General features: G+C 42.5%; 12 protein-coding genes and 1 long non-coding RNA gene across 17 annotated transcripts in view; 7 read left to right on the top strand and 6 right to left on the bottom strand.

Annotated features, from left to right (window-relative positions):
- epha2a (eph receptor A2 a) overlaps positions 1 to 12138 on the bottom strand; it is a 12688-nt gene extending 550 nt beyond the window's left edge. Inside the window, exons 1-17 of the mRNA XM_030090920.1 lie at positions 11998 to 12138; positions 11089 to 11156; positions 8936 to 9572; positions 4886 to 5041; positions 4442 to 4774; positions 3953 to 4080; positions 3621 to 3798; positions 3422 to 3524; positions 3097 to 3149; positions 2896 to 3021; positions 2617 to 2802; positions 2445 to 2506; positions 2004 to 2213; positions 1677 to 1826; positions 1215 to 1408; positions 978 to 1133; positions 1 to 266 (exon numbers count right to left, since the gene is read on the bottom strand). The exon at positions 1 to 266 is cut by the window's left edge and continues 550 nt beyond it. Coding sequence (XP_029946780.1) covers positions 158 to 266; positions 978 to 1133; positions 1215 to 1408; positions 1677 to 1826; positions 2004 to 2213; positions 2445 to 2506; positions 2617 to 2802; positions 2896 to 3021; positions 3097 to 3149; positions 3422 to 3524; positions 3621 to 3798; positions 3953 to 4080; positions 4442 to 4774; positions 4886 to 5041; positions 8936 to 9572; positions 11089 to 11156; positions 11998 to 12073 — 2925 coding nt within the window. The 5' untranslated portion in view covers positions 12074 to 12138 and the 3' untranslated portion in view covers positions 1 to 157. The remainder of the gene's footprint in view (positions 267 to 977; positions 1134 to 1214; positions 1409 to 1676; positions 1827 to 2003; positions 2214 to 2444; positions 2507 to 2616; positions 2803 to 2895; positions 3022 to 3096; positions 3150 to 3421; positions 3525 to 3620; positions 3799 to 3952; positions 4081 to 4441; positions 4775 to 4885; positions 5042 to 8935; positions 9573 to 11088; positions 11157 to 11997) is intronic.
- Positions 12139 to 21168: 9030 nt separating this feature from the next.
- Positions 21169 to 29923, top strand: h6pd (hexose-6-phosphate dehydrogenase (glucose 1-dehydrogenase)). Of its 3 annotated transcripts, XM_030090927.1 has the most exons (6): positions 21179 to 21214; positions 23688 to 23742; positions 25821 to 26486; positions 26571 to 26688; positions 26771 to 27040; positions 28065 to 29923. In XM_030090927.1, exons 3-6 carry the CDS (start codon positions 25845 to 25847, stop codon positions 29408 to 29410), a joined length of 2376 nt encoding a protein of 791 aa, XP_029946787.1. In that variant the 5' UTR covers positions 21179 to 21214; positions 23688 to 23742; positions 25821 to 25844; the 3' UTR covers positions 29411 to 29923. The 3 variants fall into 3 exon arrangements, with proteins under 3 accessions (XP_029946788.1, XP_029946787.1, XP_029946789.1); XM_030090928.1 differs by lacking the exon at positions 23688 to 23742 and having other exon boundaries at positions 21169 to 21214; XM_030090929.1 differs by lacking the exons at positions 21179 to 21214; positions 23688 to 23742 and adding an exon at positions 24726 to 25115.
- Positions 29924 to 32812: 2889 nt separating this feature from the next.
- On the top strand, positions 32813 to 34749 carry rbp7b (retinol binding protein 7b, cellular). The gene is made up of 4 exons (XM_030090990.1): positions 32813 to 32969; positions 33364 to 33542; positions 33712 to 33813; positions 33945 to 34749. Exons 1-4 carry the CDS (start codon positions 32897 to 32899, stop codon positions 33996 to 33998), a joined length of 408 nt encoding a protein of 135 aa, XP_029946850.1. The 5' UTR covers positions 32813 to 32896; the 3' UTR covers positions 33999 to 34749.
- Positions 34750 to 35387: 638 nt separating this feature from the next.
- On the top strand, positions 35388 to 49225 carry LOC115388073 (uncharacterized). The gene is made up of 3 exons (XR_003931449.1): positions 35388 to 35401; positions 41164 to 41168; positions 49145 to 49225. It is a non-coding gene; the product is annotated as an uncharacterized LOC115388073 (long non-coding RNA).
- On the top strand, positions 35620 to 37473 carry cenps (centromere protein S). Its single transcript, XM_030091002.1, has 5 exons — positions 35620 to 35757; positions 35865 to 35988; positions 36842 to 36875; positions 36956 to 37022; positions 37177 to 37473. The coding sequence occupies exons 1-5, from the start codon at positions 35728 to 35730 to the stop codon at positions 37285 to 37287; spliced, it is 366 nt and encodes a 121-aa protein (XP_029946862.1). The 5' UTR covers positions 35620 to 35727; the 3' UTR covers positions 37288 to 37473.
- On the bottom strand, positions 37147 to 42384 carry tardbpb (TAR DNA binding protein b). Its single transcript, XM_030090950.1, has 6 exons — positions 41668 to 42384; positions 40182 to 40372; positions 39948 to 40088; positions 39682 to 39852; positions 38528 to 39599; positions 37147 to 37857 (listed from the first exon to the last, which is right to left on the bottom strand). Exons 1-5 carry the CDS (start codon positions 41906 to 41908, stop codon positions 39108 to 39110), a joined length of 1236 nt encoding a protein of 411 aa, XP_029946810.1. The 5' UTR covers positions 41909 to 42384; the 3' UTR covers positions 37147 to 37857; positions 38528 to 39107.
- Positions 43767 to 54000, bottom strand: LOC115388032 (guanine nucleotide-binding protein G(I)/G(S)/G(T) subunit beta-1-like). The gene is made up of 11 exons (XM_030090962.1): positions 53549 to 54000; positions 48967 to 49075; positions 48800 to 48838; positions 48615 to 48721; positions 48385 to 48448; positions 46927 to 47089; positions 46516 to 46582; positions 46204 to 46405; positions 45882 to 46098; positions 45601 to 45716; positions 43767 to 45471 (listed from the first exon to the last, which is right to left on the bottom strand). The coding sequence occupies exons 2-10, from the start codon at positions 49021 to 49023 to the stop codon at positions 45610 to 45612; spliced, it is 1023 nt and encodes a 340-aa protein (XP_029946822.1). The 5' UTR covers positions 49024 to 49075; positions 53549 to 54000; the 3' UTR covers positions 43767 to 45471; positions 45601 to 45609.
- Positions 53962 to 61227, top strand: LOC115388164 (calglandulin-like). Its single transcript, XM_030091117.1, is given in 7 exon segments — positions 53962 to 54078; positions 56882 to 56981; positions 58337 to 58472; positions 58690 to 58709; positions 58712 to 58753; positions 60911 to 60963; positions 61156 to 61227. Coding segments are annotated over 7 exon segments (540 nt in total).
- Positions 58437 to 64026, top strand: c5h3orf18 (chromosome 5 C3orf18 homolog). Of its 2 annotated transcripts, XM_030090987.1 has the most exons (6): positions 58437 to 58472; positions 58675 to 58753; positions 61149 to 61556; positions 61663 to 61688; positions 62008 to 62137; positions 63641 to 64026. In XM_030090987.1, the coding sequence occupies exons 3-6, from the start codon at positions 61299 to 61301 to the stop codon at positions 63719 to 63721; spliced, it is 495 nt and encodes a 164-aa protein (XP_029946847.1). In that variant the 5' UTR covers positions 58437 to 58472; positions 58675 to 58753; positions 61149 to 61298; the 3' UTR covers positions 63722 to 64026. The 2 variants fall into 2 exon arrangements, with proteins under 2 accessions (XP_029946847.1, XP_029946846.1); XM_030090986.1 differs by lacking the exons at positions 58437 to 58472; positions 58675 to 58753 and adding an exon at positions 59835 to 60177 and having other exon boundaries at positions 63641 to 63773.
- A 2768-nt stretch (positions 64027 to 66794) lies between these two features.
- Positions 66795 to 74385, bottom strand: LOC115388069 (high mobility group protein HMGI-C-like). Its single transcript, XM_030091003.1, has 6 exons — positions 74236 to 74385; positions 72096 to 72265; positions 71842 to 71925; positions 70178 to 70228; positions 69984 to 70022; positions 66795 to 68081 (listed from the first exon to the last, which is right to left on the bottom strand). Exons 2-6 carry the CDS (start codon positions 72198 to 72200, stop codon positions 67998 to 68000), a joined length of 363 nt encoding a protein of 120 aa, XP_029946863.1. The 5' UTR covers positions 72201 to 72265; positions 74236 to 74385; the 3' UTR covers positions 66795 to 67997.
- Positions 74386 to 76478: 2093 nt separating this feature from the next.
- On the bottom strand, positions 76479 to 88516 carry mst1 (macrophage stimulating 1). The gene is made up of 19 exons (XM_030090933.1): positions 88458 to 88516; positions 88131 to 88263; positions 87149 to 87293; positions 86064 to 86179; positions 85427 to 85541; positions 84507 to 84643; positions 83839 to 83959; positions 83634 to 83752; positions 82081 to 82255; positions 81538 to 81668; positions 81169 to 81271; positions 80756 to 80892; positions 80619 to 80651; positions 80379 to 80493; positions 80222 to 80299; positions 78587 to 78733; positions 78387 to 78493; positions 78009 to 78148; positions 76479 to 77199 (listed from the first exon to the last, which is right to left on the bottom strand). The coding sequence occupies exons 2-19, from the start codon at positions 88177 to 88179 to the stop codon at positions 77038 to 77040; spliced, it is 2130 nt and encodes a 709-aa protein (XP_029946793.1). The 5' UTR covers positions 88180 to 88263; positions 88458 to 88516; the 3' UTR covers positions 76479 to 77037.
- Positions 88517 to 95931: 7415 nt separating this feature from the next.
- On the bottom strand, positions 95932 to 105316 carry LOC115388163 (hepatocyte growth factor-like protein). Its single transcript, XM_030091116.1, has 9 exons — positions 105298 to 105316; positions 104499 to 104643; positions 100627 to 100742; positions 99910 to 100024; positions 99457 to 99593; positions 98663 to 98783; positions 98445 to 98563; positions 96590 to 96764; positions 95932 to 96177 (listed from the first exon to the last, which is right to left on the bottom strand). The coding sequence occupies exons 1-9, from the start codon at positions 105314 to 105316 to the stop codon at positions 96033 to 96035; spliced, it is 1092 nt and encodes a 363-aa protein (XP_029946976.1). The 3' UTR covers positions 95932 to 96032.
- Positions 105317 to 105790: 474 nt separating this feature from the next.
- Positions 105791 to 106307, top strand: part of abhd14b (abhydrolase domain containing 14B) — a 6097-nt gene continuing 5580 nt past the window's right edge. The window contains exon 1 of one of the 2 annotated variants that reach the window (XM_030090983.1): positions 105791 to 105916. The gene's annotated coding sequence lies outside the window, so the exon portion shown is untranslated. The remainder of the gene's footprint in view (positions 105917 to 106307) is intronic. The other variant, XM_030090984.1, reaches the window with a different exon arrangement.

Here is a 106307-nt window from a genome sequence, read left to right as displayed (position 1 = left end):
TGGCCTGGAGGGTCGTTTTCAGTCGTGCCACACTGTGCCACCAGAAAATAAACCGTCCTGCTCAGTGTGGCTCAGTTTCACCCCCATACCGCTGCAGTCGCCCCAGAGTGAAATGGCTCGGCCGCTCAGTGCTCTTTGATTTGGAGGAATGCTTAGATCACACGGCGAACACGCTGAGGGAGCTGGTCTCGTCTTTCAGGCCCAGGATGCTGTATGCTATCCTCTTCATGTGGCCGGGCAGCCGCACGCCGATGTTCCTGATGTCTCTAAAAGGAGAAGATAAACAACACCATTTAACTCAACACAGTGCACACTCTGATTTACACTACAACTCCAAGAGTTGACAGCAGTGGGCTATTCATTGGGGATTAAAATGGAAAATTAAAACATTAACATCAATGTTGAAATGTAGCTTGGAACAGAAGTAGTCTCTCACGTCTTTAACCGATTTACTTTAACTTAATTTGTTTTATATGCTTGTTTTTGGTGTTCTTGCTTTTCACTGTGAGCCTCTTTTCACATGTTTTCTAGATACAGGTAAGCTAGTGGGCTAAAGGTATGGATAAACGGTTTGTAAAATGAATTAAAAATGGGAAACAATTCAATTTAAAAGGATATTTTCTTTGGTTGATTGATGGTTAAATGTCAGGGGAAACTGGTTGAAATGTTTGGTGATGACCAAATCAGGTCAAATATCAACAATTCAGTAACATATCAGAATGTATATCTGCAAATGGTTCTTATGGAGCCATTCTGTGGTTTGGAACCACCGCTGCAGGAGTTACTGTATGCTGCAGGGAATGAGAAGAATGGCACGGGCAGAGCCCGAGCAGAGAGTTCCCGCATTCACAAACCGGACGGCAAATGTCCCAGCTGAGAGCTCAATGCTTCCTCTGTGTTGCTGTGAAATGTGGCGTGGTGCCGGATCACATCAGTGCAGCCTGACAGAGCTGCACCTGTGCCATGTGTGCACTTACTCATGCCTCAAAGCCAGCACCTGCTCCATGGTCGTTACCCCCGCGTGAGCGAAGCTCTCGCTGTACTGGCTCATTTTGATGGATTCCAGCCACTCGGGCACCGACCTGAACATGGTGCCGTCACAGCCGCTGGTGCTGGGCAGGCGGATGGACACGCTGCGGAGAGGACAGCTTGTGTTACTAGTCGGCAAATAAAGCTTAATGTGACACGGCAATTGGTGCAGACTTGCTGCTTACCGTGGGTCAAAGTCAGCAATGGTTTTCAAAGACTCTGGATTTCGAAGAAGTTTGTCCAAAATGTTGACGATGTCTGAGAAGCGCGGCCGCTTCGAGCGGTCGTGCTGCCAGCACTGGAGCATGAGCTGGTAGATGGCAGACGGGCAGTCCATGGGGGCGGGGAGCCTGAAGGCCTCGTTGATAGCCTTCATGACCTGAGGACGAGACCGGGAGGAACTATATTTACGACTGCAGTGACAGGCGGTTTGAACAGGCGGCCGTCCAATAAAGTGCTGTGATCATATGTTGACGTTAACAGTCGATTTGAAGAGGTCGATGGGAAACTGCACTTGGCGCCAGGCAACTTTCTCTCACCACCTACCCTGCACCGGCTCTCCACGGTAATATACATTAAAGTTTTCACAGCACAGGCCAACGCAATCAGTCATCCTGGCCATCAGAGCAGCGGCGGATGAAACGTACCTCATGGTTGCTCATGTCCCAGTAGGGCCGTTCTCCAAATGCCATGACTTCCCACATGACGATCCCGAAGCTCCACACGTCGCTGGCTGAAGTGAACTTCCTGTAGGCGATGGCCTCTGGGGCCGTCCAGCGGATTGGGATTTTACCTCCCTGACAGAGGAGAGAATAATTAACAAATCATTCTCAATGTGTGAGGGAGTGGAAACAGCAGGCGCTGACAGAACGCCACTGGAGAATGGAGGCACAATTAACAATCTGGCTCTTGTTACGAGAAAGAAAAACAACAAGTCTTTAGTTTTTACTGCATAATAGAGCGATTAGACTTACTTTGGTTGTGTAGGTGCCCTCAGCATCGTCTTCCAACACGCGTGACAAGCCGAAATCAGACACTTTGCACTCCAGTTCACTGTTGACCAGAACGTTTCTTGCCGCCAGGTCCCGGTGGACGTAGCTCATGTCAGAAAGGTATTTCATCCCAGCAGCTATTCCACGCAGCATTCCCACCAGCTGGTACGGAGGAATCTCGCCATCACGGCCCTGAAGAAGAAAACAGGAATAGTTCACTTAGTTTTTTTTTTGTTTTTGTTTTTTTAATTTTATAGCAAATTAGTGGCAGATATCAGTTAGCTTAAATTAGCATCAAGCTTCTGAACAGCTTGCTTTTTGCACAGATGGTTAAACTATACTCCAGTTTAGTGACAGTGAGATGTTTTCATGTTATATCCAAACCTTGGTGAGCACTCGGTAGATTATTGTGATGGTGATTACCTTCAGATATGTATCCAGAGCTCCGTTCTCCATGTACTCGGTCACTATCATGGCATGTTTAACTGTAAATTTAAACAACAATCATGGTTACTGAAAGAAATTAATTCCAAAAACAGGTAAACAAAAAAAGGATTATTCCAGTTTGACTTTCTCTCTGAGATTATCAACTCACATTTGGTGACGACTCCCTCCAGCCGAATGATATTCGGGTGTGAGAACTGTCCCATGATGCTGGCCTCACTCAAGAAATCCTGCCTCTGTTTCTCTGAGTAGCCCGGCTTCAGGGTCTTGATGGCCACAGTCACCTCCCCTCGCCCGGGAGTCTTCATCACACCACGAAACACTTCCCCGAACTCTCCTGATGAGTGGCCAAACAGCAGGAGGAAAAAGTTAGACAGTACAAAAAAACAAAAGAATCAAAAGGGAGGAGAGGTGATGAGGAAATACTCACCCACACCGATGACTTTTTGTTTGTTAATTGCACTTGGGTCGATTTCTGTCACAAACTTCTGGATGGCGATGTTGGGATCCTCATACATATGTGGGTCAACGTACGTCTTCAGAGGCTTCAGCTGATCTGAGGAGAAATGATGACATTAATATCAGCCAAACGTTCATTTTGATAAATACCAGTGTAGATCTGAATGCTTACCTGTTGAAAAGTAGGGATCCTCGGGTCCTCCTCTTCCACGAGAGTTCAATCTCCTGAGAGAAAAACAATATTAATCCCCACTGGACTTAACAGCATACAGGCCAGCTTTTCAGTAATTGCAGGGCAGCTTGTAGTATTCAATCGCAGGGTGTATTTAATAGCAGGGTCAGCTATTACTTCTAAACTCTCCTTGAGCTGGCACGCTACAGCGTCTTTAATTTAGTGGAGCTGGAGGCACATGATCACACAGTTGGCAGCTCTGTAGATAATATTTATCTGAATGACACAGGAGTTGAAAGTAGATACAAAGTGTGCTGTTACCAACCGTTTACGCAGCAGCAGGACGGCCACCACAACAAGCAGAATGACCGCAACTCCGATGACGGCTCCCAGCACCATGGTGGAGTTATTCTGGATCCGAGACTCGGCTGAGCGAAGCGCAGAAACACAAACTTATATCAGCTCGAGTCGAGACATCTGAGAGAAGCGACTTCATTTTAAGGAGATCTTAAAGACGCCGGTACCTAATGCTGAAGTGTGAAACTCGTGCTCCACGCTGTAGCTGCCAGGGTTACCGTCGGGACCGAGAGCCTGAACTCTGAACAAATAAGTAGTGTCTGGGGTGAGATCATTAATCTGGACAGAGCTTTTCTCCAAAATGAGGACTGTGTATGTGGTCACATCACGCTCGCCATCGTCATCCTGCAACAAAAACAACAACAACAAAATTGAACTAAGTAGATAAGATGATTAATTTTTGCCTTAACATTAATCTCAATTTTAATTTAAAATGAACAATCTTGAGCTAGTATTAAAAAAAAACTAAAGAAAAAGGCGCCAAAGCACTTCATCTTACTTTTCTGCGGTACATAATCTCATAGCGGTGATTGATGTGGGCTGGAGGTCTGCGAGACAGACTCCAGGACAAAGACAGAGAGGTGGGGCCGCGATCATCCAGATGGATCAACGTCACCTTGGGGGGATCTAACGGTCGGCAAGAGACGGAAAGCAAAACAATGGTTAGTGACTAATCATAGTCCTTGGAGACGACATTTTGAAATGAAAGGGATTCAGAGGTCAGACACAATTCCCCTCTGTAGGTTCATCTGTTTGTAGAGGATTTTACAGTCGGTCATGGAAAGAATTAGGAAACTGAAGGTGACAAAGCTATCAAAATAAAGCTTTAAATCACCACAAGTTTCTAAAAGTTTTTCTAAAAGTCACTTTTAGCAACTTTCTGGAAAGTGCGCTTTCAGTCAAACAGAAGGGGGCAGTCGCATGGACTTGGCTGAGATTGGGAGAACTCTAGAGAAGCAGGGGATACTTAGACTCTGCAGACACTCACCTGTGTAGTCCAGAGCGGTGGTGATGGACGCCGTGGGCCTCTCAGTGCCAAACTGGGACACGCCACTGTGTGTCTCCACTGTGAACGTGTAGTTCAGGTGAGAATCCAGGTCGCTGACGATGACCGTGGTGTCCCGCAGGCCCGTCGGCCCCGTCTCAAAGCGGATCTTCTCGCTGCAGGCGACACAGGAGGCCGCATCGCAGAGCTCGCACGCCACGCTGTAGGTGATATCGCCGCGGCCCCCGGTCACCAGCGGCGGGCTCCAGGACAGCTGCAGCCTGCCCTCTGCTGACAGGGTGGTGGAGGTAAGGTCACGGGGGGCACTGGGGGGAGCTTCGGGAAGGAAAGGGAATGACAGAGGAGAGTCAAGAACAAGAATCCGTCTCATTGATCAGTCTGAAAGCTGACTTCGTCTGGAAAAGACGAGTAAAGTGAGGTTATTACCGGAGCAGCCTGACGTAGGGAGGTCGGAGGAGGAGCGGTAGAAACCGTCCTCGCACAGACACTCAGTGGCGCCGGCCGCAGAGGGCTTGGTATTATCAGGACAAACGAGACATAGCTCGCTTGACACAGTCGGCTTGAAGTATCCGGGTTTGCAAACTGTGAGAAAAAGAAGGTGTGAGTTAGTTCAAGATGAAACACAACGCAGACCAACAAAGGAAGGAATGACTGATCAAAATGCAAACAATAAGCCTATCTCTGTAATACCAGCACACTTCCACCCACAGGAAGCGTTTGTTGTGAGTAACCTATAATCACAGAGTCTTTGTATTCAGAGGAATGAAAAGGGATTTCCCTCACGATGTGCCTTCACTCGCCTTTTTTGCCGGGAGGCCTAATCTCAGGTCGCACTGCCAGTGTCAACCGGATGACAGCGGAGCATTAAATCCATCAGGTGATCTGATCTGCTCTCCTCCTCCTGAACCCTCGGCTCATATACTTTGGCAGATATTATCTGTGTTTTTGCCAAAGGAAATGGCACCTTGGACACCAGCGGAGGGCTGTAATGGACATTTCAGCCCACAGATAAACAGCCTTCCAGGCCATAGGAGGTTAATGAACATGCAGACAGGATAGAAATCAGAGTACAGGAGGTGCAACCCGGTCTGAAGCTGCTGTTTCCTCCCTTTCTTCCTTCCTTCCTCTCACCCCCGACATCAGTCGCAAATTACAGCTGAGGTTGAAAAGTTACTAAACAATCAGGAATCAGGAAAGAGGAAAAGCTAAAGACGAGCATTTTTTCTTTTTTTTTTTTTCTTATGGAAACACCCGCACGGATATTTTGATTGGGTTAAGGCGTCTCTGCACTTTTGAAAATTAACTACAAAATTAAAGGGGATTCCATGAAAGATCTGCGCTCCCTGCCTTCTGTCTGCCGCCTCCCTGGGGAGCGGCCTTTCATCTGATCCCTGTGCTGGTGGCCGAGAGGAAGGGGTCGGGCGCACCCTGGACTGGAGACGCGGTCGCGTTACTTCACCACCAAGGCAGAAGGACCTTTGCACCCCACACACTGGTGCACAGGAGGAGAAGGAGCAGGTTGAGTGTGAGTTTGGAGGGATTGAAGTGAATAGATTGAGTGACGAATGGGGGGAAGGAACGGCAACAGAAGTTCTCTCTGGGGAGTCTCTCGGCGACAGTGGGGGTGTAGCTGAGGGTTTTTCGCATAAGAAAAGGGGGCCAGCCCATTTCATCTTGAGCTGAAGCAGCAGGACCTCTGTCACGTACCAAAGAAACTCCAGACCCATTCATCTATTGTTACTGAGATTGGACTGAGTGGTGCCATAAATATGTTGCATTACTATTTATAAAGCTTGTAAATGACAACATGTGTGCAATGCAGGAATACAAACACGGCTAATGGAAAACTTTGACACTGATGGATTCTTTTCTCAACGTTTCAGTGCAATTTTGACATATTTGTCATCTGGCAAAGAGCTGCATATCAAACTTTCATTTGTCTAACTTAGATTTTCACTAGAAGGTAGAGATTTGCTTCTGATTGTTCCACGCTCTCTTTGGCGACGCCACATGTGAAAAGGACTTCTGTTCCGCACTGGTGCATCTGTTAATTGAATCTGTTTTTTGCTCTTTGTGTCGACCCATTGTTCTAATGAGTGGGAACATGGATTAGGGAGCTCGTTGCGTGTGTTAACAACCGGATGAAAGAGCAAAAGGAGGCAAAGCGGGGCATGTCATTGGCTAACAGCTGTCCTGTTGCTCCACTAATCCTCTTGACTAAATTACACTCCACACCTAACTAAGCAGCCACGAAGCTAACCTCCCTCGTGCACCAACTGTCGACTCGCTCCCCACCCTCTACTCCGACCAAGGACAACCTGCTTATTTGTGTCAGTCAGCATTCCTCCTCATCTCACTTTACTTCCTTTTCCCACAACAGTTGTGCTCTTCAGTGGGATCTACATTCAGCTCCCGAGCTGCCTGAGTATCACTTTCTCTGTTTGTTGTCAGAAAAAAAAAAAAGAATTTGAATGAAGTTCAGTTAGATAGCCGGCTCAAACAACATTGTCTTCTTTATTATATCATAACACGCTTCCTGCATCTTAAAAATCTGGCTATCCCGCAGACTTTGTTCCAGTCACAAATATTTCCTGTCATCTTGTTCCCACATCCTTTTCAGGTGCTCAGTCGGCACGAACCTTGAAAACAGACTCACTTCTTGTCTTTGTCTTTAAATATGGTGTTCTTTTTTTCACAATTCAAGATAAGTGTTTCTTAAAAGTGGCACTTATCCATAAAATGATACTTTCATGATCTCTTCGGATAACAGATTGTTCTGTCTATATAATATTCTAAAGTAGTGATAAGTGTCTCGTAATTTCCAAACACCTGTGCTGACATTAGCAGGAGTCTGTCTCCTCTCAACAATCTCAATCCCAAAGCTCTTCCACTTGAACTGAAAAAAAATATCTGATATATAAAATTAGCCAGAGCCTGTGGATTTGATTTAGTTCCAGAAGAAGAAAGCACTTAAATAACCGGCAGTCAAAAATTAATCTTCGGTGATCCACTAATCTCTAAATTGCTTGATTCCGCCTTTCATGAGTGATCTCCCCGCTTAAAGAAACAGACGGCACCAACCTCTGCCAGTCAAGGTGACTCGGACTGTCAGGAGTCATAAACCACAGCCTGACTCAGTCCAACCTCTGACAGGCGTGCCGGCCTCATCCCTGTAATCTGCGGCTCTTGTTGCCGTAGCAACTCACCCAAAACAAATACTTGCGAGGAGAAGACACACCACTCAGGTAGTTCTTCCGACACATTCACACGGCCCTTCCTTTAGTCAATCTGCGCTGTAGGTGACGCCAGGATGAAAGAATTCCTTTCAGAAATCCCCGCAGCAAACGCGGCCCTTCCTCCCCTCCTTCCTCCTCTCTCTGCAGCCTTTCTCCTCCCACGTTTCCTCCAGACCGTCCGACTCACCACACCCCAGAATGCCAACAGACGGACCAACTTCCACACAAACTGTGGCAGCACGTACAGTACAGTGCGAACGCCACAGCTGTGTCTTTTTTTATTGACTTAAAATTACTCATACTCACTGAACTATCTCCAGGGCTCGACATACCACGCACTTTTCACATACTTTGCTTTCACTTGGACCTACCAAACAAACACTATGTTCCCAAAATTCCACTTCTTTTTAAATTACCAATGTCTCTTTTCTTGTCTGATTTCAAAAAGTACTTCCATAAAAACTTTCTAATATTTTTCATGTCCCTGTCTGTGAAGTGAAAGAATAATTGAGATTGGATTTTGTTGAAGTGCTTTGTTTTGGCCTGATACACTTTTTACTGAATTATCTTAAAAAAAAAAAAAAAGAACATTATGGACATGTCCTGACAAAGGTCTGCTCCAAGAAGTTTTTTTTAGCTTCCCCTTCTAAGCACTGATTTGAGGTTAATGGAACCCATCAACACAGCATTCAAAAGCTTTGAATATACTTTTGTTAATTCCTCCACAAAACATCCGAAGTCCACATGAAACTGGGACACACTGCTTTTTGTGCTGTACATTATCGCCTTAAGCTATCAGCCTATCCATAAAACAATATCTCAGCCAAGCCCCATTCCTGAAACCTGAGAGAAAGACAGAGGAAAGAATGCACTGTTGGCCAACAGGTTAAAGAAACAATGAGGCATCGATGGGAAAGGCTTCAGATTTCCTCACAGGTTTAAATCTATTCAGTCTGATGAAGAAACCCGTGGCTTCTTTAAGATCTCAACTAAATAAACAGCTTAAGAAGTTAATGTCTTCTGTCTTCATGTACTGTTTCTGTCTGTGCCTGACCCACGCACTGATATGGAGAGTTTTTTTGAGACCGATTTCCAAACGTTCCCAGACACAATAAACATTCCTGTGAGCTCATTTCGCACACCGTGACAAATTAGCGGTTGGAGGTGTTTCATACGCTGACGACTCACAACGCAACCCAAACACGCTTCAGTGGAGCGACGTATTCCTGGCAGCGCTTACCTTGGCAGGAGTCGCCGGTGGTTTCGTAGCCTGCGAGACACTGGCACTGGCCCACGGGCACCACCCATTCGCCCTCAGCTGTGCAGTAGATGCGTGGGGTGGCCTGGCTGACGGCGTGCTCCACACAGGCTCCCTCCACCTCCCTGAGGGCATCGGCAACCGTCTCCGGGAAGGCTGCCAGGCTCTGCACCGTGGAAGGACACGTCTTGTAGTAGACTCTGACGGACAGCAGCGCCACGCACGCGCCCATATCCTGAAAGGCCAGGTAGAAGCCCTTCCTGGACAGGGGCCCCACGGTCCTGGTCTCCGTGTTGACCTTTGGCACGCGGCCGCGGGTCACCTCGTCCGGGGCGATGGTGGCCACTTTTCGGAACTGCCCTTTACGGAAGTTGGTTCCCACGTCGGCGTCTGCCTCCGAGATGAAAAGGTTGAAGGTTTCTTTGCAGGCGACAGAAGCGCCATCGAAGGTGTTGCAGTCTCGCACGACAAACTTCAGCTCCACAGAGACACGCGTGGTCCCGGGGCGCCGCTGGATGAACGTTGTGCGCAGCCAGTTGTCCTGCTCGGCCGAGTCTATGCTGCAAACGCTGTAGGTATAGAAGAGTGAGCCGTTCACCACCGTCTGGGTTATTTCCCACTGTAGGACACACAAAGAGAGCGCAGAAGAATCAGCTTGAGCGCCAAAGTCACTGTTACCAAAATACACAAATGACAGGAAAAAGGGCTTTTTTAAATTGAAGAATAAGTACTGGTTTCAGAAGCTTTGTACTCGCCAAGAGCAGTTTTTTTTTTTTTTTTATTGATGAGACACCTCTGCTTTCATGCTCGCTGAGAAGCTCATAAAGTGCAAAAGTGCACCAAAGCTTTTTTCCACACTTTAAGATCATGAGCCTGGACGTGTGTGGTTCCTGCAAGGTGTGTGGCTTTCCAACTAACACACAAGTCCGCATGTGTGTGAGACATAAATCCAGCAAACACGACAGTGGAATACCAACCAACGTTTACAGCAGTTAAATAGGCTTTATAAGCGCAGCGCGGCTGAAGCCATGGCTGCAAAATAGGCAGTAATTAAGAGTTTTTAAGAGGGTGGAAGTAATGAGGAGTCAAAGATTAAAAGGCTTGATTTTACATGACGATTTAACACATCATATGTTAGCAGTTCAGATGGATTAATGGGATAAAATAAATAAATGCTTCCAGTTCTTTAACCGTCGTTAGAAAAGAGAAGCAACAGTAACTGGTTGAGATAAAGAAAAAACATTTTTCAAAGATTTTGGAATAGCATTTAATGATTATCATTGCTTTTAAATCCCCCATACTTTAGCCAAATTAGATTTCAAACATTGGGCAATTACCTGTAATTACTAAGCAACTCCGACTGTTTACTCTAGACGGTTACACTGGATTTAGGAAGCAAACTCTTTAAATATGACTGATGGAGCCAAGAAGGCATGCTGCAAATAGTTTTCACCGGCAGAAATTTTAAACACCACGAGTGTGAGAAGGTCGGGCAAGAACAAAGCAGTTTTTGATGGACACGTGGAAATCCAATCCAAAACGACAATCTTCAGATCTCCGAGAACAGACACACAAGAAATGTAGCCCACACAGTTGAACTGGCCATGTCCTGTTGCTTTTTTTAGAGGAAAGCCACTGAACTATAGATAGGGACGAGAGGGATGGTTCTGCACTCATACACTTTTTCCTCATCAGTTACTCTCGTCTTCCCATCAAGAAGCTGGCCTTACTGTAATCCACATTCAGTAAGGAGTAAAAAGAGAGCATTTTAAATTTTAGTGCCACGTTTTAGTGTTGGGGTTGAGTTAGGCCTGCTGTGATTTGGTGCTGTAATTTCAAATGTATGGTGAAATGTGGCATTTTAATGACATTTGTAAGTTCTTTATGAAAGAGCAGAGTTAACGCAAGACTAGCTGATCTTTGCCAAACCTCATGGAGCTGCCACTCATTCCACATCTCCCCAGAAAGCCTTTTCAGTAGATTGAATGAGCAGAGTTCGTTCTTATTGTCAACAAGCAGCATTCAAACTCTTCACAGTAAAATCTTAGCTTATTTACTAGTTCTAAACAGGGAGAGACAGCTTCGAGTCACGGATCTGAAGTCTTAAAAATGCCCGTTGAGGTATAAATACTCACTCCGTTCTCATTTGGCAACGTCAACCAGCCCAACTCTGATCCTGAAGCTCTCATATCTAGTAATACCTCTGTGGGACAAACAAACAAAATATAGCACAGTAAGAACAAGCACAGAAACACTTGAAAACAAATCATCTGACATAACCAAGTAAATAATGGAAATAAAGTAAAGTGAAAATGTAACCGTCCTGTCTTCCAGTGAGCTGTTTATAGCTATAACATTGTTACAAACATTGCTTCTTGAAAACGTTTGGATTTGACTGTGCAATTGAATTATAGTCCCTAATCCTCGGAACCAACAGCTTTATGGGGGGCACAAGCCACTCTTTGACATTTTAATCAAGCATGTCGGTCTAATTCAGGATTTCATTGACCGTGTCCTCCAGGTCCAGGATACATGACTAATATTGTCTGAGAAAGGCGTGGGCAATTAGATCGCCATGACGAGAGGAACACATGAATCTACACCAATGGGTGAAACAAAAAGTTTAACATGGTCAGTCATCAAACAGGTGCCCTTAAAGCCCAGACCAGATCAGACCCTAACTGGAGTCAGAAGTATGGCGCAACTCAGAGAAAATAGTCTGACTGTATATTATATACAGGTTACCGGATAAGAGACTTTTTAAACTTTTTTTTTTTCTTTTTTTTAACATTAGAAATTATTTAAAATTGTTCAGGGAAAGATGAGTATTAAAATTACACACCACTCATATTGAAGTGGAAAAAAAAGCCCTAACCTGCTGTAAGAAAGTGTCGCAGTGATTTAAAGGAAGACAGGAAACTTAAAGACGGCATTCAGATTCCAACCTCTTGACTCATGAGGTGCGGTGACGCTGGACTTCACTCTTGGCTAATTTTCAACACCTTGTCGAATAAGTTCTGGAAAAAATAAAGAAGAGTACTTACGTTCTTTGGACTGGAGGCTGATAAATACTTGGTTGATAAATAAAAAGAGGAAGAGGTAGACGCCGCGCAGCTCCATGTTTCCACACAACTTTGAGAAAGTCGTGGCGGTGCTCCACAAGTGCGTGCGCTCTCCTCCGGCTCGAACACTCCACTCCACCGGCCGAGCGAGCACGAGCCCGCAGCCCATTCAGAAAACGGGTGACGTAAGCGCCCCGCCCCGCGCCTCGTGGAATGTGGAAGTTCTCCAAATATGGTGGGCAGGGGGCGGGGCCAAGCACCTGTTCATTGAGAAAGACGCAGATGTTGGGATTGTATTGATTTGTAATTATCCCTTCAATTAACAACTGTCAGTCGAATACACAAAACTTTTAACACATGTAATTTAATCCCAGCAAAATCACTATTAAATACTACTAATAATACTAATACTAATACTATATTGCAAAGCTAAGCAGTCACAATAAGTTTAATATTAGAATACATGACCATCATAGCTATAAAAATATCTTATCAAGGTGTAAACGTAAGTGTCAGCCACATCGGAACATATTCCTATAAGAACCTGTTTTTCTAACATATTATTTAAAACATTGCATGATCTATTACTGTTCTAAAATAGACCAAATCAAATTTACTTTTAGTCAGTGACTGCTGTATGTGTTAGTGGTTCATTATTTCGTTTTTGCTGTTTATATTTGCCTTTTCTTGAGAAAAAAAGCCATGCTTTTGCAGATTATTTTAAATGTACACTTTGATATTGCCAAAAGTAATTTAGCTTGTTCTTATTTATTTATGTACTAGGTTTATTCCCTAACGCGACAAAGTAGTCCTATTTTCCTGTGAATCATAGTCTCAGTGTTAATCTCATCCATCATTCAGTACTGTTTCAACAGATTCAGGGTCGTGTTGTGCTGGAGTCAATCCCACTTGACTGTAGGGGAAGGCAAGTACAAATTCAACAGACCATCACAGGATACACACAAACACACACACACACACACACACACACACACACACACACACACACACACACACACACACACACACACGCACACACACACACACATATAGAATGTGGAATGATGCCAGATAACTGAGAAAAAAAACATACACAGGAAAAACATGAAACTTTGTGCCGAAAGGCCCAGCTTAAAATGAATTATTCTTTTTTCTAACACAGCAGGAATCAACATTAAATTATTTCTTCAATTCAGTGTCTGTTGTTATGCATGTCTTTGTGGTGGAGCCTGTCTCGCACATGGCACAGGGGGCTAATTGGACCACCAAGCTGTAGCCTGAATGTGACCATTGACTGCAGGTCCATCTTCTGTTACACTTGCACTTGGTGTTTAAGCACACATTGTAAAACCATCTCTGAATGCTTATTCTGTGCTGGAATTTTAAGTTGTGGCTGTAAGGGTTTCAAATTATAGATGTCAATAATACCGTTCAAATATATTTTGGCTTTAGTGTCATTTCAAAAGTGTATTTAAGATGAACAATCGTTTGACCATCTTCTATGTAATTGCCCAAACCCTCCACATCTCGTCCAGGGCTTGTCTTTCCCACGACTGGTAAAGGAGGGGTCAAGTAGGGGGGGTGGTCTGGTATGAATATATGACTACTAATGAGACAGTCCTCATAAAGAACCTGGTAATTTGGGTATGAATATGTGACCACAAAGACCGTCTAACAATAGCATCCCCTAGCAACTCTTATATGGAGGAATTTCAGAGTCAAGTCTTCTCTGTGAGGCAGCTTGTACTTGCACTGGCAAGTCCCTCAGGCTGAGAGCCAAACACTGCGGACCCACCTGACAAAGACCTCCCAAAAAATCAACTGAAGAGTCGCACATTGTCCCGTCCAGCGTTACTACACACGGACATTAATCATACAACAGACGGAATGAAGGATGTTGCTGAAAGAAATAGATTAACAAGTTAAGTGTGGGTTGAATTATGACTTTCTGACCCTGAGATCACAGTCGCTTCAGTTGCTTACAAACACTAATTGAAGTTTAACCTGATGAGCATCGTTTCAACTAGAATGTTTTCTTCCTTCACAACATGAGTCAAACACCCCCTTTATGAAATCGTGAGCTGATATTTTCAAGAAAAATTTGTGTATTTTAACTTTCAAGCATGTTCAACTTTGATTAAATATGGAAACAGGTCACATTTTTACTTTTTAGTTCAATTTCAATGTCATCGTGATCAAATTAAATCCTTGTAGAAATTTTGTGATTATAAATTATCCTGACATTCTTTCTTTCTTTCTTTACTTCCCCAAAAGTGTGGGCTGCTTTTTCAGCCTTTCCTGGAATCAACAGCGTCCTTTAAAGAGCTCACACTTTCAAATCAGCCAATACACTTTAAGTGTAAACTCACACTTGAAGCAAACTTCGGCTTCAAGCACTCAAGCAGCTCGTCTCTCCTCTCTTTATTGGTTTTGATACACACTGAGGTACGCTTAGGTGTTATTTTCGAGTGTGTTAATGCTTGGACTCTGAGAAGTGGTTTCTGTTGTCAGCGAGTTCTCCAAGGTGTCAAAGGTTAATACCCTTTCTAACACACAAGTATGCAAATGCTTTCATTACAATACAGACTTCTTTTATTCAGCGAACAGAGCATGTGTCCTGCTGGAGAGTGGACTGCCGCCTCGGATCGCCCACCCCTCCTGGTGCCCAAACATTCCCCTCCCTCAGCTCCTGGGCTTTTGAGGGTGACGGCAGCACAAAAGTACTTCACACTGGGGGCTGGGCCTGGATTTTGTGGGTCAGTGAACAACGGCCGAAGCAGCAACGCCATGTCATTCAGACCTGGCTCCCCTCAGGCCCCCAGCTTTCCTCACACTTCTCATGCTATCAGCAAACACAGAGGTGGAACACCACTGAAAGCACCGGGGAGTTTTTATGTTCCGCCAACATGAAATGCACCTACTGTTTTCCACCACTCGGGCACAATGAGGGGCCCTAAAGCCCTCGTTAAGAAATGATCGATTCACACGTTTGAGTATACGTTTCGTCAACTACAGAATAACCGTCTGAGGTGGAGGCCTGAGGCAAGTTATTAGGTGGAGAAGTATATTCGGACCACCAGTCAACATATTACTGACAAAAATATTACCCAATTACATGGAGAAGTCTTTTTCTGACAAAGGACAATTTCATGTCTTATTAAAATTCTCACCACCTGGTAAAAGGCAGAAGTAAGACTTTTGATATGAAAGTGGTTTGCACATACAGCTATTTCGCTTCACCAAACAATCTTATAAATAGGAATATGAAAGAAACTAGAACAAAGGATTAACAAACTTTTACTTTCAGTTCCAGTTTTTGGTAACACTTTACTTGAAGCGCCCGGTATAATGCATTATAAGTAGTTATAAACACTCATAAATGATCACAATGCTTTATAACTCGCTATACAGCATAGGATTAGGATTAGGATTAGGGTTAGGGTTAGGGTTAGGTCCGGGCATTATGATCATTTAAGAATGTTCATAACTATAGCTACACGTGTTATAATGGCATTATAATGCTTTATAAATGTACTTATAAAGTGTTGTACAGGGGGGCTTCAAATAAAGTGTTACCCAGTTTTTTTTAAATAGCTTATTTTGTGAACGCAACAAGAGATCTCCAAATGTATAATCTTTATTCATAACAATTAGATTCCCAAAACCAAGAAATTGTAGTGATAGTGACTTAACCTTTTGTCATTGAATTGACTACATTTGGTAACTACTGCATGTCTTGTAACTTGAGATAGGAAGATAAAGCTTAAATACAATATGTATGACTTCTGAAAATAATAATGTATTTGATATATGCACTATGTCAGAGGTTGAAAATTTGTGAGAAGCTAAGCTCCTTCATAAAGCTTGCACTCCCCAAACTCTCATGTCGCACATTTTGTTTCATGGTAACCAGTAACTTATGGTTGAATGTTGAATTTCATGACATTTGTCACTTTATAAGGCCCGGAACTGGACTGATGCGGTCCACTGCATTGGTGTTTGTGGACTCGAGCAGTAGCGTTTTGAATCGATGCAGATGATTAGTAGAGTTTTTTAGGAAGACCACTAAAGATAGACCACAGAAAGCCAAGCCAATAGAAGATGAATGCATTGCTTGCCATATTCTTCAGGTTATAAAAAGCTGCCAGTTGGTTATTCTCAGATCAAAGTTCATGTTCACATCAAGAGTTATCTGGCTATGTTACTGATTGTTGACCTTACATAGTGAATGAGAGCCCTATAAAAATTATTAGGTAATGTTGAATTCACTGATTCGCTGAATTCACTTTTGAAACTTTAACTGTAGTGACTAAAACCTTTAATTTTGCTTTATGCATGTGTAGCAACATAACACTATTAAATGGGCATGTGTTTATTGTCAGTTCAATGGTGTGTTGGGAAAGATTGAACTGAAAACAATGAACTAAAATATAACTACTAAAATTATCCCACATAAATTATAATTAGATCTTTTTTTTTTAACACAGTAAAAAAATGTAGTTCAAGTTGGGACCAGCGATTTCTTCTTCTTCTTTTTTATTAGAGAAAAAGATATGCACTCCTCATGTGGCTATAGAAAGGTAAGCTCAGGTCTACACCCACATAATGAGAGCTATTGAACATATGAGATAATCCTGTTTCTTTAGAAACGTTTCTATGAGTCAGCAAGGTAGGAATGTTCAACAAACCGCAAGGGAAATGTGCAATTCTCCCACCAAAAACACACAGGCAGAAAGCTTGAACTTTGAGCATGTAAATGAAATAAAAACAAATCACCTGCTGACTAAAGTAACAGATAGCACGGCAACAATGAAAGACAAGAGCGCACCGCACAAGCAACAAGGAGGATTTCACCCAAGAATAGTGGAACGCCAGAAAACCTCTATTGTCAAGTATCTCCAAACAAAAGTGTGCTCTAATGGTGACGCCATAAAAGCAGTCCCTGCCCTACATCCTTTCATCTTCCTCAGAAACAGTGGATGGATGTTGTGGAGGCTTCTTTATTCTCCACTCTCTCCATGTTGTCTGTTTTTTGCTGAAAAGCCGGTGCATTTTTTTCCCCTCCTCTGTCCTCAGCCATTTCCTTTTAAAAGCTCCACATGCCACCTCTGGAAACACTACCTCTCTGAAGTGGAATTTGGGGCGGGTGTCTGATGTCTATGTGGGTTATGTGTTGTGCAGCGCAGCATTCAGAAACAAAGGAAAGCACATGCCCGGGCAAGTTTGGCATTATGAAGGGAAGAAATGTGGGAATGTGGTCAAAAAAAACCCCCCAGAGGATTACTCAGACAGACACAGGTTAAGTCCGTCTATAAAGATGCCTTCATCCTCACTGACATCATGCATCAAAGAGCAGCTGCACAGCGAAAAGAAAAAAAATTAACACATGAGATCGACATATTTTAGCAAAACTATCAACAAAGGTAGGTGAAAGAGCCACCTTTCCTTTGAAATACAAAACCACCCCTAAATTGCCTTTGCTTATAAAGTTACATCTCACACAACAAGATAAAACCAACCCTGGAATTACTTAGGGTAACAACAGTTCACTTAAAAATGAGCCTCAGTATTATATTCCCTTAATTAGTATGCACCAGGTTGTGTATTCAAATTTATCCCAGACTGACGTCGCTATAATCCTCCTTGTCAGGCAAATAGTTGGGGGAGGCGAGAAGAGCGTGGCTGAAAGTAAAATCTCCTTTTTGTAAAGAATGGAGTTAAATGTAATGGCTGTTGGCAAAGGAGACTAATAAAGATGACAGCACACATTCATATGCATTCGTTTGTGTGCTCAGCTTGACGAAGTCTGCCCCCACAGGCTTAACAAAGAGGAGGAAGGAAGCCAGAGGCTGTGTCTGCCCTGCCTGGGGGGGTGGGGGTGAGGGGTCCACACACACACACACATACACACACACGCACACACACACACACCCAGAGAGGCTGTCCGGCTTGCATCCTGTGGTCTCTCAAGTCTGAAGTTATGGCAGCAGTGACAGCTGGGCTAGCACACTCTGCATGGGCCCATTCTCTCCTTAGTCGCAGTTAACTCCTCCCCTTTCCACTCACACACACACACACACACACACACACACACACACACACACACACACACACACACACACACACACACACACACACACACACACACACACAAAGTCGCAGACAAACACAGGATGCTCCGTCCTGTTTACTGTTTACACTTCACAGTGCCCGGCCAACTTGGGAGGGCAGTGCAGTGTGATCACAGGCATTACAGCTGTTTGAGAGGTTGTCATGTTGACGGTGGCTGTGGGCGCTCCAATTAACATTTTTCTTCTGGGAGTGTGTGTTGGTATGAATGCCCAGACTGCAAACTCACCAAAAACTTCCAGAAAGTATTCTGAAGGAGCTCGGAGTTTGATTTTTTTTAATGACATATCGTATGGCATTCACACACAGGCACAGAAAACTCCTTCCTGCTGGTCAAGAACATAAATGAAGTGTGATTCAGAGAAACGAAACCGAGAGGTTAGGTGGCTGCTGAGTAATATTATGAGTTATCCGCTGAGTGAAGGCTGCTCTAATGACCACATCTGTTCAGAAAAATAAAAGGGCGCACCACAAACGACGCCTGGCAGTGTGGTCCACAACAATCACGGCACAATTCAGCCAAAAGGGACACCTGCTTTGTTGGAGGTGGGCCTGGATCCTCAGGGTGATGACACCAGGCAGCTGAGCAATGCCGGGCAAACTGCAGCTCGTGTTTATCCAGGTAAAGGCAGCAATTTCTGTCATTCTGTTCCTTTATTATGGGAGATTTTTGAGATTACCGGTGTTGAATAGCCTGTTGTCTCCAGGATTATTTTTCATCTGCTGGCATTTGCTGATGATTGACTTGAAATCTATGCATCACTCAAGGAGGAAGCAGCTGTACTGCTCAGAGACCAACAGAGGTCTCTCTTGTTATGACAATACACTGCAGGGTTCAGTGGCTGTGATGATAAGCAGCTGTCCCAAATCTAGGATCTTTAATTACCAAAGTACAAATGCAGGGTTTGTGCTTTTACAGTGACAAACTGTTATGGAGTTAGTAACATTTTCAGGTGAAAATGTGCATTTTTTTTTTTTAATGAAATGTTGATAAAGAAAATATGACTTAATATGTGACGAAGCTTAAAATAGTGTTTAATATTATTTGTTTCAAAACATGCATTATATTAATCAGAGAATTAATGAAACTAAGATTGGGTTTATTGTTAGATGTTAACAAAATTTTTTATGTAATTTTTTTTTTCATGTGAGCTTTTTACCAATTTTTTGGTGGGAAAACTCTCCATTTGGAATTGTAGTATGTTAGTAAGGACTGAAGATGTTGACATAAATGGCGTATTTGGGAAGTGTTTCCCAGTTTGTCGGTTTGACTGCGTGTTGTTTGCTTTATTGTGAGAACATACATCAGTATTGATCGTTTGTACAGCGGGAAGCTCAGTGTACTTGTAAGGACAGTGCTCGGAAGCGGTACAAAGCAGTGCTTTTACTCTGTTCACGCTCGTCAAGTGAAAAGGTTGAGAGGAATTCAGCAGATCAGATGTGGTTTGGTGGCTCATTCCACGGCTGGGAAACCACAGAGGAAAGTCTAAATACACGTGGCTTGATGATCTTTAGTGGTAGAATTGCCAGATGCCCCCCAGAGGCAGAAGGAGAGTGCTAGGAACTGAATCAGGGGCTGTTTCAGCTGCTGTTGTTCTGACTCATTGAAAAAGCTACAGAAGTTTTTTTTTTCTTTTGTTTTTCTTTTAGATAACCTTCGTTGAGAAAGAAGATGTCTGGTCTGTGTTCCTTTTTGTAAACAGTGAGAACATGCTGAAATAATCCCAGCCTCTGTTGATATTTCTGTTAAACAAAAAGCTTGTCAGATTTACAGATGTGTAAGTTGGATTCAGGAATAAAGATATGCATCGAGATTTTTCTCCCTACATGTCTCTGAAGACGGATTCATGGTTTACTGGCAGACATGACTGTGTCACCAGAGCAATGTTAACTCTAGCCTATTGTCATTCTCACTGAATGTTTAACATCATCCAATCTTGTGAAAGACTGAATGAATTTAGAGACGTTGAGTTGGACTTGTAATGAAGGGACCTTGTTGAAGCAAGTTCATAGATAATACTTGGAATCTGAGACTGATTTCATTTTGTCCAGTGTAACTAAATCGTATGTATCATCTATGAACTGTAGACTTTAGACCACCATGCACCTTATGTCAATTTATATAGTCTCTTTTTTTATTCTTGTCTGATTCTATTTTATGTGTTGATGATGCTGGAGGTGTGAATCCCCCCCATGGAGAAAGTGTCATCTATCTATCTATCTATCTATCTATCTATCTATCTATCTATCTATCTATCTATCTATCTATCTAAATGAATACATTGATACTCTATATTTTACTCATATGCTTTATTTATAAATATTCCCAAATTAAAGTAAGTCTTAAAGAAATCATGAAAAAATTGCTGTTGGTGTTGTCCATGTTAGAATTCATTCTCAGGCTTCTTTCCAATCACTACCAACATTATCATGTGAGAATTACTAAATACTGTTAAGGTTATTATAGGGTTAAGTAAGGGTTGTCATTGTTTTCAAAACGTATTATTCGTCATGTCAAGTATTTTTGGGCAATTTGCACAATCTACCAATTGTGCAGCAACGATTGAGCTATTTTATCTTATCTTATATTTTCCTTAATTTAATTCAACAGTAAATATCCATATTTCAGATTTACTGCACTAAACTGAACGTTACAATACTGTTATTCTTTCATTTGTCAATATTTTAGCATATGACAGAAGAAAAAATATTTCACAAAATGAAATGATGAAATGAGTTTGACATCCTTCATCCTGCACGAGGTTTGCATTATGCCTCTCCTATGAGCAGATGGTGAATATATAAAACCAAGATAAGCACCCAGGAGAAAGGTGGGAGCCATGTGAATGGACCGTGGAGATTATTATTATTTTTTTAATAATCCTCTAATCACAAATACCTTTTTAAAAGTGGAGTCATAAAAGGACATAAATGCTGCGTGTTGACACCACACAAACACACTTATTGCTGTATAAACAGTCCCCTCCGCGTGCACTGGCCGAACCGTGTCACGTGACCACTCCAGGAAGCGCGTGTTGTCTGCGTGGAGCCAGCACGGGGGGAGGCTCAGGTTGGTCTCCACACTGTTTTTCCTTTAAAGCGTGTTTTTCCGCTCGCGCTGTTCCGTTCTGGGGTTTCATAAATGTTCTCCGGTCACCCGGAGTCTGGGTCTGCGGTGACGTCACGTCACGTGAGGCCCGTAGACGCTTTTCTGGACAATGTCGGAGAAGTTTGACAGAAAGCAGGTGGCTCGAGGGGATGGACGTGTCGCCGCGGTGTGTGTGTGTGTGTGTGTGTGTGTGTGTGTGTGTGTGTGTGTGTGTGTGTGTGTGTGTGTGTGTGTGTGTAAAATTCGCGATAGTTTTACAACACCAGTTTGTGAGTCAGTCATAACAACCCACAACGCGACTAATGTAAACGTTCGGGTTCATGTGTTAAATATGTCCACGTGTTGTGGTCTGTTTTTTTTTTTTTTAATCGCCTTTCAAGTATTTATTAGCGAAAAAGTCTCATGGGATCAAGAGTAAGGCGTTAATTTTGCTGTCTGTCGATAATAGAGCAGAAAGAGGGTTTGTAATGCATTTGTAAGGGTTACATTATTGTTCGCAACACCTGTGCTCAACAGATATAAACACTGGGTCATATTTGTTAAACATTGAAATGATAATTTTTTTCATGACAAGCAAAGAAGCTTGTTGCTTACAAAGAAATGATACTGTAACATAAAAGCAGAACAAAACATAAAATAACTGTGAAGAGCAATGGTTGAATGAAGTAATCTAGCTATCACAAGATAAGGACATGAACTACCCGTCATCATTGAAATTAATAATACTTCACCTGTAGACTTAGGCCCTTTTTAAAGAACGTTTCAAGTGAAAAAACACAGTTTTTGTATTTTCACTTCAGAAAAGGTTTGTTTTTACAAAATGTTTTGAAAACATAAATGGCAGAAACACTGAAAACAACAATACCCACTGGAGAAAATACACTATAAACATTAACACATTCATTCTTTTGGAGACACCATCAAGTTGGATTGCTGTTACAGATGAATCTCAACTCTAAAACAACTAAATTTGCGGAGGATATGGACTGGGAGTCATGTCACTCTGGAGGCTGCCATTGTTAATGTCAACAATGTCCATTCACTCACAGATGGACAGAAGGAGTACTTACCAAAGCTGTGGCACACATATACAGTAGTAGCGTCTCTGGCCCTGTTTCCACTTGGCATCAAAATGCACCTCAGGTGATCTGACCACAAATGACAAGCCCTGAAGACAAGTGGGAACAGGCACCAATGCATATTCACTCAAAGCACCTCCCAAGGTGGTCTTAATTCACGCATGTGATCGCATGTGTTTGGTAGTGTAATCAATATACGTCTTGAAAACGCTCCGGGCCAGTGACGTAGCTGGAAAATATGTCAAATGCTGTGGCGGCTGGTGGTAAATTTCTTAGGTGGGGCACTTCATCATTCTCCAATTTCAGCTAATATTGTGAGTGTTAACATAAACACTGTGTTCAAAAACCAGATAGCGATGGGTGGTAGAAAATTCAGCCCAAACAGCCAAATGTGCTCCATCACCCGAGACACATTTTAATGCCAGGTGGAAGTGGGGGACATTTCCTTAAAGTGTCCTTCTTCCCCCATTTCCATGGAGACAGAGACAAAGCGTTTCTCCAACAGTCGGGTTTGCAGTGGCTGCGAGCACCATTGTCGTGTAAACGGACACCCAAAACGCAACCAAAGTTTCTGTTTCCACTTCAAATTTTGCGTAACCGGGCCCTTAAAAAACACATAAAATGCAGACTGCTTGAATATGAAGATAAGTTTTATTTAAAGATAGTTTATAGCAGTGGATTTGAAAGTTTGGGGCCGACAGAGAGGTTCAAAGTCGAGGTTTGGCAGCATTAATCCTCATCCTGTCACACATGGAAGCCGGTGATCTTCTTCACTGTTTGCTGTGTAACTCATGAACCTCAGAGATGAGGACATCAAAGTCTTATCAGTGCTCATAACTGCTGATCAGTAACCTGATGATGGTCCTTTTTTTAAATTAATCCCAGCTTAAAATCTCTTGCATGGCTTGTTGAAGAACTTCCTGCAGTTTTCTGTGAGCTCTTCATGAAGCTGAATTCAGTTTAACACATTTTTAACTGTCAAACTTCAACTTGAGGACGCTGACACCAGATTCAGTTCATCGTCATGATCACTGTAAATATTATCAACAGATGATACAAACTGTTTAACGTTGAATGAAAATAACCTATTTTGCACGCTGATGACATGGCTTTTCGTCACAGTCCTGGATCTTTGAAAAGAATCTTCAGTTTTATGCAGTCATGAGCGAGAACCTTTAACATCGTGGGCAGGCTGACGGAACGCTCATTAACTGTTTCAAATCTGCCCTCAAAATGCAAATGCTAGTCAACAGAATGTTTTTCTAGTCGTGAGCAGAACTGCTCAAACATTAGAATGTATATAAGTCTTCGCTGTGCATGTGGGCATGGAGTCTGATCAGTGCGGTCTTTCCCAGAAGCTGGAGTCGCCGTCTGATGCTGAGAAACTCTTCAAGGCAAGTTCAGTGGAATGTAAGTGGGTTTCTGCAGGTTTTCTTGTATCTTTGTGGTCATAGATCAGTTGAAGGTCAGTAGTGAGGACTGGAGCGATGATTCCTTATTTTACTCATTGTGGAATATATAATAATAGGTACGTTGATTTGGAGCCTCAGTGAAGTGAGACGGAAGATAACTATGCTGGAATCAGCTTGTAAAAAAAGATTAATTATCTAATTCAAACAAAAAGAACAAGTAACTTTTCATTTCGCAGCCAGGTTACAGAGTCTTCCAGCTGTTTCAGGTTAAGGATGTTGTCCATCTTTATTATCTTTACCAGCTCTGTAATAACAGGTCTGGCCTCTTGACAAAGTGGATCAGGGATGAAATTTGTCAGCGCCGGCCTTTGCTGTTTGCATTGCCACTGTGTAAACATGACGACGAGCTGCCGGGATTCCAGATGTTGCACTCAGCCGTGAAGCAAGTTTCAATCTGTGGGCGTTCTGTTCGCCATGTCCAAACTTCTGGAGAAATGCGATTAATGAAAGGTTCTCTATAATTAATCTGCTGTAAAACACTGAGGGCCGGACCCGGATTTCCAGCTGTGTGCAGCTGCATGTCTGCCAACACTCGTCATCAATACAGTTTTTGTAATAGAAATGTCGGTGGAGAAATTATTTTTGCCTGCAAGGATTCCATTAGATATTCGACATTGTGAATTGGTGTTTATTTCCTAACAAAATTTAAAAATTGAATGAATTGAATGAGTCGTCTGATCCTGTCCCTTCCATCATAATCAAGACATAAGTAAGTTAAAAGGATAAAACCAGACAAAGTAATATACCCTGTATAACCGCATCCTCAAAGATCACAGTGATTGGATTTTAGATCATTGAATTAATGGCTTTGATTTTTGTCATGCTGACGTTTCAAAATATGTGGTTGTTTTTTGTTTTGTGACCCAGATTCCAGAAAAAAAAAACAAATGATGCCAAGTCAGTTTTGCTAAGGAAGTGTTTCTCTGACCTTTAAGTGATTGAACATTTGTAATCACTTCTTTCACAAACTGTGAAGGTCCTTGGACCAGTCTCCGGTGATGCTGTGCAATCCAATGCAAATGGAAAACCAGCTGAATAGATAGATTCTGAATAGATTGAAACACTATTGATTTTTCAACATCAGTTTTTCCAGCATTTCTCAAAAAGTAAATTTAGGTCCTTGCAAAATCATCGGTAAATTGGAGGCTTTTTCCCAGAACAAGCACGACTCTTGTAGTGGAAGCTCGACGCCCCCGAGCAAAGTCCAAAGTCTAAGCTCCGGATCCAGCAGCGCTCAGTGTTCGCCGCGCTCATGACCACACCAGCGGCTCTCACGGCACCTTAAAGAGCTGGAGACTGAGACTTTGCCAAGTAATTCATCTTTTTTTTTTTTTTTTTTCAGATCTTTTTAACGGTATCTATAATTTGCATCGGAGCAGTTGTCTTTTCTAAATTGAGTATTTTGGCTTTTTCTCGGGTGTTGCAATAACGGGCATCATTTCGATGTTAAATTGTTAAATTATCATGTATATTTGAATTGATAAAAGGGGTCACAAATCTTTCGGTCAATGTATTTTCTGAGCTTTGTTTAGTTTTTTTTTTAACAAAAGTTTTTCTTTTAAAGAGATGATGCATGTATTGTTACGTCAGTTGAGTATCTGTTAGATAAAAAAAAACCCATTAGCAGGTTTTATCTACGCTATTAGAGCTTCTAGTCAACTTTTCATCTGAACAATTTGCCAAATACTGTTTGAAACTTTAATTGTATGGTTTCTGAAATGTTAACGGCTTTTTTTTCCGAAAGCCTGCATGTGCAGCTGAAAAGAGCCTGGAGTTTGTTTGTTTGTTTGTTTTTTAGTATTATTGTGGAGTAGTAAAAGAATATTTCTACTTTTCTAAACCTGAATTCAAACTGTTATGACTTTTAAAAAAGCTATGAAGATAAGATTTTGCTGGCCAGAGAGTTTATTATTTAATTAGGATGTTGCATTTAATGGTAAATTTGACCGTCGTATGGCTTCGTCTGTTTGTCCGTCTGACTCTCTGTCTCGTCTCTTGTGCTTGCGGTGGCCTCAGGGTTTGGACCGTTAGGACCGGAGGATGCTTGTGACTGTGTTGGTGCTCCTGGTCACGCTGTGTGCCCTGGGAGGAACGGCTGAGGAGCGGCAGGAGGCGCAGAGACCCGGCCATGTCTCAGTGGTCATCCTGGGAGGCACGGGCGACCTGGCAAAGAAATACCTGTGGCAGGGCTTCTTCCAGCTGTACGCCAGCCAGGCCAGCAGTGCAAACACCTTCTCTTTCTACGGCGGTGGACTGTCACCCGCTGACAGCGCCAAGCCGGTCTTTTTTGAGATCCTGAAGGCGGTGTCTTGCCCGAAGGACTTGTCCCAGGAGCGCTGTGCCGTGCTGAAGGAGCAGTTCCTGCGGCTCTCGCAGTACCGGCAGCTGAAAACGTTGGAGGACTACCAGGGCCTGGCCAAGCACGTTGAGCAGCAGCTTCAGGAGGAGGGCATGACGGAGGCGGGACGGCTTTTCTACCTGTCCGTCCCGGCCTTCGCCTACGCAGACATTGCCGAAAAGATCAACAGTAGCTGCAGGCCGGCCGGCGGGGCGTGGCTGCGGGTGGTGCTGGAGAAGCCTTTCGGACACGACCTCCCGAGTGCTCAGGCACTGGCAGCACAGCTCGGGACCGCTCTGAAGGATGAGGAAATGTACAGAATTGACCACTATCTGGGGAAGCAGGTGAGGAAAGGCTCATTTCGCTGTGACCTCTGCCGCTGAGATGTTTTATTTTCATGCTCTGTTTTCTGTGTTTTGGGCAAAAAGGTGGTTTCGAGGATACTTCCATTCAGAAAAGAGAACAAGGACTCTCTGGATCCGATCTGGAACAAGCACCACATTGAGAGAATAGAAATTGTGCTGAAAGAAACCCTGGATGTTAAAGGTGACTGGAAGCCCCGTCAGTTTGTAATGAAACTCCTGGAGATGTTGGAACGTGTTCACCTCCTCTCTCTGTCATCTCACAGGTCGGATTCCCTTCTATGACCAGTACGGCGTGATCAGAGACGTCCTGCAGAACCACCTGACGGAGGTCCTGATGCTGCTGACCATGACGCCGCCCGTCAACGTCAGCAGCATCCAGGAGGTTCAGCAGAACAAGCTGGAGATCTTCAGCTCGCTGCTGCCTTTAGGGAAGAACCAGGCGGTGATCGGACAGTACCAGGCCTACAAAGCCGAGGTGCAGAAGGAGCTGAATAAGACTCAAGACCACGTCAGCCTCACGCCAACGTTTGCAGGTCAGTGTCAACATCCGGCCTCTTCCGTCTCATTTAAAAAAAAAAAAAAAAAAAATTCAAGTAATGAAACTAACTTCACTTTGTAATCAAAGATAAAACAGTGAGTAATACGTTGAATACAGATGGAAATTCTCCTCTAACCATTTCTAACTGGACGTGTCTCGCTTTTGAAATCCTGATCAGCTCATATAAAGCTTTCAGCACTGATTCACGTGCGGTGGCCAGCATGAGCTTTTATTTTGTACGGAAAACCTAGTAAAAGATTTTTCTATATAGATTTTTCGATATATTATCTCTATAAAGTGTTTATTTTCTTTATCCAGTGTATTTAATAGTTTGTGTTCCTTGTATCATTCCTAAACACCGTCATAAAGATAAAGCATTAGTAAAAATGATACAGTATTGTCATGCGATTGAAAAATGTCCAGCAGTTTTTGTGGTGATTTACAAAAAGTAAATCATATGTAGATATTTATGTAGATATGTAGATATTTATTGGTTGAAGTCTTTACTATCAATTTATTTGCTTCACATAGACATGATTTTTTTTATGTACATTTCCTTACCGCTGTTTTTATCTGATCTCATATTTTACTATTGACATTTGTATTTGTATTTTTTTGTTGTTTGTTATTTTGCTATTTTGTCTTAATGTTTAATTATTTTATTTATTTGCTAATAAGGGAAGTTGATGGACCACACTGTGGTCCAGTGTTTTTACTGTTAAAGCCCTGTTTAAATGACAATGTTTCAAGGGAGAAGTTTTTATTTTAGAAAAGTTTAGCATTTAAATGGCAACTTTTTGAAAATTAGCTCTGTTTTCGCAGAAATGGCAGAAATACTGAGAGCAATGTAGTTTTCTTGTTCGGCCACTAGTGGGTGCTGTTGTGTGTTTTTATAATGAAACTACTCACACCAGCGTGCAGAAAACAATCTGCTTTAAACATCAAGATCATGAAATCTGAGCCGCCATGACCTTTTGGTTGTGTTGCTGTTAACGCGTGACGCTGTTTCTGTGTTTCAGCGGTGCTGGCGCACGTCGCTGACGCTCGCTACGAGGGCGTCCCGATCCTTTTGACCTCAGGGAAGATGTTAGACGAGCGGGTGGGATACGCACGCATACTGTTCAAGAACGACATCTTTTGCCTTCAGAGTCAGGACAGCGTTCACTGCAAACCCAAACAGATCGTTTTCCACTTCGGCCACGGCAGCCTCCAGTATCCCGCAATCCTGGTCAGTAAGAATTTATTCAAGCCGGTTCAGACGGACGCTGGCTGGAAGGAGGTGACGGAGCACGCGAATGTCAGCGTTTTAGGTTTGCCTCTCTCAGACTACTATGTGCAGACTCCAAAAGTGCAAAGAGAAGCTTATGCAGAACTCATCTCTCACATATTTGCTGGCTGTAAAAATAATTTCATCAGCACTGAGAACCTGTTAGCTTCCTGGAGCTTATGGACGCCGCTGCTCAGTAGCCTAAAAGGCTCTTTTCCTCGCGTCTACCCCGGCGGGGCTGACAACGGAGGCATGCTTGATGTCCAGCTGAAAGGCAACGAGATCAGCTTCAACAGCAAGGTGGTGATAATCAGCCCCGACCAGGTGGGCCGCTCCTCCACCGACGGCTTCCAGGTGATGCAGGGTAAATTCCGTAGCGCCGAAATGGTGTCCGCCTGGGCCGAGGAGCTGGTGGAGCGGCTCGCCGCAGACCTGCAGGAGGCGGCGGAGGCGGCCGTGCGGAAGGAGGGGGTTTTCCACCTGGCGCTCTCTGGCGGGTCGACCCCCATCGCCCTGTTCCACCGCCTGGTTCTGCACCACTTCTCCTTCCCCTGGAGAGACACCCACGTGTGGATGGTGGACGAGCGCTGCGTCCCGCTCACCGAAGCAGAGTCGAACTTCCACAGCTTGCACGACCACCTCCTGCAGCACGTGAGGATCCCGTACTACAACATCCACCCCATGCCAGTGCAGCTCAACCAGCGTCTGTGCGTGGAGGAGGACGGGGGCGCGCTCCTCTATGAGAAGGAGCTCGGCAAACTGACCAACGGCTCCAGCTTCCACTTCGTGCTGTTGGGCGTGGGCTACGACGGCCACACGGCCTCGCTGTTCCCCGGAAGCAAGGTGAAGGAGCTGAGACAGAGCATGGTGGCCCTCACCGAGAGCCCCATCAAGCCTCACCAGCGAATGAGCCTGACTTTTAACGCCATTAACCAAGCCCACAGGGTGGCCCTCATGGTGATGGGCAAAGGGAAACACGAGCTCATCACTCAGCTGAGCCGAGTGAAGGACGACCCAGAAAAGTGGCCCGTCACCGGGGTGAAGCCCACTCACGGCACTCTCATCTGGTACATAGACTACGACGCACTGATAGGATAGAGAGCACGTATTTCTAATCATGCTAAATCATGCTATTTCGGTGAGTCTGCTGCTTTATGGACCAACTCATTCAGGACCACCAGTTTTTCACAAACCATGTGAACTGAACATTACTGCTGCAGAAATTCAGATTTATTTTTTACCCGACATTTGATTGTTGTCACATCATTACTCAAAAAGACTGAAACACTGTTCTCTTGTACTTTTTTTTTTTTTTTTGATGGATTGATGTGGTTTGGGAAATGTACATAAAGAAAAACTTTCTAAACTTGGTTTTCCTACAGGACTGCTACCGACCACGCTGGGTTTTTTTTCCTGCTTTATAATATTTTTGGAGTGTGTGAAAGTATATAAATAAGCCAAATGGAGTGTGAGATATGTAGAAAATGAATGAAAGAGACAATATCTGCAGAACTGGTGATAAAGTGCATATGATGATATCTGGTGCTGAATGTCAACCCAAGTGACCACAAACATTAATACTGTTATTGCACACATAATGTGTTTGTATGTGTGAAATAAAAAGATCTCAGGTGAATCAGCTTTCCTTGATTGTTTTTTTTTCTCTTCTATTTAGTGTTTACATGGACAATGAGTATCCTGGTGTGTGTGTGTGTGTGTGTGTGTGTGTGTGTGTGTTTATATGATCAATTTAGACAGCTGCCACTCACTACTCACCCAAGTGCTCCAGAAACGAAGGCAGCTATATCGGAGTGTCAAGCCTGAACTGGGGGTTTCAGTAACGGTGTTATAGAAACGATTTTGTTTGTCAGGTAAACTAATTCCTCTGCAGCCATTCCATGATACCAAAGTCCATGTAAACACAGTGATGGTTGACTGTCCCCATCATGCTACGACCAAAAGGTTCAATGAAAGCTTTGTCTTCTTTATAAATGAAAAAAGAAATATATTGCCAACCAGTAAACATCCTGACCTTTGGGGAAATGATGAACTGCATCCAAACAAACTCCTACGGGATTCATTCATATCTGTGACGTGTAAAACATACATATAGTTTACTCAATGGAGACCCTCTTTAAATAAAAGCAATAAGTTTCGGCCTTGTTCCTTGTTATTGGTTGATTGGCATCAATAAATATAAATGTGACATGAAAACACTGAAAACTGGATGTTCTTTAAGTGGTTTGCTCTCCACACCAACGTCACGCATATTTCTGTTTCACTCAGATGTCATTCCTTTACATGCATTTTGAAGTCTTATTATTCTTTCTATATGAAAAACAATGTGGGTTTTCTTTCTAGCCGATTTACAGATCATTATGCGGTAACGACAGCAGAGGTTTATATTTATGTCTGGCGGTCTTAGTTTTGATTAAAACAAACTGTTGAAACTGGTTTCATAGTTGCACTGATTAGACTTTTTTACATTTGTTTTTCATTCAATAGTAATTTTCCAGTTACTTTTTTTTTTTTTTTTTTTTTATTTAAAGCAGGGGTTTTGTAACTTTTAGCCACTTTTAAACCAGCAGTTGTTGCATCCTGTCTTCTAATTTGACTGAAACACTATTTCACCCCCAGTGGACAAATTAGGAACAGCATTTACTCCCACTGCCACATCATGCCACACTTTAAATGCTGCTGATTGCATTGAGGTAATGGTAATCACATCTGTTCTGACTGTGTGTGTGTGTGTGTGTGTGTGTGTGTGTTTTTAATTCATGCAACTGGAAATATAATTCAGGAAGTGTGTTTTCGGTTTTCCTGCTGGAGTCTGTTGAATGGAGATATCACTGCGCGGTGTGCAGCCTTCACATCTGTATCAGTGTGTGAACTCTGCTGTTTGAAAGCTTTCACTTTCACAGATCCATGAAACACATGTAGCAGTTTGCCCTCGATGTAATAAAAGTCCAGCAGTTCAAACGGACGAGACATCTGTTTTTCTGAAGTGAGCGTTAAAATGGTGAGCTGGATTAAGTCACCTGCCCGTTCTCTTCCTCCTCGCGGTTTAAGGTTACCGACCGCTGGTGGCATGAAGACCTCATGAATTTTTTATACGAGCGGGATCGCATGTCGGCGAGGGCAGCTGGGCCGTTTCATCACTCATTGTTCCTGCCGGGCTCCGACGCCGGCCACCGTTTGGTCAGCCAGAGGCCGCCTCTCACCATGAGAAATCCTGAACAGACACAAGCAGGTGGAACTCATTTGAAAGTGAGATTTCATGAATAAATGCTTCAGTATGTGTTAGAAGGAAGCGTTCTTCACCTGTGCTGAAAATAGAAGAAACGGTCAGAGCGACAGACATGTAGTACAGCTCCGGGGTGGTTTTGGCCTGAAAACATGCAGAATTCATTTATCTGGAATGGTTTATTTACTCTTGTACGGTTTGTTTTTCCTTACGCATGCAGCTGCTGTGAGAGTCAGGATGGTTGTGCACAGTCCATGTCCGCATGACAGCAGGCCAAACACGTGGCAGGCGGCCCAGAAGCCCCGAGGAACCGGATCCACCAGCGTGAAAACTACAGAAAACCCTTTGCCACAAGGTGTTGTCCGTGTTAATACTTCAATCCAGCTGCTGCTGCATCGTCTTTTGAGCTCGTCTGATCTGATTCAACCCACCAGCAGCCACGAAGGACAAGGCGACGGAGGCTGACAGATTGCTCAGGAGGGGCTGCCTGCAGTATCTGGAGGATTTTGGCCTTTAATCAGAGCAGATTGTTAAACACGTCCACTCTCACACATCGTCTGTTCGGACTGATGCTCAGTTACCTTCCCATGACGTAGAACTGTGGACCCAGAACGGCCGCTGTGAACACCGCATTCACTATCTGACTGTTGAGCAAGATGAAATATCAATATGAGTGTAAAATACGTGCAAATATTTAAAACATACCTCCACCCATAACAGTACTTACAATTTTAACCTCTGGTTTTTTGGGATCCATCTGCTGCTGTGATAAGCCGTTAAAATGAGTGCGTAAAGAAACATGGCTGCTCCACTGTGTTCGATCCCGCTGTTCCTGATGGTTGAGCTTCTGCTGAGCGTCAACCGGAGGGAGGATAGGATTACACTCTGCCCACACTCAGACACCGTTTGGCTGCATGTTGTCTTCCTGGATGTACAACAACAGCAACGAAATACCAGGGTGAAGGTGAAGGAGAATTCATTAATTTCATTTTAATACTTTCCTAGTTATTTGCAGAGCCTGCATCTTTCAGCTCTTACGTGAATAACTCAGCTTCCAGCCCACCAGCCACAGCAGTAACCTTTGCTTCTATTAAGTGAATAATGTGTGGACATTTGCCATCTTTATTTTTTAAAAAAAACAATCACATCCTATGAAGCTTAGATTAGGAGCACAGTAATTTCCTCATATTATTTAAAAACCCATCTGTTCCACCCCCCAGGCTCGTTCCTTTAAGAGTGGTAAACGTGAAATCACCTCTGCCCCACATTGACACACAATAAGACATCTTTACAAATCGGCTCCGTCCTGATTCTCATCCAGCTCGGCGAGTCAAACCAACATGTCTGTCAGCCTCGGAGGGACCTGGAACTTAGTCAGCAATGACAACTTTGAGGGATACATGGTCGCACTTGGTGAGTGTCTTTGATTACTTCAGCAAATCATTTGTGGGGAATGATTTTTTTTTTTTTTTTTTTTAGGTTTTTTTGGTTTGTTTTACAGTGAAGGGATTTATACTGAGTGATTGTGACTTTTCTTTCTTGGGATAATTGATGTTAAAGCTATTATTTGTCTTTCTTGTGCTGTATGTCAATGAAACTGAACTGAAGTTGAGTATTCAGAGAAGAGCAATGCAATCAAAGCAGTAGCACTGTCCTTCAGATTATAATTCAGGTATAATCTGAAGGACAGTGTTGCTGTGTAAAGTTTAGACCCAGCAAAGGAGAATTATCTTCTCTGATCAGACATACATAAAATAGTCAGTGTGGTGAAGGTGTTGGCTCATGTTCCTCCTATTTTGACATGCAGGCATTGATTTTGCAACACGTAAGATTGCCTCCAAGCTGAAGCCGCAGAAGGTGATTAAGCAAGAAGGCGACGCTTTCACAATCCAGACGTTCTCAACCTTCAGAAATTATGAGTGTTCATTCAAAATTGGAGAAGAATTCAAAGATGTGACGAAAGGATTGGACAACCGGACCTGCCAGGTAATAACTTTTACTAAGTAAATAGTGAATATGACAGAGTCTCAGTTAAAACTGAGCCTGTTAATGTAACAGAATATAACAACACATCAAAGATCAGAGCTGCAAATGCGTTGTGCCATGTCATTGTGGGTCATTCAAAAGAAAGTCTGTTTTGTTTCTGTTTAACCAGAGTGTGGTGAACTGGATCGATGATAGGCTGGTGTGTGTTCAGAGAGGAGAGAAGAAGAACCGAGGCTGGACTCACTGGGTCGAGGGAGACGAGCTTCATCTGGTATGGCTGCACACAGCTCACCCTCCCGGGCCCTCAAAGGTCACCCGCTATTCAGAGATGAGCTACAACAATTTCAGATGATGATGAAGCATTTTATGTTTCATGAAAGTTTGTTTTTTTTTTCTCCTCAGGAACTCACTTGCGAGGACCAAGTCTGCAAGCAAGTTTACAAAAGGGCTCAGTAATCATGACTTCAGATAAAGGAAAACTTCTCATGTTCAAGACTTCAATCAAATGAGTAAACTGAATTATTGATGCACTGATTCCTAATAAATAGAATATGATTTGATTATTTCTTGAATTTAATAAGTTTTATTCCCCCCAATTCCAATTCTTTGTTTTTTTGACATTTACACATCTAAGAAGCAGATATTGATCCTTGCTTTGATGAGTGCAACAGGATGAACAGTGATGAGAAAACAAGACTTTATCAGCACTGATAAATCACTCTGGCTCAAAATGACACAGTTTATTCAACATGACGTTTCTCTTCACGTGGCAGCTTCTGGAAATTGTAGTTCCTACTTAAGACCACTTGGTGGTGCTGCAGTCATATAGCTGTTGGAAGGAAACAGTAGAAAGGTGATTGAACTTTTTTCATTACTTCAAAGCTGAAATTAAAATTGAGAAAATGGTTGACTTAAGCTTACTTTAACAGTATAAAGGTAAAAAAAACAACAAACAAATGCAGCAAACAATGTTTGTTTTTTCTCAAATAAAAATGAATTAAGGAAAAAGGAAAACTCAGAGCAAGTAAGTGTGTCTAAACAAGACCTTTCACAAAGAGGGTCACAGTATGTGAAACAGCATAAACATGGTTGGAGGACTGACAACAGTCTATATTACTTTCTTTAACACACTGAGCTTCTCTTCTCTTTTCATTCCCGATTCAATTCTGTGTCACCAATTGCATATCAATAAATAAAAGTATCTCTCTTCTGTTGTCTGTTGTCTCTGTCCACTGTATGGCCTCTGAATGTAACTTCATGATGTGTGTTTAACATGTCAGGTCTGCAGTGTGTGCATGAATGTGCTCTTGTCTGTCTGTCATTTTCTTTTTTACTACTCCCTGACCCGAGGAAGGAAGCTACCATCTGCCATCCGAGTCTGGAGCTGCTTGAAGTTTCCTCTTTTTAAAAGAAAGTTATTTCCTCTAATCTTTGGCCACTGCTCTCATTCATGTGCTAAATCTATCTCTGGAAACTATGTACACAAAGCAGGGGTTTCTTTGTCACAGTAATGCTACCATAAGTATTATAAAAAAAATAGTTAGGATGAAATCATTGTGAAGTGCAGAAGTGGACAGCATAGATAATCACCTAACAAACATTAACTTTCTTCTTTTTCTTTTTTTTAAATGTGGGCATTATTTCTGTTGTCTCATTTCTGAATTGGGGCAAATTTTTAAATGAAACTTTATGAACAAACAAACATAGATACAACTTTGTTAAACACCTTAAGCATGTCATCTACACAGACCGAACATATCAAAACAGATTGAAAATTACAAACTCTAATGCCTAATAGCAAAAGGAAAAAAAGAAATAATGTAAAAATTAAGAAAATCGTTGTAAAATAACAATAATATGTCCTTACCGTGGATTAGAATATGACTTATGCATAAAATTCTTCAACACTTTACAAAGTTTCAGTGCAGACTCAGTTTTCAAGGGATTTAGAACTGGGTGAAACTTTGTTTTCCCAGCAGCATGAACGCACCATCCAGCCGGCAGGTGGCAGCAGTGCAGCGCGAGGCGAATGACAAACCGGAAGTGCAAGAAGACTTTTGCCGCGAAGTTTCTTTTCTGTTTAGTCGGACTGTTGTTTACTTTAAGCCTGACACGTTTCACCTGCAGGACATCAGCTGATAAGACGTGTTCGCCTCACTTTGTTGAGCTTTTGTTGTTTGGTAAAATGTCTGATGATAAAGACGAAACGCGTCAGGTAACAGTTTATTTTGACTAAAGCCGTGTGAAGTTACAGCAGCATCCCTGGAATAAAGTATAAAGTAAGGTCCGTCTGGATGTGTCATCTGATGTGTGTGATTTCAGAGGTTAAAGGCAGCTCTGCACTACACGGTGGGTCGTCTGTGTCAGAAGATGGGAAATGAACATGAGAAGGTCTTCAGTCGACATGTGATCGCAGCCATAGCGGAAACCACCTTCAGACAGTGTGGTGAGTCTTTCTAATGTTTAGGATTCACTTCTGGCCACCTGTGCAGCGACTACAGAGTTACCTTCAGTCTGCTTCAACTTTCTGGACAAGTTTGATAAAGTAGTATAGAAGAAACTGAATGTTTTCTTTCCTCTAGTCTAAAAGCAAATGTTATGAAAGGAACTAATCTTAAGCTTTCTGTGACCATCTAATGTATATCTCTAATTAGATCTCACTTTGGATTTCTCTAAAGATTACATGTATCCATAATTCTAGTCATGGAAGTATTCAACTAAATTAATATAAACATCACCAGTAGATTTTTTTATCAGCTGCTGAAACTTCAGAAATAAGCTTAGAAACAGTCTCATATGAAAAAGAAAGAAAAAAGAACACTAGGCAAATACACAAAGCTTCTGTTTTAATACATTTTATTTTTTGACCAGCCAAAATGTACAAAATGAAAACAGTCTTCAGGTCAAACATCTCACATCAAATAAACATCTAGACCTGCAGCTCATTAACAAAGTTACTTTTATTCTCTTTGATTAATCCATAAGTGAGCTTTGATGCATCAGATTCGTCTCTTATTTAAAGACAGGTGAAATGTTCTTGTATCAGGCTTGCTTAAGATGAAAGGAGTGATATTTTGTTGTTGAAGTCTGAACAGTGAGCATTTCACTCAGAACTACAAAGTAACAGAATGAGAAGTTTTCTTTCTGCAACAGTAAACCTGAAGACTAAAGTGTTTATTAGCTTAGATTTTACAAAATCTGTCTACAGAAAAAGCCATGAGAAACTGCCCATTAACATAAGTTGCAATATGTGCTTCATACTATTATGCTTGATCTTAACTCTGTTCATCTCTTTCCAGATATATTTGCCAACGACCTGGAGGCCTTTTCAAGGTGACTGGTAAATTAACTCTGCATGTTTATGAAGAAAGACATAAAAGCTATTTACACTCATCTTAAAATTTTGATTTCAGGCATGGTAAAAGATCTACGGTGTCTACTGAGGATGTTAAACTTTTAGCCCGTCGTAGCACGGCACTGGTGAGTTTTCAATCAATCATAAATCACCAAGTTAAAAAACAAACTCTACAGTGAAACTCACTGGGGGTGAGTTTATTGTAAGAATCTACGTGTGTGATCCATGTTTTACAGAAGACAGCAACTGCAAAGTTTAATTTGCTTTTATTTGTTCCAGTTCAACCACATACAAAAGAAAAGTGAAGAGATAACCCAGGAGCAGAGGGACTTAAAAAAGAAGAGCACTGGGAAGAGGAAGAGCAGAGACACTGAGGAGAGCAGAGAATGACAGGAGGACACAGGCGAGCCTCGAGTGTCTTACCTTCACCCGGCTTTCTAACATCAACTCAAACTGTGTCATTCTGAATCTTAAATTCTAGAAGACTACAGCATGGCATCGTTACATTAAAGTTCTGTATGCTGATTTTTCTGAGCAAACACCTTCAAACTACTGTCAAAATAAAGTGTCTTGTGTGTTTAAAGTGAAGAACAGTGGCTTTGTAAAGCACTGCCAAAACATGTTTTCATTATCTTGTATTTGGGCTACAAATTTAAGCAGAAGTTATTTTGACATATGATCTTATACTTGAGGAAAGGGGGAAAAAGTCAGGAAATCCCACAGTGCTCAGATAATCTTTCAGCATTGATTAAAGACCCGCCAAGTTAGAAGTAGCTGTGAATAATCAAAGAAGACGATTTAATCAACAAGCCATCAGAAGCAGCAAAAAGACAGGTACTACCCCATGTCATGTCTGAGAAGGCCACACACTGAAAGTGTTGGAAACTTCCATCTTCGTCCTTCAGAACAGACTTCAGTCAGGGTTCAAACGGAGACCTCGACCAGCAGAGCCCAAGGTCCCTAAATATGTGAATCGAATTAGATGCTTTTGTTTTGACAAATGGACTCTAGTATCAAACTAAGCATATATTCAAATGAGCTTTATTAGAGAAGTCCCTTCATTTGACATGTTTTTAAAACCACCTCACAAACAACGAAAGCTACTGGGAAACATTGGACACACCACTCCACGTTCGCACACCATCACTCACGTCCCCCAGAGTCTTCAGCAGGTGTCACCCACATCAAGTACACACTTACAAATCAGATCATTAACATGAAAGCACACACCATACAGCATTCAAATCAGAGATTATAAGCAATACAAAGAGTCATCACAACATTCCACTACATTTTGATAATTCTGCACTTAGACATACTTAAAGAGGAAGGAAGGAAGGAAGGGGGGGGGGAGGGGGAAACCTGGAAAGATGTGGAAAAAAAAATCTTGAAGTACTAATTAGAGAATGTCCTTGTTAGGGAGCTGGTGCAGCTTCCACTCACACACTCAGAAAGCAGTCAGAATTGGGCTCCCACATCGCACAACCAGTCCGTTTCACGCGCGTCTCCGTTCGCTCACTCATCTCTTCACTCTTCGTCACAAGCCATCCTCAATCGCACTCATCAGTTCTTAAAATGTCAGTTGCGCAGTTCTTTCCATTTAAATGTGGATAAAAGTGAAAACACCCACCGTCTTTTAGAACATGCGGAGTGAAGCCGTTCTTTGATGGCAAAGCATTTACAGGTGGGAAGAGGGAGAATGATACCGAGTTCACCCCAAGAATGCTGCCAAAGAGGAACTTCCTCACAGGAAAATGGAAGAGAGGTCAACTGCAGAAGAAATTTCAATGAAGGCTTTTTCCACAGAACTTGACTGCAAATAAAGTTGCACTTAAAACATTTAGGTTTCAACCAGATTCTTCCCAATGCATGATTGCCTTTCAGAAGGTGATGGCAAAGCCAGATAAGTGTGAACCACAGACATTCATGCATTTTCAAAAATGGTTATCACATTTCACAATACATGCATTAGAGAATCCAGTTGAAATGGATACAAACAAATGAGACATCAAAAATAGCACTTTAGTCAGACATCCTGGTAAACAATTCACTTCAACACTTCCTAAATTAAATCTTTAGCATTTTTTTTTCTCCAAATGTACAAAACATCTTGCACTAAAGTGTTAAGTTTTCAGGTACACATTAACACCAGAAATAAATTTTGAAAAGACTCATCTTTCTCACAATACTTACCATACAAACACTTTAACTTACATACCCCACCCAGATGACTTTGACTCCATGCTGGACCCAAACCCTGAGCCCCCAAAGCCCCCACCGCTGGTCGTGGAGTTTGACCCTGTGCCCCAGCCCAGACCCGACGTGGCGCCGTAGTTGCTGTTGCCTGTACTGAAAGACTGACTCTGGTCCCTGCTGGAGGTCGTCCCGGTGGAGCTGCCCCCCGAGGTGGACGTCTGCTGCTGGCTCGCCAGCATGCCCATCATCCCCCAACTACTCTGCAGGGCAGCCTGAGCGGCGGCCATCATGGCGGGGTTCAGGCTGAAAGAGCCAAAATTAGCCAGACTACTGTTACTGCTGCTTCCTAACCCGCTACGGCTGCTGCCAAACGCCTGAGCCCCAAAGCCGTTCCCGAACCGTGTGGTACGGTCAAACTGCCTATTGCCGTGTTTGGGCTCTGCGTTTGAGATGTGAACGCTGACTCCTTTAATAATAAGGTCTTCTCCACAAAGAGACTGGGCAACCTGTGGCAGGAAAACAAACAGAAGTTTGGGCTACGCCGGCACCGGTTTCACTAACATGTTTTCTCTGCATTCCAATTGATACCTGATCATCTGCAAACGTGACGAAGGCAAAAGCACGGAAGGGTTTGGGAATGAAGACGTCTGTGACTTCTCCATACTGCATGAAGAACTGTCGGAGGTCATCTGTGGTCATGTCCTCCGTGCAGCGACCTACAAACACTTTCCGACTCCTCAGCGGCTCATCTGGGCCTTGCTGTGAACGGGCAGGAGAAAAATGAGATTTACTAGATTCAGAGATGGGTTTACACAGCGGCCGAGGCCTATCCGCATGGACATTACCATATTCACCTTTGAGTTAGGGAGTTTGCAGTCGCACCATCTGCCATCAATCATATGGCGCTGGGAGATGACCTTCTCTTGAGACTCGTACTCCGTGAACCTCACAAACCCGAATCCTTTAGAGTTACCCGTCTTGGCGTCTCGTTTTACCTGAGTGAGCGACAAAGCACAAATGAGGATCAGCTGCCGAGAAACTTAAATCTTGTGGATATTTGTTCGGTTGGGATGTTCCTGGTGCAACACCTGAACCATGATGACTTCCCCAAAGGTGCCAAAGTAGTCTTTGAGGTCCTGCTCTGATGTTTTCCAGGGAAGACCCAGTACAATTAGGTCTGATGTCTTCATATCCCCTCTCTTCATCTTTACAGCAGAAGATGCATCAATTTCATCCATCTTTCTTTTGTTGTCTGGAGCATGGCCAACAGAGAGATCAACTGTTGACATTTACAAAGACAGACTTTAGCACAGGATGCCAAACGTGACATTGACCAAAACAGACATCTCTTTGTGTTCAATGAAAACAAATTTTGAAAAGAAGCCAGGTTATTTGTAAAGAAGGCAGTACAATTTTCAGGGTCCAAATACATTCACTTTAAACAAAAACATGCAACCTGAAATAAGACAGAAGTTAAGTTTTCTCACAAGGAATGAAATCAGTATTCTGTTCCATCTATTACACAGTGACAGCATGTTTGGAAAGATGATTTTAGAAATAAAAATCTAATTTTGGATTGTTTCACTCATTTTGGGAGTGGATTCAACATTTATAAGACAAGGCTTTATGTAACTTTAGTTTTTACCATGTAAAAAAAAATTAGGGGAAACTTATCTTAATCTTGAACAATGTAATTCTCTATAGTGCAGCTTGATTGTTTTACAAGTCTGGTATAAGTTTAATGTTGTCATAAACTTTGTATTACTTTCCAGTACTAAGTGCTGAAGAAAATGCTTCTTATGGCCATGAGGGTGCATGAGTATTCTTTGTAAATAGGGTTTGTTGTAGTTTTATCTGCATTTCATTCTCTTTATGCTTATATTAGTGGAACCTTGTACATATCAATATTCATTAAGTAACTTCTATTCCATCTTATTTAATATTATAAGCAGTGCTGTAAAGCAGGGGTGTCAAACTCAGATCCTGGAGGGCGCCTGAATCTCATGAAAGTTCATCAAGTTCAGCAGTAAGCCTGAGAGATGGAAAACATGCAGAGCTGACGTCCTCCAGGATGAGTTTGACATCCCTGCTGCAAAGAGTTTACCTCAGGAATTAATACATTTCCAGAACAATTTATTGAAATTATGAAAGCTTCATTTTCCCACTAAAGCGCAGGCTTCACTTTGATGAAAACCAAACAGCTCAATATTTAGTATACAAAGAAAGAATTTAAAGTATGGATTATAACTCACAAGAGAAACAGTTGCATTCAAACAGGTTTAATAGACAATAAAGTTCCTCATATTAACTTTTCACCTCTGGAAGAGGATTTTATACAGAACTGATGCTATAAGTAAAAATGTTTGACAGCATCAATAACTTAGAAAGCAATGGGCAAAGAATGATGCTCCAGAAGACTACTTCTACTGTGGGCGTGGACAAGCCAACTCTGTCATCCTCTATTTTCAGAGTGCTGCTGAAGCTCCATCATGAATTATAAATAACGTTACATCTGACCAGCTGTCTGAAACGGGAGTGCTTTTGTTGGGTGCAGGCCGATCACGACCGTCTCACCTTTGGGGTAGTTGACCACGTACACCACGTTGCCCCAGCCGTTCTCTGGGGCGTGCAGGATGCCTTCCACCAGCCGCACTCCCCTCATGCACTGGGACACCGGGCTCCTGAAGCGCAGGCCGCAGGCGCCGGGGAACTGAGCCGCCACCGTCGACAACAACACGGTGCCGTCATCCTCCGAGGGGATCTCCATGGGCTCCTCGTTTTCCTCCTCCGCTACTCGAATGTACACTTCTGCCATCTCTGCACCGCAAAACGAAAAGCTCGCGGTCTAAACTGCGCTAAAGTTGTCCACGGCTAACCCTTAGCCGGCCGGGCTAACACGATGAGTCTAGCTAATTTGTTATATATATTACGGCATATACTTTTAACGCGCGGTTGTCATTAAACGACAATGTCAAAGCTTGGTTGCTTGATATGAATGCAGCTTTAAATAAAGACAGTCTCTGTGCGTTGTAAAGAGCGTGCGCTGGCCTCGCGGTTCCTTTGTTCAGCGGGACGGGATGCGGGTCGTCAACACCGGACAACAACCGCGTGAAACTGCGCACGATCCACGCCGCGTGACTTCTGCTCAGAGCGTCTCGCAGCAGGATGGGTTTCTGACCAAACGCCAGCGGAAAGGTCAGCTTGTCCTACATACGACAAGGAAAACTCAAACCTGTCACAGCTTTCTATCCACGAGGTGAGACACTCGCAGCGCCATTAAGACTACCGAAATGGCATTATCTAAGCCAAGAAGCACGACGTCACCATCGAGGCGGACGGGTTCACTTCATGGGGGTCACCCTGTCACGAGTGTGTCTTCAATATACGATGAACTGACCGCTTCTGATTAATAAATCGCAAAATGAGTATAATTAACAAATTGTATATCTTCGTATGTTCGTATGTGGAGCAACAAGAAGCAGTAAAATGTATCGTTTTCTATCAATTATATATTGTCCACCCCTCCTAAAAGAGAGAATTGCGTGACCGAAATTGTGTGCTGGACGGCAGCTTCCGGTAGCTGCTCGTAGGCTCCCGTGCTGGAGACGGGAAAATGGCGGTTTGTATGAGCCCGGTAAATTGTGCCGGTCTGACTAAATACCCATAAACAACACTCCAGAGTTTACACATGCTCACACTGCGTGTTTCGCGCATCACCCGTAGAGGCTGAGTTGTTTCGGACAGCATTGAACCTGCTCTTTTTAGTTATCCTTGGAAGCGGAACACTTGTTCGGTGCTTCCGGTTGCTGTGTTTACTTTTTTTTTTAAATTATTTTTGTTTACGTCTCTCATTTTTGGCTTATATTTTGTAAAAATGATTTGTTTGTCCTCACGTCGGCAGCTTAGTTTCACTCCATTATGATCTGTATTATGTTTTAGTGTTGTATAAACTAGGTAAATAAATATATGGACTAGAATATCTGTTGAATTTAGAATAAAAATACTTTAATCCCAGAGAGAAATTATTTCATATAGAATTAAAGACAAGTTAAATTTTCAATAGAACAGAATACCAAAAAAAGTAATATTAAACCATTTATATAGGTCTAAATAAGTGAGAAAATGCTTGGAGTTTAACGTAACGTCACTTTAGTGTTCATGTCTTAGGTCTGATGTCTACACATGCAGAATTATTGATTTATCAAATAAATTGCAGGATTTACAGTAACTGTCATCAAAGAATTCACTTCTGGGATTAATAAAATATTTCAATGTTTTCTATACAACTCTTCAGTGTTTTATTTACTATGATATTATGAATTACTGTATTACAGGTCTGATTTTTAGAAATACATTTACTTCTAATATCTTATTTGAACTTTTTTCCTCTATGTTTACAAGTGTATAGATAAAAAAAACTTTAAATATTTCGAATCGATTAGAACACAATATTGTGTTTTAAGCAACAAAAAAGTGAGATAATGTGACAACTGTATTTGTTGTTGCGGCTTCCTTCATGTGCTGCTCTCTCCACTATCAGCCTCCATTAGTCACATGGCACGAAACTGCTACATCTCAATGATACATCAGTAGGATGGAGTGTGGGCTACATAAAACATCCCTCCAATAAACAATGAGCATCCACTGCAGCTTTAGGATTCAGCACAACAATAGGAGATCTCAAACAGCTTTTTATTACATTTTTCAATCAATAACAGTACAATTTAGTACAGTATCTATCTTGCATCCAGCTCACCGTGGAACACCAACAGACTGAAATGAAATACAAAAAGTGAAAAGGTACATAAGGGTGCAGAGCTCTATAATATTAATGGAAAGAGAAAAGGGAATCCATCTCAGTTGAATTGCATTTTCACTTGTGGCCACACACGAATACATCACATTTATTGTACATCATTGCAGAAAAAAAGAAAAGTGAAAATATGTCACAACTTTAACAAAAGTGCTTCTGTATACAGTGAAATGTTGTCATTCAGATGCTCTGATTTTCAATTTAAGACCAAGAAAAGAAATAAAAGAAAAGTTTTAATATGGACAGTATGAGAGGACAATTTTGTTCCATTGAGAGTGAAGATTTGAAGGAGAGAAAAGGGACTTGTCAAGGATAGGAATTCTCACAATGATTGTTATAGTTATTACAAAAATTGGCATCAATAGAACTGGTAAGCATAATTTACACTATGTATGCAGTCAATGTTAAGTCTCTCTCCGTTCTTGCTCACTCTGGTGCATAGCGTTACCAGTATTAGTACATGATGTATGCAGAGTTTGAGCCAAAAAAATTGGCCTCTATGAAGATCAATCAATAGGTTACTCTCCTTTTCGGAAACAAAAGAAACTCTAGGTTTTTTTCGCACCATTGAAAGCAAGTCTACAGCATGCACATCTAAATTAACTCATGGCAGACAAAATTAAATGTCTTAACTTAAAACATCAGACCATTATTTTCAGACATTGATTTGTACATTTCATTCACAGAGTTGCAACTGCAGTCCCAAGCAAAGGAAGTGTCTATTTAGTCAGGTGAGGTGTTTCACTGAAAGTGGATACGAAACACAAACCCCCTTCCATATAGTAAAATTGAGCCATGCCTTGTTTGTCTCAGCACCTATCTCACTACCCTGCCCCGTCCCACCAAAAGTCAAAGGCATGAACAAGAATAAAGGGGGTTAACTGGATAATTGACTCATAATAACTCCTTTTGTACTGGAATGAGCATTCATAACTTATAGCATGTGCTTGGTTAGTTAACATAGTATTAGTTGAGAGGCAAAGCTTCATGTGCAAAAGGCTGTGATGAAACAAAAACAGCTAGTATATAAATACATCATGGACATTTTGAAAGCTGCTCGTGTAATACGTTCCAAGCTTTTACTTCTGCATGTTTTTCTCATCTGTCTTATATGATTTACCTGGATTAGAAAGACAAGCTGTAATTCAAACATATCTAAAACCACTAAAGAAATATGACAAAAAGAAAGCCATCAAGAATAACAAACCATCAGAATAGAAATCTTAAAAAAAAAAAAAAAAAAAAAAGTTAAATAATTTGTACAATTACACTCCAACATTTGCTTTCAAGACGCACACATTTGCATGGGATGATAGTGTTGTTTTTCTCTTTCAAGGTAACATAAAATGGTCCAAGAAGGAATGCACAAGTTTCTGATTTGATACCACAGGAGATCCTTTCTTAACTAGGTGATAAACAATTGTGCTCTTCTTTGTGTAGGAAAGGCATTGGTTTCCCTTCGTTTTTTGTGGTGTCCAAGTCAGTTTAAACAGTGTTGAAGAAGATGCTGTGAACATTCTCAAGTTGTAATGGTCTTCCAGTCAACTTTGGAGTTAAAAGAACATCTGAGACACAAAAGGACATTCCGATTTTAAATAAAACAATCTGGTCCAGAAATGGGGAAAAGAATGGCGCGTCAATCAGAAACAGCTCTCATCACACACTGTTGTAATAATAACGGCAACAACAATCACCTTCAGGCTTCAATTCCAGATCTTCAGAAAACTGTCCCAGGATCCTGTTGCCACGGCCATGCCGTCATCAGTCACTCCCAGGCAGCTAACGCGGTTGTCATGTCCGGCCAACACACCTGCAAACAGAAACACACCTGAACTTCAGTTTGAGGAGCCAAAACAAGAAAGTCAAAGCAAACACGTCCAGCCAATGATGCACTCTGAACTCAGTCCAAGTGGAGATTATCTTGTGAGACGGAGGACGCGAGGCCGTCCCTCGACGTCACGCGACGCTTACTAACCAGCTCGGTCGGCTTTTAGTGTGTCCCACACGTTACAGTTGAAGTCATCGTATCCTGCCAGCAGAAGGCGGCCGCTCTTTGAGAACGCAACGGAGGTGATGCCGCATATGATGTTGTCGTGAGAGTAGATCATTAGTTCCTGATCGGCGCGCAGGTCGAACAGCCTGCAGGTGGCGTCATCGGAGCCTGTGGCAAAGGCGTTGCCGTTGGGGAAGAACTGAGAGGCCAGAACAAAAAAGGGAAATTACTACACAGAAACAAGTGCGTTAATGAGGCTGTTAAAATGCAGACCAGGAATTTGCTGAGGTGGCGAACAACTTACGCAGATGGCATTGATATCAGACTCGTGGCCGGTGAATGTCTGTCTGCACATGCCCTCTCGGACGTCCCAGAGTTTCGCGGAGGCATCGCAAGCACCAGAGACGAATAACCGCGAGTCCGGAGCCAGCGACAGGCTCATGACGTCGCCTGTGTGTCCAGCAAATGTGGTCGTCTGCTGGCCAGTCTCAATGTCCCAAAGTGCACTGGATAAACAACGTCAAAGGTTTAGAGGCGCGTTCTTCAACTTCATAAGTCATGCTTTGATAAAATCCTTCATTAAAAAAATAAATTAGAAGGTGAAATGTTTCATTACCAAGTGGTATCTCCAGAGCTTGTAACAATCTGGTTGTCATCAAGAAAGCGACAGCAGGAAAGGTATCCTGATATATAAAAAACAAGATTTATTTAGGATTGCAACACTAACACACAGCAATCAAATAAGCAACATTTTAACAAATATTTGCAAGATTAAGCATAACCAGTAACTGCCAACAAAACGAAGAACTCTTAAACTCACTTTTTCTGCACTCAATACACACATTCATACATTCATTAAATTGAAATATGGATTAATTTCAGACTGTATAACACTCCAAACAACGATAAAATAATGACTTAAACATAAACATCACGTGAGACTCCAGTGTATTACACACACACACACACACAGTGCACACAGTGCACACACACACACCAGGTGACAGATGGGAAAAGAAAAACATACCTGTATGTCCAGCGAGCTCGCGGCTCACACGAACATTCCCCTCACGTGTTTTCAGGTTGTAAATGGAGCAGATGTTGTCTAAGCCACCACAGGCCACATAGTTTCCTGAAGGTGCATATGCGCAAGTCATGACCCAGGAAGATCGGAGTGGAATGGCATGGACCTGAAACACAAAGACAAATCCATGCGTTTACATCCAGGTTCATTTTTGTTAAACCCAGGTGCTGCAGTGGAATAACCATTCCGGCTGCCTGCAGCAGAGAAAAGGAGCCCTGTCAGAGGTGAAGACACAAGAGGATGAAGGGAGGTTCTTTAAGGAAAGCTGCTCTGTAGTGCAGTGATCTGAAGCTGTGGTAATGGGCCACCTTTCATCACCAACAGTGAACCGAGGCTCACTGCAAACACAACGCTGGACTCCCTTTTGTGACACGCCTGCCTCTGAATAGCCTGCTGAACCGTCCAGTAAGGAACCAGAGCAAGATCAAGACTGCAGCGCAGACATTTTAACCCAGTTCCTGGAAAAGGTCTGTAGGGAGGAATGACCAAGACTTCCCAAAAGCAGGTAAATGCAGCCAAAAGGGTCTTTCAATCAAAGTTATGCAGATTATTAATATATCGTGAATATTTTTCAGAGTAGTTTCGAAGCCAAAAGCGGGTCTTCATTCATCATTACCTCGTAATGTAAGGGGGAAAAAATGTGTCAACCTACCAGGTCACAAATAAAATATTCATGACTCAAGTAACAAAAGCGAGTGAACTGAGAGCAGAGCACAGAATGTACTGCAGAAACATCAGGCAGCATGCTGGAGATCCTTCACAAGAGATTACACACACACATACACTTTATTTACCAGAATACAACTAGCCATGTTTCTATTTTTAATCTTCTATATATGTATTGAAGTATCCCCCACAAATCTGACCTCAATCTACCCTTACAATCTTCACAGTGGAAGGACGACCCTTTAATCTTTTAATTCCCATCTGGATTTATTCCCACTGAATCAAGATGAAGCTCCTTTGCCTTCCTCAGCACACTGCAGCTGGACTTTCCATTTCAAAGTTTCAGTTTGTGATGGATCGGCCAAGTACACAAAAGATTAGCAAACCATCCTCTTCCATAAATTTAAATGCACTGAGGGCCCAAGTACCGAGGCAAGCAGCCAAAATGCCTCTCTGAGTCGATCTTAAACTCTCTTCCAAGATGTTTTTTTTTTTCCTGTGTTCAGGTTTGATCTTATGAGCTGCCAAACAATAAGTTTTTCAGCAAATTATAGAAGAGCGAGACAAGTTTAGAAGAGTTAAAGACACAAACACCTCTGTTCATTAGTAGCAACTTCACTTCAAGGCAAGTCGAGTTTTAAAAGTGAAACTACAAGCCCTCACAGTTCCGTTTTTGTGCTTTGTTGTCACATAAACTGACTGAACTATTGCTACGCTTCAGAAACTGGGACTTACCTTATTTGTGGTATAGCTATCCCAAATAATGAGTTTGCCATCTTGAGAGGCACTGACCAAGAGTCTATAAAGACCAAAAGAGATCAATTATTAGATTCAATGCACAAACCTCTATTTCTCTCCAGAGATTAAAAAAAAAAAGACAACCTGCAATACCGTTTTATTTAAACAAATATCTCTTGATATGTAGCAGAAAGTGTCCCATTCTCTCCTAATCACTTTCAGTTTACCTGGAATCTGTTCCCCAATGCATGGCATAGATTTTAGCCAAATGACCCCGGAGCGTTCGTCTTGTACGCATTTGGATTCGTCCAACGGGGTCAATATTAGCTGTGATCTGCGAATCATTAAGTACTTTGATTAGTTCCAGACAAAATGCTTCAGGGCAATGTTTGCTGTTGGTTTTGGACCTTACCTGTGATAGTGTGGCATCTGCACATGCTTTCCTGGCATCCTGACAACAAGGAAAAGAATCTTCAGTTTAATCTCAAGCCAGTGTTTGCGAGACAAGTAAAACTCGTCCAGATCTCATGAGCAGCGGCTGACAGACGGCATGAACGGTAGCCACATTCTCTTACTTACTCTGATCTGATTCTTGAGCTGCTCTGCCTCTTGGCGTAACTGGTCCAGTTCACTCATTTTATTTTGCTTTTTCTGTTACCTTACTCCAACTACCAGGGCACTTGTTGATCTGAAAGGGGGAAAAAACACACACACACACACACACGAAGAAAATCGACATGTTAATGATTGATACAAGTAATATGATATACAGTTCATGGTTCAACCTCCTTCCTACTTCAATGTCACACACATAATCCTGACACACAATTCAGATTGCTGGACAAATCCTGTTAAGGCATGACTTTCCAGTGATCCGAAAAGCAGTCATTATCCTGTTGACCTCAATCCCCGGGATACTGGGAAATTTAGCCAAGTGATCAATAAGCCACTTATATTAATCAAGTCTTGAGGCATACTCCAAGTTCATCTAATAAAATATATTTTTAAAATCTAAGTCATGATACCCATCACATGCCCATACAAAAAGAAGGACTTACCTTCGCTCAATTCCTATTCATCAAACCTTTTGATATATTTCTGCTTTCACTGATTCGGTTGGAAGAACAAGCTGAGCAACTAATCAAATCTTCTGCTATAATTTTGAGCAAACGTTATTCAAGATTAATTTAATATTGACATTTAAGTTGAACCTAACAATATATACAATGATTACTGCAGCCAGGACATTGATTGTTCAAGTTAAATACTTAAACACACCCCGTGGTGGCAACACCATTTGTATTTTACATGTGGTCAGTAGTAAAATCTCTATTAAGAATAACAATCACTGATCTTTAACTCCAGCTGAGCATCAAACTGAGGTATAATGTCTTCAGATTAAGCCCAGATTGAGGTAATTGTTCAAATGTGCTGAACAGAATACAACTGTAGTCACACTACCGTCTGTTTGAAAAATCACATTAAAAACATGTTGCGGCAGATCACTGTGTAATAAACTTAGCTAAGTGTCCACACACAGTTAAAAAAACACAATTATAAAGTCAACTTTGAGTTTTCCACAAATGACTGCCAAGTTTATAGAGTGTAGAGACATTTCTTGATTGAATTTTAAACTAAACCATATTCGATAAATTTCAGTTGACAACGTACATTGAAACATCAAAACCCAGAATGGAACTACTTTAAAATGAATAAATGCAATCATCATATCACCAAAAGGAGACATTTCAGCGCTATAAATTAAAATCATAAGCATCTAAGTACTATGTGAATCACCTCACGGAACAAGTTCAGCTTACCTGGTGTATTTCAGTCTGTCGGCCTATGTAACTCTAGCTAACGGAACAAGACTTCAAATCTTTTCTACCTGACCACATCACCTTCCAGGTCCTCTGATTGGTTGACCTTTCTGACAGAGGTTATCCTCTTATGGTCATTAATCTCATAATAAATATGTCATGGAATGTAATCATCGCGCAGCATCATCCTGTGGCGAGAGATTTCCATTCACATTTTCAAATATACAAAAGATACAATGATTTAAAATCATTTTTGTGTCAATATGCAAACAAAGCTCAACTAGTGCATTCAGGTTTTAGGTCGTTTTTTTCAGATCATGAAGTGACTAGAGCCCACACCAGTGCATGAAAAGCTGGTTTTGGTGTCACTTTTAATTTAAATGGATTGTAAATTTCCCCAGTTTGTAACAATTAAAGGACTATCGCATCTTATCTGACATGTCAAATAATATGCTTATATTTTGCATGAACCATCTTTCATTGAATTAATCATTTACAATTTTATTAGAGAATAACAGATGTTGACCTGATTCTTTGATTAAATTATGTTACTTTTGGCTGTGTTGCACAATTTGAGCCTTTGAGTTAAACTCAACAGGTTTGTGACATTTTGAGAACGTTGCACTAGAACATAGCAGTCCATTCAAAAAGAACAAACTGTGTTTTACCATGTTTTCCAAACCAATCTCTTAAGCCTACGGTGGTAATAGGTGTTTGTGGGAGGGTCTGAAGTTAAATTTGATATATTCCACATCTCGAAAAAGAAGAAAAAAAATTTCCTGTTGACCTCTGTGGATGCTTACAGTTAAGGAGTTCCTCTCCCTCATCACTTCTCCTTTCCAAGCGCCTGATCAGGGTCAGCTGACTGCATGATAAACAATGAGCAGTGGCAAACAGCCTCAAGTTGTAGCTCACTCGCTGCTCTCAGGTCTCTTAAGGGCGGTTGGTGTCCGTGACTTTCTGGAGTTGTTGCCCATGTTTCCAGTTAAAAAAATGTTTTATGTTGCAATAGGTACGTAAACATCTGCTCTCGAAGGACAAGCCGGCTTATCTGTACTGTTAAACGATGATAATGCAATGTTTCACAGGTCTAAAGCTGGATCATAGAAAGAGCCATAACCAGCAATATCACTGAGCAACTCCATAATCCTAAAAGCTAAAATCCTCAGTCAATGAGGCTCTAATCCTATCCATGTTCACTAACATAAACAGCTGGTAAAGCCAGTCCAGGCATTAGAAATATGTTTTCCCAATCATAAAAAGGATGAGCTTAATCTTAATTCTTCTACAAACAACTAATCCCGGCACTTAGTTAAGGAGAGTGCCTGGATTTTCAGCTGTCAGTGAAATCACAGCCCTAAAACAAACCCTCTTTTCTACTGTTCGCTGTGACCAAACGCTCTAAAATTAGCAACACTTTATTTACAGGAGTTTAATTCATGAAATCCATATGTAGAAACAAATAAGTTTTGGTAAATATGCAAGGTTTGCATTTATCACAATGAAGTTGAGTGTACAAAAATAAGCATGTAAAATAACCAGGTATTTTTTGTAAAGGATTTTAAAGCTGGGACTCCACTGTAAGCATTGTGGTAGTGTACTTAGCCACAGTGTGCAGTACTGTGATTTCCATACAACTCCACAAACGTCACGAGCTAATCCTCTACTTTGCATTGTATTTGAATGGTGTTAGGAAAACTGTTAGACCGGCTATTCTCATTTGTTTCGAAGCTTGGTCTCATTCATATATATATTCATATTTTTATATAAACACATATATAGACGAGATCTCTGCAGCGTCGTGTAGTTAAGTACAGCGAATCCAACACTGTGTATCTGATAGAAATTGATCGAAATTGCACCTTTGGTGAGCCTGCAGAGTGTATTGATAATATGACTTGCACTGATGGCAATCTGAGAAGATGCAGCTAAACGCCATCTTGCAGACTGCTGTCCGCTAGTTAGCCTAGCTAGCAGGCTTGACAGTACAGGCCTGCAGGCAGGGCAGAGCTGCTCCTCAATAAAGCTCTATACGATCACTTTATTTTCAACCATTTCCACTTGCTCGTTGATAAACTGTGGTAGACGAGTCAAGACAGAGAACGGTTTGAGTGGATGGATCTCCTAACACGGGAATTAAGCGACTACTACCGCCTAATGCAAAATAACGTAACCACAAGCACTTTAGGGAAGACTCGGCGGCTCTTCCGCAATTAGACTCAGTGCTATGGAGTTAGCTTTTAAGCCAACTATGTGTAAACCTTGAAACTGTCCTGTTGATTGGCCTGCAGGAATCCACTTACTTGCATACTAACAATCTCGTTAAAGCCAACAGTAGCCGGTTGATTCGATTATCTGTTGTTTTTTTTGTTTTTTTTCTTACTCGGTTCTCTCTTCCTGCGGTAGAAACGAGACTAAAAACTGCAAGGTCGGGCGGAGATGGCCTGTTTCACTTCAGTAAGCAGCCGATCGCAGTTGCAGAGGGCTGCTGGTGAATCCCGGAGTAAATGATCATTTACAATTCATCGTTACACAAACGCCTGTTTGCTGACATACATAACTAACAAGTTAAGGCGTTGCACCGGTGCCGCCGCTATGTTGCAAGGAGGCAGCGATATGCTAACTTATTTGTTCAGCTTGGAGGGGGGGAAGGGTGTTAACGCTGCAAAAAACAGCTCTTTCGGTAAGCGTTACTTTTGCACATATATGATATGTGCACAGACCTTTGTCGTTGTATGCGAGGAGCTCCGACGATGCCAACAAACAATATTTGCTGCTAATTTGTTTACGGGACGTTTATTGTTCCTGCCCAGCCCAGTGTGTCATCAAGTCACAACAAAACCTTTACAATGTTAACATTTCCAATACAGATGGGACATTTTAAGCTTTGGATGAGATGTTTGGGATATTTTTAGACTTCTGAGTACCCAGCCCTTACAGCTCAGCGTTTTAGGCCGAGGAGCAGCTCCGCTGGGCCATCACTGACAGTAAGTCAGACTGGCCAACATTAACGTTACTTCTACGGCAGCCATAAGCATAAATTCTAGTAGTTCATCCAGCTTGATTGATTGGATGATTTCATGTATAGGGTGATTAAAATCTGCAGCCAAGCCAGGATCCTACACTGAACGCACGCCCGTGGCTCAGCCACTTTTATCTGCTTACGGTAAAATAGCCAACTTAACGTTAGCTCACCGCGGCTAACTTACGGCTAAGCAGCTAGCTTCTGCTACCCCACCCCCGGGCACTTCAATTCCGCCACAATTCATCTGCTAAAGGCATTAACAGCAGCCGCGAAAGACGTGGAAAGCGACACGGCCGCCGCCTTACTTCGACCTTACCTGAATTACTTTGCGCCTGTTTTTGCGTTTTGGCATTGACTGGACGACGAGACGGCGTATCCCTCCGATCCACGCATCAACGAGCACCGAGCACAGCGCTAGCTCACTAACTAGCTCAGCCAGCTAGCGTCGTTTTCCGAGGAGCAGCCCTTGTCGTACGCAGGCTACGGCTAGGGAGCTCGACAGCCTCAGTCAGCCAACCGGAGAGGGGAGGAGGGAGGGGGGGATCACACCCACTGAGCCCTGCGCTGCTGGAGACACTGCCCGGGCACACCGAGAGAAAAAAAAAACCCTGTTCTTTAAAATCACTTCGCCTCATTCAACGACGCTTCCCAGTAAGACTCCCCTTTTAGCCGAGCTTCACCATTCGCCCTGTCCGTGAATAGCAACCAGTCCGGCCATCGACCGAGGAGATGGGCGCGGTAACCCTGCAGTCAGCGCCGGGAAACCCCACGCTGCAGCAGCGCTGGGAGGAGAAGCTTGAGCTGGACTCCTCTCCTCACACCACGGGAGATGATGCTCTGATCACTGTCTCACTTTCAACATACATGTTTCCTCTGAGCGCTCACGAAAAGCCCCGAGAACAAAATGTTCGCTTAGTTTGCCCAAATACAGGTTGGGTGGGTGGCTTCTGAAGTAGGAAGTGATACTCATGGTTTGAACAGGATGAGCCCAGAACAGCAGTCAAACAGCATTGTCTTTTCCAAATGCTTGAAATAATTGTCAGAACTGAATGTTTAATTAAATATCCAGGACAGGATGGAAAGAAAGTGAGCATGCTTTATTGGTCCCCTTGGGAAATTACTTCTCTACATTTAACTCATTCTAATCATAGTTAACCTTAATTACACACACTAGGAGCCATGGGATCTCATGGTGAGATGCTGAGGGAGCCAGTGGGGGTGGAACACCGTGCTGAGGAAGTCACTGTGGCAAACTGTTGTCAGTGGGATTCAAACCCGAGAACCCCAACTCTCAAACCTCTAGGCCACCATTCTGACAAGTTAAAAACCCTATCCCATCATCCATCCATCCATCCATCCATCCATCCATCCATCACAGAGCTCTGGAGGCAATCCCAGTGAACTATGGGTGAGGGCAGAGTACATCCTGGACAGGTCACCAGTTGATCCTATCAATCCTATTAAAGATCAAAACACACAGACTAAGAGATTTGTGGATTTAATGTTGCAATTCATGTTGGGCTTGGGGAACCTGTGGGGTTTGTTTATTGCATTCAACTAAATATTGGTTTGTCAGTAAAGTTGTTTCCTGTTAGCTCAGGCATTGTAACCTGATACCAAATTCTCAATGCACATTTGTGTAAATCTGAAATCTATTTTTGGCCCAACAAGAACTTTTTTATTTTTTAAGCGAAATGTGCTGCTATTTTCTTCGAATCTTGTAAGTGCAGTTATGTAGTCAAGACGAGCCCAATTCTGTTCAACTCATTCCAATTTTATTTATGTAGGGCCAATACCAACGTGGTAATCTCAAGGCACATTTACAGAGAAAACCCTAGTTGTTCCACTTCAGTAAGCATGGGTGATGGTGGAAAAGGAAAAATCCCTTCTAATCAGGAAGAAACCTTTGTAGAATCAAAATCAGTTGCACAGATCTCTGTTGTTCTGTTTAGGGTTAGGAGCTAGAAAGAGAGAAAAAGGACAAGACAGAGAGCAACGAGCAAACAGATACTCGATGACTTGCTGGCAATGTGATGAGACAGGAAGCTCAGACCACAAAGTTCCAGTTCAGACACCCACGGTAAAAAGGAATTGCAATAGTCTTCTCTGGAAGTAACAAATGCATTGATTAATTCCCCAGCGTCACTCCGAGTCAACATGATCGGATTTCAGAGATTACGCAGGTGAAAGTAAGCAGTTCTGCAGACTTGTTCAATGTGGCAGTCAAAGGTTCAGTCGTGGGAAAGATAATGCTCAGACTCCTCACAGTGTACTGGAGGTCAAAGCATAACAGTGCGACTATATATTTTCAGATAATTTGTCTCTCATCTGTTCTTCTGCCAGATGTAATAATGCCTCCTAAGTTCAGGAGCATAAAATCAAACCTCATCCAGACTTTCATGCTTCTGGTTTGAGAAGCTGCTTGTTGTCATCTGGTTTGCATATTAATACATTAAAATACAAGTAATTGGAGTGTTCCTTGTTTAAGATTCTGACAGAAACCACATATAATGTAAAAAGCATGGTTCTGAACACAGAACCCTGTGGAACTCCATAGTTAACTTTACTCTAACCTATGATTGGAAATAGTTTAAAGCTTTTCTTTCAGTCTCGATGATATAGTCTTGTCTCTGTAATAATATGTTATGATCAATGGCATCACATGCAGCACTGACATCGTTCAGGATGAGAACAGAAACAAATCCTTTGTCTGAGGCCACAAGATCATTTGTACTTTGACCAAAGCTGTTTCTGTGCTGTAATGAGTTTTAAATCCTGGCTGAAAAGCCTCAAGTAAATACTGTAATTACACATATTCATTGAAGTAAATGTATCTTATGGCATTGCAAATGCAAGTTTTAATCCATATGCACATAAACAAAAGACAGAAAATACAATAGTCTTTGATTTTTGCTATGTTAACCTTCAGCCAACTATCTCATGCAAATATCTGGATCTGATACCTTCACAATACTTATTCTGTGTCAGCCTTTAATCTCCTAACATTACATAGAAGATTATTGCAGATATGCAGTACAAAGATGTCTGTTTTTCTTTCATATAGCTGACAAATGTGAAAACCTCATATTTCATATTGTAATGTTGCTGCATGGTTTCAAAAACATCGCTGGGGGCTACACAACACCTGCTAATGTTCTACAGTGAGATAATTGCAGCTTTTTTGATGAGCATTTTTCTTATATCCTATTTTACTCATCTTGAATATTATGTTGGTATTTAATCAAATAACAAGAGGACTGTTATTGAACTATTCTGAACTGAACACAAGTTCATAAAATTGTATTTTCCATATAATTGCCATGCTGTTAACCATTTGTGATCAGTATCCAAATGTTCCTCATGGGTGATTAGTAAGTCCATCCTCTAAGTGCCATAAACGGTCTTCGAGCAGGCCTTTCTATATACTCCTGGGAAAGACCATTAGGAGCCCAGTAATGAGGAGGCGAAGCAAGCTGCTCACTCTACAGTAAGTGTTGTAATAATAACATACGTTATTTTAACGACCCGTTTCTTTACTTCCAGATTAGCAGATTAGACAAAATAATGCTTGTATTTTTCATTTGAGAAACTGACATGAGGGTTTATTAATGCAATATTCATTCTGATATCATTTAATTTTCACGTGAAGATACAAGAACAGGGGAAATTGATGAGTTTAATAGGGATTAATCCTACCAAGAGATAGCTTTGTCAGATAACTGAAGATGTGGACAAAGATGGCAAAATAGTTCATTAAGATTTCACTTGGAAAACCCTAAGATTGATTTCTGATGATAAATGCCTTAGAGAAGCCCAGCCTTATAGGCATCTGTGTCACAACATATTTGCCAAAATTCTAACCTTGTTGTAGTTGGAAATAAATGTTCTGCTCCCATGAAAGCTGTTGATCCTCTGTTCTTACTGCAGTGTGACATTGTAGGTTGGTTCTGTTTACATATATGGGTACCGCCTTTAAAATGTATTTGAGTATTACAGGGCAGCGAGTCTGACGGTGTGGATGTGTGTATGGGTTTGATCACTTTAAGGCTCTACTCAAACAAAGTGAATTATTTAAGCACTCAAGCAGGATCTCTAATAAAATCCTGAACAATCACAGAAGCCAAACAGATTAACAAAATGGATGTTTCTAGTTGTTAAAGACACCTTTGTGATAGAATACTTTTAAGTCATTTAATCTTCACTCTTGACAGTGTAGCTCATGATAACATAGAACGATCAGATACATTGTGGATTCTCATAGCAGACCTGTTTCTAAAAATACAACTTTCTAAAATGCATAATAAGAAAACACAAAGTGTTACCTAATACTGCAGCAATGCTGCAAGTATCAAACTGTCCACTGGATGGCAGTGTTTGACAGTGTGTGATGTGGTGGGCGAGTAAAGGGTTTGAAAGCCAAACACTGGAGGCAGTACCGGAGTGATAAAAAAAAAAAAAACACTCAGGAGGGAAAAGCTAAAACCTTAGAATTATATTTTTCCTTTTTAATGTCTGTAGATTTTCAGCCAATTTTTTTTTTTTAATTTATTTTCGACCATTAATTGGGCTTTAAAGGGAGTTTCTATAGGTGGCAGCAATCCACTGTAATTATGCATTATGCATTCTAATCCATTATTTGATTATAAGACGTATGAAATGCAGATGTTTTTATCTTAGACTGGATTTTATTGAGGACAAATAACATATTGCAGCAGTTGATACGATTCTCATTCCCATTTCTTTTATTGCTACATTTCTACTAAACATTTCGATATACAGAAGACTTTTAGTTTTTGAGTGAGGATGTAGATGATTGTCTTTAGATATTCTTTTTCTGTTGATAACTGAATGCATATTTTATGTATGCTCTTTTCAACATCTTGGGCTTTTTTTTTTCTCTTTTTAATTTATTTTAATTTTTTTTTTTTAAACTGCTGCTTGTCCAGAAAATCATTCAAACTCATACAAAACATAAATATTAATCGATAAGTTTTTCCCCTGTCTGTGGATGATGGTTTTGTTCTTGTATGTCTTTCAATGTTTAATTTTCTCTTTCCCTCTGTCTAATACACCAGAGTTAATCATTTCTGTCGTAAAGTGATTTTTTTTAAACTGCAGCAGCTTCCTGGTTTGACGGCACTGAGCTTCAAGAGAACCAAGAACCCGGACGGTGAGCTGAAAGCTGCCTTCAAACTGCTTGAAAAGGATGCCAATAAATCTCTTGTCTGGAAAAGACTCAAGTAAGACTTTACAGCGTTAAACGAAATGTTTTGATAAGTGGTACGGAAATTATTTGCTCTACGTACTGCTTAAAACCAAAAACCTGGAATTAATGGACTGAATGTGAAACGCAGCACCCATGAGAAGTCCCATGTTTTATGGTATTTATTTATTTTTAATCAAAGTCTTTCTGTGCTTTTTCTGTTTCATGTCTATCTACAGATAAGTGCTGATGAGTGACATCCAGGCAGACCAGATGAAGAAGCAGATAAAGATGGTGGAGGAACCATTGACTATGAAGGTACTTTCCATATTTAAGGTCATTACAGCTCCAAAATTACTGTAATTCAGTTAAAACATAAATGAGTGGTCACTGGAAGGCTGCACGATTGTATATTGTCTGTGTAAGTTTGGTATAGCTGTACATTTAAATTTTACATATGTATATTTACACTTTATTCATATTCACCCACATATTATGTAAATGTGTGCACTGCACGTCTGGATTTGATGCCATTGGACATTTTATTACCCTTTAATTAATGTTCAGCATTCTCACCTCAGACTGGGGTTTTTCTGTGAGGGCATGTTCTTGCTGTGTCTGGGTTTTCTCCACCTACTGAATTTTTATGATTCTTAGAATTACTTCAGGCGTGAATGTGTGTATTTGACTTTTTTTTGTCTGTATTTCACTAATGTACTCTGCATATAGTCAGCTTGTATCAGCTCAATCCCCTGATCCCTCATTATATGAGATACGGGATGGAAACATCAATAATATTATTATTTTTCTCAATATTAATGACTTTTTGTCCCTATTAAACAAACAATAACTACTGAGATACATTATTATTTTTAATTTTTAAAATACCTTTCAAACTCAATGTACATGTATAATGTCTTTTAACTGAATCTGCTCTTCCCCGCACTATGGCTTTAAATTGATTATAACTGTAGTTTAAATATGCTCAGAGTTGTGTAAATAAAAATAAATGCATGAAAATTTATTCGGTTTATTTTCATTTGAGTTCTGGTTTCGATTACTTTTTGCATTTAGCTTTATAAAAATGTACAACTATTCATAATGTACAAAAAAAACCAAACCCTCCATTGTGATTGGTCAGTAATTGGCTCATGCCTCTCTGTGGGTCAATTCCAGTTCCCGAGGCTGAAACAGATGACATCAATGGGTTAATATCCTCAGACCTGCCACCCGGATGCAGTCATTCACATGGGTCTGACAGCATCTGGTGTTCAGGGCCATTAAATCCCATTCTCATCCCTGCAAAGCCAGATAGACAGCTCAGGGAGCCAACCACATTTATCATCTTGAAGCCATTAGACCAATTGCTGGGTGGAGGGGGAGGGAGTTTGCAGCACTGATCTCTGTTTGCAGCATCCCTGGAGCAGCCTCTGTTGTGTGAAATACAAGAAAGGGCAAGACGGCGGGAGCAGATCCTGGGAGGCAACCGAAGACCCGAAAGAGACTCTCTCGGGGGCTGCCGGGACCGGGTTCCTTTTTGTGTGGAGTCCGCCATCAGAGGATGTGGCTGTTTTGTCAATGTAAACAGCCTGTGCAATACCTGCATTGCTAAGAGGGGAAGCAGAAGAGGAGGAGGGGCAGACATTACAGCAAATTATTGCTTCCTCCAATGATATTTTTCTGTCTTTAGTGATTTCCAGCCTGCTGCAGGTTACTCCTCAACATGCATGTTGTGTTTTAAGGTACGTACGCATGTCTACTCTGAGGAGACACATGAGTAGGACCTTGTCATGTCTGGCAGAGGGAGCTCAGCTGTTTTATTTGTAAAACACAATGAGATACAGTGCATCCTAAAAAAAAAGAAAATACCAACCTCCCCCTCCCAATAAACTGTACTAATACAATTACATAATCCGAACAAAAGGGTAAAAGCTGCATGCTGTGTTTTTGTGCAGCGTAAGGAGCTTTAACTGGACAGCAGCAATGACTGAGCCTGCTCTTTGTTTTTCATTGGTTGACTTCAGTTGCACATGTTCCTCATTAGGAACACAAGCAGACAGGAGAGGAGGGAGGAATGGCCCGCATGTCTGTTTTCACCGCCTTCCTGTGTCACTTTGCAACAAAACGGGATCATGTTCATTTTTGAACCTCCCAGGATGTGTGCATCTTGAGCAAAATTGCTTTTTACTCTCACGGGACGTGCGTAGTACTTGCGTGGGTGTGAGGCACGTGTACCGGGACCTGGATGCAGTGGATATTTATGGAACCTGTGTGTGTGAGCGCGCGCGCGTGCGCGCGCGTGTGTGTGTGTCTGTGTGTGTGTAAGTGTGGGGCAGGGTGTGAGTGCATGTGTGTGGGTGGGTGCAAGTTGATTCTGACGTTTGAACGCGCTGCCAACACATTTCCTAAGAGCGCAAGTTATTCCTCACTATTTCACGAAGTTTGCTCGACCAATTTCCTTCTGTGTGCTTTCAGCCCACATCCTGCCCAGCTCACCCACCACAGCCCCGCTGGCACCCTGTGCCACGGTTTGAATGAAAGTGAAAGCACTGGGTCTCTGGACCGAATTCTGTAATATTACATTTTTAAGATCTAAGCAAATAAAATAAGTAAATATTAAAGAGCTTTTGGATTTCCAGGTTTGAGACAGAATTGTGTTGTTAATACTGCATAAATCCTCCTCATGAGTATTTTTTTTTTCTCTTTTCTTCAGTCCACAGATTTCATGGTCGCTGCCTCAGCAGTCCCCATACCTGCGGGAGGACGCTCATGTCGGCCATGAGGCGCACTAGAGATGAGTGACGGGTCCAAATCCACACCGATCGAGAACACCACCTTCCGCTGAGCCACTTCACACCCGACCATGGCTGTGGACACGGCCAAAACTACCACAAGTTTTCTTCCCACCGCTCCCCCGAGCGCCACCGTCCCCCTCCTGTCCACGAGCCCCGGGGCCAGAGACAATGTCACCTCCAGAACACTGATGACTGTGACGATTACGGCAAATGAGACCACTTTCAACGCCACCGCGTTTCCAGAGGTGGTGATTGAAGGGTCCGGCATGGGGATGCTGCTAGTGCCCATTGGCATCATCACTGTTATCGGCTTAGCCGTGGCAATAGTAAGGAATCCATTCTACATTATTTTACAGTGTCTCCAAAGTAACATTTCACACATCAGGAAGACTTTTCGTTTCTTACGCTGTGATTACTCCTGTTCTTTTGTAGATGCTGTATGTCCGGAAAAGAAAGCGGTAAGCTGCACAGACACTGAGCTGGGGGATGTGGTTCAGGATATTTCAAGACTTATCAAAAATGATCACAAACACCAGATTCCCAGAAGGATTTCAGCATCCCACTCATCTCAGTGCTTCACACACTTATTTCCTCCTCTGTCCTGTGACTCATCAACTGTGTTCGGAAGAAACCAGAAGGAATCTGGCGGTTAACACACACAGTCATTTTCCTGATGGTTTCATTAATCTGCTACTATGTTCACGAACATCCATACATCCTGCAGGCCCCTCTCTCTGTCCGCCAGTCGTTTCTTACCTCTGCGTTGTTCTCACACAGGCTCGAGAAGTTGAGGCACCAGCTGATGCCCATGTACAACTTTGACCCTGCTGAAGAACAAGACGACCTGCTGGAACAGGAACTGCTGGATCATGGAAGGGAAGGCAGCCTCTCGGGTCCGAATGCCAAGGTACAGACTAGAGGAGAGAGGTTTGGTTTTTTTCACATGATCACTATACAGCATCGCTGAGTCACATAAGTAATGAACAATAAAGAATTACACCGGATTGTCATGTGGAAATAAATGTAGATTTTTTAACTTTGGAGGACTGAATATTATTTATTGACATTGACTGATTTTTTAAAAATAAATTGCATAGAAAAGAATTTTCAGTTTTTCATTTTTGAGTTCGGTAATCCATAATTTACATGTTACTTTAACGAGGATCATTACATTTTTAAATGTTCCAGTTTTTCGCTGTCGTAATTCTTAATTTCCTTTTATTTCTTTTAAGTTTTGACACATGGCATAGTGGTATAAGGTAAACATGGTAACGTATCACCTGTGTGTCTCTTCAGCCACTTCTCTTAAACCCCTGTTTAACACACCTCACTTCATCCGTTCCTGACACCGATGAGTAATTCAGATTTATTCAAGTGTGAGCTATTCTGAAATATATGATCCAAGTCATTTCATCCAAACCTCCTTCCATCTTATCTTCAAACTCTTTCCTTAAGTCTTGTTTGCTCCTAACACATTTCAGGGGCCACAGAGAGAGAATGCTCCCACATTAAAACAAATTTTATACTCTTATGCGTCTCTAGTTAAACCAGTTCCATGACTGATTATCAGAACATTGTTGGCAAAGTGAAAGATGGAAAATTGCTACTCAGTAATCTATAGTTCAGAAGAGTCACTGAAGTTATTTCAGTGCGCTGTGGCACAATCAGCTTAACTTCATAAACTAAATTCAACAAAGTGAACTTCCAGAGTTCACTAAAGCGGGGCTTTTTTAGAGTTTTAGCTGCTGAGTTCCTCTTCGCAGAGCCGGAACTTCCCTGTGCCCCCCGGCTCCTCACACACCACATGCTTTGTTTCACGCTAAGGCATATTCTGTGGTTATATGCTGGAATTCCTTATGTTTTCCACATCATAAGATGCCGTTAACAGCTGTTGGGATCCATAAGCAGTAAATAGAACAATTATTCTCATACTAGTTTAATTTTAAATGCTGAGATGTCTTTATATGTTGTGTGTAATTATCACAACTGTTCCCTTTTTGGTTTTGGGATTATTTTCTAATTTTAATTTGTCTCTTTAGGCTTGACATAAAATCAGTTGTATTTGTGTTAAACTTTTTTTTTTTTTTGTTAAAAATACATAAAAACAAGCTTGATTTTTCCTCATGCTGTGTCTTCCCATGTAGTTGTGTGGCGCCTCCCAGAGGCGGTCGCTCAACTACATGTGGTCCCAAACTGCACTGCTCTGCATCTCTGTGGCCTCTGGGACTCATTTAATTCCAACAGTCAACAGTATTCATGTGAGAGTTTTAGCCTTTCAGTCATAAATGTCCGATAGTAACAGAACGTAGAGTGACACACTGATTTCTGACGGTCGTCAGGTTGACGTCCGCGCCGTTTTAAGGCCGCTCACGGTGTTGTTTTCTGTCCCCGCCGCCCATCTCTTGTGCAGACTCTCACAACCTCCCAGGGGACGACGCAGAGGCCCAGTCGTCTGGTCTTCACGGATGTAGCCAAAGCTCTCAACGCGTAACGGGCCCGTGTCGTCGGCTGATGTGCGTTTACGGGGCCCTGTTGGGCTCATCGAGACTGTCGCTCAGGAAAGGAAAAAAAAAAAAAATAAATCAAGGGGAAACTGGGCTGTTTTGGAGAGTAACTGGAGCTCTGATGAATGCTTTCATCGCCGCACTTGAAATTTCCTTTTTTTTTTTCATTTCAGAGAATTAAAAAAACAAACAAACCACGAGGTGCATGTTTGAAAAGGGAGAGAGACGGAAAGCATCACATATGATATTGCACTGTTATCGTTTGTAACACAAATGCTGTGTGATGCACTTTTTTTAAAGAAAAGAAAATCATGTCGTGTCATTGCTGTTGAACTGTTTGGTATCTTGTCAGTTAAGTTCGGATGAACTCCGTTACCTACTTCCATGTTTCATAAGAGAGAAGTGTAAATCTGTGGTTTAGTCGTTTGTGATTCTACATTTCTGACAAGCTTGAACTGGATGTGTTGCCACCTTTCAGTGAAGTATTACTCTCTATTTTCTTTATTCTTTAGTGAACAATAAAGGATTGTTTTCGTCTGTGTGTATTAAAACTATTCAAACCATTTTTTTTTTATGTTTTTGTTGCACAAATCTTGACAGAAACAGTTGATGGGTGTGATATTTTATTGATAAGTGATAAAGAAGCAGAGTAACACAAATCACAAGGTAAAGAATCATAACAAAATATATATCACAGGTTTGTGAGTTGTTTTAATGAAGAGGAAGAAGACGTCAATAACATAAACTACAAAATGATGTTAAAAGTGAGGCATGAACGATGATTTCTCAAGTGACACTTCGACTTCTCCAACTTCTTCAACAGCTGAAATTTGATCAAGTACTGTACGGAACTACTTCACTATCAGTAAGATCACAGAACAACACTGCCCCCAACACAAAGAGTAAATATCCCAAAACACAGCTCATGTTAAATAGCAACACATCGACTCAGCTGTCGTTAAAACGGGAGGCCTCCGGCCTCCGCTCGCTCCGGATCACGTGAACATTGTGAGATGAGAGGACTACAACAGTACGAGTTTGAGTTATTTCAAGATTTTTCACGATCCACATCGCCTGAAGGTCTGATAGAAACTCTCTTGGCCGCGGCCGAGAGAGTTACCCCAGAGATGACCTAGGCAGGCAGTTTTGTCGTCAGAGGTAGTCCGTGGGGGCAAAACAACAAGAAAAATCAATGCGTGTGAACATTGAATAAATCTAATCTGGCAGCAGTTTGAGCAACAATGCTGAAATACATGAAATGATTGAAATGCTAATAATCATTAGTGATGATATAAGTGAGTTTTAGGTGGAAAAAAAAACACAAATATATAAACTATATATAATATAAATGTTGGGTGATATTCGAGTAATGCAAAAAAATTTTGAAGTAATATATACTTGATGCTGGATAAATGTTTGCTGTACACGATGATAAAATCTCCACAAGTCAGCATATTTGCAAAAATGACATGAGGCTGTTTGTTGGTTTAAGTGCAGAAATTCTGAACGAGGTTTCAAAATCCTTTCTGTACTGGACTGGAAGCTGGAAACGGATTCAACTGATGTTTACATCGAAACAGAAACATCCTGAGCTGAGAACTTTCTGACATCTCAGTTTCGTCTCCATTGGTCATGTTAGTTCATCACAAATCGTAAATTAACGACAAATAAATCAAAATCCATTTATACCCCTTTGATTCCCTAAAGTTTGATTCCTGGTGCCACATCAATCTGGTGAAGAACATTTCCCTTCATTACTTTTTTTTTCCTGCAAAATCCTACAAAGGAAATGCATAGTTCTGCTTTCATGTATGTGTTTTACGCTTTCAGACTTCTGAACTCACTCAAATACAAGACAAAAAGGTGTATTTAAGATCTTCAATTGGTTTTAAGTAACTTCTAGAAACACTTCTCCTGTACAAAGTGACTCCACTGGAACCTGTTCAGTATGTGCCATGAAGAAAAATCCCATTCCATATACTGAAGTCACGGCAGCCACGGGGCTGCAGAGGTAAAGGAAAACATCTTTTTAAGAACGTGTCAAATTCTTATGGGAAAATCCCACATTCCCGCTGTCTGAAAAGCAGAACTGAATCAGTAAAGTCCACTCACACTTTAGTACAATCTTTAGTTTTCGTTGCTGCTGCTGCTGCAGCCACGCCGGTTGGCCTGACGTAAGTTAACGTCATACATCACTCTCATGTATTTCAGCACTCTGAGGTTATACGCTGCCATGGATTAAGAGAATCACACATACAATGTACAGTGTAAGAATCAGGAAATACATGATGTAGTAAAAATGAGAAAAGAATAACAAATCCCCCCCCCCCCCCCCACCCCCCAAAAAAAAAAAAAAAAACAACATAAACTATATCCTAAAAAGCAAATATTTCATCATGTTGTTGTAAACTATTGGCTGCATTTTATTTCCCAGGAACACAAGTAAAGTCTCACTTCTATGATGGTGTATTAGGGACACAGACAAAAACGTAAAGAGGTGAGGTTACGTTTTATTCTCTCATTTCCAGAGTTGGGACGACAAACTGAGGATACATCCAATTAGAGAGTAAAGCTAAGATGACAATAACGTCCGATGGGGCTTTAGATTCTTTTTGAAATTTCACCTGTGTGTTAAACATCTCAAAGTTTTTCCCTCTTTTATTAAAACACTTTTAGCCAACATTTCCACTTTAATCTCAAAATGCAACATAAAAGCCAATCATCCTGCGAATCCAGTTTCCCTTGAGGTGACCCTATTACACCAACATACAAATCAGTTTTTGTCATATACACTTTAAAACAGACAAAACAAACAAAACAAAAACCAAAAAAAACAAAAAAAAAAAACAAAAAAAACAATGATGGTTTATTTGTACACCTCTACTGGAGCTGCTTCTGTGCTTCGGTGAGATCTGAAGGCATTTAGCCCTAAAAACCCTTTAAATGTACTGTACATGTGAAACTCTGTGTGTGTGTGTGTGGTGTGTGTGTGTGTGTATACAGTATACATGTATATCTGTGGCGCATGAGGGAGTGAAGAAGTTTGAGATCTTCAGTCTATTGTGTTGCTGAGGTAGAATGAGAGATGAGGAAACTGAGAGTAACTGAGGTTTAAATGAGGTCTTTGTTTCAAGGCATACTGGTAATGTCAAATACAGATTAGAAATGCGCAACAAACACAGCACCATAATTTTTTTTTACTGAGTAGACAAAATGTTCCTGAATAGTTTTGTACCTGAGGTTTCAATAAGCTGTCAAAAGCACTGTTAAAAATGAAATCCTGAGTGTGGCAAAAACACTGCTGACTAAAGTCGAACGGTTTTCTTCCCTCTGTAAAACATCCATTTAAAACTTTGGACACGTTTTCTTGAAATCACTTAAAGTTTGGAGAAAAATAACAATTAGATGATTTTTTTTTAACTTTTTCCTTTTGAAACTGAAGCCATATAATCCTCTAATCTCATTTTCAAGTATAGAACAAACGAGGCTTTTCCCTCCCAAAGCGGATATTTTAACTCCGGAATGAAACCTTTTACACGAACGACTTTAGCACACCGTGTTTCTGTTGTAACATTGGTTGAGGAAAAAGTTTTGCTCCCGTTTCATACAAGGACACTTGATTTTAAAATGTGTTACCAAAACAACACTAAGGTTTGGTTCCTTTACTTTTCTTCAGCCCTCAGCAGCTCCTCTGCCGCCCCCCCCCCCGTACGCACACAGAGGGCGGCAAGACAGCTGTCATGCTTAAAGGAATAGTTCGACTTTAAGGGAATTTGTGATTTATAAGAACATATGAAAATAATGGCTGATTTTAAAGAATAAAAACAGGTACTGTCGATCTTTCTAAGATAACAGACTCCACCCACCAGTATGTTTAAATTCGACATGCATATAAGCTGCATTTGTGTTTCGTTCAGATTTTAAAAACACTGTTTTTATAGTGTTGTAGCCAGTAGCTCCTTACATAAAGTACATAAACTCAGCGAAGGCAAAAAAAATCTACACTTCCCAAAAAGTGGAACTACTCCTTAAAGAAAGTCTTGCAATGATCAAACACCCCAATGTCAACAAAGATTGTTCACCAAGCGAGCCAAACTCTGAGGGTCAACAACAAACCCAGGGTTCAGTGGGGTCGGGAGGGGAAACTACTGTTTGCAGTGAGTTTTGAGTGTGTGTGTGTCTGTTTTCCTGAATCCTCATCACAGGTGGGAGACAGATTGTGCCCCTTTTGTTTGAGGTCGAACCTTGAGGTAGGTGTCCCGTCTACTCCCCTTCCTCCTGAGCTGGCACCTGAGATGACGAGGCTTCGGGCTGCGAAGGACCCTCCCCAGCCTCTCTAGGAAGGCCCTGGAACGACAGGCAGACCGGAGAGGGCCGTCAGTCCGCCGGCTCTGTGACTAATGATGCGCACGGCGGGTGAATCAATGCCAGAGAGGACACGAGAATACAAGACTGAGTGTTAAAAGTTTCATTGAGCGTTTGCGTGCGAGGCGGAAGGTTCCAGCTGTCAGACCTAGAAATGTGAGGATAACGACGGTTACATCAGGAAACCAAGAAGGCAGGGGAAGAGAGCAGTTAGATCAGGTTTCCCCTCCCTGCACTGACTCATTCTTCCCCTTCGTTTGCGTGCGTGTGAGAAAGGGAGTCTGTCTCAACAGTTTCAGTTCTTAAAGCATCTCGACTCCTTTGACAAACTGCTAAGTGGAGAGGATGCGATAAGGCAGACAAGGGCCACGAAGCGAACCACCTCGCTTTGGCAAGAACTGTTGTGCAACGCACGCATTTAAAATATGAACCGGAGGGCTGAAAGAACCACTGTTTCTGAGAAACGCACCAAAACTGGATGTCAGTGGATGTTCGGTGGTTTGTGTGGGGAAACGTCTGCACGTTTTCGAAGTGACTTTATGCGATGTGCAAAGATCAGCGCGTAAAGAAAAAAGAAAAAGGGATGAAAAAAGAATGTATGGAAACAAAGACGGAAAAAAGCAAATCGCACACAGTACGAGTGCAAATACTAAGGAAGCTGAGCAATGCGAAGAATGCACAGAAGATAATGAGGTAGGATACATCGAGGTCAAAGGGCAGAGTACACCACACTGACAGTCTGGAGAAGGAAGGGTTTTTTAAATGTCTACTTGTGTTACATTTGTCATTTCGGGGGGGTTTCTGAAGTTGGAAGAGTTCGGGGTTTTTATTTTGCACTAAGATGCAAAAAGAAAAACCAAAACTGAAAAAATAAACCCTGAAAAAAAAAAATTCTTTTACAAGTTAGGTTGTTCACCCATAGAGAGCATGACAACAGTCAGCGCCACGTCTCCCAGCATTTCAGCTAAATCCACACTTCAATACGCATGAAGGCGGGAATTTGGTGCATGGAAAGCAAATGAGCGCATACACACATACTATAAGATTGCAGCTTGAAAAAAAATCAATAACGGGTTGATCTGTGGCACCAAACCAAACCAAACCAGGGGGTATCGTGCCAAGTCGGATAAAGCAGTCATACAAAGTGACAATATGGGAAGAGTATCAGAACGTACCCAGTTCAACTTACTGGGAATCATTCACATTTCTTTACAACCCCCACAATTCCTATTAGCATGCTTACTTTCTTTAAATTGAATATATACATACACATACACACACACACATATATATATATATATATATATATATATATATATATATATATATATATATATATATATATATATATATATATATATATATATATATATATATATATACATACTTCAATATTAAATCATAGCATATTGGCTCAGTACAGGAGTTCAGGTTTACTGACGGCAGCAGCAGCAGGAATGAGTGAAAAGGCCTACTGAACACATCTTTTTAATGTTTGATGCCGGAGATCCTCCATGCAAATCACACAGTGAATATGTAACTGACATTGTTCAGAAAGTGAAAATGTGACAGAAAGTGAGATTTCCGCCCAGTGGAGCAGAAATGCAGTCACAACATCTGAAACTGACTTCTTTTCAATCAAAAGATTCTGCCACAACCCCGCCATCAAGGTTTATACAGTGGGAAAAGGCAGATTTTTGTGGATGTTAAGTGATTCCTTTATGTGATGAAGCTCATCTCAGACACACATGAGCCCATTTCAGACTGAAGCAGGCCTCATTACAGAACAACGCGTTCTCAGCGGAGGGAACCTGTGTCTCAGAAAGCTGCATCAAAACTAAACTGGACCACCCAACCGCCTTTTACAGATTCGGTTTTCCTCACCTGCTGCTCTTCAGTCACTTCTGGAACTACTTTCTGAGGCTGTGAAAAAGAGAGGCAGCAGAATTAATTAAACATGAAGGGAAATGGGGCCCTGGCGGATCGCGCGGCTCCGGCACACACAAACACAGAGCCGGCTTTGGACACACATTCACAATTAACTCCATGATGTCTGAGTGTCAGGGACTGCTCCGTACCCATTTCCTTGGTCGCCCTCGTGGCCGCTTCTCCCCAGCGGACTCTACTTTCTGTCAAAGAATGAACAGAGGGTGTAAAAGAGGCGGTGTCAAGTTTACATCAGGACACAGATCTTATTTGAGTCCTCATCTGCTGAGCTTTAACTGTGAGTGTTGATTGTTTCCCTCTGGAGCTTTAAATAAAGTGTACAGGCCCCAAGTTTTGCTCTTCAACAGTGACTATATGCTCGATGAATAGATCAGGGGTGTTTCTGCCACTGGAATGAAGGCTCTCCTGTGGCGCTCTGTGCCGCATGTTGGTGATATTAGTCTGTAACTGAAGGTGCTCCTCCCCTCTGAGACCACCTGCAGTGTCCATCTCCACCTCCACCACGTCTCTGATGAGTCTGTGTGGTGTGAGTGTGTGCGTGTGTCTGCCTTCACATAAAGGATACACTCTCAAACAAACAACCACAGTTACGCGTGAACATTTAAGAGACATTTACGGACTATTTCGCTTTAACGTGAAACCTCCATTTCATCCCAATCTGGGAGCACAAAGCATGGATTTGCGTGACTGACGTGTGTAATTGCAGGCTCATGCTAAAATGCCTCGCTCTGCCATGTTGTAACAAGTCTAACAAGTTCAGTTTCCCAGCAGTAACCGTTTCCAACCAGTGACGATAAAGAAAACAATCACCGAGCTTTTTTCATTTTCAGAAATTTGCACATATGTCAATAAAAGATTCAGTGTCAGAGATCTGTGCTCAGCTTCTGCCAGCGGCCTCATTTTAAAGGAAACCTGGCAGCAGAGGCTGAGCAGCCACATTTCATCCCGACGCTTCAGGTCTCAACAAGGTTTTTCAAAACATCAAAGCGCTATACGTTATCTATATGAGCAAGAGTGTTCCAAACCTAAAATGACTAATCTGAAAACGGGTGAGTTCTGCATCATAATGAAAGTGTTTGTTTAGTTTTAACTTTACTTTTAAGTGACAACAAGGTACACTGTCCTCATTGAGCAGTTTTCTACCCAGTTTTTGACAAAACAATCTGAAAAAATCAGGACGCAGAGTGAATGCAGCAAAACTAATAACCACAAATTACAACTATCCGTAACTTTTACTACATTTTTGGAGTCAGGCTGTTGTATCTTTTGTTCACTATGATGAACTGTTTTTACTGTTTAATAGCCTATCTGTGATAAACTTTGATTTTCCAGTTGAAAAAAAACCCCCAGTCATTTGTCATGATAGCAGTAAATGCTTCTGCACTGATGTTCCCGTCTCTCAGGGTTAACCCACAGGGTGAAGGATGAGACATAAATACTGCACTGATTTCATCTAAACCTGCCTTTGACTTCTCTTTCTAAACTTTATGATAGCGGCCCCTGAGTGCCTGAGATAATTCAATTTCATATATAATATGAATTATCTCAGATGCACCACTAATGCATCTCATGCAGGTGCACTGTCAACGATAAAACCCCGAAGATCCTATCCAGTGTTTTAAAGATAAACAGACGATCCATTTTAAACAAATATAGAATACAGTGTCAAGCTAGTTTTTAAGTTTCTTACTTCTTGTCATTGAGAATGACATAAGAAATTAGCAAAAATACTTAAAAAGAAAACCCCATAGTTTAGATTCTTTAAAGTTTCTTGGAAACACTGATCAGTTTTAACCTTTGTTGCAGTTTTGGGGCCTTTGTTCTTGCTGCCTTTCGGTCGCCCTCTGGGTCTCTTTGGGGCCTCTGGTCCGGCAGGCTCCTGTGGAGAAAGATTAAAATTGAAGCATCTGACAAGAACCAGACGAAAATCAACACAAAATCAAGCTTCATATGTTAGGAGCATTTTTTGCAGGTTTAATTAAGATTTTCAGGAGGTTAAGTTTGAATATGGAGATGCTCAGATTTATGCTACAAAGAGTGAAGTCTGACCGACTGCTGTTTCCGTGGTCGACCCCTGCCTCGCCGCTGAGGCTCGGAGGGCGACTGGGCAGTGCTGGGCTGGGGAGACGGCTCTTTGGTCCCACTGTTACTCATGCCTGCGTCGGTCCACCTGCTTCAAAGGGTGTGGGCATCAAAGTCTGGAGCAGCGGCCTTGAGGGCTTAGAGAGCAGAAGAGCTAAATGTCAGGAGCTGGAGATGTGAGCGAGAAAAGTGGAAAATTTGACAACACTTGGACACAGTTCCGCAATCATCTCTGACAAATATAGGATCATTTGCTTTAAATCATCTTTTCGAGCATTCACCGCAGCGTGTTCCAATCACTGCTTAATGTGTAATTAAAAAAGATAATTCAGAATCACACAGGATCCTTTTCCAAGAGCTAGCGTGGGAACTGCTTAAACATAAGCCTTGGCACCAGGTTCATCGGAAAGCACACAGGGCTCTGGCAAACGCAGGGAAACATGAGAGTGGTGTGCAGAGACTAAAAGTAGCACAGATATTCACAACTCAATCTCCCATCCAAAATCTGGCTCTACACCACTGTACTCTGCCTTTCCATCTGTCCTCTGAGAGGTATTTCTCAATGGGGCCGTGAATGTTGGACGGGTGGTGATGCTGCGACTCTTACACTTTAAAAAAGAAATGGAAAACAGAAACCACAGACAAATCCGTAGTAGAGCAGGAAGCCAGTGTAACAATTATGAATAAATCAATGGTATCTTTATTCCTATTCACATATCAATCAGTTAAACATAACAGAGATCCACCTGAAGTTATTACTTGTTTATTAATAAATTGCAGAGCTAATGAAAAGACGACTTATCCCATCCTCACTTTTCATGACAACTTTTAATAAAAGCTGTTATTTGCTCAGCACAAGCTTGCAGCAGTTTAATGTGCAACTTTCAAGCTGCATTCTTTGATTGAGCAGCAATAAAAAAAAGCACATATTAAAAACACATTAGGGTCGAATGCTGCAGAGTTAGGTGTAACTTTACTTGACATTTAATCGGTGAAGGAGCAACCTTCAAAGTGTAAACAGGGTGTCCTCACGTTAGACTACATTCCTGGTGATTTCCTAGAAGGTCGGCCGTGCTGCTCGCTTAATGAACGTCCTTTTCCTTTTCTTTTCTTTTCTTTTTTTTTTTTTTTTTTAACTAAGCGAACGAGGACTAAATGTGCGGTTGGGGTCGGCCGCGGGTCCCATGGTGGTCGTTCACCACAGCGTCTGGCTGCGTGAGGAATGTGCCAAACACTAATTGCCAACACAGCCTATCAAAACGGCCGCACCGAAGCAGGAAGTCGGCGAGTGTCGAGAAATACGTCCTCGTAGAAACGATTTAAAGCCGAACGATTACGCACGACGCGTAATGGTGGCTTTTTTAAAAGCCACTTTGGATCAAAGCGAAAAGCCAGAGAAAGAGAAAGAAAAGAGAAACCCCACCGGATACTCCCGCTGAAGTGGACCGTCCGCTCAACTAATCCGTGTTTGCCAGTCAAGTACGGGACTGAATGTACTCTTAGCATATGGGCGGCAATTGCAACCATAAAAACACATTCTTGTTTGGCGTGAACGGAGGCGCGCGACGCGCCGCCGCCGCCGCCGCGGCCGAGGCTGCAAAACCGACCGAGCTCCGCCGGAGACGGTCTGCGGTCCGGACATGCGAACACCACAACAACTCTCAAGGCCGTCCGTGTGCGAGAAGCGTAAAGTCGGAGCTTTACAACACAACATCCCCACTGCTCCCATCACTTGCGCAATCAGTGTGTGTGTGTGTGTGTGTGTGTTTCGGAGCGACAACAGGTCCGTCGGGGAAAAAAACAAAAAACATGTAGAAGTGAGTTTTTAGAAAGACGCGAGTTGAAGTTGCTCGCGGACGCGGTTGCAGCCACACAGGTGCAGGAGCTGCAGTTTTCCAGTGAGCCGCGGACACACGGTCAGACTCTGGGCTCCATGTTCAGGCTGAGCGATCCTGTCCATGCAGGCAGCGCCAAACGCGACATGCAGGGAGAGAGAGAGGGAGAGGGAGAGAGAGAGAGAGAGCAGTGTGTGTGTGTGTGTGTGTGTGTGTGAGGGAGAGAGAGAGAGAGAGAGAGAGAGGAGGGAGTGTGCACGAGCTGAACTTACCTTTAGTCGGTTCGCAGCTTTACCTGAAAAGTTCACACACTCACTTTGTGCCCCTGCACAACTCTGGAAATCTTAGTGTATCGACCGTCTCATTGGCTGGAATGAAAGGGTAATCTCTCTCTCACACTCCCTCTCCCTCTCTCTCCCCTCTCTCTCTCTCTCTCTCTCGCTCTCTCTCTCTCTCTCTCTCTCTCCCTCCTCCTAATCGGAAATGTGTGTGATCCCCCCAGACGTCCAGTCACGAATACCCCAGATGCAGTATAGTGGGGGGTTGCAGCAGAGCAGTATGCATTGCATACTTTCTCTATTAAAGCATGTTTCAAGAAAGAAGGAGGGTAGGAGGGTTGAGGCGGAGGACCCCGCCCCGAAAGACTCACCGGACCACCCACTCGAGAGGGAGAAAGAGGGAGAAAAGACGGGCATCAGACAGCCAGGAGGGTCTGGTTCCGGGGTTCCCAAAGCAGGGTCTGGGGGGCTGGGAAGTTCCCCAAAGAAGGGAGGAAAAGGTTGAGTGTGTTTCAGCAGACATGATAGTGAGAGCAGACAGTCTCAAGCAGAGTTTCCCTCTGTCTGCCTGCTGTTATCTCCCCACCTACAGGGTTAGAGATATAGCTCTGGAAGTCATAAAAGGACTCAAATATCAAACAGGGTTTCTGAGAACAAAGTCTGCTCGACAACAGCCTGACCAGCATTTGTTTTGGGAAATGTGAGCCACGCTTGGCTCTTACTCGTCAAAAGACAACAGGGAAATTTCTGTGTTACAGTTATAAAGCCATAATTAGAGCAGTTACAGGATGTATGTTCTACCTGGTTTACCCAGGTCTGTGATGAACAATCACCGTAGTCTTCATCATAAATATATCTACAACTGATAACAAAAGCTAAATAAAGATATAAACATGTATTATAAATTAAAAATATTAAACACGATACAAGAAGAACTGAAAAAGCCCATTCATGTGTGAACTTTCATTCAACATATTTTTTTGCACTTAAAAAAAAATAATAATTTCAAGAAGTTTTATTTGTTTAAGTCGATGCAACCATAAAGTGAAGTGAGGCCGACATGTTTGAACGACTGTGAAAACACACTGCGGCAGCTGCTAACGCTGCTCCTCTGCAGGAGTCACGTCAGGTTAGAGCGCTGGCAGCAGCCCAAAGTATAAATCATTAAGTTGAAGCTTGATGGACAGAGATAAAACACAGAGTTTAGTTCGAGCTGTTTGTCGAATAAGTTTCAAAATGTAATTCTGAAATTCTCATGCTGAACAACCTGCAGAGCCAGAATTCTGCTTCAAACCGCAGGATGAGTCCAGTGCCACTGAATCTTGGTATTTCCACAACATGCATCAGAGTAACAAAGAAAACATTTGCATCTTTTGGTAATTAAAAATGAGTCCAGGTTCCCAGAAGCTTTGGTTATACTGAGAACTAATAGTCATAAGTGAATTTGATTAGTCATCCGCTATAAATATTAGTAGATGAACGCTAACTGAATGAGTTTGACTGCTGTCAGTTTGATGTGAACATCTTTTATAGATCAGCTTTTTGCTTTTTGATTAAAAAAAAAAAAAAAAAAAGTCTTGTGATTGTTTGAGGCCGAAGTTAAAACGTTAGCGTGAAAATCAACAAGACAAAGAAACAGACTGAATGGGGGATAAGATGAAGGTGGCGGCGGAGGGGTGCATGAGAGAAAAACTGTGTGTGTATGGTGTGTGTGTGTGTATATGAGAGAGTTCAGTGGCCTTCTGCAGCGTGCGCGGTGTGTCTGAGATTTGGTCGGACTGTGATCTTGAGGTTTATTTAAGCTGAATTCCGTGGGCTCATCAGGACCGGGTTACAAAAATCCTCCTATAGAACTAGAAAGAATGTGCAGTGCATACAGTTCTGCATAAGGCACAAAGGCATGTCTTTAGAGGTGGGGGCAGGCATCAAAAGACAGGCAGAGGAGGGATTTCTTTAGAGGCTGGGGGCAAAGAAGGTATTTTGGAGTTCCATTCAATGCCACGGAGAGCCGGGGAGGCGTACAGTTTGGTGGTGTAGGGTGCATTTCCAGGAGATGTTAGGGACTTTAAAACGGTGCTGTAATACCCTCCCCCCCACCCCCACCCCCCTCCCACCCCCACCCCCCACCGCCCCTTTGCGTTACTGAAAGTTAATTTACTCAAACATTATTTCTCAACCCAATGGGCTACAATTACAATTCTTTTGTGAATGACTGACAGTAAATTGCAACCTTGATCAAGCGTATTTAAACTTTCAACACAAAGTCATCACCTGTGGTTGTAGGCAGATAAAAGCATTTATTGGGGTATTATTTAATATTGAACAGCAAACAGAAAAAAAAACATCGTTTTAATACTAAAAACTTGCAGTCAAAGGAATAGTTATAAAGAACTGCACATTAGTAACATTTCAGAGGACGACTGCTTCTGATCCTAACATGAAGCAGCTTTGTGCGACTTTCATCAAAGTCTTACTATCATTACACATGCAATCTGCTGTTAAACAAGATTTTGACAACCAGACTCAAGTTTTTCCATGAATAGAAGAATTTAGAAGTGTGTAAAGCAGCTACATGAGGAAAAAAAATACACTATGAATGAGCCGGTTTTATAATGTAATAGCAATACAACTCCAATAATAAATTCTGATTACACAATTGAAGTTGTACTATTAGTTGTCTTTTGACGTAAAGCAGACATCTGAGGAGAGAAGTTGCGTATGTTCGGCTGAGTAAGTGGCCTTGCTGCTCTGGAAATAGATCCAATCATTCTTGTTTGATGGCAGTGTGTTTTGCCTTCAAGCCATCTCCATGACCTTCTTGATCCAGTCCACATACGCAGACACCCGGATGAAGATGTTGGGCTGACCCGGGTGTCCGCAGCGCCTCATGGGGATGATCACACCCTCCAGAACCCAGCAGTCCCTGTTCTGACACGCCAGCGGGCCGCCGTAGTCTCTCTGCAGACACACAGGAACAACAGTCTGGAGTCATTCTTTGTCTCTGTTATGACTGAGTGTCACTGCCGAGGTTGGAAACATCTTGCAGTCACATCTTGTCCGGTTGTCTTCCATTATCCAAATGGTGGATGCGTTTGATTTATAGGAACTTATAAATAACCGTGCGCTCTGAGCTTAAAGTGATTTTCATCATCAAAACAGTTTCTCTTACCACCGTATCCGAAGCTTTAATTCACAACACATTAGGGCATTATTCTCTCATTACACAAACAGTTTGAAATTGTGGGAGCTATGACGTATTCTGAAGAGTGTCCAGTATCTGTCTGTTCGATTGGAAGTTAAAGCAAGCCATTAAGTAGCTTAGCCAAACTCAAAGAGCAAAGGAAACAGCTGCTGGAACCAGTGAGAATGACTCTGTGGTCATAAAAGCCGCATAACTGTATCACTCAGCACAGCTCCAACACCACTTTACAGGGATACACTGAAGTTTTTGTTTATACAAAAAACAAACAACCAGTCTGTTATTATTGAACTTTAAAGCTGTTGCAAGCTGGATTTTGTTCTTTTTAAACAAGTAAAAACAGAGAAACTTTTTTTTTCCTAGTTCCAACCATTTTTGTGAAACACGTCTTAATGTCGAGTGTTCAGTAAATATCAAAGCAGAATGACAGTGCATTGATTGTGGCTCCATTGACCAGAACGTCTCTGGTTTATTAGAGCTGAAAGCCTTTCTTGAATGCCAACTGTAGCTCTTTTATTACTGATCAAATAAAACATTTACACTGATTTGTTTTGGTCACGACACCCACCTCACAAGCACCGACTCCACCCTGGAAGGAGTTGGTGCACATCTCGTTTTCTCGTACGCGGCCTCTGAAGTATTTGTTGCACTCCCTGTTACTCAGAACCGGTACGTGGGCCACATTGAGGACCGTCTCGTCCCCAGTGCCTTAGAAACACAGAGAGGAGGAGGAACGAGTCAGCAGGTAATGAGTCCACAAGAACACAATTAAAAAAGAACAGGTGGAGAGAGTTCGGATGAATCTGGGAAGATCAACAGCAACATTAGTCCAAGAACATGAACGAGGTGTTCGCTTGAACGTATTCAAAAACACTTCCAGGAGTGGCAGATTGCAGTTGGGTGGAGTTCAGCGTGGACCGAATGCAGTGCGGAGGATCACACTTGCCTCTGGTCTCGCCCCATCCTGCGATCTCGCAGGACGTCCCCTCAGCCACGATGTAGCGCTCAGGAGGGAGGCAGATCTGAGAGACACGGTCATTAAACTGGGCAGGGCTGCAAAAGAAGACAGTCACAAGGAAATTATTGTTGCCGTCTCTTGTGTGTGTTTATATAGGTGTGTGTTTTGTAGCATTTGATAGTACGCACGATTCCAGCTGCAGCATAACCAGCTGAGACTCGGAGGGTCCGCACACGATCTTGGTGAGAGGGATGGTTTGAACTCCGGGATCTCCTTCTTGTGGATCACGAAACAGCGTTCCCATCATGGCCGAGTACCCGGGCAGATCCACGTAGCTGTGCACACACGCAGAGTCAACATGGAAGTCCACCTCCAGTTTGGTTTTTGGGGGAAAATTTTGGTATTTTAGAGTCCGGACCAGGTCCTTTATGTCAGTGTCACGTGTGTGTGTGTGTGTGTGTTTGGGTGTTTTCTTGGGGTACTCCATAAGCAAATGACATTGATCATTCTAAATTGCTTGAAGGTGTGAGCTTGTGTGTGGATGATTCTCTTTTGTTTGCCCTAGCATGGACTGTCAACATGTCCTGAGTGTACCCTGCTCTTCAGCCAATATTTGGAGGGGCAGATTCCACCTCAGGGGACTATGACTTGGATAAAAGTTCATATACAAGAAGATGAATGGACAGACGTTTCGGTAAAATACAGTTGCAAACGATTCAGACTCTCACACACTGAGCAGGCTTTGTCTGATTCAAAATAATTTTAGTATGATTGATCCGTTATTTATTTGAGTGTGAGCTCTGCTGTCAAAACACTGGTGCGCACCGACGAACCAAATCCAGACCTGCTCCTCTTCTGAAGGCTGTTTGACTGTTTTGTACACTTCAGCAGACAAGTCATAAGTAATACAAACAAAACACCACAATAATCACACAAGCACATGCGCAGCGTTGCTATAGAGGCTATGGAAGTCTTGCTACCTGACGAATGACAAGGAAATACACCTAAAGTTTCATGTTGTTTATCTTTCAGGTCTAATCTACAAATGAAAACATCATCATAAAACAATCTAGACTCAAGTGTGACCACATCTTCATCTGTTCCGGTGTGGATCAATAAATAGCACCACAAAAGCCCGAAGGTTGCAAAGTCCAGAAGAGGTTTTACAGACTGGAGAGTGAACGTAAATGTGTTTAGCATTCTTCCTATGTTCCGGTTTCCTCTGGAAGGGTGGGACTTAGAGCCTCTCTGTGGGAGATTTGCATCTTCTCCCTGTGACTGTGTGGATTATTTCCAGGTACTCTGGGTCCGTTCCACAGTTGAAAAACATATTTGAGGTTATTGATTCAAATCATTTAAAAAAGAGGCATCAGTTTGCCAATCTCGTAATCCTATCTGTTTTTCCTGTGATGGACTGATGATCTGTCCAGGCTGATCGGTCCTGCCTTCACCTCCAGTCAGATGAAATCAGTTTCAGCTTCCCTCATCTGGGAGTTGGATTAAGTGGTATTGAAGATGGAATGAATGGGTAGATTGTAAATATGTGCACTGTTTTTATTCCATAGATATTTGTGGATAGTTTTCCCAGCCACCCAAAAATGCGATTTTTATTCGATGAAAAAAAAAAAAGAATTACTGCTATTTAGTATAGATGGAGTGTGACGTACGGAAAGTACAATCCATTTCCGAATGAAACTCTTTGCAATAAAGACAACAAATGCATTTTCTGAGCTGTACAACCCCAAGGCAGCGAGGACATAGCGAGCATTCACAGGCTGAAGCCATGCAGAAATAAAGAGCTCCTTTAAATGAGCGAAATTTACCAGGAGGAGAAACACTGCTTGGTGCTGATCACCCATCGGGGGTTAACCAGAGATCCTCCGCAGAAGTGGTTTCCCTTCCTGCACACAGAGAGGTCAGAGGTCACACGGGGCTCTGCGCACTGTGTTTTGATTGTCGGCCAGCCGTCTTCTGACTCACCTGTCCCTGAGGCTGACGGTCCACGGCGAGTTCCCGGGAATCCCGTTCACAATGCGCAGCCGCGACCTCTGGAAGCGGTCGTCTCTCTTGCCACATTCGCTGAACTCCACTTTCTCTGCGTCCACAAGAAAAAAAAACAAGAAATAAAAAACCGTGATGGATTAGTTTGCAGTGTAACCACAACTGGAGGTTTGTGATCTGCAGTTTGAGAATGTGGCTCATGCTGGTTCACAGACTAACCTACTGGCTCAGTCATGGACACTTTCTCCCCAGCTGTTTGAAAACAACAACACATGAATTGTTAAATCGTCTGTCGCCACACAGCCCATTAAACGACTTCAAGGTCCATAAAACAAACAGAAAGCAGAGATCCGTACCACACTGTTTGATGGCACAGTAGTCAAACTCGGTTTTGGGGTCTGTGGTGTAGCACCAGGGTCCGTGCTGGTCTCCGTCGGGGTTACGGCAGTAGTTCTCGGTCAGGTTGGCCTCAGGATGAGTCCTGTGGTTTATCCTGGGAAGAGCGGCCACTTCCATGACTAATAATGTAATACGTTACATTACTATGTGACTTCTAAAGCTACTTTTAAAACACAAACTTGACAAATAAATGCAAAAGAAAACTATAAATGAGGAACACTGTGAAGAGCTGAGAGTGGTTTTCTTATTCATAATAACTTGGTTATTTATGCACAGAAAGCCTCCCAACAGACCAGTTCACTACTAAAAATAAGCAGTATGTTCTTATCCTGTAAAGTTTTCCCTGGTAAAACTGAAGTGATAAACATACTTGGTCCGATGAGGTGTGTTAACGTTCCACTTCTGGCAGGTGATGCCTTTGCGAGTTTTCCGGACAACGCCTCGATAATTTTTTCCATTTTCTTGATAGCAATCTAAGAAAAAAAACCCAAAGAAGACCATTTTATGCTGAGGGTCATCAGTCATGAACAGCAGAGAAAATGTCAATATACTTAGCTTTCTATAATCAAAACAAAATAAAAGAAATGAATGCATTGCTAAGAGAACATCACGTGGCTTTATTTGTTTGACTGTTTGAATAGACGAGGCAGTGACATGGTCATCATTATTCGCATCGTAGTTCATAGTAACCTTCTCCTCTACTGTCATTCTGTCTCTGAAGTGAATCACGAAGTCCCACCCTCAGCTTCGATGTCGTCTGCACAGCGTTTGATCTGCAGACAGAGAGCCGTCCTCATCTCTGGCACCGACGTGAAGCACCAGGGGGCCTCCGACCCGTCCGGGTTACGGCAGTAGTTCTCCTCCAGGCCCCTGCGTGAAGACAAGCCAGACCGCCGTCTCATCGCCGATGCATTAAATCACAGGGTCGCTGCTACACTGTGGAGCCATGCAGACACCGTACTGAGGTGACACGCTTCTTCGTTTTTCACCAAATGAATGAGTGAACTGCAGGTAATCGATGTCGACACGATGAATGATCTCCACCGCACAAATGAGTTTAATATTCGTTTCACATTCGCATCCCAGAGTGACCCGCTGTGGAGGTACTGACCATCTATCATCCACTGTCAACTGTCAGCACATAAAATAAGATCACTAGTAATTTCACCACAACGACAATTTGACATTATTATTCAAACAGGGAAACAAAACACTTTCTAATAGGCTACAAGTGCCTTTTGCTTCCTGATAATTCTTCTCTGTCCTCTGAAAATGCACGTACTTGCACTCGTATGTGTTTGGGTAGAAGGGGTGTTCGTGGGGAAACTGGGCGTCCCACCGCTGGCAGGGGATACCCGACGTGGTCTCGTTGACCGTGCCGCGGTAGTCTTCCCCACGGCCGCGGAAACAGTTGGTGGTGAAGCTGGAGCGCTGTCGTTTCTCCACACGGACTTCAGCTGCAGAGGAGGAGAAGGTGATCAAATTTAAAGAACAGACTCAGGGTCAGTTCATGTGTGCCATGATGGCAACATAAAGAGACGACCAGCTCCTTTTAAAGTGACTGGGGTCTGTAAATAAGGTGTTTATGACATGATGAAAGTAAACCTCTCAGTACTCTTCAAATCTCTAGCATGGCAGAACTTAAATATAATATTGATGTTCCGTTTGGAAAAGGGGAAAAAAAATGACAACGTTTTTAAGGAAACTTTATGAGACGATTATATAAAGCAAATAACTGCATCCAGGTTAATGAGTACATTATCTGGCTAAAATCATAACCGATCAGTCACATCTTCATGGAATCAAGCTAAAAAATAGAAGAGGACTCTTTAGAAGTTTTAATGCTGACATTGACAGTGCCACAAGATGGTGCTGTTTAATAGGTTTAACCAGACTTTCCCCATGTTGATCTGAGTGAAAATGTCCCTCATTCCAGATAATATCCAATACAACTGATGAAATTATAGAAATTTTCTTTTTTAAATTTGCTTATTTATAATCTGCCTTTCCATTTAAAATAATAACAGCTGGAAAAACAGTTTAAATCAGAAGTAAAACACATTTTTTTAGACAACTTCAGATACTACGGTAATCTTTTCTCATGAGTCCACATTTCACTTTTCATGTAGAAGTGTCCATTAAAACATGGTAAAACACCTCTATCTCACACTGAAACCAGCAGAAACTTAACAGGAGTAAGATGTATAAAGAAAACAAATTAAAGAAAAACATTTTAATTAACCTTTAATGAACCTGAAGCCCGGTGAGACAACTCGGCCTCAAATCACTGACAAACATCTGAGCACTTCAGACACACCGGCTCTTAAATCAAAGAAAATCACTGTGGGGCCAAGTCTGAAGCCTCACACCATTTGGAAAAGCAATTTGCACAAACACCATAAAAGTGATTTTTCTAGATTTAATTACAGCGATTTAATAAGACTCACTAATTCAGCGGTGTCTCTGGATACTGCTGGAATCAGGCTGCTTCAGCTCTCAGTTTTCTCAGTTTGGCCAAAGGGAACCGAGGACGAAACAAATCAGGGCGAAGGAAACAAGAAGGCTGCGTCCCAACAAACTGATGCCGCGATACAAAAGATTACAGCAATCTCAAGCCCGCAATTATGAGTTTAATAGCTGTGTAATCTTTCAGTTAGTTTCTCAATAAATGATTAATTTTTGTTCATAAATTCATGAAAAACAATGTGAAAACCTCCTGAGGATCCAAAGGTAAAACCTGTTTTCTCCAACTACTAGTGGAAAAACCCACAGTTTGAGATTCAGCCTCACTTTAAACATTGTTGTGTTATTTAAATATATTTTGTCAGATCTTACTGCATTTGCTGATCTCGCAGTTTTCTCTCTCCACTTCGGAGTCAGTCGTGTAACACCAAGGCACCGGAGACGCGTCGGGGTTACGGCAGTAGTTATCGTCCAGACTCTTATCGGGATACCTAAAGATACACACAACGTTTGGTGGTTCACTCACACACACACACAGATGAGGGGATGCGGCTGCGAGTAAATAGTGAATACAGACTTCTCTGGCTGGTAGATGTGCTGGTGAGGATACTGCTGGTCCCATCTCTGACACTCTCGACCATTCACCGTGTGGTCAACCTGCCCCCGGTAGTCCTCGCCGTTGCAGGTGATACACACCTCTGCAAGGAAAACAAGGCAGCACACGCACAGAAACTCATTACTCTGTCATTTCCAGATAATTTTTCCTGAGAACGCATGAAGCTGTCACTTGGAGGTGATAATGGGAGGAGTGGAGGCTGCATTTTATTGATGATTACAACCTCATTTTAACAAAGTGACCATCTTATTGACAAAGCGCAGCAGAGAGCAGAAAGGAACACACACAAAAGATGTGAAATTAGTTGTGTGTGAGTGTATGTGTGTGTGTGTGTGTGTGTGTGTGTGTGTGTGTGTGTGTGTGTGTGTGTAAGGTTTACTGATAAACAAGTTTATCCAAACAAGAATCAAGGTTCAAGTGTTTTCAGGCCATAACATGCACCCAACTACCCAAGTACAGACTTCTCATAATTTTCTTTAATCAGAAATGGCTAATCAATACCAGACTGTTTACTGTTTGCGCAGCATAATTTCTCTGTTCTTCTTCCTCACGACACCACTTTGATTAAGCCTTTAAGGACGCGACCTATAGATGTAACATGTGCACTTGTGGAAATGTTTGAGACGTACCGTCTTTGCACTGGGGAATGTTGCAGCTCTCGTAGCGTCTCTCGGGGTCAGTGGTGTAGCACCACGGACCGATACGATCCCCGTCTGGATTCCGACAGTAGTTCAGCTCCAGGCCATTCGTGGCTGAGGGCGTCCACCTGACAATGAGAGAGTGGTGGAATCAAACAAGTACACACTGGATTCAGTCTGGACCACACACAACAAAAAGCCAATGAGACAAGAGTCTTGAAGTCAGGTGATGGAAAAAGTTGATCTAATGTGACTCAACACTGCCACCAAGAGCACAACAGAGGAAAGACTTAAACTTTACGTGGTGCCTCTTTAAAAGAAGTCAAGAGCTGTGGGCTGAAAATAGACTGGTAAGTCAGAAAAAGTCATTTTAAGCAGAAAAAGAACGCATATCAAACATTTTCTGGGCTGTCACTGAAATCATTCGTCATTTGAATTTGTACTTCTGCCCATCTGATGTCTGCCGACTGAAGGAAATGAATCACAACAAGAGGATTAACTGTAGCGTAAAGTCTACTCTTCTTATTGTGCTCATGATAAAAAACAGAGAGAATTTTACTGCCTGTACATCTGTAATAATAAGCTTGAGAGGGATGAAAACTGTCGCTCTGCTCCTTGTTCCAGGGCTGTTTTGTGTGAAGTCTGGCTTTTAGCCAGTACCCGACACAGTTTATCAACCGGCCCAACGTTGCGTTAACTGTTTGACCATGAAATGTCGGCTCGTTGTGACTAAAAGAGTCTAAAGTCCCACACTGTTTAATGTTCACACTCAAATAAACTTGAAATAAAGGCTCTTACTCTTGGAGTCCCGTTTTAATTTCCTTTAAACGCTGAAGGTCAGACAAAGATCGGAATGTTTCTTCAATCATTAAACCGCTGTGTGAACTGGACGGTGGGAGGGAGTGACTCACCTGTGATCGTGAGGAAACTTGGACCACCACTGCTGGCAGGTGAGCCCACTCCTCGTAGTGAACACTTTCCCACGGTAGTCTTCCCCTTTACCCACAATGCACTTTCTGACATAGACTGAACGAAAAACAAGCAACAAGTCAAACCATATTGGTTTGGAAATGCAAATGTAGTGATTAGAGAAATGTTCCACTCATGTAATATTGTTACACTGACTACATTGAATTAAATTAAAAGAAATATTAATCGTAAAACTACCGATTAAATTGACTCAAAAGATCACTTATTTTAAACACAATTTAGTTGCATTCTGTTGAATTTGCCTGAATAAAAGTTCTACATTCAAAGTGAAGATCTCTGAAGAAGGAATTTTAAATTGAGAAAAAATAAATGTTGTTTGGCAAAACGCAGATTAAAAAGATGAAAAATACTAACCATGTGCATGTCTGGATTCATGAGTGTTTTCTTCTTCATACTATTTTGCATACTTTGTACTTGTTTATATCTATCTATCTGCACAGGGGATTTTTTTTTTTTTTTTGTTAATTTCTTGCAGAAGACAGATTTGCATTATTTGAAATCCTGCTTCGGGAAAAACTCAGATATTTCTTCTGACACCTGATGCAAAATCATTCTCACCCTTCTTCTCGTAGAGGTCACAGTTCACGTTCCGCTTCACCTCGGCGTTGTTGCCGTCGCCCACCCAGGGCAGATGTTTACAGGTGACCACTGGACGAGACTCGAAGTTGAAAGCTCTGCGTTTGGGAAGAGTTTCATGACAGAGCATCTAATATTTATGGATAGAAGCGTAATCAGTGAGTGAATTATTCAACAGGCTTCAACAGTTTGTTCAAAAGAACATTAGGTTTATAATGTATAAATCTTTTCCAGGACTGATAATGTGACAGCAGGATGCCTCTCAGGAATAATTTTCACCTTCAAGATTTATCAATAAATGTTTCTCTCAACAAACAGATAATCTCAATATATGTTCGTAACACTGTCTACTTTCATCACAGCTGAGAGATGATGACAAAGAATGTAAAAATAACAGGAATCCCAAATGCAATATCCATGAAAAAGCTGATTATTTCTGCACTATTTCATCTCAACATCTGACCTGTAAACAATGATTTCTATTCAACAAAACTGAAAGCTGCAGCACAGAAAACCACTGTAAAACTACCAAACTGCTTTGTACGGAAGGTACAAAACAGATCATAAATATAAAGCAAAATGCAGGAATTAAATGTTACAATTATAATACACACTGTCGAAAGGTGTTTGCTAAAACACATTTGATTTCATATAAATATATTTTTTTCTACCTGTTGCAACAAACAGTCTCATTTCTCCTTTTGTAAAAAACTTCTGTGCAAATGTTGTCACTATTTTGTCACCGGTGATTAAACTTCATCAGACTATGAATATACACAACAGAAAACTGATTTATATCTTAGCTAAAAGTGCTTTAATATTCACACTGTTTCCTCAGGATTGCAGTAAAAACAGCTGCAACCTGCTCATTAATGGGTGTGTTTTGTTGATGTTCTGCAGCTTCAAAGATTATGAGTAAGACATGTTCTCACCACTTGGCAACCTGCTGGAGCTTTATATTTTTGTAGTTAAAGAAGATGATCACAAGTAATCCTCTTTAAAATGAGGATTTAGTCAAATCAGGTGATAAGTTTAACTTGAGGCACGAGAGATCTGGGTTGTTATACCTGCAGTCCAGAGACTGTGAGCAGCGGGTTGCACAGTCCTCCAGGTTCACACCCAGCAGCGTCTGCACTCGAGCTGAGTTCCAGGCGGTGGGAACCAGCTCGCGGCCCTCAGAGCGCTGGAAGTCGTTCAGGGGGCTGCGGGACCCTGAGAATGTGCCACACAACCACAAACACACACGTGCATGGAGAGGATAACCGTGGGGACTGGGTCTGAGCTACATTCAGAGGCAGTTTGCAGGTGATGGTGGTACCAGCTGCATTATTTGGGCACAAGGCTGCAAACTTGTAACCTTTGGACCAAGACTGTGCTGCTGGTTTGTGACAACAGAGGAACCCAGAAAAAAAAAACAAAAAAAAAACTTTGAACATTTAAACATCTGGAAACAGACTGAGCCATTCCTGAACTTCTATAGTTCACATAGTTTCTGGATTTGGCAGGGTCAGTTCATATTTCCTTTGAATTAATAAAGTACTTCTATTCTATTTTATTATATTTAAGATTGTGAGTAGCTAGGTTTTATTCAACTCCAGTCAACAGAATAAGTTCACCTCTTCAGATCGAAATTCACTTTGGCAGGTTGTAAGTTACTTCAGTTTAACTGTGCAACTTGCGCTGTTATTAGTATTAATCTATAAAGCTCATTACACTATTTTCAGTTTTCTGTTTAACAGAATTCATCATATTGGATATAATATTAATTAAAATATTTGGTAAGAGAAATATTTCTGAGCCTCCCAGGCTACTAAGTGATTTAAATTGAACTATATATTTTTCATTCTGACAGTCTTTTAAATTCATCATCTTGTGATGTTTTAGCTCAGTCATCTACATTTTTGCTCTCTGATCAAGCTTCCTTTTTCCTGCCAAAATACAAAACACAACAAAAAATATTACTCAATGCAAAAGTTCAGAACATAAAAGTGAATTTTAAGCCTTCTTAATTAAAAACAGATAATAATATCAATAAAAAAAAATCCTTACCAGTGACCAGTCCGACTGTCAAGAGAAAGCAGAGCAGGAAGTGTTTCATTGTTTTGAAGAAGAGAAAAGACTGTTTTATAACACTTAATGGATATCAGGGAGATTTCTGCTCAACTTAGGTTTACAAGTCGACCTGAAAGACACAAAAACACACAAACACACACCCACAAAAGAAAAAAAAATACCCCAAACCAACAAAAAGGATGTTACTAATGTGCTGGGGAAGCACAGAAAGCAGAAATTCCCGAGAAATACACCTCCTCCACTCACACATGAACACTGAGCCCTTGATCAAACTCCCTAAAAACACAACCAATCAATACGCACATTAATCATTGATGGACGCGTCGCTCCGAGCTCGTGCACTTCAGTCCTTCTTCTCCAAAATGTGCTCCGAGCGCGCGGTTCACCGCAATTAACGCTGATATGCTGATAAAAGTAACGGAATCTGCTTCCACAAAACAAGCAGTTCTGCTCTCAGACGCTAGACGTCAGTAGAACAATGTTTGGATTTGGCTTTTTTCCAGGGCTGTTTTTCCGGGTTTTGGACCGGAGGAGTGACCGCGGCTCGTGCGGTGTGTGTGTGTGTGTGTGTGTGTGTGTGTGTGTGTGTGTGTGTGTGTGTGTGTGTGTGTGTGTGTGTGTGTGTGTGTTCTCGTATTTCTATCCTTGTTGGGGCCAAATGTCCCCACAAGGATAGCAAAACGTGAAACGACGTGCCTTGTGGGGACCTTTTTCCGGTCCTAAGTAGGAGAAACAGTGTTTTCTTGACCATGTTGTTGTTACTGAAAAAAGTAAAAGTGCAAAAACATTTCTTTAGGGTTAGGCTTTGTTGTGGTGTGGGTTAGGGTTAGGGTAAGGGTCAGGGTTAGGGGCTAGACATGAATGGGAGTCAATGGAAGGTCCCCACAAGGATAGAAATACAAGACTGTGTGTGTGTGTGTGTGTGTGTGTGTGTGTGTGTGTGTGTGTGTGTGTGTGTGTGTGTGTGTGTGTGTGTGTCGGTGTCGGTGTCGGTCCGTCCTGCGGCTCCGGTAAGAGAGAGAGAGGTGAGAGGAGGCGCTCTGCGGGGCCAGAAGCACCAGCAGCGACCTACATATTACAAATAACCAAAGAAAACAAAACAAAAACAAAAAACAAACAAACACACACACAAAAAAAACAAAAAAAACAAAAAACAAAAAAAACAAAAAACGAAAAAAACAAGAAAGAAAGAAAAAAGATCTAATCTGGACTTTGATCGTGACTTTGCAACCAAACCACAAACAGGGAACAAATGCAGAAATGCAGGGGAAGTTATTAAGGTTGTGTAAAAATACTGGAGGAATGTTTGAATAGTTCAAAATTGAACTTTATGATCCATTGGGTTTTTGATTTTACATGAAGGTTCTGTGTCTGTATTTGACATTGATCGTGAACCTTCACACACTGGGATCAGCTGCTGGGGCATGAAGCGCCTTGCTCAAGGACTCATACAACTGTTGCAGTGAAAATTAATCTCAACTTCAAATCATGTTGTCAAAAGCTTAAATCTTTGATATTTTATTGTTGAAGTGCACAGGTTGTTAAAGATCAATGTTTCTTTCAATCAATCTTTATTTGTAAAAGCACTTTTCATATTCATAAAAAACAACGCAAAGTGCTGAACAGTAAAATCTGTCAAAAAAACAAAAAAGAACAAAAACTGCACCATCAGTCAGTATGCACGCACACACACACACACACACACACACACACACACACACACACACACACACACACACACACACACACACACACACACACACACACACACACACACACACACACACACACACACACACACTCATTCTGTGTCACATAAAAGAAGAGACATGTCATGTCACTGTTATGCCATGTCATGGTGCGTTTCCCACCACGTTATAGGAAACGCCACCACTGGGGCCGCCCACACCGGGAGAAGTCAAAGGTCATGAATGCTGGGGCTCCAGTGCCCGACACCCAACCCCGTCAGACCAAGGAACCCGCACACCAAGGTGTGGAGACCCCCAGGCCAGCTGGGACCAGAGGACCGAGCACAGAATCCCCAGCAGAGGACCGGAACCAACTCAGAAGGACCCCCCTTCAGGAAACACTGGAGTTAATCAGCTAAAAACCTGAGAGGATGTGGTACAGTTAATAATAAAATAAGTAAGATAAGATTATAAAGTAAAAAAAGTTAAATAACATAAAAGTACATATTAAAATAGAATAAAATCATATAAATAATGATGGAAATAAGAGGACTTTAAAAATTCAGTTAAAAGCCTAATTGAAAAGGTATGTTTTAAAAATATCAACAGTCCATGTGGTCCTGAGGTTCTCCGGCAGGCTGTTCCACAGGCGGGGGCCGTAGTGGCTAAAAGCCACTTCGCCATGCGTCTTTAGCTTTTGGAACACACAACAAGCTGCTGCCAGAGCAGCAGGGCATCAGGGCCCACGAGGGTCGATATGGTCAAAACAGATCAGCTAAATAAGAAGGCACAAGGCCGTTAAGACATTTAAAAGCTAACAAGAGAACTTTAAATGGACCCTGAACAGACAGGGAGCCAATGCAGCGACTGTAAAACCGGTGTAATGTGGGCCCGCCTCCCGGTCCTCGTCAGCACACGTGGGGCTGAGTTTTGTAATAATTGTTGGTTTGAAATGTTCTTTTTGGGAAGACCAGAGAGCAAGGCGTTACAATGGTCGAACCGGCAGGAGATAAAAGCATGCATTAGCACCTCTGTACTAGCCTGAAAGAGAAACGGGCAGACTCTGGCTATATTTTTAAGATTATAAAATCCAATCTTAGTTCTATTTTTAATAAGTGGAATAAAATTTAGCTCAGAGTCAAAAATCACACCCAGATTTTTAACCGGTTGTGCTAGTTTAAAATCTAGTAATGTTGGTAAAAGTCTCTCCCGCTGGCCTTCCTGACCGATAACTAAAACCTCAGTCTTGTCCTGGTTGAGCTGTAGGAAATTCACTGCCATCCATGACTTGATGTCTGAAATACAGCTGAAAAGGGTTTCTATTGGCCCTGAGTCATCAGGAGACACTGCGATGTACAGCTGAGTATCATCAGCGTAGCTATGGAAACTGATGCCATGTCTCCCGATGACGTCCCCAAGAGGAAGCATGTAGAGGTTGTTTAGTATTGGGGCGGCTGTGATTCAGTGGGGTGAGCGGTCGTCTCAGTTAGATTCCTGTCTCTCCCTGTCTGCATGTCGAAGTGTCCCTGGGCAAGACACTGAACCCTAAACTGCCCCCAGTGGATGGATTGAGCGCCTTGCATGGCAGCCGCCTCCACAGGTGTGTGTGAATGTGTGTGTGAATAGGTAGAAAAGCACTTTGGGGTCTGTTAATGCAGAGGAAAAGCACTATATAAGTGTAGTCCATTTAATCCATTCAAAGTATGGTACCTAAAATCAAACTTTGGGGAACCCCCTGCTGATTTCATGGGTCTGAGAAACATGTATCCATACTCACACAAAAATGGTGTGATTTATAGTACTTCTAGCATGGGTGAGTACATGATTTATGTTTTGGTCTCAAATGAGTTCTTTTCTTCAGCCAATAGTTAATTTTGCATGGTTTATTCTATTTAAAAAAGGGTAATTTCTGCGAAAATTCGCGCGCCGTTAGACACACATTGCCACCCGCCTCCCCACCTGACGATCGCCGCCCGCCGCTTCATCGCTCGACACTTGTCGATCGAGTTGAAATAATTGAACTTTTTTAAGCCACTTCGCGCCAGGAGAGCCTATCACTGTGGAGGTCGTCACGGACGTGCTGACGTAGGACATGCAGAGGTCTGACCATGCGTGATGCCAAGGCGAGCGGCGTGCGCGATTCCATTTGTTCACCACTTCAGGTGGAAACACAGTGTCAGCCTGGAACCAGCCGTCATCCAGGCGCAGCTCCTGCAGAAGACAGTGGAACTCACCGAGCTCTTACCGCCTCCGAAGGGTAGCATGCATCCGGAAGCGATGCCGGCGCCCCTGCTTGCAGCCGAAGCTGACTTCCACGCTTCAAATACAGAGCAGCGATGGTGGCAGGAGCCATCTCAATCTCAATATTTATTTGTAAAAGCACTTTTCATATTCATAAAAACAATGCAAAGTGCTGAGCAGTAAAAACAACCATAAAAACAAAAAAGAGCAAAAACCGCACCATTGATCAGTCAGTATGCATACAGAGAGAGAGAGAGAGAGAGAGAGAGAGAGAAAGGGAGAGAGAGAGAGAGAGAGACAGGGAGAGAGACAGACAGACAGACAGACAGACAGACAGGTGGGTGCACACAGGACTGTGGGACAAACATCAGAAGAATCCTGCCCACTGCTGCACAGCTCCTTCGGCCCCAAAAGGAGGACATGCGGGCATCCTCTGCAGAGCAGGTCCTGGGTCCCCCTGGTCCATGACGGCCGGGCGACTTGGTTTCATGGAGGCCAGTCGGACTTTTGGCCTGGTTCCTGCTCACTGCTGCCTCCCCCGCTGCTATGTCCCAAAGAATTTGATGGTGACTAAATATGTGTTTGTCCAGCATGACGCCCACCGGGCTCCCCTGCAGCCTCCTTATGACGGTCTGTTCCTTATCCTGGTGGCGGAGCCCAAGAGCTTTGTATTGGACATGGGTGGTAGGCCGGTCCGGGTTTCAGTGGATCACCTGAAGCCTGCGCATGTTCTGCCGGAGGTGCTGGTGGTAGTGGCACAGCCCCCGAAACGGGGGCGTCCCCCAAGCTGACTGCCATCATGGGGGCTTTTGCCCCTGTTGCCCCACTCGCAGGTCCTGCACCTGCTGCTGTGGAGGTGCGCAGTCGGTATGGCCGTGTGATTAGGCTGCCCTTGAGAGACTCACAATGCTGATATTGTTGGGGTTTTTTGTTCGTTATCCGTAGGGGCATATGGTCCCTTCTGAATGTTTGGGGCGGGGTGGGTTTGGAGTTTGCTCACATTAGAAGGGGCAGGGTTTGATGACGTGGGGAGGTGTGTTGCACTGTCGGTGGGGTTAAATAGATGGAAGTGTTCTGTTGAGGCATGCTTTCTGGATGACAGCTGTCACTCTGTGTGTGTGGAGAATAAACCTCACTCAATCCGGATCCCTCATCTGTCTCCTCTTTCATGCTCATCAAAAAATTTGAATATCATGAAAAAGATGATTTATTTCAGTAATACCATTCAAAAAGTAAAACTTGTTTAAATTCATTCCACACAGACTGATATATTTCATGTATATTTCAAGTCCTTATGGGTTGCGTGTCGCATCACGTCGAGGTGTTCACGGATGCGTCTCTCGCAGGTTGGGGAGGCACCTTAGGCCACCTCACGATGGGCGGTGCCTGGGACTCCACGCCCATTCACATCAATGTGCTGGAAATGACGGCAGTGCAGCGGGTGCTGCTCTATTTCCAAGCCAGGCTGCAGGACAGCCATGTGTTCGTCAGATCGGACAACACTACGGTGGTGGTGTACCTGAACAGGCAGGGGGGGACGCGGTCTCCCTCCCTACATCGCAAGGCGGCAGAGATCCTACTGTGAGCGGACCGGCACGGAAGTAGACGCCTTCACGCACAGGGTCTGGCCTCTGGGCCTCCTGTATGCGTTTCCTCCGACCCACCTCTTGGCCCCGATGCTGAGCAGGGTAAGGGAGCAGAGCCTCCAGAGTGATTGTGGTGGCCCCGGACACCCCAAGCGCCCGGTGGTTCCCGGACCAAGTCCAGTTGGCAGTCGAAGACCCGTGGCCAATCCCTGACGGGCCTGATGCCTTACTGCAGGCAGGGGGCACCCTCCAGTCCTGCCGTGTCCTGGGCAGGATATTCTTGGCCTGGAAACTGAGAGGGTGAGACTAGTGGGACTAGATCTCCCCCCGGTGGTGGTTTTCACCATCCAGAGCGCCAGGGCCCCCTTTACTGTCAAGGCTTACAGGTCTTGGTGGCATCTCTTCACGTTGTGGTGCTCGAAGAGGGATCTGGACCCGGTCTCCTGCACTATAAGTGGAGTGTTGGAGTTTCTGCAGGCTCTGCTGGAAAGCAGTCGTGCTGCATCCACTCTCGCAGTGTTTGCATCGGCCATTGCGGTGGGCCATGACGGCTTCGGCCGCTTTTCGGCACACAGTCACCCGCTGGTGAAACGGTTTCTGTGTGGGGCTTGTCGGCTGCGGAAGCCCCCCAGGCATGTGGTTTCTCCGTGGGACCTCCAGACAGTGTTGGATGGTCTGAGGAAGCGACCCTTCGAGCCTCTGGAGCATGCGGTGGACTGCTTTCTCTCCTTTAAGGCTGCCCTTCTGTTGGCACTGGCATCCGCCAAGAGAGTTGGGAATCTCTGCGCCCTGTCGGTCCATCCCTCCTGCATGGTGTTCAGTCAGGATGGGGGACTGGTGCATTTTTGGCATAACCCGTCCTTTCATCCCAAGGTGATCACTTTGGACTTCCGGTCGAGAGTGATCCGGATCAGGGCACCTTGCTCCCTGCCTGGCTCGTCAGGGACGACCCTTGGCTGCAGTTGCTGTGTTCGGTCAGGGCTCTACGTTGCTACGTTGAGCGCACGGCTGGCTTTCACGGTACGGACCAGCTGTTTGTGACGTTCGGGACCAGGGGACATGTAGCCCCGCTGTCCTCCCAGCGTCTTGCCCACTGGGTTGGGGGCGCTTTGCAGCTGCCTACGAGGCGCGGAACTGCCCGCCACTGGCGGTGATTTACGCTCATTCCATGCAGAGCATGACCATTCCGCGGCCCTGTGCAGAGGTGTCACGGTGGGTGACATCTGCCAGGCCACCTCTTGGGCCTCGAAGTCCACCTTTGTGCGTTCATATCTGCTGGATATGTGCACAGGCTCTGTGGCCATGTCAGTTTTCAGCGAGAACAGGAGTTCTATCGCTTAACTGTGTTGGCTTTTGTCCAGACCGGCTACTGCTTCCCTGGGGGGATCCAGGCCGTGTGTGACTCTACTGCCCGCCGTGGTGACTGCGTGTCTCGGCCAGTGTTGTGTGCCGTTGTTATGGTGCTTGGACACGTCTGGGGTCGGCGCCTCGGTGCGAGGCTCCCTGCCGTCAGTGTTTTGGAGGTTTGGTGTGGCTGTACTGGGTGTACGGCCTACCTAGTTCTTTTCCATGCTAATCCTGTCAGCATGCCAGCTGGGAGTACATTTATCTCCCGAAGGCCTCCGCCTCCACCAATAGCGAAGCCCGTAGGTGGGCTAAGCACTACACGAAGTAGAATTAGTAGTTACTAAACGTAACTCCAGTTCTACAAGTGTGTATGTGCCCACCGACCTACAGGCCTAGCTGTCCTGCTTCCTTTTCTACTGGCTGTTCAGAAGAAGGAAATGGAGCGGCCACGCGCTGGCTATATCCCCTTGATAGGGGCGTGGCAGTGTGCCAGCGCGCATAGGGGATTGGCGCGATAGGGTTTCGGATTTGTCTCAGTGATTGGCTGGCGCCAGAGGGGAGTATCAATAGCGAAGCCCGCAGGTGGGTACGCACACACTCGTAGAACTGGAGTTACGTTTAGTAACTACTAATTTCTACAGAGGATGAAGGGAACTTGAAGGCAACAGGTGCAATTCTTTGCACCTGTTGCCTTCAGTTTTTTTAGATTCTTGGTAGCAATCTAAACCCCCCCCCCAAAAAAACACCCATTTTATGCCAGGGGTCATCAGCAATGAAAATGTATATATGAGACAGAACAACATTAAAATCCTTTGTTCTCTTCTAGTACTTAGGTTTCTATAATCAGAACGAAATAAAAGAAATTAATACATTGTTAAGAGAACATCACGTGGCTTTATTTGTTTGACTGTTTGATTAGATGAGGCAGTGACATGGTCATCATTATTCATACAGCCTTTAACCATCGTAGTTCATAGTAACCTTCTCCTCTACTGTTATTCTGTCTCTGAAGTGAATCACGAAGTCCCACCCTCAGCTTCGATGTCATCTGCACAGCGTTTGATCTGCAGACAGAGAGCCGTCCTCACCCCTGGCAGAGACGTGAAGCACCAGGGGGCCTCCGACCCGTCCGGGTTACGGCAGTAGTTCTCCTCCAGGCCCCTGCGTGAAGACAAGCCAGACCGCCGTCTCATCGCCGATGCATTAAATCACAGAGTCGCTGCTACACTGTGGAGCCATGCAGACACCGTACTGAGGTGACACGCTTCTTCGTTTTTCACCAAATGAATGAGTGAACTGCAGGTAATCGATGTCGACACGATGAATGATCACCACCGCACAAATGAGTTTAATATTCGTTTCACATTCGCATCCCAGAGTGACCCGCTGTGGAGGTACTGACCATCTATCATCCACTGTCAACTGTCAGCACATAAAATAAGATCACTAGTAATTTCACCACAACGACAATTTGACATTATTATTCAAACAGGCAAACAAAACACTTTCTAATAGGCTACAAGTGCCTTTCCTCTCCTGATAATTCTTCTCTGTCCTCTGAAAATGCACGTACTTGCACTCGTATGTGTTTGGGTAGAAGTCGTGTTGGTGGGGAAACTGGGTGTCCCACCGCTGGCAGGGGATACCCGACGTGGTCTCATTGACCGTGCCGCGGTAATCTTCCCCACGGCCGCGGAAACAGTTGGTGGTGAAGCTGGAGGGCTGTCGTTTCTCCACACGGACTTCAGCTGCAGAGGAGGAGAAGGGTGATCAAAATTTAAAGAACATACTCGGGGTCAGTTCATGTGTGCCATGATGGCAACATAAAGAGACGACCAGCTCCTTTTAAAGTGACTGGGATCTGTAAATTAGATGGAATATGGAATAATGTGCTCATGACATGATGAATGTAAACCTCACAGTCCTCTTCAAATCTTCCAGCATGGCAGAACTTAAATATAATATAGATATTACTTCAGGGAAAGGGGAAAAATGACTTCAAGTTTAGAGTAGTGAGCTTGTGACCAGGAGGTTGGGGTTTGAATCCTGCAGACCCAGAATCATATCGAATAAAGGAAGGTCTTCATCACTGTTCATTGCTCTCCAAATGTTGGGGTTTTATTTGAGAATGTAAATGGTTGATGTGTTTGGTCTATATGTTTTGTAGATTTTGCTCCTAGGTTTACTGAGATATTTCTAATTGTGTCTCTGATGTCTTCATTTAGCAGTTTGGTCTCAATACTCCAGATTCTAAACACATATGCTTGAGGTGAAGTGGTTACTCTGAATAATCAGGAGAATGTGTTTTTGAAGAATAGGGAAATCTTCTGAGATGATTATATGAAGCAAATATCCGCATATAGGTTAATGAGCTAAAATCATAACCGATCAGTCACATTTTCACAGAATCAGGCTAAAAAATAGAAAATGATTCTTTGGAAGTTTTAATGCTGACATTGACTGTGCACAAAATGGTGCTGTTTAACAGGTTTAACCAGACTTTCCCCATGTTGATCTGAGTGAAAATGCCCTCATTCCAGATAATATCCAACACAACTGATGAAATTATAGTGATTTTCTTTTTTTAAACTAGCTTATTTACAATCTGCCTTTCCATTTAAAATAATAACAGCTGGAAAAACAGTTTTAAATCAGAAGTAAAACATTTGTTTAGACAACTTCAGATATTATCATCAGTCCACATTTCATTTTTAATGTAGAAATGTCCATTAAAACACAGTAAAACACCTCTATCTCACACTGAAACCAGCAGAAACTTAACAGGAGTAAGATGTATAAAAGAAAAACAAATTAAATGAAAACATTTTAATTAACCTTTAATGAACCTGAAGCCCGGTGAGACAACTCGGCCTCAAATCACTGACAAACATCTGAGCACTTCAGACACACTGGCTCTTAAATCAAAGAAAATCACTGTGGGGCCAAGTCTGAAGCCTCACACATTTTCGAAGAGCAATTTGCACAAACACCATAAAAGTGATTTTTCTAGATTTAATTACAGCGATTTAATAAGACTCACTAATTCAGCGGTGTCTCTGGATACTGCTGGAATCAGGCTGCTTCAGCTCTCAGTTTTCTCAGTTTGGCCAAAGGGAACCGAGGACGAAACAAATCAGGGCGAAGGAAACAAGAAGGCTGCGCCCAACAAACTGATGCCACGATACAAAAGATTACAGCAATCTCAAGCCCGCAATTATGAGTTTAATAGCTGTGTAATCTTTCAGTTAGTTTCTCAATTAAAATATTAATTTTTGTTCATAAATTCATGAAAAACAATGTGAAAACCTCCTGAGGATCCAAAGGTAAAACCTGTTTTCTCCAACTACTAGTGGAAAAACCCACAGTTTGAGATTCACTCTCACTTTAAACATTGTTGTGTTGTTTAAATATATTTTGTTAGATCTTACTGCATTTGCTGATCTCGCAGTTTTCTCTCTTCACTTTGGGGTCAGTCGTGTAACACCAAGGCACCGGAGACGCGTCGGGGTTACGGCAGTAGTTATCGTCCAGAGACTTATCGGGATACCTAAAGATATACGCAACGTTTGGTGGTTCACTCACACACACACACACACACACACACACACACACACACACTGGGATGTGGCTGTGAGTGAAAACACACTTCTCTGGCTGGTAGATGTGCTGGTGAGGATACTGCTGGTCCCATCTCTGACACTCTCGACCATTCACCGTGTGGTCAACCTGCCCCCGGTAGTCCTCGCCGTTGCAGGTGATACACACCTCTGCAAGGAAAACAAGGCAGCACACGCACAGAAACTCATTACTCTGTCATTTCCAGATAATTTTTCCTGAAAAAACATGAAGCTGTCACTTGGAGGTGATATTGGCAGGAGTGGAGGCTGCATTTTATTGATAATTACAACCACATTTTAACAAAGTGAAAGATACTGAAAAACAAGTATATCCAAACAAGAAGCAAGATTCAAGTGTTTCAGGCCAGAACATGGACCCAACCACCCAAGTACAGACTTCTCATAATTTTCTTTGGTAACACTTTACTTGAAGCTTCCCTGTATAACACATTATAAGTAGTTATAAACACTCATAAATGATCACAAAGCTTTATAACCCACTATACAGCATAGGATTAGGGTTAGGGTTATGGTTAGTGTTAGGTTTAGGTCCTGATGTGTTATCAAGCACTGTGATCATTTATGAGTGTTTATAACTATAGTTACACAGTGCTATAATGTACTTTTAATGTGTTATACGGGGGGCCTCAAGTAAAGTGTTACCTTTTCTTCCATGAGAAATGGCTAATCAATACCCGACTGCTTACTGTTTGCTCAGCATAATTTCTATATCCTTCTTCCTCACGACACCACTTTGATTGAGCCTTTAAGGATGCAACCTATAGATGTAACATGTGCACTTGTGGAAATGTTTGAGACGTACCGTCTTTGCACTGGGGAATGTTGCAGCTCTCGTAGCGTCTCTCGGGGTCAGTGGTGTAGCACCACGGACCGATACGATCCCCGCCTGGATTCCGACAGTAGTTCAGCTCCAGGCCATTCGTGGCTGAGGGTTTATACCTGAAACAGTGATTTTCTTTCTGTGAGTGATTAACTGTTAGCGTACTGCGATCATTTCAAACGCAACACTGATGTTATAGTTAAATTTGTGTCTGTAAAAAGTTCCAATTTCAGGATTTGTGAGATTTGTTGTTTTAAATCAAAACAGAGTGAAATAAAGTGAAACAAGCAGCTGAAGAAAACTAACACAGCAAGGCTCTTACTCTTGAAGTCTCGGTTTAATTTCTTTAAAACGCTGAAGGTCAGACAAAGATCGGAATGTTTCTTCAATCATTAAACCGCTGTGTGAACTGGACGGTGGGAGGAAGTGACTCACCTGTGATTGTGAGGAGACTTGGACCACCACTGCTGGCAGGTGAGCCCACTCCTCGTCGTGAACACTTTCCCACGGTAGTCTTCCCCTTTACCCACAATGCACTTTCTGACATAGGCTGCATGAAAAACAAGCAACAAGTCAAACCACATTGGTTTGGAAATGCAAATGGAGCGATTAGAGAAATGTTCCACTCACGTAATATTGTTACACTGACTACATTGAATTAAATTAAAAGAAATATGAATCGTAAAACTACCTATTAAATTGACTCAAAAGATCACTTATTTTAAACATAATTTAGTTGCATTCTGTTGAATTTGCTTTTATAAAATCTCTAAATTCAAAGTGAAGATCTCTGAAGAAGGAATTTTAAATAGTAAAAAAACAAAAGTTGTTGTTAGGCAAAACACAGATTAAAAAGATGAACTGATAATTCAGATTGTTGCCTCCCTTTATGATCAAATTTTAGGAGTTTGCTACATGAAAAATACTAATCCTAATAATCATACTAATACTGTCCATGTCTGGATTCCTCAATGTTTTCCTTTGCATACTATTTTGCATACTTTGTTCTTGTTTATATATATCTATGTTGCACGGCTGATTTTTGTGGTTTGCGTTAATTGTTTTCAGAAGCCAGATTTGCATTATTTGAAATCCTGCTTCGGGAAAAACTCAGATACTTTTTTCAGACACCTGATGCAAAATCATTCTCACCCTTCTTCTCGTAGAGGTCACAGTTCACGTTCTGCTTCACCTCTGCTTCTTTGTCCTCTCCCACCCAGGGCAGAAGTTTACAGGTGACCACTGGACGAGACTCGAAGTTGAAAGCTCTGTGTTTGGGAAGAGTTCCATGACAGAACATCTTAATATTTATGGATACAAGCGTAGTCAGTGAATGAATTAATCAACAGGCTTTAACAGGTAATTAAAGCCGCAAGCGGCATTGGTCGGGACCGAGCCTCCCCGGCAGCCCACGACTGAGACGTCCAACCCCTATCATGGGAGTTATTAGCATGTCCCATCCACTAACATGTAGGTGTTAGCATCTCCCATCCACTAACATGGAGTAGTTAGCATCTCCCATCCACTGACATGGAGTAGTTAGCGTCTCCCATCCACTAACATGGAGTAGTTAGCATCTCCCATCCACTAACATGGAGCAGTTAGCATCTCCCATCCACTAACATGGAGTAGTTTGCATGTCCCATCCACTAACATGGAGTAGCTAGCATCTCCCATCCACTAACATGGAGTTATTAGCATCTCCCATCCACTAACATGGAGTAGTTAGCATCTCCCATCCACTAACATGGAGTAGTTAGCATGTCCCATCCACTAACATGGAGTAGCTAGCATCTCCCATCCACTAACATGGAGTAGTTAGCATCCCCCATCCACTGACATGGAGTTGCTAGCATCTCCCATCCACTAACATGGAGTAGTTAGCATCTCCCATCCACTAACATGGAGTAGTTAGCATCCCCCATCCACTAACATGGAGTAGCTAGCATCTCCCATCCACTAACATGGAGTAGTTAGCATCTCCCATCCACTAACATGGAGTAGTTAGCATCTCCCATCCACTAACATGGAGTAGTTAGCATCTCCCATCCACTAACATGGAGTAGTTTGCATCTCCCATCCACTAACATGGAGTAGCTAGCATCTCCCATCCACTAACATGGAGCTGTTATCATCTCCCATCCACTAACATGGAGTAGCTAGCATCTTCCATCCACTAACATGGAGTCGTTAGCATGTCCCATCCACTAACATGGAGTCGTTAGCATCTCCCATCCACTAACATGGAGTATTTAGCATCTCCCATCCTCTAACATGGAGCTGTTAGCATTTCCCTTCCACTAACATGGAGTAGTTAGCATATCCCATCCACTAACATGGAGTCGTTAGCATGTCCCATCCACTAACATGGAGTTGTTAGCATCTTCCATCCACTAACATGGAGTAGTTAGCATCTGCCATCCACTAACATGGAGTAGTTAGCATCTCCCATCCATTAACAAGGAGTAGTTAGCTGTAGCCATCTGCTTTTGAGAGTCACTGAATGAAGGCACTGAGTGTCACAGTTTGATTGACAGCTGCTGTCAGCTGTGTAACTGCACCGCATGGCCATATATGGTCATTTCAGTTAGAGTGGAGAGAGGAGAAAATAAAAGTGTTTTTTGGGGAAACAACTGGTCCTTGTTCCTTTTCTGTTTGGCATAACTGAACAAAAAATATCACGTTTGATAGGAAAATTTGTTGTCTTTCAGTTGGTGAGGCTTTCAGAGCAGTCAGACTTTTAGTTTGGACACCAATGGCCTCAGCTTGGGAGAAGCGCGAGATTTTTCCCCATCCGGCTCCATTATAACTGAGAGGGAAAAAAATGCAGAGCGCACACCAACTTATACCTGTGAAAACATACATACATCATGAAATTTTCCCCACTTATGTTGCATCATCTTGTTCGGGAGAATCTTTTGAGACTTTACGTGTGCTCGGTTTGTTGATAGGAGTCACGGGTTAGCCGCAGTCGCCACTTGTTCGAGGTGCTGAAAAAAGGCGACTTTTTTCCTTTTTTCCCCATTATAACGGATGAGGGCCGGAGCAAGGCAGGATTTCAGACTTTCAACTTTGTACGCTAATAAAATCCACACCGTTAGACTTTTGACAAAGTTGTTCACAACTTTTGTAGAGAAATTTGTCCTCTTTCACGTCGCGTGACTCTTATGTCTGCACGACAAACGGTCTCGGAGGAGATAATTTTTTCGTGAGGAGTGATTTTTATCAAAATTTTACTTTGAAAGGGAAATGGCAGACTTCCTGTTGGATTTAGGTCAGGGGTGTCAGCGCGTGAAATGTAGACCTTGATGAGACGAACGCGTCAACGTTGGTTTGATCTCTCTGCGACATTCCTGCGGACTGTAGTGACAATTTTACTGTTTCTAGGTGGCGCTAGAGAGCAGCTGGGGTTAATTTTTCCATTTTATAAAATTTTTCGCCGGTCATGATGTGCGTGCCAAATTTGGTGAGTTTTCGTGCATGTTTAGTGGGTCAAATTTGCGTTTCTTTGGGCGTTAGTATAATAATAATATAGAACGACGACAATAAACGAACGAATAACAATAGAGACCTTGCCCTACGGGCAAGGTGGCCTGCGGCCACCTTGCCCTCCGGGGCTCGGTCCCTAATTAGGTTTACAATGTAGTAGGGCTGGGCGGTATGACCTAAAATTCATATCACGGTATAAATCAAATCCCTTCACGGTAACGGTATATATCGCGGTATAAATGTTGTGGTGTAAAACCCATAATGGAAGTGTTTCTGAATGGGTTTTGTAGTTGTTTAATTCATCTGCATTTGCACCTCATGCCACTAGGTGTGCTGTTGGCATGTTCAACTTTATTTTTACACAGACACCACAGAAGAAGGATGGCCCCTGAAGTGTAGGCTCTCTTTGCATGTTGTTGGACAAAGAGTGTTTAGCCGGCAATTCGTGCGCCAGAAGAAGCTGTAACATGTTCAATGATGCAATGCACCGATTTTCAGTAAAAGAGAAGGATTGAATGACTGTTTCAGCACATTTTTTTTTACATAGTAGTTGCAGTTAAACTGTATCAGGTGAGATGACGGTATGACGGTAGAGCACAAATCTATACCGTGGTCAAATTTATATCGTCTCTACCGCTCAGCCCTACAATGTAGAAATCTTTTTCAGGGCTGATAATGTGACAGAGTAGGATGCTCTCTGGCATCCTGGGTGGGCCTGTGTGAAACTCAGAAACACTGATTTTTATTTGACAAAACTAAAAAGCTGCAGCACAGAAAACCACTGTAAAACTACTGAACTACTCCTTATGAAAAGGTACAAAAAAGATATTAAATATAAAGTAAAATGCAGAATTGTGAAATGCTTTTTTTAAATAGGGAATTAAATGTTACAATTATAATACTCACTGTAGAAGTGCTAAAACACATTTGATTTCATGTGAATATAATTTTTTCTACCGGTTTCTCCTTTTGTAAAAAGCTTCTGTGCAAATTTTATGAGTATTTTAAGCGGCCCACATTCGGTTGAGTGGTGGTTCATTTGGCCTGTTTTTGGTCGACATCTGGCATTGTGAAGGCTTGGTTGTGGCCCACTTTTGGCAAACAGGAGCAGACCTCTCAAGTGCCATCATTCCATGCGGTTTGTGGGCCGTATGAACATCTCAGGTTTGGGCCTGATATGGGCCAAAAGAATTTTGCTATCTGGGCTGTCACCGGTGATTAAACTTCATCAGACTATGAATATACACAACAGAAAACAGATGTATATCTTAACTAAAAGTGCTTTAATATTCACACTGTTTCCTCAGGATTGCAGACAAACAGCTGCAACCTGCTCATTAATGGGTGTGTTTTGTTGATGTTCTGCAGCTTCAAAGATGATAAGTAAGACACATTCTCACCACTTCGCAACCTGCTGGATCTTTATATTTTTGCAGTAAAACAAGACGATCACAAGTAATCCTTTTTAAAAATGAGGATTTCTCAAATCAGGTGATAAGTTTAACTTGAGGCACGAGAGATCTGGGTTGTTATACCTGCAGTCCAGAGACTGTGAGCAGCGGGTTGCACAGTCCTCCAGGTTCACACCCAGCAGCGTCTGCACTCGAGCTGAGTTCCAGGCGGTGGGAACCAGCTCGCGGCCCTCAGAGCGCTGGAAGTCGTTCAGGGGGCTGTGGGACCCTGAGAATGTGCCACACAACCACAAACACACACGTGCATGGAGAGGATAACCGTGGGGACTGGGTCTGAGCTACATTCAGAGGCAGTTTGCAGGTGATGGTGGTACCAGCTGCATTATTTGGGCACAAGGCTGCAACCTTGTAACGTTTGGACCAAGACTGTGCTGCCGGTTTGTGACAACAGAGGAACCCAGGAAAAAAAAAAAAAAAAAAAAAAAAAGCAGAAAATTTAAACATCTGGAAACAGACTGAGCCATTCCTGCACTTCTATAGTTCACATAGTTTCTGGATTTGGCAGGGTCAGTTCATATTTCCTCTGAATTAATAAAGTACTTCTGTTCTGTTTTATTATATATATTATGGTAGTGAGTAGCTCGGTTTTCTTCAACTTAAGTCAACAAAAAAAAAAAAAAAAAAAAACATCTTTAAATAGAAATTCACTTTGGCTGGTTGTAAATTACCTTAGATAAACTGTGCAACTTGTTCTGTCATTAGTATTAATCTATAAAGTCTATTACACTATTTTAAGTTGTCAGTCTAACAAAAATCATCACATTGGATATAATATTGATTAAAATATTTGGTAAGAGAAATATTTCTGAGCCTCCCAGGTTACTAAGTGATTTAAATTGAACCATGTTTTTTTCATTCTGACAGTCTTTTAAATTCATCATCTTGTGATGTTTTAACTCAGTCATCTACATTTTTGCTCTCTAATCAAGCTTCTTTTTTCCTGCCAAAATACAAAACTCAACAAAAAATAGAACTAAATGTAAGAGTTCAGAACATAAAAGTGAATAAAAAAAAAAAATTCCCCAAACCCACAATAAGGATGTTAGTAATGCGTTGGGGAAGCACAGAAAGGAGAAATACACCTCCTCCACTCACACATCAACACTGAGCCTTTGATCAAACTCCCTGAAAACAACCAATCAATACGCACATCAATCACTGATGGACGCGTCGCTCCGAGCTCGTGCACTTCAGTCCTCCTTCTCCAAAATGAGCTCCGCGCGCTGAGTGCACCACAATTTATTTAAGCTGATATGCAAATTGTAATCTCATGGAATGTGCCTCCGCAAAACAAGCAGTTCTGCTCTCAGACGCTAGACGTCAGTAGAAAAATGTTTGGAGGCTTTTTTCTGGAGCTGTTTTTCCGGGTTTGGACCGGAGGACTGACCGCGGCTCCTGCAGTTTGTGTGTCGGTGTGTGTGTCGGTGCGTGTGTCGGTGCGTGTGTCGGTGCGTCCTGCGGCTCCGGTAAGAGAGAGAGAGGTGAGGGGAGACGCTCTGCGGGGCCAGAAGCACCAGCAGCGACCTACATATTACAAATAACCCCCCAAAAAGAAAAAAAAGATCTAATCTGGACTTTGATCGAGACTTTGCAACCGAACCTCAAACTGTCCGAAAACTCATTTTCTCCTCCAGCGGATAACGAAGGGAAGAAATGCAGAAATGCATGGATTTTGGTTTTCATATGAAGATTCTGTGTCTGTATTTGACACTGATCGTGAGCCTTCTCACACTGGGATCAGCTGCTGGGCCATGAAGTGCCTTGCTCAAGGACTAGTTCAACTGTTGCAGTGAATATTCAAAGTAACTCTTCCCGGTAACTTCAGACCCTGTCTTAATTTTATTGTTAAAGCGCACAGGTTGTTAAATATGG

Source organism: Salarias fasciatus, chromosome 5, assembly GCF_902148845.1.
Source record: "Salarias fasciatus chromosome 5, fSalaFa1.1, whole genome shotgun sequence".
NCBI lineage: Eukaryota > Metazoa > Chordata > Actinopteri > Blenniiformes > Blenniidae > Salarias > Salarias fasciatus.
Note: the sequence above shows the minus strand (reverse complement) of the source record. Positions and strands in the feature narration are given on the sequence as shown.

Coding starts and splice junctions, on each gene's coding strand:
- tardbpb (XM_030090950.1), bottom strand. CDS start 41,908: ATGGCAGAAGTGTACATTCGAGTAGCGGAGGAGGAAAACGAGGAGCCC. Junction 40,089..40,181: donor GGGAAGTCATCATGGTTCAG/GTGTTGCACCAG, acceptor TCGCTCACTCAG/GTAAAACGAGACGCCAAGAC. Junction 39,853..39,947: donor GCAAACTCCCTAACTCAAAG/GTGAATATGGTA, acceptor GCCCGTTCACAG/CAAGGCCCAGATGAGCCGCT.
- cenps (XM_030091002.1), top strand. CDS start 35,728: ATGTCTGATGATAAAGACGAAACGCGTCAG. Junction 35,758..35,864: donor ATAAAGACGAAACGCGTCAG/GTAACAGTTTAT, acceptor GTGTGATTTCAG/AGGTTAAAGGCAGCTCTGCA. Junction 35,989..36,841: donor AACCACCTTCAGACAGTGTG/GTGAGTCTTTCT, acceptor ATCTCTTTCCAG/ATATATTTGCCAACGACCTG.
- c5h3orf18 (XM_030090987.1), top strand. CDS start 61,299: ATGGCTGTGGACACGGCCAAAACTACCACAAGTTTTCTTCCCACCGCT. Junction 61,557..61,662: donor TCGGCTTAGCCGTGGCAATA/GTAAGGAATCCA, acceptor GTTCTTTTGTAG/ATGCTGTATGTCCGGAAAAG. Junction 62,138..63,640: donor TCTCGGGTCCGAATGCCAAG/GTACAGACTAGA, acceptor TCTCTTGTGCAG/ACTCTCACAACCTCCCAGGG.
- mst1 (XM_030090933.1), bottom strand. CDS start 88,179: ATGAAACACTTCCTGCTCTGCTTTCTCTTGACAGTCGGACTGGTCACT. Junction 82,256..83,633: donor CTGCGAGATCAGCAAATGCA/GTAAGATCTGAC, acceptor CCTCCTCTGCAG/CTGAAGTCCGTGTGGAGAAA. Junction 80,494..80,618: donor GTCCATGACTGAGCCAGTAG/GTTAGTCTGTGA, acceptor TTGTGGACGCAG/AGAAAGTGGAGTTCAGCGAA.
- h6pd (XM_030090928.1), top strand. CDS start 25,845: ATGCTTGTGACTGTGTTGGTGCTCCTGGTCACGCTGTGTGCCCTGGGA. Junction 26,487..26,570: donor ACCACTATCTGGGGAAGCAG/GTGAGGAAAGGC, acceptor TTGGGCAAAAAG/GTGGTTTCGAGGATACTTCC. Junction 27,041..28,064: donor CCTCACGCCAACGTTTGCAG/GTCAGTGTCAAC, acceptor TCTGTGTTTCAG/CGGTGCTGGCGCACGTCGCT.
- LOC115388069 (XM_030091003.1), bottom strand. CDS start 72,200: ATGAGTAACAGTGGGACCAAAGAGCCGTCTCCCCAGCCCAGCACTGCC. Junction 71,926..72,095: donor GACCACGGAAACAGCAGTCG/GTCAGACTTCAC, acceptor CTTTCTCCACAG/GAGCCTGCCGGACCAGAGGC. Junction 70,023..70,177: donor GAGGGCGACCAAGGAAATGG/GTACGGAGCAGT, acceptor TCTTTTTCACAG/CCTCAGAAAGTAGTTCCAGA.
- LOC115388163 (XM_030091116.1), bottom strand. Junction 98,784..99,456: donor CATTCCCCAGTGCAAAGACG/GTACGTCTCAAA, acceptor TTTTCCTTGCAG/AGGTGTGTATCACCTGCAAC. Junction 96,178..96,589: donor CCAAACACATACGAGTGCAA/GTACGTGCATTT, acceptor GTCTTCACGCAG/GGGCCTGGAGGAGAACTACT.
- rbp7b (XM_030090990.1), top strand. CDS start 32,897: ATGTCTGTCAGCCTCGGAGGGACCTGGAACTTAGTCAGCAATGACAAC. Junction 33,543..33,711: donor TGGACAACCGGACCTGCCAG/GTAATAACTTTT, acceptor CTGTTTAACCAG/AGTGTGGTGAACTGGATCGA. Junction 33,814..33,944: donor AGGGAGACGAGCTTCATCTG/GTATGGCTGCAC, acceptor TTTTCTCCTCAG/GAACTCACTTGCGAGGACCA.
- LOC115388032 (XM_030090962.1), bottom strand. CDS start 49,023: ATGAGTGAACTGGACCAGTTACGCCAAGAGGCAGAGCAGCTCAAGAAT. Junction 48,839..48,966: donor AGCTCAAGAATCAGATCAGA/GTAAGTAAGAGA, acceptor CCTTGTTGTCAG/GATGCCAGGAAAGCATGTGC. Junction 48,449..48,614: donor CATTGGGGAACAGATTCCAG/GTAAACTGAAAG, acceptor TGGTCTTTATAG/ACTCTTGGTCAGTGCCTCTC.